The sequence below is a fragment of the Solanum lycopersicum genome, chromosome 9, assembly GCF_036512215.1.
Source record: "Solanum lycopersicum chromosome 9, SLM_r2.1".
NCBI lineage: Eukaryota > Viridiplantae > Streptophyta > Magnoliopsida > Solanales > Solanaceae > Solanum > Solanum lycopersicum.
Window position 1 is genome coordinate 64,116,626 of NC_090808.1, and position 114,726 is coordinate 64,231,351.

General features: G+C 34.5%; 8 protein-coding genes and 2 long non-coding RNA genes across 18 annotated transcripts; 5 read left to right on the plus strand and 5 right to left on the minus strand.

Annotated features, from left to right (window-relative positions):
• The first annotated feature begins 15,292 nt into the window (after window positions 1-15,292).
• On the plus strand, window positions 15,293-25,323 carry ABCC9 (ABC transporter C family member 9). Of its 3 annotated transcripts, none has more exons than XM_026032760.2 (12): window positions 15,293-15,588; window positions 16,738-18,901; window positions 19,562-19,882; window positions 20,423-20,509; window positions 20,623-21,249; window positions 21,409-21,573; window positions 22,057-22,351; window positions 23,088-23,302; window positions 23,397-23,702; window positions 23,906-23,969; window positions 24,088-24,327; window positions 25,036-25,323. In XM_026032760.2, exons 2-12 carry the CDS (start codon window positions 16,781-16,783, stop codon window positions 25,134-25,136), a joined length of 4,542 nt encoding a protein of 1,513 aa, XP_025888545.2. In that variant the 5' UTR covers window positions 15,293-15,588; window positions 16,738-16,780; the 3' UTR covers window positions 25,137-25,323. The 3 variants fall into 3 exon arrangements, with proteins under 3 accessions (XP_025888545.2, XP_004247427.2, XP_069145747.1); XM_004247379.5 differs by having other exon boundaries at window positions 15,295-16,220; XM_069289646.1 differs by having other exon boundaries at window positions 15,547-15,618.
• Window positions 25,324-26,452: 1,129 nt separating this feature from the next.
• On the plus strand, window positions 26,453-28,820 carry LOC101248915 (Nop16 domain-containing protein). Its single transcript, NM_001366429.1, is given in 3 exon segments — window positions 26,453-26,878; window positions 28,071-28,192; window positions 28,283-28,820. Coding segments are annotated over 3 exon segments (591 nt in total). The 5' UTR covers window positions 26,453-26,526; the 3' UTR covers window positions 28,400-28,820.
• Window positions 28,821-29,168: 348 nt separating this feature from the next.
• LOC101248613 (probable E3 ubiquitin-protein ligase BAH1-like 1) lies at window positions 29,169-33,903 on the minus strand. The gene is given in 6 exon segments (NM_001319324.3): window positions 29,169-29,646; window positions 29,733-29,791; window positions 30,302-30,439; window positions 31,968-32,222; window positions 32,302-32,546; window positions 33,472-33,903. Coding segments are annotated over 6 exon segments (1,002 nt in total). The 5' UTR covers window positions 33,671-33,903; the 3' UTR covers window positions 29,169-29,540.
• A 6,042-nt stretch (window positions 33,904-39,945) lies between these two features.
• LOC104649343 (uncharacterized) lies at window positions 39,946-42,391 on the plus strand. The gene is made up of 3 exons (XR_011211710.1): window positions 39,946-40,146; window positions 41,651-42,016; window positions 42,320-42,391. It is a non-coding gene; the product is annotated as an uncharacterized lncRNA (long non-coding RNA).
• A 29,029-nt stretch (window positions 42,392-71,420) lies between these two features.
• LOC109121171 (uncharacterized) lies at window positions 71,421-73,581 on the plus strand. The gene is made up of 2 exons (XR_002028655.3): window positions 71,421-71,559; window positions 73,042-73,581. It is a non-coding gene; the product is annotated as an uncharacterized lncRNA (long non-coding RNA).
• A 6,670-nt stretch (window positions 73,582-80,251) lies between these two features.
• Window positions 80,252-83,691, minus strand: LOC101248330 (beta-glucosidase 11-like). The gene is made up of 13 exons (XM_004247376.5): window positions 83,382-83,691; window positions 83,041-83,104; window positions 82,885-82,940; window positions 82,744-82,819; window positions 82,582-82,653; window positions 82,383-82,470; window positions 82,037-82,295; window positions 81,834-81,949; window positions 81,530-81,750; window positions 81,339-81,367; window positions 81,160-81,247; window positions 80,978-81,068; window positions 80,252-80,804 (listed from the first exon to the last, which is right to left on the minus strand). The coding sequence occupies exons 1-13, from the start codon at window positions 83,604-83,606 to the stop codon at window positions 80,588-80,590; spliced, it is 1,602 nt and encodes a 533-aa protein (XP_004247424.2). The 5' UTR covers window positions 83,607-83,691; the 3' UTR covers window positions 80,252-80,587.
• A 1,969-nt stretch (window positions 83,692-85,660) lies between these two features.
• On the minus strand, window positions 85,661-90,834 carry LOC101248047 (beta-glucosidase 11). Of its 4 annotated transcripts, none has more exons than XM_004247375.5 (13): window positions 90,512-90,834; window positions 88,867-88,930; window positions 88,378-88,433; window positions 88,234-88,309; window positions 88,064-88,135; window positions 87,866-87,953; window positions 87,504-87,762; window positions 87,312-87,427; window positions 86,993-87,213; window positions 86,750-86,778; window positions 86,566-86,659; window positions 86,361-86,451; window positions 85,661-86,015 (listed from the first exon to the last, which is right to left on the minus strand). In XM_004247375.5, exons 1-13 carry the CDS (start codon window positions 90,677-90,679, stop codon window positions 85,784-85,786), a joined length of 1,566 nt encoding a protein of 521 aa, XP_004247423.1. In that variant the 5' UTR covers window positions 90,680-90,834; the 3' UTR covers window positions 85,661-85,783. The 4 variants fall into 4 exon arrangements, with proteins under 4 accessions (XP_004247423.1, XP_025888713.1, XP_019071353.1 ...); XM_026032928.2 differs by having other exon boundaries at window positions 88,234-88,328; window positions 90,512-90,791; XM_019215808.3 differs by lacking the exon at window positions 88,378-88,433 and having other exon boundaries at window positions 90,512-90,791.
• Window positions 90,835-93,075: 2,241 nt separating this feature from the next.
• Window positions 93,076-96,387, minus strand: LOC101247753 (phytochrome A-associated F-box protein). Its single transcript, XM_004247374.4, has 2 exons — window positions 95,026-96,387; window positions 93,076-93,707 (listed from the first exon to the last, which is right to left on the minus strand). Exons 1-2 carry the CDS (start codon window positions 95,580-95,582, stop codon window positions 93,284-93,286), a joined length of 981 nt encoding a protein of 326 aa, XP_004247422.2. The 5' UTR covers window positions 95,583-96,387; the 3' UTR covers window positions 93,076-93,283.
• Window positions 96,388-96,953: 566 nt separating this feature from the next.
• Window positions 96,954-102,984, minus strand: LOC101247256 (serine/arginine-rich-splicing factor SR34). Of its 4 annotated transcripts, none has more exons than XR_011211757.1 (15): window positions 102,869-102,984; window positions 102,336-102,424; window positions 102,002-102,067; window positions 101,825-101,899; window positions 101,615-101,729; window positions 101,483-101,529; window positions 101,310-101,367; window positions 99,775-99,824; window positions 99,591-99,647; window positions 99,380-99,507; window positions 99,199-99,297; window positions 98,080-98,167; window positions 97,592-97,625; window positions 97,303-97,418; window positions 96,954-97,224 (listed from the first exon to the last, which is right to left on the minus strand). XR_011211757.1 is itself a non-coding variant. In XM_004247372.5 (14 exons), exons 2-14 carry the CDS (start codon window positions 102,417-102,419, stop codon window positions 97,221-97,223), a joined length of 933 nt encoding a protein of 310 aa, XP_004247420.2. In that variant the 5' UTR covers window positions 102,420-102,424; window positions 102,869-102,984; the 3' UTR covers window positions 96,954-97,220. The 4 variants fall into 4 exon arrangements, 2 of the variants coding, with proteins under 2 accessions (XP_004247420.2, XP_069145291.1); XR_743292.4 differs by having other exon boundaries at window positions 97,592-97,993; XM_004247372.5 differs by lacking the exon at window positions 98,080-98,167.
• Window positions 102,985-104,497: 1,513 nt separating this feature from the next.
• On the plus strand, window positions 104,498-108,219 carry LOC101246960 (mitochondrial zinc maintenance protein 1, mitochondrial). Its single transcript, XM_004247371.5, has 2 exons — window positions 104,498-105,047; window positions 107,839-108,219. Exons 1-2 carry the CDS (start codon window positions 104,798-104,800, stop codon window positions 107,913-107,915), a joined length of 327 nt encoding a protein of 108 aa, XP_004247419.1. The 5' UTR covers window positions 104,498-104,797; the 3' UTR covers window positions 107,916-108,219.
• Window positions 108,220-114,726: the final 6,507 nt, after the last annotated feature.

Below are 114,726 nucleotides of genomic sequence, written 5' to 3' on the forward strand. Positions count from 1 at the left end.
TAGGGTAATAATAATGTTAGAATAATATTTGAATTTTAAAAGAAATAAATGTGATTTTAGATGATAAACTTTTCAAAATTTAAACCATCATTTAAGAAATTTAAATTGAAAGAGTAGGTTTTTAATCTAACTTTATCATACTAATTTTCACACAGACAGATTCAAAACACTAAATAATTATAATTTGTAACTCCAAATTGAAAAATTATTTCGAACATGAAAAAAAAACACTTTTTTTTTGCAAAAATATTCAGTTAAATAAAATTTGATATCTTCAATTTCATAAAAAAAAATTATAATCAACGTTAACTAAATATAATATATTAGAGAATTAGACTATGTTACGTGTAAAAAACTAACAAATAATTTGTCCAAAATAATGGTCTACATTCAACATAGCGTAGACCACAAAATTGGAACTCGTTTTTAGTCAAAGTTCACTTCACCAAAATTTATTAATTTTTCTTTGTTGAAAAGTCTTAATGCATGCATTTACACATAATTTGAAAGTGAAGATGAAAGAAACTTTGTGGAAATTGCATGCGTCCTATATTACTCGTTTCGTTCCTTTTTATTTATCACCTTTTTTGTTTGTGAAAATTAATTTAACTAATTTTTAAATTTGAGTTAAATTAAAATAATTTAATACTTTACACTTAAATTTAGGTATAATACATAAACATGACCGTTAGCGTAGTTTTATTGGATAACTATGCCCTTCAACTTTTAGTATGCACAAGTAGACACTTAAACTTGTATAAAATCTGGATAGGTAGATATATATGTCTTACATGGCATAGAACGTGTGGGACACAATTTTCCACGTAGATTGTCACGTAGAATGGACGTGTCTATTTGTTTAATTTTATACAAGTTTAAGTATATATTTGTGCACATTCAAAGTTAAAGATCATAATTATTAGTTGATGTCAAGATAAGAGTCATGTTTATATATTCTATCTTAAATTTAAGTATTCAAAAACTATACTAAAAAAATCATAAATTGCAATCCTTTTCATATTAATACATAACTCTCAAAAATTATATGAAAAAAAATTAATATTTTGAAATTTAATCGACAGATTAACATTCGAGAACCGAGTCGTGACTAATCAAAAAATAAGAGGGTGTAATTTATTTCTTTAAAAAGTTTATTTAAAATTGAAAATTTGTGACTTAATTATGACTTGTGAGTAAAAACATGTACTCATCGTTGATATCTTTATTGTTTTTTTTTTATGTCAAATTGAAAAGTATTACATAGTAAAATTGTTTTTGAAATGAAAGAGACTAAAGAGTCCGTTTGGACGGGCTTAAAAAAAGCCAACTTTTAAAATGTACTTTTGAAAGTACTGAAATTTAATTATAAAATAAAAAGTTATATTTGAATAAAATTGTTTCAGTTGAAAAAAAAATTGTTGATATGTTTGACAAATAAGTGCTGCTAATCATATTTTTTAATCAAAATGTCTGAAATACTCTTAAAATTGTTAACACGATAAAAAGTTGATTACTTTAAGGTTTTTATACTTAAAAAAAACAAAACAAAATTGATTTATATTTTACATCCATAAGTAATAATATTTTCTGCCATTCACATATTTGTTTATCATCACAATTTTTTTATAATAATAATAATAATAATAATAATAATAATAATAACAATAATAGTAATAATAATAATAAAAAATAAAAAAATTAAAAATTATAATAATAATAAAAATAACAATAATAAGAATACTACTACTACTAATAATAAAAATAACAATAACAATAAAAATAACAATAATAATAATAGTAATAATAATAATAATAATAAATAATAATAATTATCATAACAATAATAATAAATAATAATTATAATATTAATAATAATAATAATAATTAAAAAAAAGAATTAAGAGCAAAAAGATAATATACTTGGTCAACATAAAATGACTTTTAAGTTGAAAAAGAAAATACCCCTCACCTATCTTTTAGCTTTGAGCTTTAAATAAATCACTTATAACTTAAAATAAATTTAACTTAAAATAAATCACTTTCATAATTATTAAATATTCTAACAAGTCAAAAAACTGACTTTTAATAAATTTAACCTGCTAGACTCTAAACAAGAACAAGAGGAATCCACCAATAATGGAGCGGATAAATAAACTTTATTGACTAGTGACTATCAACCTTGCAATAGCAAACACTTTCTTTGTGAAACACGTTAATATTTTCGTAAATTGAGAACAAATAATATCAACAAACATATTTTTTTTAAAATAAAAAAGAAAATATTATTCTTTCAAACTAATATTAATCCATAATTTATTTTATTCGATGTTTTACTGTCAATTTTTTTTAATCTTTGTCTTGCTTATAAGCGGTTTTAAAAAAAAATGTTTTTTTTTTGTCAACTAAACATAGTTACTAAAAAAGGGTTACGTTTTAAAAGAGTAAACAGAATGAGTATATAGCAAAAGTAACGTAAGCAATGACGATTTAAGTAGTATCATCGATATTAAAGATGGGTTAAATTTAAATATTTTAGATTAATTTTAAAATATTTTTTATATTATGAGTTCAGATTTATTATTTATTGCAATTTTATTAGTTTTTTGTTTAAAAATTTAAATTAATATAAAAAATATTGAATTCAAATAAATTTAAGAAACATGTATCTTACTAACCAAATGTTGCGTACAAGATACATTATTTTGACGGAAGAGGTTCCTCTCCATTTCCCCAAGTAGGGTTGTTCATGGTTATGGTTAACAAGCAAATTAAACCGCAATTCGAATCAAATTGATTAAAAAAAAACGATATCTGGTTTAGTTTGATTAGGTTTGATTTTTAATTTTGAAAATCGATACTATTTATAGATAAATTAGATATATAAATTTTATAATTATTTACATATTATTCATAAATAAATTTTAAAAAAATTCTTAAATTTTAATGAACTTAAGGCTTTAACTTTACGATTTTTTCAAGTCTCACTTTAGCCAAGGTGTAACAATCTCAAATCTAAGTCCATCAAAATCCATTTAGTCTTTTACTTACTGCACTTTACATAAAATAGTTACACTTTATCTTAAATAAATCACTTTGTTCGTGTAATGATAGCTCTAATATTGTTTAATGCTTGACTGAACCGACATTATTTTTTTCTGTAGATTGTTCATGTACTTGGTAATTGTGTCTATCGAGATACGTTCGTCCTCAAAAAATTATTACTTTCAAACCGAATAAATCAGAAAAACTAAACCAAATCGACAATAACCAAACCTGATGATTACCTTTTTCGTTTAGTTTAATTTTAGAAATTTAAAAAACCGACTAAATTGATTTGATTTTAATTTTAATCAATATCTGATCTAAACCGAACCACGAACACTCCTATCCCCAAATTTCCACTTGGATGGAAGTAGTACGTCATAATTAAAAATTAGAAATGGAGATTTATTTGTTATTTCAAATTTCCGCTCTAAATTTTCAAGGTGTTACTTCGAAATAAGCCACTAGCCGAATGTTACGTTCGAAAGACATTGTTTTGACTTGTATCACTTCCACAAAAGCACTATTAGGAATCTAATTATCGTTTCTAAATTTTTAAATGTATACCTAATTTTATTTAATTATTAGATTTCAAAACATATAAAGAATATTCAAAAGGATTGAATATTTTCTGTCAGTTTAAAAAGTTTACTTTTTTTAATTTTAAATTCATATCTCACGTGAAATTTATATTCGTATTGAAATTATGACGAACAAGATTTCTCTCAAACAAAGTTTTAAATTAAGAAGAAAAAATCCTATTTATTCTATAAAACAAAATATTTTAATTTAAACTTCTAGGATATCATTAGTCAAACGAAAATAATAAGTAGATGTTTTTTTTTGGTTAAATACAAATGTGATGTTATTGCTAGTCTATATAAATAGATTTGGATCACAAAAAAGTAAATGATTTATTTATACTAAAAAAATTATTTGAGGCATATATAACAAAATTAATTTTTTTTAAAATTATTTTTGTATTTTACTTCTTTTATTTTAAACCTTCTTAATAAAAGTTTTAATTCTGACACCAAATTAATTAAAACTATTATACCTTGAGGAAGTTGTCATTTTTATTATTATATAGGTGGCAAGCATATATAGTTATATTAGAGAAAAATATATTGTGAACTTTGGCAAAATATTGGGAGAAAATGTGATAAATATAATGATATATTTGTCGATATTTGTCACATCCAATAAAGTGCTCAATTCACAGGTTGTTACAACGTAATTATTTTATCATATCATTGAGAAAAAGGTTAAAGGGTTTGTTTGGACGGGCTTAATAAAAGTAGCTTTAAAAAAGTACTTTTGAAAGTGTTGAAATTTATTTTTAAAAGAAGTAGTTATGCGTTTGGATAAAAGTGCTGAAGTTGTTATACCAAACGTGAAAAGGGAAAAATGGAAGAAAGAGATGTTAGGGTTATATTGGTAATTTGGAGATTGTATAAAAATATTAAGGGCAAAAGATAAAAATGTGGTCAACTTAAAACAGCTTATAATCTAAAAATAAAAAAGCACCCTACCACAGCTTTTAACTTTTGGCTTAAAATAAGTTTTTTTTTAACTTAAAATAAGTTATTTTGAGTTTTGCCAAACAGTTAAATAAGTCAAAAACCAGTTTTTAAGTCAGTTTAACCAGCTTTTAAGCTGAGCCAAACAGGCTCTAAAACTTGTGGTCCAAAATCCAAATAGAGAAAATGATTTGTTTCCTAATTACGTAATGAAAAAAGATTAAAAAAAAAAAGATAGATATATTTATGCAATATTATTTAACCAAATGGAGGAATATATTAGCTAGTATGGATGGAATGATAATAATTAAACATAGTTAGCGTTTGATCATAGATTTCAAATTTTATTAGGGTGAAAATTTGAGTGAAATTTCACTATATATTTGATTGTAATATTTGAGAAATATTTCACTATTTTAATAAATATAATTTATATCCATAAATTTTAAAAACTATGAAAATTAACCATAAATTTTATATTACATAGTAAGATAGAAATGTTGACTTAACAAGATTCATGACTTCTGCAACAAGTCAATTGAATCTTCGTTGCAGCAAATAACAAGTATTGTCTGATGTTGGAGCAATGCGGTAGCTTGGAGTGAGTAGACGAAGAACATGACTTTATCATTCTAAGCCGATTGTTCATTGTTTTGATCAACAACCATGTCATCATTTTTATATTTAGTGAATATTAATTTATTACTTTGGTATTCACATAAGAAATTATGTAATACAACACAAACAAATACTGTAGAAGATAAAAAAAATAATGATATAAAATTTAATTTTTTAAAAACAAGACTTGGCCCAAATACTATTTTTTTTCTAATATTTAGAAATTTAAATTATTTATTAAAAATATATACTAAATAATGACAAATTATATGAATAAACACTAAAGAGCTTTTTTATTGGTTATTGTATCATATTAATTTGTAACCTATACGAAGTAGCTTTGCTCTGTAAGTATTTTCTTTTATATAAATAAAAGTAACTTTAGATCTGATTTTAATAATGTTAAGCCTTTGGAGATATCTAAATCTAGGCATACACCACTCTAAGTTTGTTACTTATTACTCTTTTCGTTCACTATTATTTATCGTAATTTTATTTTTAAAGTTAAATTATAAAGTTTTGATTAAAATTTTATGGTATATTTTTCATCACATTGATACGCAAAAAATTGCAATTTATAGTATTTTTTTTATATTTTTTGAATAACTTATTTTTTATTTAAATTATCGAATTAATGTAATCAAATTTAACTGTAAAAATTAGATATATTAACTTTCGAAAAACACAACATGATAAATAAAAATGGACGGAGAAAGTACAATTCTTGTTACTCACTTTATTATTTTAATTTAATCTCATAACAAATATACATAAAATGTTAATAATCAAATTTAACAAATTAAATTGAAATGTGTGTTTTTATCCTAGTACTGTAAAATATAGCAAGACAAGAAGAAAGAAAAAAAACAAAGAGTCAATGACAATATAGTGTATGATTACTATGTCATGAATTGGCAAAATTAGGTGTCTGGATGTTAATTTTGTGTATGTACCTAAATGAGATTGTCAATGTCTTCACACTTTTTCTTCAAGTGTACCATTGATTTCTGTCCATATAAATATAGTATAAATTATCAAGATATTTGTACTCAAAGTTATCTCGCCGATAAATTAGATAATTATATGTCCTATATTCAGATTAGCAACCTAGAAAAAATAAAAGATGAAAAGAAAAACACAAAGAACTATCAGAGTTCACAGATTTTACTGCGCGTCCTTTAGAAATTTAATCCATTCAAGCACTCAAGGTTGTAGATTAATTTCTCTCAAGATAAAACGGATTAACCATTAAAGAAATAGTGGTACCTCAAACTTCGATAATTCAACAAACTCAAAATGACAACAACGACTCTCACACACAGACACGATCTATCGATTTTGTTTTGTAAGAACGTATACAAGAGAAAGGAAGAATTCGATGCAGAAAAATGAGAGAAAACCTCAGGTAAAGTCGCAACTCTTTAGAAATAAGACAACCTTTCAGAAAGGCCACAACCTTTTGGAAAAGGCAAAATCTTTCAAACAGTCACAATCCTTTAGAAAAGACACAACTTTTCATAAAAGTCACAATCTTTCAACAAAGACGGACCCTTTAGGAGAGTCGGCGCAACCCTTCATTTCCTATTCACACCTTTATAACTCAACAAATTATAAAGAAAATTATATTAAACAATAATAATATATGAATATTCTTTTAATCTAGATATAAATCTTTTCCTAAATAAATATATAAACTACTACATTTGACGTTAATGTCATTGTGATTTGGTATGAGAAGAAAAATCATCAATTCATGGTGGTCCAAATTTTTTCTTATATGAAGACATGTATAATTTTTTTTTTAAGGAAACTTAGAAGCAATTATAGACTTATAGTAATAATTTGTCTTTTCTTTAAAATGAAATAAAATAAAATAATTGAAATATAATTAGAAACTCAAAGGCCAAAAACTCTCAACAACTTTTAGACATATCCCATATTTTCCTTCCTTGGAGAGAAAGCATATTTGCCTTTGTTAAAAAATCTTTGAAATATTTGGTTTTACATGTGAGTTTTTTTTTTTAAATAAAAATAAAAATAAAAATTAACAGGCGTTTAACTATGTAATTTAAAGCTCAAATCTAAAATTTTAATTTATGTGTAGTTAAAATTTTGTAATAACATGTTATTATAAATATTTATCTATAAATTAATTTTTCTACTGTTGATATTGTGAGATTTAATTTATTAATGCCCCCACTTTAGAATTAATTCAATTGCGCAAGGAGTAATGCATGCGATAAATTTAATAAAATCCTTTCATCTTAAATTTAAAAAATTGAACTTGAGTCTTGATTTTGATTTTTTTTAATTAAAAAATAATTTTCTTTTAAATAAATTTAACGCGATATAAATAATCTAAATTAATCGAAGCCGAACGTGGAAGGGGAAAAAATCCAAACATAAGCAGATACTTGTGAAGATTATGTGATCCACATTGTATTTCTTAAGTCAAAGAAATGACAACCAATTCCCTACACAGCTAATATTTTTTTAGAAAAAATTGTGTCCAAATGTGTTTAAAATATTTTGGCTTTCTTGTACCATGATTTCTACAATCGTGGCTACAATATTTACTTAAAACTTGATAATTCAAATTTACAATTGAAAAAAACAAATTAGACATAAAATATTCAGAATAAAGTAATATTTATATATTATTAGTACATATTACAACTCATAACATCATTTGATGTCACGATTATAGAAATCATTCAATCTAGAAGTTTTTTATATATATATATAAATAGTACAACTCATCACAATTTTTTGGTACAAAATATATAAGTGGTGTATTAAATATGTTAGTTCTCTAATTAAAAATATTAATGTCATATCAAATGAGATGAAAGGAAATAGACCTGAATACGTCTTGTCGTGTTTTTTATTAATTATATTTTCGCCCTAACATATTAATTAAAAACAAGATTGATTACTATTCTTTTAAGTCATAACCAAGAGTATATAATCATTTGTGTCTTAGGAATCACAATATTATTTATTTGCTCTTGAATCTTCAACTAGATTTGCTTGGAAGATTTTGGTATATCCCCAAGGTCCCCATTTAACCAAATGATTAAGGTCTCACTTCGAAGTTTAGCTTTAAGCAATTAATTTTGTTGAATCGATTTCTTATTAATGTTAAAAATTTTAAAAAAAAGTTTTTTTTTTTAATTTGGAGAAAATCCCTGGAAATTGCTATTTTTTAACCGTCCAATAATCGTTATCACATTTTTATATATGTTATTGAATTGATATTTCAAAATTAGAGTAAGAATCTGAAGTTACTTAGGACTTATATGTACTATTCATACATGAATAAGTTTTCTAGCCTAATTTAATTTAATTTCTTATTATTTGGGATGGAACAAAGGGAGTAATAAAAATAGGGGAATTTGACACATCGAAAACATTTATTAAAATAAATATTTTATCAACTTATTTCTTATTAAGATGTTAGTACTAGATTATGAAAAATAACTTGAAGGATATGTATTTAATAGGGAAAATACACAAGTACCCCTCAACCTATGTTTGAAATTCTAGAGACACACTTATACTATATTAAGGTCTGATTACCTCACTGAACTTATTTTATAAATAATTTTCTACTCCTTTTCGGTCTACGTGACACTAGCTTGAAAAAATAAATCAATCGGCGTTGGGCCCACGAGATAGTGTCACGTAGGCCGAAAAGGGGTAGAAAATTATCAATAAAATAAGTTCAGGGGGTAATAGGACCTGAGTAAAGTATAATTGTGTCTCTAAGATTTTGGGCATAGGTTGAAAGGGGTACTTGTGCATTATCCCTATTTAATATTGAAAATAAAACATGAAAAAATATAGTTATTTTTTATTGATATGTCAAAAAAAAGTAAATAAAAATAATTTTTTAAAAAATAAATGATAAGTAAAAGTAAACGAATTAATTTGAAAATTTCTTTATTTGGGATCCGTTTGTTCATAAATTTCCCAAATAATATTTGGAGAAAAACTGACAAATAGTTTTTGTCCATACAATTTGTCATTATTTGACAATATCTCAAATTTGCAAATATTAGTTTTTTTCTAGTATTTGGATCAAAATTTACTATTTGGAATCTTTTAAAAATTAAAATTTTACACCAAAACTTTTTTCTTTTACAAGAACACCCTCTATATTAGTTGTTTGTGTTGTATTAAAATTTTTTTTACGTGAACATCAAAGTAGTGATTAAATATTCAATTAATATGAAAAATGATGATATGATTGTTTATGAAAATGATGAACAATCGACTTAGATTAACAAGTCATGTGCTTTGTCTACTTCACAATGTATGGAATGATGTTTGTTGCACTCACTCCGAACTATCACGTCGCTCTAGTGTCATGAATACATTGTTATTTGTCGCAACGAAGATCCAATTGACTTAAAATACAAATTTATGATTAGTTTTGATAATTTTTAAAACTTATGAGTATAAATCATATTTTTCTAAAAAAATAAAATATATATTCCAAATAATATGACCAAACACATGGTTAAATTTCACCCCAATAATATTTGTCTAAGAATACGGAAATTTATAGCCATACACTAGCTTGATTTCCTAAATCCTATTTTGCTGATCACTTTTATTTGTTATGTTGTATTTTTCGAAAATTAACTTGATTATTTTTTAAAATTAAATTAGATTATATTAATTTAATATTTTAAATAAAAAATACAATTACAAAACTGTATGAAAATATTATAAATTATAATTTTTTATATATCAATATGATGAAAAAATATGTTTTTAAAATAATAAGCAAACTTTTTATAATTCAATTATAAAAATAGAAAAAATATGACAATTAAAAATGAACGGTGAGTAAATAACAGACACACGCATGAGGATGGCTGTCAATGTCAAGTATATTAAATTCTAATTAATCTTGTTCATGCTCACCATCATTATTTTTTTTAAGAACTTCAAATACTTTCCTGTCCTATTTTAAATGCAATTTTTTTTATTATTTTATACTTTTATTAAGAAATCATATAATTTACTCTCTTTTTTAATTTTTTTTGAAACTCAAGTTTTTAATAATAAATATGAATTAATTTAACGAATGAATATGAATTATCTACTTGACTTTTTCAAGTTATTCAAATATATATTTTCAAAGTTAATAACTCATGAGGTAAAAATGAATAATATGGTAATTTATGCATTAATTTTATAAAATAACAAGTATTTTGGATCAATTACTTATAGAAAAAAATGATATGTAAAATGAGATGGAGGGAGTATCCAATAAAATACTTAAAGTCAATTACGTTAAACTCTAATCAATTTATGAAATACTATTTCGCTTCATATTAGTTGATCATTTTCGTTCTTTCAATTGAATTAAGCGAGTCAATAATCATCTAAACTTAAACAAACTAAGTGAGTCAATGATCTACTAAACTTAGATAGATTAAGCGAATCATATTTTTATGAGCTAATTCTATTGCTACTAAAATCTCGAGCAAAAGTACGTCAACTACGTGACTCAAGTAGTTATCATACAATTTATTTCTCTGTTCACTTTTACTTATCATATTTTTTTTTAAAAAAATAGTACATGATATAAGTATTTATTAAATTATGCCTTATCAAATAATGTTTTAAAAAATATATGTTTAATATTGATGAGGGTAAAATATATAAAAAATTATTATGTTGTATTTTTTTGATATAACATATAAAAGAAATAAAACAATATTTTAAAAAATAAATAATAAATAAAAGTGAAGGAAGTGACAGAAATAACTTTGAATTAACACGTCCCTCGTCTGTGTACTTCTTTGACAACCAATTTTTTTTGTCAAAGAAATATCACATGGATGGTTGGAAAAGTAAAAGGACGCACACATATATTTATTTATTTATTTATTTATGTAATGAACTAGTTATATAATTTAGTACTATTTTTTTAAAAAAAATAATTGTACTCTAAGAAAAATTATGAATATTTATGAAATTATATCATTCTTATTTTACAATTAACTAAAAAAAGAACAAATCATCACACAAATAAAGCAAGGAAGATATTTCTTCCGTGACATAATTTTTTTTCTAATTTATTTTTAAAAAGAATAATACATTAACGTAATTAGAAATCATTTTACTTAAAAATATCTTTTATATTCTCAATAGAATGAATTATAACAATACAAATATTTAAATATTTTTTTAAATCATAAATTAAAAAACAAATTCATTTATTTATATTGATGGTACGCCAAACTATATAATATTACACATAAATTAAACGAAGAGAGCAGCATGCAATGCATAATTATATTTTTAATGAAAAAAATACATAAAATCTTTCTTATACTTGACAATAAAATTTACTCCGATACTTTTAACTTTACAAGTAACCGTCGAATAATTATTTTACTTAAATTCATTATAATAATAAATAAAATAATTATACGCACACACTTTTTAGATTCACCAACTATTATATCTTCAATCACAAAACACAATGATTATTTTGACTGCCCCATGATATTGTACTTTAGAAGATTAAGCTATAATATTTTGTCATAAAAGGGTAGTGAATGTTATTTCTCTTTTTAAATATATTTAATTTTTAATATATTTTAATTAAATTAAAAAAATCAATCTATTTACTTTATTTGTGTATTTTAATAAACTTTTCCTTTTTTAATTTTTTCCTCTTTCAATAATATGACACTACTAAAAATAGTGCAAAAGTCGATTGAATGAAATCAACGAATTGATTTGGTTAAAAAAAATTGATGGGAAATCAATTCAACTTATTTTATTTAAAATTATTTTAAAATAAATCATCAAATTTAAGAAATATTTCAAAGAAGAAACTAACAGAGGATTTTTTAAAAATATATTATTAATCAAAATTGAGAGACATCATCAGTGTAGCTGAAGTACGAAATTGCAATTGAAGTGTATAAATAAAAATAATGAAAAATATTTTATTAAAAAGTACTTATGATTAACAGTCAAGTGATAAAATTATTCGATATCATTGTAAATATAAATACCTAAGTTATAACTACGCTCTTTATGTTATGTTTCTTACGTACCCTATTATATTTGTCTTGTTAGAATATTACATAAAGCTAAAGATTTTTGAAACTTTATCGTTGATATAAATTGGTAATTCTCATGAAACCAAAACATATAATTCCATGCCAAAGTAAAAAAAAAAATTGATGGAAAAAACATTTTATAATACAACAAAATTGATAAAAAAAAACATCTAACAGTATATTACTAAAAAAAAAAAATCGTACATACAATTCGTTGATTCATTTCCATTTAATTTGTATATTAAAATAAAAATAATTTAAAGTTAAGAAAATACCAATTAATTTTAAGCCGAATTATGAACATGTATTAAATTTTTTAGAAAACATGTGATAATAACTAGTAGATAAATCAACAAAAATTGCGACAGAGTAGTAAATATCTTTTTATTTTTAATGAAAAATTTAAATTTAAATCTCTATTAATATGATATTTTAATATAAAATTTTTGACGTTGAAAGTGAAAAATTCAATTTTATAATAATTAGGGGACAAATTTGTCTCTAACTAGTAGATAAATCAACAAAAATTGCGACAGAGTAGTAAATATCTTTTTATTTTTAAAAAAAATTTAAATTTAAATCTCTATTAATATGATATTTTAATATAAAATTTTTGACGTTGAAAGTGAAAAATTCAATTTTATAATAATTAGGAGACAAATTTGTCTCTTTGCCACAATAATAATATAAATTAATAAATGGACTATAAACATTTTCTGTCCACTAAATAACAAACGTAAAAAACAAAACATTTTAACAGAAATCGAAGCTTCTATCCTTGAGAAAATATGAACGTAAATAATAATTTATTTAATATCTTGAGACTAGTCTTTCTTCATATTTATTATGATCAAATAATAATAAAATAACTAAAAAATAATTTTCTAAAAATAAGAAATTTTTTGATTTTTTTTCTTTGGTGACCATGAGAAAAGTGACATTTTTATTAAGGCTCTCAAAATATGGAAACTAAATAGAAAATTTTTTACACGTAGCAAGTATAAAAATTATATTTATACGTTATAGTTTACATAATGTGCTTCATAGTAAATTTTGTGTTTGATGAAAATAAATATATTTATTTTTGTATATATATTTTTCTCTCGCTCAATATAACACAAAAACATTTTATTCATTTTATACTGAAATATATAAAATAACTAATTATATACCTAAAATAACTGATTATATACCAAATCAAACGATAAAAAGAGAAATTATTTTCTACAAATTACAAATAAAATAAATGTAGGGATATTAATAGATCTCCTGATTATTTATAAATTGAATAAAAAATGATTTTATGGTCGTCACCATGCCTTGCATTGCGAAAGGGACAATTTGGTCAATAAAATAAAAACTGCTAAAAGTTTTTCTTTTTTCATTTTCATTTGTTAATTTTTTTTCAATCAGTATATATTTGAAAATTACACAATTTTTTACTATAAATTGCTAAACTCTATCGGTGTTATACAAAGTGGAAGAGAGAAAGTAACACATTATTTGAGATAGCTAAAAAGTATTATAACTCATAATATTTGATAATTTAAAATATATTTAAAAAAGTCAATTGATTCTCTTAATTCTAATAATATTAAATAAAATAATATTAAAAAAATAATATATCTTATTTGAAAATGACATTAAAAATATAATAATTCACAATTCTCGACATTTAATATATTAAAGCCACAAAAAAGTTAATTCTCTCTCGAGATTCTATCCGTACCCCACTAATTAGGACATAAAAAATAACATATATTATCTAAAAATTATTTTAAATTTTTTTATAAATTACAATAGTTAATAGTTTAAAATATTTACAAATCATAAAATCAATTGACATTCAAAGTTTCATCTTAATCACGTAAATTGAGGCAAAATAATACTTTAACATATATTGATTCAACCTTACACGAATTCGAATATCAAAATTTAGATTTAGAGAAATAACTTTTAAGTCATGTGCTCCCACTATCTTAATTATTTATCCACTTTTAAATAAATATACTTATTAAAAAATAATTATTAACATTATAAATTTATTACATGTAATAAAAGTAATGAAAAAAGGTGAATAAATAATTAGAAACAAAGACAAAGGGGTATGTGATATTTTTGAATTTAAAAATGAATTATATATTTTTCTTATTCAATTTATTACCGAATGAATAACTTCTTCACATTTTGCTAGACGATAAAGTATATTAAACGGCGAAATCTATATGTATTTTTTTAAATATTACTCCCCTCTATTTTTTTTTATTTGTTATAATTTTTTAGTTAAACGATGAGAGTTTTAATTAATATGTTATGATATATTTTTATATAAAAAATTAAAATTTATAGTTTTTTGTATAATTTTTAAATATTTAATTTTTTATTAAAAATATTAAATTATATAATCTAATTTAAAATTTAAAATTAGTTAAATTAATTTAATTTTCATATTTATAATTATGATTCAAATAAACGACAAACAACAAGATGTGTCTGCTTCTTCTGGATGAGATTAAAACATGTCCACCTCTTTTATTCCACTGCCCATGGATTTCTTCCCAATAAATTTCCAGCTTTTTTATACATCAATCAAATCCACATCCACTTTTTTTTTTTTTAAAATTTATCTAAAATATAAAAAAAAATTATAATTACTTTTTTAATCATGTAGTAATTATTATCATTTCAAAGTTTAAAGGTGAAGATGAGTTCAATTTAAAAAAAATAATTCTCTCTTATTGAAATTATGTTACTTATATAATATTTTCTTATACGTAATATTTTTCGTTTCATAAAAAATTATTTAATTTAATTAGATATAAAGTTTTAAAAAATAATTTTTTTTAATTATGTGGTCCTTAATTAATTTATACTTTTAATTTTATATTTTTAAACATGTCACATGGATAGTTATTACAAAAAAAAGGAAATTATTTTTTTAAACAAATTTAAAATAAAAGGGGATAATTATTTTTAAAACGAAAAAAAAAATATATATTGAAATCTCTTTGTTGAGTATATGCGTTTATTTTTTCATATTTGATTATTTTAGTAACTTTTTTCTTATTTCATCACTTAGTGGAGTTCAAATGTATGATATTAATATGAAAAATCTTTCTTTATTACTTAACTCCTTAATTAATCTGCGATGATATTTATTTAATTTATTAATTGAAATATATAATTTACAAAAATTTATTTAATTTATTTAAATTTTTAAATCTCTATCTAGCTCGTCTTTAAATTCGATCGAAGTATTCATAAAATTGCATGTCACACTCGTAAAATCGAGAGCATCTTTGATCCCCCAACATATGGTATATTTAAATCATTTCACATCTTTTCAGGTTAAATTGTGGTTCTCAATAAATGTTAATGATTTTATATGTCAGAAATTTTTTATAATCATGATTATATCATAAAAAAATTAAAAATATAAAAGTTGAATTTCAAAATTATATTATTTTTCCATGATATTTTTGTCAATTTTTTCTATTTGAAGTTTGATTTACTTTTTGATTATGAAAATAACATATAAATGTCCACTTTATAATTTTGATAGCTTCAGCATCAAGAGATTTCAAGTTTGCGTTAAAAAATATTTTATATTTAATTAAATTTTTTGATATAATTTTAAATCTAATGAAACTCTAATAAAAATATTAAATACCAGATAAAACGCAGAAAATTTTGAAAATTCAATAACTTTTGATGAGAAAAAAATTGTATTTGGTATTTAACACTTTGCCGGAAGACCAAATTTGTCTTTGTCGATGAGTTGTTAAAATAAAAACTATATAGTAAAATGATTTCTGACAAAATTAGGAGTGAAAGATTATAAGTCTACAAAGAAATAGACTTGTTCCAATAATGAACATAATACACCAAAGGAGCTAGCTGTTTCTTGTTCTTGAAATACTAATATTTACCTCTTTGGCTTTCTGTGTTGGTGAGTTTCATTCATAAAGATTAAGTTTTAATTTTTTTTTTTGCTTGAAACCCAAAAAGCATCTATCTTTATGCATGACAAATTGTTGAGTTTTTTTTTTTTTTTTTTTGAAGAGATTGGATTATTTGATTTTGCCTTTATGATTTGACTGTATAAAATCCTGGAAAAGTTATGAACTTTATGCCAAAGAGAGCTTTTGGTCATAGCTGTTGTCATGTTGCTGTTAACTTTTGTTAAAGTTGGTTCCTTTTTTGTGTATATATTTTCCATACATGAACCTTTTTATTGTACAATGCTTCAACCAAGCAGCTGACAGTTCTTTTTGGTTAATTACTATGGTCTATGAGTGGTCACTTTCTCCTTCATTTCACATTTTCAGATGTTTTCTTGTGGATTTCTTATCTTTTAGTTCTTTGTCTTTTTTCTTTTCCACCCTTTTTCTCTGTTGTTATGGGGACTATAATATGTTTTCTTGATGAATAAAAAATCAACTTTTTTGGTGTTTTTGTGTGAGCAGGAAGTCAGGGAATGGTGATTCAGTGGTTATAGAAACATAAAGGATGAATCTTGTATGGTTTACCATGGATATTGGAAAAAATATGGCTTTGTTAACATCACTTTCTTGTTCTGCATCCACATTAGAATCTGATTCTGGAGTGGTTGAATGGCTAAGATTCATTTTCCTCTCTCCATGTCCTCAGAGGACTATGTTATCTTCCATTGATCTGTTGCTTTTGCTTATTTTCATGGTGTTTGCAGTACAGAAGTTGTACTCAAAGTGGAGGTCTAATGACCATTCTAATGACTCAGGCATTGACAAACCTCTCATTGCACACAGCAGGGTTTCTGTAAGAATCAATCTTTGGTTTAAGTTGTCTTTGATTTTGTCAGCTATTTTAGCTGTATGTTCTATAGTTTTATGCATTTTGGTTCTTGGGGTAAGTAACCGGTCGCCTTGGAAGGTCATAGATGGAGTATATTGGTTGTGTCAAGCGATTACACATGTTGTGATCACTATACTAATAGCTCATGAGAAAAGATTTCGAGCTGTTTCCCATCCAATGTCCCTGCGTGTGTTCTGGATTGTAAACTTTGTAGTTATGAGTTTGTTCTTTGGTTGTGGGGTCACAAGGTTGGTCTCATTTAAGGAAATTGATCCTAATTTAAGAATGGATGATATAAGTTCATTCTTTGCATTTCCTATTTCTGTTGTTCTTTTCATTGTTGCGATTAAAGGCTCGACCGGAGTTGCGGTAATTAGTGATTCTGAAACTCACATAGAGGATGAAACCAATGGGTATGATGAATCACTTGTGGAGAAATCCAGTGTTACTGGTTTTGCTTCAGCCTCTCTATTATCAAAAACTTTTTGGCTTTGGATGAACCCTTTACTGCAAAAAGGTTACAAGTCACCTCTCAAGATTGATGAAGTTCCTTCGCTTTCGCCACATCATAAAGCAGACAAAATGTCTCAACTTTTCGAAAGGAATTGGCCTAAACCTGAAGAGAACTCGAAGCATCCTGTCCGAACAACATTGCTGCGTTGCTTCTGGAAGGAAGTTGCATTTACTGCCACCCTTGCAGTAATTAGGGTCTGTGTGATGTATGTAGGGCCAACACTCATAAATAGGTTTGTCGATTACACAGCAGGAAAGCGGACGTCTCCTTATGAAGGATACTACCTCATAGGAACTCTCTTAATAGCCAAATTTGTGGAAGTTCTGACCTCCCATCAGTTCAACTTTAACTCCCAGAAGCTTGGAATGCTCATTCGATCCACTCTTGTCACTTCTTTGTATAGGAAGGGCTTAAGATTGTCATGCTCAGCTCGGCAGGCTCACGGCGTTGGACAGATTGTAAATTATATGGCTGTGGATGCTCAGCAGCTGTCTGACATGATGCTACAATTACATTCCATTTGGCTCATGCCACTGCAAGTTTCTGTGGCTTTAGCTATCCTTTATACCAGCCTTGGTGCTTCAACCGTTGTAACACTAGCGGGACTTGCAGCAGTCATGGCATTTGTGGTATTTGGAACTAAAAGAAACAACAGGTTTCAAAGTAACATCATGAAGAATCGTGATTCCAGAATGAAGGCCACAAATGAGATGCTTAATTATATGCGCGTTATAAAGTTCCAGGCATGGGAAGAACATTTTAACAAGAGAATTCAATCCTTCCGTGAATCGGAGTACACATGGTTGTCCAATTTCTTGTACTCAATAGCTGGTAATATTGTCGTCTTGTGGAGCGCGCCTCTTCTAGTGGCTACGCTCACTTTTGGAAGTGCAATTTTGTTGGGAATTCCACTTGATGCAGGGACAGTGTTCACTGCAACTGCTCTCTTCAAGATGTTGCAAGAACCAATCAGGGCCTTCCCTCAATCCATGATCTCACTTTCACAAGCAATGATATCTCTTGAAAGATTGGACAAATATATGATCAGTAAGGAGTTGGTGGATAAATCAGTGGAACGACTGGAAGGTTGTGGGAGTACAGTTGCTATGAAGGTGAAAGATGGAACTTTTGGTTGGGATGATGATAACAGTGAAGAGACTCTGAAAGATATAAATTTTGAGATCAGAAAGGGAGACCTTGCAGCTGTAGTAGGGACAGTTGGGTCGGGAAAGTCCTCCCTTCTCGCATCAGTACTTGGTGAGATGCACAAGTTATCGGGTCAGGTATGGATCTTATCCTCGTAAACAGACTGCCAATTACCTTTTACTTCTTGTTGTTATCTGCATAGTTTCTTCTGTGTTATTAAAAATTAATGTAGACAAATGTATATAGTGGAAGTCTTATATAAAGAACAATTACAATCAAACTAGTACCTATCAAAATATATTTTTTCTTATAGGTTCACTGATGCATTCTCATTGGTGCATCGTTTGATCTCCACTGAATCACCACTATTACTTGCCAAACTGTGTCAGACTAATGTGCTTCACTCCTTTTTTGCACCAAATCTTAATGATCCTTGTTTCTAATGAACTTTAAACATGTAATGTGAACACCTAGTGCAAGATATAAGAACCAAATATTATCATTTATGTTGCATTAGCTGATCAGTTACTTTACACGTCATGTTTAACATTTTTTCTTGGTTGTCTATCTTCTGGATTAACAATCTTGAATGCTAACACAGCCAATGCCAATCAATTAGTTTGTGTTGTCCTCTGTTTGTCCACTCTGGTGCCTCACTGAAACTACGTGGGAGATTCATACTTAATCTACATGAACTAATTCACCTATTTCTTAAATATTGAGTGATATGATAAGAGAATAAATTCCTAAATATCTAACCATCTGTTAACTTGCTTTTGCCTACCCTTGTTCGACAGGTCACAGTTTGTGGTTCAACTGCCTATGTTGCACAAACATCATGGATTCAGAATGGCACAATAGAAGAAAATATCCTGTTTGGTATGCGAATGAACAAAGACAGGTACAAGGAAGTAATCCGGGTTTGTTGCTTGGAGAAGGACTTGGAAATGATGGAGTTTGGAGACCAGACTGAAATAGGAGAGCGTGGCATCAATCTCAGTGGCGGCCAGAAACAGCGAATTCAGCTTGCAAGAGCTGTTTATCAGGACTGTGATATTTATTTACTTGATGATGTCTTCAGTGCAGTTGATGCTCACACTGGCTCTGAGATCTTCAAGGTTAGAACTCTTCAATGTCATACCTCTTGGCAATTTTACTTAAAATGGAAATTACACTGTTCCCTTCTGCTAATTATATGGACTACCAGAGGAAAACAGAACTCTGCTATTTATGGATTTTGGATGAATAGTTTCCTCTGTAAACACACCTCATTCTTCTAGGAGGAAGATGTGAAAGTGGCAAGCAATAAACCCAAAAAAACACACCCAAAATAGATTATTTTCAAGTTTGGCAGGCTTGATCCATGAACTCTTGCTACTTACTGTCCACATTATTTTAGGGACCAAAGAACACTGTCTCCTTCTATGTTACGTTTTAATATGTATCGAAGGAGGCAATATGATGATTCTTGTTATCTCTCCCCCTTTTGAATTCTTATTACTACATTCATTTTCCGTGAAATTGACAATTCATATAATGCTATATGTGAATACTTTGATTCTTTGACTTGGTGTCTATGTATTTCAATCATCACACTTTGAAGCTCCGACTTATTTTCTCTTATAATGTCCATCTGAAAATATCATGCTCTTTTGCAGGAATGTGTGAGGGGAATTCTTAAAGATAAAACCATTTTGCTTGTCACGCACCAAGTGGACTTCTTGCATAATATTGACCTGATCCTCGTAAGTTTTGGAGTGTGGTTCTCATCTTCCTAAAGCTCTTCGGAACCAAGTGTCAAGAGTAGTGTTGTTTGGTTTCTATAGAACCTGAACTATGTGATATTTTTTTCTTGAAGGTCATGCGAGATGGGATGATTGTGCAATCTGGCAAGTATAATGAGTTACTAGAAGCTGGCATGGATTTTAAAGCGCTAGTAGCTGCACATGAAACCTCTTTAGAACTTGTTGATGTGGAAACCAACAATGAAAGCACCGCTTCCCTCGAAGTATCAAAATCTTCTCGCAGATTATCTAGACAGGGGGAAGAAAATGGAGAGGATAACTCTCAACAGTCTACATCTGATAGGGGTAACTCAAAACTTATAAAGGAAGAAGAAAGAGAAACTGGAAAAGTTAGTCTTGTGGTGTACAAGCAATATGTTACTGAAGCTTTTGGATGGTGGGGTGTGGTGTTAGTTTTGTTGTTTTCTTTCTTGTGGCAAGGTTCTCTAATGGCAAGTGATTATTGGCTGGCATATGAAACTTCAGCAGATCGTGCCATGTCCTTCAATCCTTCTTTGTTCATTGAGATATATGGTATTATTGCACTTGTTTCGTCTGTGTTGATAGTGGCCAGGATGTATTTTGTGACACTCATGGGGCTTAAGACTGCCCAAATATTTTTTGGAAAGATTCTTCACAGCATACTGCACGCTCCTATGTCCTTTTTTGACACAACACCTTCTGGAAGAATTCTGAGTCGGGTAACTTTCTGAAAACAATTTTGTGCATTTGCATGTATTTTTTAAGTTTGTTGCTTAGATTATCAATGAAGACTAGTATTCATTGAATGTTTTGCTGATGTCACATTTATATGTAGAAATTTGTTTACTGATGTTGAGATGTTTTGGTTATTTCTGCAGGCATCTAATGATCAGACTAACATTGACGTGTTCCTCCCGTTTTTTATGAATCTCACTTTGGCCATGTTTGTCACCCTGCTTGGCATCATCATCATCACATGCCAATATTCTTGGCCAACCACACTACTTTTGATTCCTCTAGGCTGGCTAAATGTTTGGTACCGGGTACGAGCATTCCTTTTCTCTCTCTCTGTCTCGTATTTTTCTTGTTTGAACTCAAATCCAAATCCATTTCTTAACCTTCTTTTAGAGGCAATTAGTTCTCTGAGCATTTTGCGTGAAAGGTATGTTGATTAAAAGGGAAACTTCTTAATTTGTTTTGTCCAGCTAAAACTTTTTATTTGAAACGTGGTTAGCCATGTATCTTGTAGTAATTTTTGTTATTATTTGCAACTTTGATCAAAAGATGTGAGGCTAGCGTTCTGTTTCTTGATGACTAGATACTAAGCTCACATCTACATTGGTTGCACTAGAATTTTCAACTTTTTTATTCACAAGAAAAAGCTTTTGGCAGATAGAAGACATAATTTGTTAAAGTAATTCAATTGGAGCACTTTATATGGCATATTTGATATCTTTGAAAAGATAAGAACTGCTAATTATGTAGACCATAATCGAAATAACACTAAATTCATTTCTGGTTTACAGGGATATTATCTTGCAACATCTCGTGAATTGACTCGGCTTGACTCAATTACAAAAGCACCCGTTATTCATCATTTCTCTGAAAGCATCTCAGGTGTTATGACTATACGTTGCTTTAGGAAGCAGGAGATGTTTAGTCAAGAAAACGTTAACCGAGTTGATGCCAATCTGCGAATGGATTTCCACAACAATGGATCCAATGAGTGGTTGGGCTTTCGACTGGAACTGCTTGGAAGCTTGCTTCTCTGTGTTTCTGCAATGTTCATGATTATCTTACCTAGCAGCATCATCAAGCCAGGTATGACACCCGTCCAATGGTCTTCATGGATTATCAGGAATGCTAGTTTTGATAATCCTTTTCTATTTAGATCTACCTCCTCTACCGAAAAAGGAAATGAGTATGAGTAAAGAGAATACACGTTCAGCATAGTCTTTCTATGAATAACTTGCTTGCTATCTACATGTTTCAAGTTAAAATCTTACTTGTACCTCCGGGCATTTCAATTTTTTTGTATCCTATCCTAATTGACAATCAGATTTTGTCAGCAAAAGTTACACATACCTGCTTCACCTCACCTATAAATATAGAAAAAGGCCACTGTTACCCAATCTATGGGAATCACTTGTCTTGAACAACTTTATCTAGAGATCTTTTCCTTCTTGTGTGAAGTAATGCATTATCCTTAAGAGAACGTGGAGTTGCTGAAGGATATGTAGTAGGGGAATCCAAGTGATGTACCTTTAAATAATTCTATGATGAGACTGAATTTAATGGTCATAGTATTTTTTTCTATCTTAGCTATCAGAGGATATTCCATACAAATGGACAAACATTTAGTCATGCATTCATCTGTACTACAAAAAGTAAAAAATTGTCAACCAAGAGTACAAGAAACTTCTAATTTGGACAAGGAAGGCCAGTGGACCAACATGATTCTAGCTTCATCTATTCTATCCTTCAGTTTTTGTTGTACTTATCTCTGTGTTTTACCTGGAGCTGAAGTAAACTAATATACTTCTTTTTCTTTTTGCAGAGAATGTTGGCTTATCGTTATCATATGGTTTGTCCCTTAACAGTGTGCTATTCTGGTCCGTCTTTGTGAGTTGCTTCGTGGAAAACAAAATGGTTTCTGTTGAAAGATTAAAACAGTTCTCATGCATACCATCAGAAGCTGAGTGGCGAAAAAGGGATTTTGTCCCACCTTCAGATTGGCCGAACCATGGCAATGTTGAGCTTGAAGACTTACAAGTAATAATTCCAACTGATATTCACTAGCCTACAAATTCTTAACTTTCAAATATGTTACATTGAATCTCTCTATTTTTTTTCTGCTGGTGAACAGGTTAGGTATCGTCCAAATACTCCTCTAGTGCTTAAAGGAATTACTCTCAACATTAGAGGGGGAGAGAAGATCGGTGTTGTTGGTCGTACTGGAGGTGGAAAATCAACACTTATTCAAGTTTTCTTCCGTTTGGTGGAGCCTGCAGCTGGAAGAATAGTCATTGACGGCATTGACATATCCAGGCTCGGGCTTCATGATCTTAGATCTCGCTTTGGGATCATTCCTCAAGAACCAGTTCTTTTTGAAGGAACTGTGAGAAGCAACATTGACCCCATTGGACAATATTCAGATGATGAAATTTGGAAGGTAATTTAACTTGCTGAGCGAAATAGTTTACGAACTACCTCAAATGATAACGTAAAATTAGCCATTAGCCAAAGCATGTCTAGACTGCTGAGACTTTGGATTATATTTCTGTAAGAGCAACATACTAGTTGTTAATGAGAAAAAAGCAAATACTTTGTTATCTTCTAGGAATTCCTCTTAACATGAAATCTTGTTCATTGTAGAGCCTCGATCGCTGCCAACTGAAAGAAGTGGTGTCTTCAAAACCCGAAAAGCTTGACTCACCAGGTAACTTTCCCTCCTCTATGTCTGTCGTTGTGATTCCCTGCCGAATTGCACAACCAACTTTGATGCTCATTGATTATATGTATACTCATAAGTGAATACTGTTATTGGGGAATTATAGTTGTTGATAATGGAGACAACTGGAGTGTTGGGCAGAGGCAGCTTCTTTGCTTAGGAAGAGTGATGCTAAAACGAAGCAGACTTCTATTTATGGACGAGGCAACCGCCTCTGTTGATTCACAGACAGATGCTGTGATTCAGAAAATCATCCGCGAGGACTTCAACGCCTGTACTATAATCAGCATTGCCCACAGAATACCAACAGTCATGGACTGTGATAGAGTTCTTGTTGTAGATGCAGGTTCGGATTTCTCTCCTCTTACTTTGTACCGTATTTTGAATCTGGTAAATGATTATTTTATCTTTATGTGATGAACATTTCAAATATAGCATAGTCAGTAAGTTCTTGGCCTATTTGGTTTGAACTTTCCCTTTGCCTAATTTTGTGAGTTTCATACAACATCAAACTAGAGGCTTATGCTACTGTAACATATTATGCTGATCGTCTCCTTCACGCCCCCTATCCCTGACCTCCCTTCCCCGCACCATCTTCATTCTGCCGTCTTTTGCTTACTTACCAAACACTAAAAGATAAGAAAACCGCTTGTTCTCTAGGAAATATGTTTTCATGGGGAACATTTAACTTCATAGCACACACAACCATAGGGGACCGTTTGGTGGATAGTTCGGAGCGAGTTATGAAGGAATTAAATCCTACATAAGTAATAGCATGTTTAGCGAGTGGTTTGAAAGTAAGTTATTTATGTATAAATCTAACACAGTGTTTGGTTTGCAATATACAAACCAACATAACTAATAATACATGGTTTCCCTCATAAACTACTCCTTGCATTGTTAATACCTGCAGTACTCTTACAAGCTATCAAACGACCCTTTGATGCAGTGATTTAACCTACTATAGCCTGTTATCTGTCTTTTCTTTTTCGGTGTTGTCCGTGTATAGAACTTAAATTCTTTTCTTAACCCCAAACATCTTATTTTCATGCAGGAATAGCAAAAGAGTTTGACAAACCATCTCATTTGCTGGAAAGGCCTTCCCTTTTTGGGGCTTTGGTTCAAGAATATGCCAACAGATCATCTGAGCTCTAACCACACACCATTTTGGCTTTTCTTGGTGTTTTGCTTTGTAATTTGCAAAATACCTATCCAAATATTTACAAATAGTATCATCTCCCACTAGTCTATTTTGTAAATTTTGTTGAGTTGTAGTAACAATATTGCCATTAAAACAATAGTAGTTGCTGTTTCCATTAATAAAAAAAACAAGGTTATTTTATCTAGGCTGATTATTTATCTTCCAATCCCCAAGCGGTTTGAGATTCAGATGGACTTGTGTTTGGTTATACTTTTTGTAAAGAATATTTGAAATAATGTTTATGTTTGAATGTATTAGAGATAACTTTAAAAGTGAAAAGTAAAACGAAAAATAGGTCTCACGCGTTCAAATTTTGGAGAAGTTTTTATGTGTGTTTTCAAAATAAATTAATCTTTCACTCATTTGTCTCAATAAGGTGTAAACCTAAAGTTTAGTTTCAATTAAAGGTTAAAAGTATAACTAAAGTAGGTGGTATAAGGTGTATGGTTGACTTATCAATGTAAATGTGTTGTAAAAACACTTTAGAAGTTTAAATGCTCAATTAAAACAAACTATAATCGAGTAAAAGCTCTTAATACGAATCATCGATCTTTAGATTCTTTTTGTGAGATATCACCTAATGCACTAACTCAACCATCCTTACGAGTGTAAAATAAAAGAGCCAATGATAAAAAAAAAATGTAAAATATTTAGTTTTTTCGAGTTTTTACATAAATATACTATAATAAAAAAATATTTATCATTTATAGCAATAACATTTTTTTTTCACTTGACCACTTTTAATTCATTTATAATACAAGTTTAATACATATTACAAAGAACAATTTATTATTCACATATAATACAAGTTCTAATGATGGATAATACATTTATCACACATTTTAATACGCTTATAATACAATGTGATAATTTTTTACCAAACAAACATAATATATTTAAAAAACAATTATAATTCAAATATATTGCATACATAGTTCACTTTTAATACATATCACAGATTTATCACAATATTGCTATAAATGGTAATAAACAAAAAATATCGCTAAAATCAGTAATTAGTTTTTAAAATGTATTAATTTATGTAATTTTTCCTCTAAAAACAATTAGGTGTGTGAGTTTTCTATCTAAACTATCACCAATCAATTATCAAAAACACACTAAATTATCTGTTATTCTTTTTATCTCCTTGAAGTATCACCTTCGTTCACATAGATTTAAATAATTATTATACATTTGATAGTTAAAAGTATGAGACTCGAAAAGAAAAAAAAATCCTCACTTATATATTTATTTTGAAAATTTATAAATTAGACTTGTCAAAACCATCAATAGGGTTTATCAAAGCACAATCCCCTTAAACCCTAGCCCCTCTTTCACACAGAGATGGGTGGATCACGGCGGAAGTACAAGAGATCAAGAACAAAAGTGAGAGTGGGTCTGCCGAAGAAGAACCCTAATGTGTTCAAACCGGCGTTTTCTCTTCCATCGAAGCTCCGGTCACTGGTCAACTCTCATTGGGATGATAAAGGCAGCGTAATCGATAATTACAAGTCATTCGGCGTCGTTTCGAACCCTAATTTGCTTGGTGTTCGTTGCCGGACCTCTCATATGATTGAAACTGACTCTCTTCAAGTTCCGCCGCCGAAGAAGCTGCCACCTACCTCTGAGGATGATGATGATGATGCCGATGCGTTTGAGGATTTGGATGATTCTGGCAGTGACGTTGAGGAAGACGGTGAGTCTGTTTTGCAGTACTTTTAGTTGCTGTTCACTGTAGGAATTCAATTGTTTTGATTAACTATGCCGACTCAATCTCAGACTTCATATTTATTTTGCTCCATTTTCATTAATATTATTGCTAAAAATTTAGTCTTTTGAGGTAAATTGAGGGTTTACTATACTCTTAACACTGACCTAATGTATGTGTAACTATACAACAACAACATACCCAATGTAGTCCCACTAAGTGAGGTCTTGGGAGGGTAGAGCGTGTGCAGACCTTACCAGCTGTTTCCGAATGATGCAAGTGTAACGATAATAAAGCATGAATCCCTGCTGGTTGGTGTTGCTATTTTGTGCTGAGCTATAAGTTCTATGATGTAGCTTGATTAAGATTAGACTGAGTTATTGTTATAATGCTAATATTGTTTGGTATATTAAGTGCATAAATTTTGACACTGTTTATTGATGTATTAAGAGCTCTGATAAGATATACTATCTGGGTTCTGATATAAATATCTTTGGCTTGGTTGTTGAGTTCGTTGGAGATTTCTGAGTGGTGGGTTACCATAGTGGATGGGTATATTATAATATGAAATGCATATGTTCTGTACCTTTTTGCTTCAAAACTTTATAACTTGTATCACCAGAAAGAACAATACTACTATAATGAAGGGGAGCGCTAGCCTCTGCTAAAGAAAAATACCTTTAGGTCGTTTTTTCCTCCTCTCTTTGAAGATTTTTTTTTTGTAGCCTTCTGCTATGGAACCTTTACATTGTGTCTGGAAAACTTCCATACTTGGCAGTATCCTATTGGAAACTAAAAGCACTATGCACAATTTTTGTGTCATGGTGAAGAAGCTTCCAATTAGGTTAGTAAAGAGTTCATCCATGAGAGCAGAAGAGAGAGAGATATTGCAAGAGGCTGCACATGGAAATGCCAGTTAAATATTCTTTTAGGATGAACAACAAATTACATTTGCAGGATTAAGATAAATGTCTAGATTCTTGTTTTACTCTTCCAGCTGCATACGGGCATGATGAATGATATAATTGGTGAAGCATTACCTGTTTATATTTTTATTATTTAGTTGTGAAGACAATTTAAGTTTAATAAGAGGCTCATCCTTGTGTTTCTGTTTATCATATCATTCGTGCAGTCGTACTCCATAATATTAAAATGCAATATTTTGTTTCTTGAAATATAGATCTTAAGTCAGCACTTGGGAAGAAACGAAGGGATGGAAAAAGTGCCCCGCTGCAACCACTGACTACCATACAACGAGTTTATATTAGCAGGCTTGTGGAGGAGTATGGAGATGATTATCAGGTAATATTGGGAGATTTACAAAATCACTTGGCATGTATTTGCTCTGTTTTTTTTTTCTCACTGGGGACTGTTTTTTCTCCCTCTGTGCAGAGCATGTTCATGGACACAAAACTCAATAAGATGCAGCATTCTGTAGCAACATTAGAGAAACTCTGCAAAAGATATCAGATGTACAAGGATAAAAATCCATTACTTGTTGGCACTTAAAACACAATCCGGGATAATTCACATGACAATATGATTCTAGCTAGACCGAAGACTCGGTAGGGTCACTCATTCATCAGGGCTGATCTGGTAGCACTTTACTTTTTCTTTTCTCTTCGCTTTTTGATTTATAAGTTTTGAATGGAAGACCTGGCGGTTTGTTTGCATTGTTAGCCAATCTTTGCACAACCGACCGAGTTCTTGTGTTAGAGCTGCATTTACAGAAGTGACGGAAATGAAGTGAGCGCCACGGATGCAGTATTTAAGCTTATTTTCCCTTTCTGCGGTTGAATCTTGTGGTTTCATTGTAAAATGAGATAGAAATCGGATGATGGCTGTGTATTATTTATAACATTACTCTCTTTTTCACCGCATTTATTGGGGGAAATTAATAGTTAATTAGTATATCTTAATTTTCTTAAAATGACAATCATTTTTGACCGTTTATTTTTAATATATAAGCACGATGACTAAAATGAACTGGAAAAAGTTGGAGCCTCTACAAGTTCTATCAATAAGAAGCGTTTCATGAGCCCCAATGCGAATCAAGAAAATGATTAAGCAAACAAAAACAAATGGAATCTTAGTTGAAACTAAATGATGAGCTAATAATAAAGACCCAAAGCAGGAGCATAAAAGGTATGGAGATCCAAGCTTTAAAATATCTTAAATATTTGTGTGACTACAATATCATTACTGAATAGAAATATGACTTTCTTTTTGAACGAACAATAAATATTAGATAAAATTGACAAGGAGGGAGTAACTTGAGTTCCACAACAAAAATGTTCTTCTAAAATTAAAGGCTTAAGTCACTTACACCCAACCAGTGCAGCAAGCTGGCGTGCTTCAACTCAAAAAACACAAAATTATGCAATTATTTACAGGTTCTAGCACATGTTCAGAGCATGAACAGTAGAACCATAAAGAAATGTAAAAAAAAAAGATATATGTTCTTCTCGAATTCCTCAAAAAGGGAACCACACTCATTTCGGATACTCCATAAATATTGCTCTAAAAATGCATTGGAGGATTCGAAATGGGTACAACAACATTTTGAAGGATCCTAGCAACATAAAAGAAAATGCAGGAGAAACAAATGCTGCTGTTAATTCTAGAGTCACCATGAGACTACTATTACCGTTCAGACGCCCATAAATGCCCGACACTGAGATTCCCAGTGCTCCTTAGCAAGCCTAAGCCTCTCTACTCTCTCGGTCTGAAGGCGCTCTTTCCAGTACTCGGGGCAACTGTTAAAAAAAATGTGGAAGTGAATTAGAACAACCAGAAGCAACAAGAGCGGAAAACGTATAAACTACTACAGAAGAAAGAACACCTTCTACTCAGTAGAATGTTAAGCTCTTCCAGATGCACAGCACTTTCATACACTCCTTCCTGAATCACACAACAAAAATATATGAGATGAAGGTTACATAATACTAGCACAAGTAAATCACAATTGCAGAAGAATAGTCTTTGCAGAGAAGCTAGAAAACAGAGAGATCAACCATAAACGAACATATACTATTGAATGTTAATTTCTTTCCAACTTATGCCGATTACTAAAATAATGTTCCAAAATTTCTTAAGAACAGTATTCTTTGCAAGCAGGCACATCTTCATATTCCTCATGAGTTAGAAACATGTTTGACTTTTACTTGTTTCAGTGACCGAGGCAGGAAATCTGCTATATATTGTTAAAAGAGGAAACAATTCCAGAGGAATCGTTTGATCTAAGTAACTTGTTCTTGTTTATCCTCTCTGACGTGAAATATCACTCAGTTAAACATTGGTAATTTGGTATTCAGTGGTCAAGAAAACTGGTGCTTCTAACATATTACTCACAAGCATGAAACTATGCTACATGTTCGAGCCACTGATTAAATACCAAAAAGTTTAGCTAACCTCTCGGCAGAGAGGGCATTTTTCCTTGTGATTTGCCGCTTGCAGTCCATCAACTATGGTCACTGATGCAACTTTGCAAGCACAGATATAGCAGAATATATGACCACAAGTGAGAGATACTGGGTCAAATACGGTATCCTGCATAAATAGATGTATTTACAGCACTGTTAGTTTCCACTTTATATATCCAGCATGCTAAATGGATGACAAAAAATAAATCTAAAATGGGAAGTTTCCGCATGGACTGCTAGGATATAAGGCAATAACATGTTTATTTGAAGAGCAAGTGATATGCTGAAACTTACAGAGGTAACAATCTTTCAGCTAAGCTACACTAACAACTGGTGACATGCAACATAATTTTAAGTCAAAACAAGAGATGTATTTACAGCACAAAGTTTAAAGAATGATCATTTGTGATAAAAAAAAAAGTCATACATATTTGTTTGGCTATAAATCATCTCGTTGAAGTAAAATGAATTTTTTTAAGTTCATTTGTGATCTAAAACAAGTCATATCATGCATTACGGGACTGGCTTCAAAGAAGAAAGAGTGACAGAAATCGGGACAGAGGGAGTAATAAGTAAAGTGCTGATATTCTTATTTGGCTAACCAAATACATATGGAAGCTTGTCCGGATTCATTTCAACAACTAAATCAAGGGTTGTACCTATTAAAAACCTAATGTTAATTAAATATGTACTCATTAGATACATGATGCTGACATGGCACTGTGTGTTTCACATCTCATTTGAGACATGATTTTACTTTTAGATTAGAATTTCCTAGATAAAGATTTTATTGCTCGAATGAACATTTTAATTGGATGATTGTGGGGGAATGATAAATTATTTAGGTAATTTGATATGAATACTTCATTAGGATGTTCATTTTTGTAGGAAAAAGACACTCAACTTACAGGCTCACAATCAAAAATCCGAAATAACCAAACTTTCATCATACTTGCTCAAAATTGAGCATGAATTTTGGACTCCAATAGATTGGATTAGTAGGTGGCTATCCTATTATTTATCTAGTGTACTCGACATGAGATAAAAAGACCGTAATCCAGTTCGTAATACTTGGATGATATCCCAATTCTGGGGGATACAATGCCCAAGTACCCAACATGATAACCAAACAACTACTGTGTGATTGGAGGTTGCAACCTATGAAAAGTTTAAGAGCCAAAGAATAATGTATCTCTATCTGAACAAGGAGATCATTTAAATGCATGCAACTTCAAATGATTACTTTGACTGGCTCTTAGATTACAAGTTGTAACCAACTTATCACTTGGTCCAAGTGCGGATAAATTGATTACAGACTAGACAAGAACCATTTGTCACTGTTGCTAAGAACCAGCTAACACAAAATAACAGAGTTTCATACTATATTGACATCATATGCAAAGGTTTCGATTCAATAAATTTGAAGTCTGATGCTTCCGTATGCAAAGGTTTCTAATTGTTCAGCAACAGTAAGATGATTTCTCTTTATTAAAGCAAAAGAGACGTGTCTTAAACGCCTTCTACAGTATTGTGTTCAAGCCAAATTTTGAATGTGATACTCAATTTATAGGGATTTTTTCCCCGGTGCTGGTGATGGGAGTAATACTTGGCTGATAACATTAAAGACGAGATATGGAGAAAGAGAGATCACGTACCAAGCAAATAGAACAGGTCAAATCAATATCAAGCTTGATAGAATCAAAGAGCTCACAAGTGAGGGATGGTTTCCCTTCTTTGAACACCAGGGAGCAACCATCAAAAAGTGCAAGAGCCTTCCCATTTTTGGCCTTATTTTCTCTCAAATTGATGTGAAAAGCCATAAGTTCACACAGCCAGGGGGACTGAAGGATCTCAATGTGCATACTTTGAGCTTGTGACTTGAATGCCTGGCCTTGCTTAGAATAGTGAATCTACAGATAGACAGGAGTAGTTAATAAATGAAGCAAAACTAAGTTAATATGTTGAATTAATAATCCAAAAGGGAAATACCTTGTCATATTTCTTAAGTATTTTACGCACGGCAATTGCGTTGATTATAGCATAGGTGACTAGATCTTTTCCTTCTTGAACTAAAGCAATATGGTTTCCTTGAATTTTTTCTTTGAGCAAGATAAGATATTTGCGGAAACCTGATGAGAGATGCAGTTCAAGCAATTTCTGCGCACGTTTATTGAAGCTGCCAACCACTTCAGACATCTCCTTAAGGAGAGATGGAAAAAAACTTCCATCACAAACTACATAAGGCAGGAAAATTTATTAGAAGCTTTAAGTGATGACTGATATGAAATATATTAACAAATATAAAGACAGTTTCAGATTTTACAAGCTTTAACATTGTTCTGGTGCATAAATTGTAAAAAAACTTCAGAAGCTTGGGAATATCTTTGCTTCTTTTTCACCAAAATCAAGCTACCCTGTATGAAGTTAATCCGAGTATCGTTCTAGTGCAACTATTATAAAAAACACAAAAGGTAGCAAATTCATTTACCCCTTTTTCTGGATTGCCAACTTTAAGCTACCCTATACAAAATCATTTGAATAAGCAACAATAGATAAAACTAAAACAACAAAGGTAGTCATCAGAAATGAATCAATTTTATCTCAACAGATAAACATGTACAAGCAAACAAAAAATTTATGCACTTACCAGTATTAAAGTTGTCTTAGTGCATGAATTGTCAAAAAACTCAAAAAGGGGCAAACTAATTTACTTTTTTCTTTTTACACCAAATTCAAGCTATTCTTTTTTCTTTTTTCCACTAATTCCATAGAATACCTTCCACCTCACCCACTACAAATAGCAATTAACTCTATGTTTTCGTCTATGCTTAAATTTGAACACGATACCTAATAATTCTTAACCAAATTTAACCACTTTGCCAGACTAATTCACACGATAGTTGCCACCTCCCACTAGATATACTAGATAACTCTGTCCATTAAAACTATGGCGAAATCAGCTACTCTACTGTGATTTAGACCTAAAAACTCGTGATTCTTAACAAAATTCAACTACTCTATACAAAATCATCCAAAATCAAGCACAGGTTTACATCAATTTAATCAATCACAGTATAATTCAACATAAATTTAATCAATCACAGTATAATTCAACATAAATTTAATCAATCACAGTATAATTCAACAGATCAAACAAACCAGAGCATTGATGCTGCGAGCAACTGGAGCTATCATGAACAATATTGTTATCTCCAGACAGACCAACAACACTTCGTGATTGATGACATTTTCGACATCTCTTCAAAATTTTCTTCAATTTCTTCAAACCTACCCGCGGCAACTTCTTATTCCGGCATTGCCCTTCCATATACTCCTCATATTTCTTACAAAACTTCATTTCCAAAATTCAAAAAATTGTTCCAAATCTGAGAATTTTCCCAAAAAACAAACAAACAAACTGCGAGTACTTAATAGTGAAAAAAAAAATACTGAAAAATCTCCGTTTGTTTTTCCTCACTGTTTATCTACTTTAATGGCGGAAACACTGACTATATCTGTATCCTTTAATGGCGGAATCACTTACACATGACAATTGTGATGATCACAAATTAATTAATTTGAAAAAAAAAAATCAGAGAAATTCACGGATAAAGAGAAAAAGATTTTCGAAAATGGGAAAATTTTGTTAAATATTATGGTATTTATATATATATGGGTTGGTGGAATTTGTGGGCTTTTTCAAGGTGGAGTTTCTATTTAAATTTTGCATAATATTTTAAAGGGTAACTTTTACGCATAGCAAACAAAAAATTTATATTTGTATGATATAGCAAAATTTGCATAATTGCGCTCCATAGCAAACATAAAACTGTATAATTTGCTGGCCTAAATTGTATAATTCGCTGGCCTATTTCGCTGCAATTGTATAATTTGCTTAGCATACAGTTGAATCGAATTAAAATGTATGTATATTGCATAATTATAAGTGTATAGCAAGAAGATATATGTTTTTCTCGCTTTATACAAAAACAGAAACACAATATATACACTTCTGTTGTATAAAGCTAGAGAAAATTGTATTTCACTGCAATTGTATAATTCATTGGCCTTTTTCTCTACAATATTTGAAGTAAAATGTTTGTAAATTATATAATTAAGTGTATAACACGAAGATATATATTTTTGCATGTGTATATACAATTTTCTCTCGCTTTATACAAAACAGAAATAGAATTATACACTTCTGTGTATAAAGCGAGAGAGGCGAGCGAGAATGAAGAGTGGCGAGCGAGATTTCTGGGAGAGAGACGCTGACAAATTTTAGATAACGTTTGCTATGGAGCACAACTAAATCAAACCCTAGCTATTCCATTTATTTTAGGTTATTAGTTTGCTATTATATACAATTTTCCCTATTTTAAACACAATTTGCCAAAATTAGTATAAGTATTTAACAAAGTCAAATATATGAGTTTATTTGGATTGTATGAATTTAAGTAGTTTTTAAGTATAAGTAATGAAAATTACTTTGGCATAATATTATAAACGCAATTTGCCAAAATTAGTATAAGTATTTAATTATGTACTTAACAAAGTCAAATATATGAGTTTATTTGGATTGTATGAATTTAAGTAGTTTTAAAGTATTAAGTAATGAAAATTACTTTTTTAAGTGTTGGAGTTGATTTTTTTTATAAAAATAGGTATTTGGTTATATTCTATTACGAAACTTCATTGTCAAGTATTATGAGTATGTTGAATTATCTCAATTTAAAGTAGCTTTAAATTATAAGGAATGAAAAAGTATTTTTGAGCTATATTTCAATTTAATTTTTGTATTTGTGAAATATTTTGAGAGTATTTATAATAAAATAAGAAAAATATAAATTGATAGAGTTGAGCGGACAGGCGACGAGAGGATGGGGGGAAGAGTAAAGACAAGACGAAAGCAAGAGTTCCGACATCTTACTTTACTAGTTTCAATTCCGTATGATAGTCACCCATTTCTCACTTAATCACCAAAATTATAATAAACTAAACATTGAATTAAAGAAATCAAAAACAATACGTGTGAGAATGATCAGATATATTCTTGCATGGATAATACTTTTTTCACTTCTATCATAACCAAAAAAGAAGAAGAAGATATATGTAAAATATTTATAATAATAGAGTAATACACAAGTTGTTTTTATAACGAAAAAAATATATAAATAACTTTTATAACAAAAGATGTATAACTCATAATAGCAAAATTGATAATTATATCAAAATTCTCTTTTCAATCAAAAAAGAAAAAAAAAATATGAAAGATAGACATTCTTTTTTAAAATTGATTTAAAAGAAATGAGTATCACCTTAATTTTGAGCTGGGGGATTAGTTTTTAACATTGTGCACCAAAAATCAATAAAAATAGTTTTTAAATAGTAATAATTAAGTTTGGTTTCTACATTAGTACTAATTAAGTTTGTAGTTATCTCAAAAAGTTTAAAGAGTAGGTTATTATCCAAATATTTTCTTTTGGATGGTGATAGTGTCAAAATTATATAAAAGATTATCTTTCTATTTGAAGGCTAATTCAAGATTAGGGATCAATTAGTAGTATTTGATATTAATATATACGATTAAAGAAAAAGAACTTCATAATAGTACAATGAAGAGTCAATTTTCTTTCATAATATGAACTCAAAAACATCAAATTTAGATTCCATTTTTTGTGAGATAAAAAGAATGTCAATTGAGTGAGATATGTGATAATTTTTTTTTTGTATCACTAATTGTTTTTAATATATGTTTGGTCATTTATTTGGAAGTCAAAAGTGTATTTTTCCCCTTAAAAAAGAAAATTGAGCTTTGACAAGAAAATTAGGAAAAAACTAAAATATTTTAAGCTATAAATTGTTTTCAACTCTTTTCATAAGCATTTTTGGAGTATTAATTAAAACTCAAGCATAAACTACTGTTCTAATATTAATAAAAATATTTGTCAAATTAATTAGCAAAACATAAAAATACTACTCTTAATTATTATTAGATGAGAGAGAGTTGCTCGAATAATAAATACCCTTTACTTTCAATATGAAGGTTGTGAGTTTGAGTCACAAAAATAACCAAAGAGAAGGAAAAGAACTCTTAATTACGATTTTTTTGGAAAAATACTTTGCCTAAAACAAAATTTAGAAGTTTGACCAAAGCAAAAAGAATTCATTAAGTTAGTTATAAAGGAACCGTAATATATAACTTATTTAATAGATAAAATAATTATATAAAAATAAAATTTAATTATAATAAAAAAATGAATTGTGCTCAAATTGTTATTTAGGGTATTAAATGTGCGTGCATTTTTATTTTCAAATGTCCTCATTATCACGTTAACATACACAACACCTATCTTATATTTGATATAAAATTAAATATAAATTGTCATATAACTTTTTTTTACGCTAGTTACTTATATAACATTTGGTTTTCATGTTAAATTTGTATAAGTTATAGAAAATTGTATAACGTAATTAAAATATATATCTTATAGTTGATGCTAACTTTAGGTATCAATTTATTACTAATTTCAAATAATGACTACTAAACTTTGTCAATCTAACAGATCTTGCAATAGCCATGTTCTATTGCTTTGATCTTTTCAATTTGAATAATAATAATTAATTATTATATGTTCTAAAATGATAGTGGTAAGGAAAAAAACAATTTTTCTTTTTCTTATGATGCTTATGGTATCAATTAAAAATTAAAATCACGATAAACAAGGGAAACTATTGGCGGCTTACTTTGACCCAAAATATAATAGCTTAACGATAGACATTATAATAAATATTTATAAAATAGAAAAACAAAATGTAAGACCAAAGTTTCATGGGATGAGCTGTATAGTGTCTGTCATTGTGAATTTGCCATCATAAATTGAATATTTCTTACCCAAGAATTGCATTAGAAAAAACTATTTGCATATATTTAAAGTGTTTTTTTTGCATTTTTACGTTTTTTGTCAAAATAGTCAATAAAGTTGTATGTATTATAATATGATTATAAATTTTAAAAAATAAATTTTTTTATATATATTTAATTATTGACGAATAAAATTACTTTTTTATTTATGATTTTTTAAAAAACGTATAAAGTTATAAAAGAAAAAGTATCGAGTTTAAATTGTTTATCGTGCTCCTCTCTACTGGTGGACATGTAAGTTATTACGCTCAGGAAAATTTTAAAAAGGAAAAGAAGACTTTAGACTATATGTTGGACAAAAAAAAATATCTATATCAATTTTTACGTTAAATAATAGTGCTTAGGAGTTAGGAGTATTAGTTTATCATGATTAAGTAAAAACAATTAAATATATTGTATATATATTGGATTGATATGAAACTACGTATGAACAAAAAAATTCATATATTCTAATTTGGCTTTTTCCAAATGACTTAAAGGGCGAGAAGAAGTGTTGGCATTTCTATCCAATTAAAAGAACTATTTATTTATATTATAATAAACACCAATTTGAAGTTTATGTATTTTTTTTTAACTTTTTTTTAAAAAAATAATTTAGTGTTTTATATCGATATAAAAATCAAAGATCAATTATTCCAAATTCGTACAGTATAGGGCCTTATTCAGAAAAAATCTTTTTAATTTTTTTTATATTCAAAGCTTAAATTTTAAAATTCTAATGAAGAGAATTATCATTTCCTCGTAGCATTAAATAAATAAATAAATAAAATGTTTATATAAGTATGCGCAAAGTTGCAAGTTGCAATGGTACATTGCGTGAAAGCATATTGTTGACGACGTCTCAAGTCTCAACTCTCAAGGAAATACAAAAGCAACCTCGCTAGCTTGAGTACATTTAAACATGAATATTATTCAAATTTTAAAATATAAAGTCAAACGTTTATTAAGTTTGAAAATACTACAATTCAAGTAAAAAAATTAAGGGTGAAGGCCCGCCACCAAAAGGTTGTGACGTCAAAGATCTGCGTTAATACATGCATTAATTATTTCTTTCGTTGCTCAAACTCGTGACTTATAAATTATAAAAAAAAATAACTATATTTCTCTAAATTGTACATTTTCCCATTCTATTTCACATTTGTTTTCTCAAAAATTATCATCCGCATAAATAAAATAAAAAATAAATGATAGATTCACAATCTTGACAAAAGTACATGACTATAGCAAAAATAGTTACTACACATTAACAGAAGTGATAAAATCTTTATTGACATTAGTTATTGTCATCAGATCCAATATCGCTATAGGCTTTAAAACCATTAAATATAGATATTTAACAATAATTAAACTATATAATGCTGTGAATTAACTATGGCTAAAAATTATTTTTGGTATAATAATTCATAAAATAATTATTTTTTTCCAAAAGGTTGCACGCAAAATTCCAATCTAAGGATTATTATGCTTTTTGACAAATTGGAAGAGTTGTTAATCACCTTTCCACCTCAGTTAATGGTGGCTATTGATTAATTAGAAGAACAAATCTAGTTTTATCCTTTACTCCATATGTATTTATAATTATATTATCTATTATATTTTGATGAGGCTATGAAATTATGAAAATTTTAAGTCTTTATTTTTATCTTTTATTGATGCATATATTTATATGATTTTCATACGATGATGATATGTTGTATATATACACTGATACACATTAATTTTTAAAATAGATATTTACACTTATATAATATATACTTTTGTTTTTGCTGTTGTTGCAAAATAGTGCCAAATACCCCTTAATAAAGAGTGTCTCCACTGGGAGATTTGATTTTATTGATTTTTATAAAAAAAAAATTTAGTTTTATGTCAATTTACCAAAGATAAGAATTTATTTCCACCATATATATTCATGCATTTTTTTTCCAAAAAAATTATTATATTTTATAGTGATAATATAATACTTGTGAATGTAGAGATTAATGGTTGGTCTCATAATGACTAGATCTTACATTAGATATGGATTGTTGAAAAGCAATATTTTAGTGTTAGAAATTGTTCTTTTCATCATAGGCTAATGGCTCAAACTACACAGAATCCCTTCCTTTAATTAAAAAATAATAATAAAAAAATATTGTATTAATTTAATCTAAATACAAATAGACCAGTCTTGGTGTAAAGTCCATTCAATTTGCAATCAATTAATTAACCACAATCGTGGTATAATGATTATCTTTATCACTACGTGCTTTTGAGTTTGAGTTTTAGATATGACCTTTTTATTTATTAAAAAATCTCTTTTAATAAGTCTTATGCAATATGAATTTAAATTAAATAGAGATTGAAAAACAATTAAATAAACCTGTTTAGAAATATCCACTAGGATTTGTTTTTAAGAATTTTTGGAGTTCAAATGTCACCGGAGAGGCGGGCTAACTAGGAAGCTCTGAGTTCAAATAAATTCTTTAAACTGCTTAAACAATGTATTCGTATTAATAAATTTATTAAATATGTAAAATTCGATTATTTTCACTTAAAATTGTTATAATAATTTTAAAATCCATAAAATTAAAATCATAATAAATAAAAGAAAACTATTGGCGGCTAAAATATAATATGCATAAAGATAATATTATAAAAAACAAAATTGAATATTTGTTAGCCGCCGTTTGACCCATTTTTTTTGATTATTTGGATATATATATAATTATATTTATATTTTCAGCCCAAATGACCGTTACATATACAAACACTCTTCTCTTCTCTTCAAAATTTGTGACCGTTGTTTTCTCCCAAAATCAGGGTTTTCATCAAGCTTCTTTCTCAGATTTTGCTCGTTTGTCGATCTTCATTGCATATAATGGACTGAATTTCACAAATTGTGTGTGTGGTTCGGCAAATTGATCAAATATGTAAGTTTTAAGCATATTAATCTTGAGGTTTTTTCAATACCCAAAACTGATTTTGTTCGATTTTATTTGAATTTTGAAGATTGATTTTTTTGTTTTTGAGTTAGGGCATACGAAGAAGTTGCTATAAAATTTGTATTGTATCCAATTTGGCGTTTTCATCTGTGTTTTGTTTGTTTGACATGAAAATTCATTTGTGTTCGGGGATTTAAGTTGAAGTGATCAAAATTTAAGATTCAGAGGATTGAACCTTATTTATCTTTGAAGTTATAGGTTCGTATCTACTATTTGTTGCAATGTTCATGGAAATTCATATATAAACTTATTCAATGCGTTGAAAGGACCATATGCTATATACATCCGCTTCTGACCATGCGGTAGAATTTCATTAAGTTTTTTTTAGGATTCCCTGGTTTGTTGTCTGAGTTGGGATCATGGCAGACTTCCAAAATTTTCAATTAGATGTCTCTTTCATCTGTTTTTTTTATGTGATCTTGTATCGATCTTACTGATTGAACGAACCTGAGTTCATTTACCCGAAACTTCCCAAGTTTGAGCTTTAAACAATCATGTATTCTGCTTACACTGGTGCTGGAAAACAACTTGCTTTTGGTAGTGTTTAAAGACCAAGTTACATGTTGATCTGTCTTTCTTTGATTCCCTCGTTTAAGCATATAATGGATTGAATTTTTTTTTGTTTATCAATGGAATCTTTGGCTTCAGAATCCTTTACAGATAGATAGAATTATGTTCTTGCTACTAGGATTCTTGCTTCAATCATATTGCTGCTTTGTTGCGTTAAGTGCATAGTAGAGATTCAAGCGCCACAAAAGCTCTCTGTTAGTAACTAAGCTCCACAAAAGCTCTCTATCAGTAACTAATCCTACTCTTTTATTCTCTCCGTTCACTTTAGTTGTCTACTTTGAACTTGATGAAATCGCAACTGCTCCTCCTGCCTAGCTAGGTAATAGAGAAGCTCTAGCATTGATCAATAGGGAGCCTTTGGTTGCAATTTTTTGGGATTTTATTAAATATTGCAGTAAGTAGATATGTTTAAATTTTGTGAACTGAAGGGGTAGAAAGGATATTCATCGAGTCAACTTCGTCTTGTCAAGTGAAAGGGAAGCCGACATACCTGTTATACAGGTGTAAGATGGGCTGCATATGTCCAATCTACAGGGGAAGTAGATGATATACTTCCCCTTTGGGTGCTGCAAATGTTGTCGCTGCTGCTGGTGGACCTGTCTTCTGAAGCAGGTGGATGGTTTGGTGCTGTTATTTTAATTGTCACATAAAAAGAAAAAGTTAAATAAGAAGAATAGATCACTTCCTATTTTTCTTTGCGTAGTTGGACCATATGATTTGGTGGTGCTGTTTACACTCATAAGAGAGCAGTTGTAAGATACTTGGTAGATCAGTACATAATGGATAGTGATAATGTTAGCGGTAGTTGAATTTTGAGAATGACATAATAATTTCCCACTGTATTTGACCTTGTGTTGTGCAGGAGGAGAGGCATGTGATGAACAGCCACTCGGAGAGATAAATACGATCTGGGTGCTGGAGATGTTTAAGTAAAGCTTGGCTTGTTTGATAGGGTATTGTCCTGAAAGTTGTCGTGGTGAAGCAGACCAAGGCCAAGCAGGTCGAGAATAACAGCCATCCACTTGGTAAATGTTGCATCCAACTGCTTGTTCTTTTGACACGTAGTTCACATGATATGCTTCAGTTTTAAAATCATAATTCTAATGTGTTTTTCATTTTTCTTTGTATGTGACACCCGCATCGAGACTTATTCGAGTGAAAGGGAAGCAGAAGTAGATATACAGTGATGGGGCCAAAGCCTAAATTGCAGCAGCAGAGCCCAAAAAATGTGATTTACTTCTTTCCAATTTATTGCTTTAGTTGTAATTATTTGCGTTAATCTAACTTTAGCTTTAGTTTGATTTAATTAGATTCTCCTAAATATACCTAATAATTCTAATCAAATATACCTTATTTTCAAGGGATACATTGCTTTTCTTTACTTGAAATAACATTTTTTATTGATTAATGTTTTCAGTCGATAACCTAATTATATTGATAAAAATTAAAGTTTTAGTCAAGTGTCATATTTTTCAATCAACTTTTTTAAAAAATATTTTTCTCAAATTAATTTATGTTTAAAATGTTTCAGGTGGGCACGTCGCCATGCGGAGGTAAGGCGGAGGTAAGGGGGAAGATGGGGTACGGGTGAGTAGACAAGGGGAAGGGGGGGGGGGTAGGTAGGGCTAGGATGGGGGGTTGGGGGTAGGGTAGGGTAGGGGTTGGGATAGGAGGGGCGCGGAGCCTCGAGGGTCGGGGTGTAGGGGAAGGGGTAGGAAGGGGGAAGGGTAAGAGGGGGGGGGGGGTCCACGGGGCATAGAGCCTCGAGGGCCGGGGTAGAAGAGGGGGGGGGGGGGGGGGCGGTCCTCGGGGTAGGAGGGGGGGCGGTCCTCGGGGCGCGGAGCCTCGAGGGCCGGGGTAGGAGGGGGGGCGGTCCTCGGGGCGCGGAGCCTCGAGGGCCGGGGTAGGAGGGGGGGCGGTCCTCGGGGCGCGGAGCCTCGAGGGCCGGGGTAGGAGGGGGGGCGGTCCTCGGGGCGCGGAGCCTCGAGGGCCGGGGTAGGAGGGGGGGCGGTCCTCGGGGCGCGGAGCCTCGAGGGCCGGGGTAGGAGGGGGGGCGGTCCTCGGGGCGCGGAGCCTCGAGGGCCGGGGTAGGAGGGGGGGGGGCGGGGCGGTCCTCGGGGCGCGGAGCCTCGAGGGCCGGGGTAGGAGGGGGGGGGGGGGGGCGGTCCTCGGGGGGCGGAGAGCCTCGAGGGCCGGGGTAGGAGGGGGGGGGGGGGGCGGTCCTCGGGGGGCGGAGCCTCGAGGGCCGGGGTAGGAAGGGGGGGGGGGGGGGGGCGGTCCTCGGGGCGCGGAGCCTCGAGGGCCGGGGTAGGAGGAGGAGGGGGGGCAGTCCTCGGGGCGCGGAGCCTCGAGGGCCGGGGTAGGAGGAGGGGGGGGGGGGGGGGGGGGTCCTCGGGGCGCGGAGCCTCGAGGGCCGGGGTAGGAGGGGGGGGGGGGTCGGGGCGCGGAGCCTCGAGGGCCGGGGTAGGAGGGGGGGGGGCGGTCCTCGGGGCGCGGAGCCTCGAGGGCCGGGGTAGGAGGGGGGGGGGGGTGGTCCTCGGGGCGCGGAGCCTCGAGAGGGCCGGGGTAGGAGGGGGGGAGGGCGGTCCTCGGGGCGCGGAGCCTCGAGGGCCGGGGTAGGAGGAGGGGGGGCGGTCTTCGGGGCGCGGAGCCTCGAGGGCCGGGGTAGGAGGGGGGGGGGGCGGTCCTCGGGGCGCGGAGCCTCGAGGGCCGGGGTAGGGGGGGGGGGGGGGCGGTCCTCGGGGCGCGGAGCCTCGAGGGCCGGGGTAGGAGGGGGGGGGGGCGGTCCTCGGGGCGCGGAGCCTCGAGGGCCGGGGTAGGAGGGGGGGGGCGGTCCTCGGGGCGCGGAGCCTCGAGGGCCGGGGTAGGAGGGGGGGAGGGCGGTCCTCGGGGCGCGGAGCCTCGAGGGCCGGGGTAGGGGTAGGGGGGTGGGCGGTCCTCGGGGCGCGGAGCCTCGAGGGCCGGGGTAGGGGTAGGGGGGTGGGCGATCCTCGGGGTGCGGAACCTCGAGGGCCGGGTGTAGGGGTAGGAGAGGGTGGGCGGTCCTCGGGGTGCGGAACCTCGAGGACCGAGTGTAGGGGTAGGAGAGGGTGGGCGGTCCTCGGGGTGCGGAACCTCGAGGGCCGGGGTAGGGGTAGGGGGGTGGGCGATCCTCGGGGTGCGGAACCTCGAGGGCCGGGTGTAGGGGTAGGAGAGGGTGGGCGGTCCTCGGGGTGCGGAACCTCGAGGACCGAGTGTAGGGGTAGGAGAGGGTGGGCGGTCCTCGGGGTGCGGAACCTCGAGGGCCGGGGTAGGGGTAGGGGGGTGGGCGGTCCTCGGGGCGCGGAGCCTCGAGGGCCGGGGTAGGGGTAGGGGGGTGGGCGATCCTCGGGGTGCGGAACCTCGAGGGCCGGGTGTAGGGGTAGGAGAGGGTGGGCGGTCCTCGGGGTGCGGAACCTCGAGGGCCGGGTGTAGGGGTAGGAGAGGGTGGGGTGCCTGGAGGGCCGGGGTAGGGTAGGAGAGGGAGGGTCCTCAGGGGGCGGTGCCTGGAGGGCCGGGGTAGGGTAGGAGAGGGAGGGTCCTTAGGGGGCGGTGCCTGGAGGGCCGAGGGTAGGGGGCGGTCCTCAGGGGGCTGTCCTCTGGGTGCGGAAACTCGAGGGCCGGGGTAGGGTAGGAGAGGGGGGTCCTCAGGGCGCGGTGCCTCGAGGGCCGGGGGTAGGGGTAGGAGAAGGGGCGGTCCTCGGGGCGCGGAGCCTCGAGGGCCGAGGGTAGGGGGAGGGCCTTGGGGCGCGGAGCCTTGAGGCAATTCTTTCTTTAAAGTTGCTTAATTTTTGGAGATCTACGTGGTAAACTCAATCCCTTTATTCAATTTGACTTTCATTTTTTCCTTATAATTTTTCCCTATATATGTATGGTCAAAAACCGATAAATGTAAAACTATAAAATCCTATGGAAGTGTGTGTGTGGTATTTTTTGCATGGATATCGAAAAAATAATCAGATTTGATAAAAAAATCGCGTCGATCGGATATTGAAGTGACGATTTATGTCCGTTTGAAGTTCAAAATTTTACAACTACCTCTTTAATGTTACATTTGTTGAAACATCAAATGACAGTAACTTTTTCCTCGAGTATATTTTAGAGGCGATTCTTTCTTTAAAGTTGCCTATTTTTTGGAGATCTACGTGGTAAACTCAATCCCTTTATCCGATTTGATAACGTATCAAGCTTGTGACCCACAAATTCTCCCTCTAACCAAAACTCTCAAAGCCCTTAAGACTACATTGTGAATGCTAATTAAGTTAGAAGGAACATGCCTCTATTTATAGAGTCCTAAACCTTTTCCTACCAGAAAAAGGATTAGTCAATCCAAAACCTTTTCCTAAAAGGAAAACCTATTTATGGTAAGAAATCAGGACACATAAAATACAACAAATCTCCCCCTTGGCCTGAAACAATTTCTCCAACAAAATCTTGCAAAGGAAGAAGTTGTTAAAATTTTGGTTTGATGTTAAAATTTTGAAGTATTGACTAAATTAAATTTGGTTAATTTTGCAAAGGAAGAAGTTGATGTTTTGTGATTTGAGCTTGTCCATTGGTATAACTGTTTCAGCTTATTTGAACAAATTGGCATAAAAAATGTTGTGTTAGAAAAAGAATATTGTTGTGACTATTTATGGAAATAAATTTGGATAATTTCTTAATAAGAGCCTGTAAATGCGGATATATGTGTTAAAAATGGTGTGATTATATTTGATGGTTCCCCGACTTATTACAGAGGTCGTCATAGAGTTCTTTGTGGGAAAAAAATTATGTGCTATGGGGCGCCAAATTGGTATGTTTATTGATGAATTGGGTAATTCCTAAAAAAGGAATGTAAATGTGGAAATAGGTGTTACATTAGCATACACTCGAAAAATTAAAAAATTCAGTAATTCCTAGAAAAAAGGGCCTTTAATGCGGAAATAAATGTTACAAACGGTATGAGTATACAAGGTGGTCTCCAATTCATTACAAAAGTCCTCATAATTTTTTTTGAGAAATTTTTTTTGGGTGCTCCGGGGCTAATACCCGAAAATTGAGGAACGTGTAAATGTGGATATATGCGTGAAAAATGGTGTGAAAAATATGTCGTGGTTCTCTAAATCATTACGGAGATCCTCATAAAATTTCTTGAAAAAAAAATGGGTGCTCCGAGACACTTGATCCATGCACTAATATACACAAAAATATGAAGAATTCGGTGATTCCTAAAAAAAGTCTGTAAATGAGGAAATAGGCGTTATGAAGATGGTGTAAGTATACGTGATGGTTCCTAACTCATTATGAAGACCGCCATAATTTTTTTTGACAAAAACAAATTGTGCTCCGAGGCGCCAGATCCATATGCTAATAGACACGAAAAATCTAGAAATTTAGGTAATTCCTAATTCTTTTTTATAAATACGGAAATAGACGTTAAAATGGTGTGAATACAAGTGGTGTTTCCTTAACTCATTACGAATATCAACATAAAATTTTTTGAAAAAAAAAATTTAAGTGCTTCGGTTTGCATGATCCATAGGCTAATAATACGCACGAAAATCGAGGAATTCGAGTAATTCCTAAAAATGGCCTGTAAATATGGATATAAACGTTAAAATAGTATGAGTATACATGGTAGTTCCCCGACTCTATTGTCCAGACACTATATGAGATTGCTAGAAATTAACATGAGTACTACTTTACACCCTTTTTTCGGGTTGGGCTTCTTATACCTAAGCCCGGCCCAGCTTCGGGAATAGTCCAACGAATGAGCGGTTGTCATGAAGAACTCAAAGGTTGCTCAAGACCCCTTTTAACTTTGACTGCTTGTACTAATTCACTATTCACCCACCTGTCTAACCTGCTTTCTGCTTAAATTTTTTTCTGTGGCAAGCGCCACCCTTCTTGTCTACCTAGCATGAATATAAACCTGAATTTTGTAAAAAAAAAAAATTTAATGAAAATATGGATAATGAAATCACAAATTCCATTGAATTTTTTTTTTTGAATTGATTACTCTGTATATGTAGAGAAGACCAAACTATGTTTTCATTTCAAAATAGATTTAAACCAATTAAAACATACGAAAATATTTTTGATTTTTTATTTAGTGGTAAAATCACCTCTGCTATAATTGCCGACACAAAAAATCAGCACCAAAAAACTGTTGGAGCATAATCATTCTTGTACCCTTCATACTTTAGTGACTTCTTCAGTAGACTCAAACACATATAGTAGAAAACAGATTGTTTTATGATTTTTCACGTTTTAACTATCGGTTGTTTGTGTTTTTCTATTTGAAGTATTATTGTTTATAACACATACTTTCTTCGTCCCAATTTATGTGACACTTTTTAGATTTCGAGATTCAAACAAGTCTATCTTTGACCTAAATTTTTCATACGTCTTTTACATATTTTGAATTATCAATTATACATTTTATAAATACATAAATTTCATTTCAAAAAAGATTTAAGATTTCATGTGTAAATAGCCGTTCAAATTTAATCCGTTTAACTCTTGAAAAACAAAAATATCACATAAATTGAAATAGAGGGATTATTAACTATCAACTATTTTCTTTTTAAATTTGAGTAATGGTGCTATTTCAAATAGAAAAATTGTGTTTTTTTTTTCTTATTTGAACTATTATCATTTATAACATACTTTAACTATCAATTGGTCTCTCTTTAAATTTTTATAACACACTTTAACTATTAAATATTCTCTCTTTAAATTTGAAAGATGGTGATATTTCAAATAGATAAATTGATTTATAACAAATCTTAACTATCAAGTATCCTCTTTTTAAATTTGAATGGTGGTGATATTTCAAATAATGTTTTTTTCAATTTGAACTATAATTTAGGTTTGGTAATGAGAAAAGTTTCATCCACAAATGTCAAATTCAATTATCTTGGGGAATCACCTATATTGGAATAGTGCATGCCCATTGCCCACACTACTTTTTTTTTTTTTTTGATTTAAGTTATCCATAATTTCTTAAAATTATCCACGTAATTTACTTAGACACTTTAATCAGAACTATTATCTATTAGACACTCTAATGTTAACAAATATGTATGGTTGGACATAAATAGAAACTTGCTTTAAAAATGTTATGCCTCAAGTCACACGCATTGTCTCAAAATAATCCCAAATCAAATCACGACACATGGACCTAATCTAGCCATATAATATAAATTCTCAATTTTAAAAAATGAAAAAAATATTCGAAATCGTAATTTGTATAATTCTCTTTTTCTTTTCCAAATTAAGTATTAGTCTATCATAGATGAGAACTTCTTGAAAAAAAAACTTCGACACGTTTCATATTTTAAATATATTGTTGTAATAATAATACCCAAAAAGAATTTTAAGAAATATTCCGAATTAATCACATATAGTTACATGTGACTAAGCAAATAATACATAATTAATGAAAAATTATGAATCTCGTTCCAGTAAATCAGATCTATTTTCTTAAATAAATATAGTAGCAACATATGATAAGTCTACCTTGTTAGTGACGTACTTTCAAAGTTCAACTTCAAAGACAACAATTGATAAATATTTTTCAAATCATGATGTGTAAATATTTATTTCGATTGGTAAATTTACATTGTTATTCACCTTGTTTGTAGGGTCTTTATTCGTTGATTTGTTAGGTAACCACGGAAAAATTCATTTTATGTAACTACTGATTTGGTGTGATCACATGTTACTATAACACTATATTTGGATCATTGTTATCCATTGTTTTGTATTGTATTGTTACTATACCTACAATGTTTGTTTTGTTTGTTATTTAAAATGTATTGTACGTTAAATTTCGTTGTTACATAATAATGAAAACTCCTATTTTATGGAACAACCAATTTGGTGTGTTCCCATTGTTACTTAATTTCTTTTTTCAATTATATCTTTATATAATATTTCAAAATACTGTTTTACCTTTTACCTTAATTATTTAAATCTAGTCAAACTACTACCCTAGGATAATTAAGGATATTCTTGTAAATTTATAAATTATAATACAGTACGATACAATCAAACCAAATAACTAAAAAGTTTTTAAACAACAACAAACAATACAGTCTAGCCAAACATTGTATCTACCACACAATACAGTACAATATAATTCAATACATTATGAAACAATGGATAACAATGATCCAAACAAAGTGTAATATTTTCTTCTTATTTTGTCTATATTTATTATTTAATGATTATATTTCATTGTTTACCCAACCTTTTTTGGGAGTATGTTTTCTAATTTATCAGAAAATCAAGAAAAAGATACAACGAAGAAATATCAATTCCCTGAAATAAATCAATTATCTTTGACCAAGTATAATTCTTTTATTTCAAACGGTTCAAGTGATCACATCTGTTGATCAACAATCAAAAACTCTCAATCAGAACCCTCTATTTTAATCACTATTGGAAATGTTTGTAGTTGCTTCCAATTACCGCGTGTATAGGATAACTATGGCAAAACCCATACATTTTCATGGTAAAACGAGCCTCAGATTAGGTAAATTCATATTCTATCGATTTTTATGTGATATAGACCATCATCTTTTTTGGTGATTCAGAATTACAACGTCATTTTTATCAAAAATTTACATGGACATCTGTTAAGACCTTAGATATGGATCTAATTGGCCACCACAGCTAAAACGACCCATTTTAGAGGTCAAACGAGCCTCAAAGTCGGTAAATCCCCCCCCCCCCCCCCCCCCCATTTTCGCCATTTTTTGTATGCTATAGCCCACCATTTTTTTGGTGATCGGGATTCTGACATTTTTCTGGCAAAAAATTACCGGTATGTTCATTAAGACGTTAGCTATTGAGTCGATTGATCACCATGTCCAAAACGACCCATTTTCAAGGTCAAACGAGCCCTAGATAAGGTAAACCCCCAATTTTGTTAATTTTTCTGTGCTATAGTTCATGGGAATTTTTGTGATCCGAAATTACATCGTGATTTTTGCCTAAAACTTAAATGTCCCTTACGACCTTATATGTGTAGAAAGATTTTTACCACGACAAAAACAACCTATTTTAAAGGCCAAATAAGCCGTAGAGCATGTAAATTCTCCATTTTGCCAATTTTCTTGTGCTATAGTCCACCATCTTTTTTGGTGATCCGGAATTCCGACGTCATTTTTGCCAAAAATTTACATGGACATCCCTTAAGACCTTATCTATGGAGTTTGTTGGTCATTACGATCAAAACAACCCATTTTAGAAGTCAAACGAGTCCAGAGCAGGTAAACCCCCGATTTCGCCAATTTTTGTGTGCTATAGTCAACTATCTTTTTTGGTGATGAAAAATTCCAATGTCTTTTTTGCGCTAAATTTATATGTAAGTCCGTTAAGACCTAAGCTATGAAGAAGGTTGGCACCAAAATCAATACGACCCATTTTCAAGGTCAATAGAGCCCAAATTAGGTAAAACCGTCATTTTGCTAATTTTCGTGTGCTATAGTCCATCATCTTTTTTTGGTGATCCAGAATTCTGACGTAGTTTTTGCAAAAAATTTAGTTGTACGTCTGTTAAGACTTAGCTATGGAGCCGGTTGGTCACCACGACAAAAATAACCCATTTTCAAGTCAAACGAGCTCTAGAGCAGGTAAACCCGCATTTTATCAATTTCTGTGTGCTATAGTCCATGGATTTTTGGTGATTCAGAATTTCAACGTGATTTTTGTCGAAAACTTACATAGACCTCCGTCAAGACCTTATCTATGGAGTAAGTTGATCACCACAACAAAAACAAACCAATTTTCAAGGTCAAACGAGTCATAGAATAGGTAAACCCACAATTTTGCTGATTTTCGTGTGCTATATTATATAGTCCACCATCTTTATTGGTGATCTGCAATTTCGACGTCAGTTTTGCCAAAAATTTACATTGACGTCTATTAAGACCTTAGATATGCAGCCAATTGGTCACCATAGCCAAAATGACTCATTTTATAGGTCAAACGAGCATAGAGCATGTAATCCACGTATTTCGCCAATTTTCGTTTGCTATAGTCCACCATCTTTTTTGGTGATCCAGAATTCTGATGTAATTTTTGCCGAAAATATACTTGTACTTATGTTACGACCTTAGCTATAGAGTCGGTGGTCACCACGGCTAAAAAACATATTTTCAAGGTCAAACAAGCCCTAGAGCAAGTAAATCCCCTATTTTTTGATTTTCATGTATTATAGTAAATGAGATTTTTGGTAATCCGGAATTCCGATGTGAGTTTTGATAAAACTTAAATGGACGTCCGTTATACAATATCTATGGAGTCAGTTTTTCACCATGACAAAAATGACCTATTTTCAAGGTAAAACGAGCCTAGAGCAAGTAAATTCATTTTGTTGTGATAGTTCATAATCTTTTATGGTGATCCATATTCCGACATCATTTTTGCCAAAAATTTTCATGGACATCTTTTAAGACCTTGGCTATGGAGCCATTTGGTTACCACGGTCAAAATGACCCATTTTAGAGGTCAAACGATCCACACTGCGCGTAAACCCCCCATTTGACCAATTTTGTTGTGCTATAGTCAACTATTATTTTTGGTGATGCGGAATGCTGATGTCTTTTTTTATAAAAAATTTACATGTACATCTGTTTAGACCTTATCTGTGGAGCCGGTTGGTCACCACGATCAAAACGGCCAATTTTCAATGTCAAATGAGTCGTAGAGTAGGTAAACCCCAAATTTTGATGATTTTCGTGTGCTATAGTCCATGGGATTTTTTGTGATCTAGAATACCAACGTAATTTTTGCCGAAAATTGATGTGGACGTCTTATAAGACCTTTTCTATGGAGAGAGTTTGTCACCACAGCAAAAAGGACTCATTTTCAAGGTCAAAAGAACCCGAGAGAAGGTTATAACACAATTTAATCAATTTTCATGTGCTATAGCTCACTATCTTTTTTGGTTATCCGAAATTCCGACATCATTAGAAAATATACATGGACATCTGTTAAGACCTTAGATATGGAGCTAGTTGATCACCACGGCCAAAACAACCCATTTTACAGGTCAAACAAGTCTTAGAGCAGGTAAACCCCCACATTTTGCCAATTTTCATGTACTATAGTCGACCATCTTTTTGGGTAATCCGGAATTTCAACGTATATTTTTCAAAAAATTTACCTGTATGCCCTTTAAGACCTTAGATATTGAGTTGGTTGGTTATGCCGGTCAAAACGACTCATTTTCAAGGTTAAACGAGCCCAGTGCAAGTAAAACCTCCTATTTTTTTGATTTTTGTGTGATATTATCCATGAGATTTTTGGTGATCCTGAATTTCGATGTGATTTTTGTCAAAATTTACATGGACGTTTGTTAAGACCTTATTTATGGATCCAATTGGTCACCATGGAAGAAATGAATCATTTTCAATATCAAACGAGTCCTAGAGCAGGTAAACACACAACTTTGCTGATTTTGTGTGCTATAAAGCACCATCTTTTTTGGTGATCTAAAATACCGATGTCATTTTTACAAAAAAATATGTGGATGTCCGTTAAAACCGTATCTATGGAGCTAGTTGGTCACCACGACTAAAATGACCCATTTTTGAGGTCAAACGAGCTGCAGAGTATGTAAACCACCTTATTTCGTCAATTTTTGTGTGTTATATAGTTCACCATCTTTTTGGTGATATGGAAATTTGACATCGTTTTTCCCAAAAAATTTACTTGTATGTCCGTTAAGATCTTATAAATGGATCCAATTGGTCACCACGGCCAAAACGACGCATTTTCAAGTTCAAACGAGCCCTAAAGCATGGTAAACCCCCATTTTATCGATTTTGTGTGCTACAGTCTATGGAATTTTAGGTGATCTATAATCCCAACATGAATTTTACTGAAAATTTACATGGACATTTTTTAAGATCTTATCTATAGCTCCAGTTGGTCACCACGACAAAAACGATTCATTTTCAAGGTAAAACGAGAGTCAGAGTAGGTAAACCTCTATTTTGTCGATTTTAGTATGCTATAGTCCACCATATTTTTTTGGTGATCAAAAATTTCGACGTCATTTTTACGAAAAGTTTACATAGACATCTTGTAAGAACTTAGCTATGGAGTCAGTTGGTCACCATGGCCAAAACAACCCATTTTAGAGGTCAAACAAGTCCAGAGCAGGTAAACCCCCATATTTCGCTAAATTTTCGTGTCTTATAGTCCACTATGTTTCTTTGGAAGAATTCAGACGTCTTTTTTTCCAAAAATTACTTGTATGTCCGTTAAGACCTTATTTATGGAACCGGTTGGTCACCACGGGCAAAACGACCTATTTTTAAAGTCATACGAGTCCTAAGGTAGGTAAATCCCTCATTTTATCGATTTTATGTGATATAGTCTATTTGGTTTTTTGGTGATTCGAAACTCCGACGTGATTTTTATAAAAAATTTACGTGGATTTCTGTTAAGACCTTATATATGGAATTAGGTTGTAACCACCGCAAAAGCGATCCATATCAAGGTCAATCAAGCCCAAAGCAGGTTAACCCCTTATTTCTCGATTTTCATGTGCTATAGTCCACCATTTTTTTGGTGATCCAAAATTTAGACGTCATTTTTGCTGAAAATTTACATAGATGTTCATAAGACCTTAGAAATAGAGCTAGTTGGTCACCACAACCAGAATGACCCATTTTAGAGGTCAAATAAGCCAGGCAGGTAAACCTCCCATTTCGCCAATTTTCATATGCTATAGTCTACAATCTTTTTTGGTGATCTGATATTCCGACGTCTTTTTTTTTGTGTCAAAAGTGTACCTGTAAATCCTTTAAGACCTTAGCTATGGAGATGGTTGGTCACAACAAAAAAAATGACTCATTTTCAATGTCAAATTATCCCAAAGCAGGTAAAACCGCCTATTTTACCAATTTTCGTGTGTTATAGTCCACAAATTTTTTGGTTATCCAGAATTGCAACGTGATTTTAGCTGAAAATTTTCATGGACGTCCATTGAGACCTTATCTATAGAGTCATTTGGTCACCACGACAAAAACCTATTATCAAGGTCAAACGTCCCCAGAGCAGGTAAACCCCCCATTTACCGATTTTCGTATGCTATAATCCACTATTTTTTGGTGATCCGAAATAGGGTCATTTTTGATGAAAAATTATATGGATGTCCATTAAGACCTTAACTATGGAGCCAATTGGTCACTACGGCCAAAACGACTTATATTAGAGGTCAAAAAAGTCCTAGAGCAAGTGAACCCACTATTTTGAAAATTTTCTTATGTTACAGTCCACCATTCGAATGACCGTAGATTTTTCCTCGAACATCTTTTGGAAGTGATTTTTTTTAAACTTGCTTATTTTTTGAGATCTATGTGGTACGTCCAATCTCTTTGGCCGATTTGACTTTCGTTTTTTCCTTATAATTTTACCCTATATATGGTTAAAAACATATAAACGTAAAACTATAAGTCCTACGACAGTGCGTGGTATTTTTTTGCGTACATATCAGAAAAATAACCAGGTTGGAAAAAAATTGGCTCGATCGGACATCAGATGCACGTTTTCTGTCCGTTTGAAGTTCAAATTTTCACAAGTACCCCTTTAAAGTCACTTTTCGTGAAACTTCGAACGGCCGTAGATTTTTCCTCGAGCATCTTTTGGGAGAGATTCTTTTTTTAAAACTGCTTATTTTTTTGAGATCTATGCGGTACATCCAATACCTTTGACCGATTTGACTTTCATTTTTTCTTATAATTTTACCCTATATATAGTTAAAAATGGATAAACGTAAAACTATAAGTCCTACGGCAGTGCGTGGTATTTTTTCGCGTAGATATCAAAAAAGTAAACAGGTTGGAAAAAAAATTGGCTCGATCGGACATCAGATGCACGTTTTATGTCCGTTTGAATTTCAAATTTTCACAAGTACCACTTTAAAGTCACTTTTCATGAAACTTCGAATGGCCATAGATTTTTCCTCAAGCATCTTTTGGGAGCGATTCTTTTTTTAAAATTGCTATTTTTTCAAGATCTATGCGGTACATCCAATCTCTTTGACCGATATGACTTTCATTTTTCCTAATAATTTTACCTTATATATGGTTAAAAACAGATAAACGTAAAACTATAAGTCCTACGGCAGTGCGTGGTATTTTTTTGCGTAGATATCAAAAAAATAATCAGGTTGGAAAAAAATTGGCTCTATCGGACATCGGATGCACGTTTTATGTCCGTTTGAAGTTCAAATTTTCACAAGTGCCCCTTTAAAGTCACTTTTCGTGAAACTTCGATTGGCCGTAGATTTTTCTTCGAGCATCTTTTGGGAGCGATTCTTTTTTTAAACTTGCTTATTTTTTTTAAATCTATGTGCTACATCCAATCTCTTTGACCGATTTGACTTTCGTTTTTTCCTTATAATTTTACCCTATATATGATAAAAAACCGATAAACGTAAAACTATAAATCCTACGGCAGTGCGTGGTATTTTTCGTGTAAATATCAAAAAATAATCAGGTTGGAAAAAATCGGCTCGATCGGACATCAGATGCACGTTTTATGTCCGTTTGAAGTTCAAATTTTCACAAGTACCCCTTTAAAGTCACTTTTCGTGAAACTTCGAATGGCGGTAGATTTTTCTTCGAGTATCTTTTGGGAGCGATTCTTTGTTAAAACATGCTTATTTTGAGATCTATGCGGTACATCCAATATCTTTGACCGATTTGACTTTTGTTTTTTCCTTATAATTTTACTCTATATATGGTTAAAAATCGATAAACGTAAAACTATAAGTCCTATGGCAGTGCTTGATATTTTTTCCCGTAGATATCAAAAAAATAATCAGGTTGGAAAAAAATTGGCTCGATCAGACATCGGATGCACGTTTTATGTCCGTTTGAAGTTCAAATTTTCATAAGTACCCCTTTAAAGTCACTTTTCGTGAAACTTCGAATGGTCGTAGATTTTTCATCGAGCATCTTTTGGGAGCGATTCATTTTCTAAACTTGGTTATTTTTTGAGATCTATGCGGTACATCTAATCTCTTTGACTGATTTGACTTACTTTTTTTCTTATAATTTTATCCTATATTTGATTAAAAATCGATAAAGTAAAACTATAAGTCCTACGGCAGTGCGTGGTATTTTTTACCGTAGATATAAAAAAAACCAAGTTGAAAAAAAAATCGGCTCGATCGGACATCGGATGCACGTTTTATGTCCGTTTGAATTTCAAAAATTCACAAGTACCCCTTTAAAGTCACTTTTCGTGAAACTTCGAATGACCGTAGATTTTTCCTCGAGCATCTTTTGGGAGCGATTCATTTTTTAAACTTGCTTATTTTTTCGAGATCTATGCGGTACATCCAATCTCTTTGACCGATTTGACTTTCATTTTTTTCTTATAATTTTACCCTTTATATGGTTAAAAATCGATAAACGTAAAACTATAAGTCCTATGGAAGTGCTTGATATTTTTTCGCGTAGATATCAATAAAATAATCAGAATGAAAAAAATCGGCTCGATCAGACATCGGATGCACGTTTTATGTCCCTTAGAAGTTCAAAATTTCACAAGTACCCCTTTAAAGTCACTTTTCGTTAAACTTCGAATAACCGTAGATTTTTTCCTCGAACATCTTTTGGGAGAGATTCTTTTTTTAAACTTGCTTATTTTTTCGAGATCTATGCGGTACATCCAATCTCTTTGACCGATTTGACTTTCGTTTTTACTTATAATTTTACCCTATATATGGTTAAAAACCAATAAACGTAAAACTATAAGTCCAATGACAATGCGTGGTATTTTTTTGCATAGATATCAAAAACATAATCAGGTTGAAAAAATCGGCTCGATCGGACATCTGATGCACGTTTTATGTACGTTTGAAGTTCAAATTTTCACAAGTACCCCTTTAAAGTCACGTTTCGTGAAACTTTGAATGGCCGTAGATTTTTCTTCGAACATCTTTTGGGAGCGATTATTTTGTTAAACTTGCTTATTTTTTTTATATCTATGCGCTACATCCAATCTTTTTGACCGATTTGACTTTTTTTCCCTTATAATTTTACCCTATATATGGTTAAAAATTGATAAACGTAAAACTATAAGTCCTACGGAAGTGCGTGGTATTTTTTCATGTAGATATGAAAAAAATAATCAGGTTAGAAAAAAATCGACTCAATCGGACATCGGATGCATGTTTTATGTCCGTTTGAAGTTTAAATTTTCACAAGTACCCCTTTAAAGTCACTTTTCGTTAAACTTCGAATGGCCGTAGATTTTCCCTCGAGCATCTTTTGGGGGCGATTCTTTTTTTAAACTTGTTTATTTTTTCGAGATCTATGCGGTACATCCAATCTCTTTGACCGATTTGACTTTCATTTTTTCCTTATAATTTTACCCTATATATGGTTAAAAACCGATAAACATAAAACTATAAGTCCTACGGCAGTGCGTGGTATTTTTTCGCGTAGATATCAAAAAAATGATCAGGTTGGAAAAAAATTGGCTCGATCGGACATCAGATGCACGTTTTATGTCTTTTTAAAGTTCAAATTTTCACAAGAACCCCTTTAAAGTCACTTTTCGTGAAACTTTAAATGGCCGTAGATTTTTTCCTCGAGCATCTTTTAGGAGCGATTCATTTTTTAAACTTGCTTATTTTTTCGAGATCTATGCAGTACATCCAATCTCTTTGACCGATTTGACTTTCATTTTTTCCTTATAATTTTACCCTATATATGGTTAAAAACTGATAAACGTAAAACTATAAGTCCGACGGTAGTGCGTGATATTTTTTCGTGTAGATATTAAAAAAATAATCAGGTTTGAAAAAATTTTGGCTCGATCGGACATCGGATGCACGTTTCATGTTTGTTTGAAGTTCAAATTTTTACAAATAAAGTCACTTTTCGTGAAACTTCGAATGGGCGTAGATTTTTCCTCGAGCATCTTTTGGGAGCGATTATTTTTTTAAACTTGCTTATTTTTTTGAGATCTATGCGGTACAACCAATCTCTTTGACCGATTTTACTTTCATTTTTCCTTATAATTTTACACTATATATGGTTAAAAACCGATAAATGTAAAACTATAAGTCCTACGGCAGTGCGTAGTATTTTATTGCGTATATATCAAAAAAATAATCAGGTTGGAAAAAAATCGGCTCGATCGGACATCAGATGCACGTTTTATTTCCGTTTGAAGTTCAAATTTTCACAAGTACCCCTTTAAAGTCACTTTTCATGAAACTTCGAATGGCCGTAGATTTTTCCTCGAGCATCTTTTTGGGACAATTGTTTTTTTAAACTTGCTTATTTTTTGAGATCTATGCGGTACATCCAATTCCTTTGACCGATTTGACCTTCATTTTTCCTTAAAATTTTGCCCTATTTGTGATAAAAAACTGATAAACGTAAAAATATATGTTCTATGGCAGGGCGTGATATTTTTTCGCGAAGATATAGAAAAAATAATCAATTTGAAAAAAAATAAGCTCGATCGAACATTGGATGCGCGTTTTATGTCCGTTTGAAGTTCAAATTTTCACAAGTATCCCTTTAAAGTCACTTTTCGTGAAACTTCAAAAGACCGTAGATTTTTCCTCGAGCATCTTTTGGAAGCGATTTTTTTTTTTGAAATTGCTTATTTTTTTTGAGATCTATGCGGTACATCCAATCTCTTTGACCGATTTGACTTTCATTTTTTCCTTATAATTTTGCCCTATATATGGTCAAAAAATGATAAACGTAAAACTATATGTTCTATGGCATTGCTTAGTATTTTTTCGCGTAGATATCGAAAAAATAATCAGGTTGGAAAAAAATGGGCTCGATCGGACATCGGATGCGCGTTTTTTGTCTGTTTGAAGTTCAAATTTTCAAAAGTACCTATTTAAAGTCAATTTTCGTGAAACTTCAAATGACCGTAGATTTTTCCTCGAGCATCTTATTGGAGCGGTTATTTTTTTAAACTTTCTTATTTTTTCGATATCTATGCGGTTTATCCAATATTTTTAACTGATTTGACTTTCAGTTTTTCCTTATAATTTTACCCTATATATGGTTACAAACCGATAAACGTAAAACTATAAGTCCTACGGCAGTGCGTGGTATTTTTTGCGTAGATATCAAAAAAATAATTAGGTTGGAAAAAAATTGGCTCGATCGGACATCGGATGCGCGTTTTATGTCCGTTTAAAATTCAAAGTTTCACAAGTACTCTTTTAAAGTCACATTTCGTAAAAATTTCAAATAACCGTATATTATTCCTCGAGCATCTTTTGGGAGCGATTCTTTTTTTAAACTTGCTTATTTTTTTGAGATCTATGCGATACATTCAATCGCTTTGACCGATTTGACTTTTATTTTTTGCTTATAATTTTACCCTATATATTGTTAAAAATCGATAAACGTAAAACTATAAGTTCTACGACAGTACGTGGTATTTTTCGCGTAGATATCAAAAAAATAATCAAGTTGGAAAACATTGGCTCGATCAGACATCGGATGCACGTTTTATGTCCGTTTTAAGTTCAAATTTTCACAAGTACCCTTTAAAATCACTTTTCGTGAAAGTTCGAATGGCCGTAGATTTTTCCTCGAGCATCTTTTGAGTGAGATTCTTTTTCTAAACTTGCTTATTTTTTTGATGTCTATTCAGTACATCCAATCTCTTTGACCGATTTGACTTTCGTTTTTCCTTATAATTTTACCCTATATATGATTAAAAAGTGATAAACATAAAACTATAAGTTCTACGGCAGTGCGTGATATTTTTTTTCCCGTAGATATCAAAAAAATAATCAGGTTGAAAAAAAATCAGCTGGATCGGACAACAGATGCATTTTTTATGTCCGTTTGAAATTTAAATTTTCACAAGTACCCCTCTAAAGTCACTTTTCGTGAAACTTCGAATAGTCATAGATTTTTCCTCGAGCCTCTTTTGGGAGCGATTCTTTTTTAAATTTGCTTATTTTTCGATATCTATGCGGTACATCCAATCTCTTTGACAGATTTGACTTTTGTTTTTTCCTTATAATTTTACCCTATATATGGTTAAAAACTGATAAACGTAAAACTACAAGTCCTAAGGCTGTGCGTGGTATTTTTTCGCGTAGATATCAAAAAAGTAATCAGGTTAGAAAACAAAATCGGCTCGATCGGACATCGGATGCACGTTTTATGTCTGTCTGAAGTTCAAATTTTCACAAGTACCACTTTAAAGTCACTTTTCATGAAACTACGAATGACCATAAATTTTTCCTCAAGCATCTTTTGGAAGCGATTCTTTTTTTAAACTTGCTTATTTTTTTTGAGATCTATGTGGTACATTAAATTTTTTTGACCGATTTGACTTTCGTTTATGGTTAAAAAATGATAAACGTAAAACTATAAGTCCTACGGCTGTTAGTGGTATTTTTTCACGTAAATATCAAAAAAATAATCAGGTTGGAAAATTTTTTTGGCTCGATCGGACATCGAATGCATGTTTTATGTCCGTTTGAAGTTCAAATTATCAAAAGTACCCCTTTAAAATCACTTTTCGTTAAACTTCGAATGGCCGTAGATTTTTCCTCGAGCATCTTTTAGGAGCGATTCTTTTTTTAAACTTGGTTAGTTTTTCGAGATCTATGCGGTACATTCAATATCTTTGACCGATTTTACTTTGGTTTTTTCCTTATAATTTTACCCTATATATGGTTAAAAACCTATAAACGGAAAACTATAAGTCCTACGGCAGTGCGTGGTATGTTTTCGGGTAAATATAAAAAAATAATCAGGTTGAAAAGAAAATCGGCTCGATCGGACATCGGATGCAAGTTTTATGTCAGTTTGAAGTTCAAATTTTCCCAAGTACCCCTTTAAAGTCACTTTTCGTGAAACTTCAAATGGTCGTAGATTTTTCCTCGAGCATCTTTTGGAAGCGATTTTTTTAAAAAATTGCTTTTTTTTTTGAGATCTATGCGGTACATCCAATCTCTTTGACCGATTTGACTTTCATTTTTTCCTTATAATTTTGCCCTATATATGGTCAAAAAACGATAAACATAAAACTATATATTCTATGGCATTGCTTAGTATTTTTTCGCGTAGATATCAAAAAAATAATCAGGTTGGAAAAAAATGGGCTCGATCGGACATCGGATGCGCGTTTTTTTCTGTTTGAAGTGAAATTTTCAAAAGTACCTATTTAAAGTCAATTTTCGTGAAACTTCAAATGACCGTAGATTTTTCCTCGAGCATCTTATTGGAGCGGTTATTTTTTTAAACTTGCTTATTTTTTCAATATCTATGCGGTATATCAAATATTTTTAACCAATTTGACTTTCAGTTTTTCCTTATAATTTTACCCTATATATGGTTACAAACCGATAAACGTAAAACTATAAGTCCTACGGCAGTGCATGGTATTTTTTTGCGTAGATATCAAAAAAATAATTAGGTTGGAAAAAAAATTGGCTCGATCAGACATCGGATGCGCGTTTTATGTCCGTTTATAGTTCAAATTTTCACAAGTACTCTTTTAAACTTGCTTATTTTTTTGAGATCTATGCGGTACATCCAATCGCTTTGACTGATTTGACTTTCATTTATTGCTTATAATTTTACCCTATATATTGTTAAAAATCGATAAACGTAAAACTATAAGTCCTACGACAGTGCGTGGTATTTTTTCGCGTAGATATAAAAAATAATCAGGTTGGAAAAAAATTGGCTCGATCAGACATCAGATGCACGTTTTATGTCCGTTTTAAGATCAAATTTTCACAAGTACCCTTTAAAATTACTTTTCGTGAAACTTCGAATGGCCGTAGATTTTTCCTCGAGCATTTTTTGAGAGCGATTCTTTTTTAAAACTTGCTTATTTTTTTATATCTATTCAGTACATCCAATCTCTTTGACCGATTTGACTTTCGTTTTTCCTTATAATTTTACCCTATTATGGTTAAAAAGTGATAAACATAAAACTATAAGTCCTACGGCAGTGCGTGGTATGTTTTCGCGTAGTTATCAAAAAAATAATCAGGTTAGAAAAAAATCAGCTCGATCGAAAATCAGATGCACGTTTTATGTCCGTTTGAAGTTAAAATTTTAACAAGTACCCCTTTAAAGTCACTTTTCGTGAAAGTTCGAATGACCGCAGATTTTTCCTCGAGCATCTTTTGGGAGCGATTCTTTTTTTAAACTTGCTTATTTTTTTGATATCTATGCGGTACATCCAAATCTCTTTGATCGATTTTACTTTCATTTTTTCCTTATAATTTACTCTATATATGGTTAAAAACCGATAAATGTAAGACTATAAGTCCTACGGCAGTGCGTGGTATTTTTTTCGCATAGGTAGAAAAGGAATAATTAGGTTGGAAAAACGTAAAACTATAAATCTTATGGCAGTGTGTGGTGTTTTTTTGCGTAGATGTAGAAAAAATAATCAGATTGGATAAAAAAATGACTCAATCGGACATCGGCGTCACGTTTTATGTCAGTTTGAAGTTCAAATTTTCACAGATTCCCCATTACGTAACATTTGTTGACACTTCAAATGACCATAACTTTTTCCTCAAATATCTTTTAGATGGGATTCTTTTTTTAAAGTTGCTTATTTTATTGAAATCTTCGTGGTAAACTCAATCCCTTAATCCGATTTTAATTTCATTTTTTGTTATAATTTTGACCTATATATGGTGAAAAACTGATAAATGTAGAACTGCAAATCCTATGGGAGTTTGAGGTGTTTTCTTGTGAAAAGATATCGAATCAATAATCAGATTGCAAAAAAAAAATTGCCTCGATCAGACATCGGAGGCACGTTTTATGTCCGCTTAATGTTCTAATTTTCACAACTAACCCTTTAATGTTACATTTGTTGAAACTTCATTTTTCTCCTTATAATTTTTCCCTATATATGGTCAAAAATTGATAAACGTAAAATTATAAATTTTATGGAAGTGTGTTGCGTTTTTTTGCATAGATATCAAAAAATAATAAGATTGGAAAAAAATCGTCTCGATCGGACATCGAAGGCACGTTTTATGTCTGTTTGAAGTTCAAATATTCACAACTACCCTTTTAACGTTACATTTATTAAAACTTCAAATAACCGTAACTTTTTCCTCGAGTATATTTTAGAGGCGATCATTTTTTAAAATTTTCTTATTTTTTTGAGACCTACGTGGTAAACTCAATCTCTTTATCCGATTTGACTTTAATTTTTTTCCTTATAAATTTGCCCTACATATGGTCAAAAACCGATAAACGTAAAATTATAAATCCTATGAAATTGTGTGATTTTTTTGCATTGATATCGAAAAATAATCAAATTGAAAAAAAAAAGCCTTGATCGGACATCAGAGACACGTTTTATGTCCGTTTGAAGTTCAAATTTTCTCAACTACCCTTTTAACGTTACATTTGTTGAAACTTCAAATGACCATAACTTTTTCCTCGAGTATATCTTAGAGACGATTCTTTTTTTAAAGTTGCTTATTTTTTTTTTGAGATCTATCTGGTAAACGCAATCTCTATATCCGATTTGACTTTCTTTTTTTCCTTATAATTTTACCCTATATATGGACAAAAATCGATAAATATAAAACTATAAATCCTATGTAAGTGTGTGGTTTTTTGCTTATATATCGAAAAAACTATCAGACTGGAATAAAAAATAACCTCGGTTGAATATTGGAGGCACGCCTAATATCTGTTTGAATTTCAAATTTTTACAACTACCCCTTTAACATTACATTTGATGAAACTTCAAAGGACCGTAACTTTTTTCCTCGAGCATCTTTAAGAGACAACTTTTTTAAAACTTGGTTATTTTTTTTCGATCTACGTGGTAAAATCAAACCGTTTATCCGATTTGACTTTCATTTTTATCTTATAATTTTGCCTATATATGATCAAAAAACCGATTAAACATAAAACTATCAATCCTATGGCAGTGTTTGCGTAGATATAAAAAAAATCAGATTGGAAAAAAAATTTCCTCGATCGGACATCGGGGGCATGTCATATGTTCGTTTGAAGATCAAATTTTCACTACTACCCATTTAACGTTACATTTGTTGAAACTTCAAATGACCGTAACTTTTTCATCGAGTATCTTTTAGAGGTAATTATTTTTTTAAACTTTCTTATTTTTTCGAGATCTACCTGGTAAACTCAAACCCTTTATCTGATTTGACTTTCATTTTTTCCTTTTAATTTTAACCTATATATGATCAAAAATCAATAAATGTAAAACTGTAAATCCTATGGCAGTATGTGGTGTTTTTTTTACGTAGATATCGAAAAAATAATCAAATTGGAAAAGAAAAATTACCTCGATCGGACATCGGAGTCACGTTTTAGCCATGGCAGCCACTAGCAGCGCACATTCAACTAACGTGAACTAGCTTAAGAATTATTCTATTTCTTCACTTCATTTCTAAATAATGCTAATTCAACACAACATTAGAATTTTGGTTTGATGTTAATATTTTGAAGTATTGACTAAATTAAATTTGGTTAATTTTACAAAGGAAGAAGTTGATGTTTTGTGATTTGAGCTTGTCCATCTGGTATAACCGTTTCAGCTTGTTTGAACAAATTGGCATAAAAATGTTGTGTTAGAAAAAGAATATTGTTGTGGTTATTCGTGGAAATAAATTTGGATAATTTCTTAATAAGAGCCTGTAAATATGAATATATGCGTTAAAAATGGTGTGATTATATTAGGTGGTTCCCCGACTTATTATAGAGTTCCTCATAGAGTTCTTTGTGGGAAAAAATTTCGTGCTATGGGGCGCCTGATTTTTGTGTTTATAGATGAATTTGGGTAATTCCTAAAAAAAGGAATGTAAATGTGGAAATAGGTGGTACATAGCATACACTCGAAAAATCAAAAAATTAAGTAATTCCTAAAAAATGGCCTTTAATGCGGAAAGAAAATTTAAAAACGGTATGAGTATAAGGGGTGGTATCCAACTCATTACAAAATTCCTCATAATTTTTTTTAGAATTATTTTTGGGTGCTCCGGGGCTAATACACGAAAAATTGAGGAATTTGAGAAATTCCTAAAAAACGTGTAAATGCGGATATATGCGTGAAAATGGTGTGAAAATATGTTGTGGTTCTCCAAATCATTACGGAGATCCTCATAAAATTTCTTGAAAAAAAAATGGGTGCTCCGGGACACTTGATCCATGCACTAATATACACGAAAATATGAGGAATTCGGTAATTCCTAAAAGAAGTCTGTAAATGAGGAAATAGGCTTTATGAATATGGTGTGAGTATACGTGATGGTTCCTAACTCATTATGAAGACCTCCATAATTTTTTTTCAACAAAAAGAAATTGTGCTCCGAGGCGCCAGATCCATATGCTAATAGACACGAAAAATCTAGAAATTTAGGTAATTCCTAATTTTTTTTTATAAATGCGGAAATAGACGTTAAAATGGTGTGCATACAAGTGGTGTTTCCCTAACTCATTACGAACGTCAACATAAAAGTTTTTGAAAAGAAAAATTTGAGTGCTCCGATTTGCATGATCCATAGGCTAATAATACACACGAAAATTGAGGAATTTGAGTAATTAAATGGCCTATAAATATGGATATAAACATTAAAATAATGTGAGTATACATGGTAGTTCCCCAACTCTATGGTACAGACAATATATGAGATTGCTAGAAATTAACATGAGTACTACTTTACACCCTTTTTTTGGGTCGGGCTTCTTATACCTTAGCCCGGCCTAGCTTCGGGAATAGTCGAACAAATGAGAGGTTGTCATGAAGAACTCAAAGGTTGCTCAAGACCCCTTTTAACCTTGCCTGTTTGTACTATTTCATCTTATCAAAGTACAAGCGCCACCCTTCTTATCTACCTGGCATTACATCTTGCTAACATATATTACATATCAACTTTGCCATTTAGCAATGGTTGATTAATATCCATCATCACCTCATTTTATTACCCCAACTACAGAAAATTAGTATAGTTTGGTGTAAACATCATATAATTCAAAAGGGTAATAATGTACTAATACCAACAATAAGAACATACTTAGTGTAATTCCACGAGTGAGGTTTAGGTAATGAAACACGTCTTGTGCAGGTGAAATATATCATTATAGCAACAATACCAAGATTTGTAGATAGGAATTAGTTTGTCCTCAACTTCAAAAATTGAACTTCTTTTCCCTTTAAGAAAGCTTTGGATACCTTCTTAATTCGTTGTCGTCCAAATTACATAGTAGAATACATAGCTCAGTACATACAAGTAACTCCAAATAATCTAAGAAGGACCACCCGGAATACCCTCTAGTATTCGATCTAATAACAGATAGTATTAAATAAATAGTATTAAATAATATTAGTATTTACTGTGTACTAATCCTAGTCCTATTAGGATTAGTACTCCTTAATCCTAGTCCTATTAGGATTAGTACTCCTTCCTATATCTCCTATATATATCTCCCATGTATTTCCTTATTAGGTTAACACTTCAATACAATCAATATTCCTTCATGGTATCAAGAGCCAGAAAACCTAGATCTTCTTTTCTCTAGGTTTTTTTTTTTCTCTCTTTAGGGCACCGATCGTTCCCTCTCTTCTCTTGGGCGGCGGCAGCCATGACAACCGAGGTGGATCCTCTCGATTCACTTCCTTCTGGCGTTAAACTCCTTCTCAGGCATCTTCATGCCCTGATTCCCGAAAAATTATCAGACATAAATTACCCTACATGGAAAATCACCGTTCTTACAGCCCTTGAGGCCAATTACCTTCTCAAATACATTGATGGAAGCATAGAACCGCCGCCGGCAGTCATCACCACCACGGACAAATCAGAAAAAACCAATCCGGCCCATGTCGCCTGGAAAGCCGTGGATGGCCAGATCCGATCATGTTTGATTGCGGTCATCTCTCCCACGGTTCAAAAACACGTCCGATCCTACACAACTGCTTCAGCCCTGTGGACGGCCCTTGCAACACGCTATGCATCAATTTCCCACTCTCATATTTTTCAACTGCATGACCGTCTCCACACAATTACCAAAAGCACGAAAACTATGGCGGAGTATTTAGACGAGGTCTCCACCATCATCACAACCCTCGACACCGTGAATGAAATCATTCTCGAAAAAGATCTCGTCATGTGCGTCATTCAGGGGCTCCCATCAGCTTACTCCTCCATTAAACAGGCGGTTAGCATCAGTCCAACGCCCGTTGACCTGGCTACTCTCTCCTCGTGGATAAAAAGTGAAGAAATCAACGTGGATCTGGAGAGCAAACTTCTTCTCCGAGAAGCCGCTGTAATGGAGCCAGCCACCGCCCTCACCGCAAGCCAGAACTATCGCGGGGGGTGTGGTGGCGGCCGGCAGGGGAGCCGCGGCGGCTACGGCAGAAACAGCGGAGGCCGCGGGCGCGGCGGTCGGCAGGGCAGTCATCCGCCATACGACGGTCAGCAGCACGGCAGCAACAACAGCCTGCACTCCTTCGTCATCGGAGGGCAGTCATCTTCCAGCGGCGGGCAGGGCACTTACGAGCGGGATCGTCCAACTTGTCAAATCTGTCAGAAAACAGGACACACCGCTGTTCGTTGCTGGTTTCGGTATGAGGAGAGCCGAAATAGTGATAACCGTGCCAATTATGCATCTCAAGCCGGCCCTTCCTCTGAATGGCTGTTGGATACTGGGGCCAACATGCACGTTACTTCTGATCTATCCAAGCTTAACGCTCCAAATCCATATCATGGCTCCAATGGTATTACTGTTGGCAATGGTGAGTCCCTTTATATTTCTCACACTGGCGCGGGTACCATTAAAACCCCCACTGCTATCTTTCACCTAGGTAACCTTACTCCCTTCCCTTCTATTAAAACCAATCTCCTTTCAGTTCACCAATTCACAAAAGACAATAATTGCTCACTCTTGTTCACCTCTAATGATTTTCAGATCCTAGACAATACTACCAAGAGGGTGATTTTTCAGGGCCCTTGTGAGCATGGTCTGTAAGTTCTTCCTGGCACAAGTTCGTCTGCCTACCCAATTTCAAAAAGCGTTCCTGTGGCTCCGGTGGCTCTTTCAGCTGATGGTCACAGTCTGTTGTGGCACAGTCGTCTGGGTCACCCGTCTACTCAAATAATAAATTCTTTAATGGCTCAATTAGGTTTTTCTTTCATTCATGTAAACAATTGTGACTCCTGTTCAATTGCTAAATCTCATAAATTACCTTTTACTTTATTTGAGAAGCGTACAACTGCACCTTTTCAACTTATTCATTTTGACCTATGGGGTCCTACTGTTGTTCCTTCATTTACTGGTTTTCGCTATTATATTTGTTTTGTGGATGATTTTACAAAATACACTTGGTTGTACCCACTAAAACACAAATCACAGGCATACACCACCTTTGTCACTTTTGAAAAAATGGTAAAAACACAATTCAATTCTCATGTTAAACTTTTTCGAAGTGACAATGGAAAGGAATATGTAAATAACATCTTTGGCTAGTTTCTGCAATCCCTGGGAATTATACATCAAACCTCCTGTCCATACACTCCCGAACAGAATGGGGTGGCTGAGCGTAAGCATCGCCATCTCATTGAAACGGTGGTTACTCTTCTACATCAATCTCATCTCCCTATCTCCTTTTGGGTAGAAGCTCTAGCCACCGCAAACTACCTCATTAACAGAATGCCCAGTCATACCCTCTCCAACAAATCACCCTATCAACTCCTTTACCAAGAACTTCCCAATTATACTAACCTCCGCGTCTTTGGATGTCTTGCCTACCCTTGGCTACGCCCTCATATTACTCACAAATTACAACCCCGATCCCGTCCTTGTATTTTTTTGGGCTATCATCCTACCTCCAAGGGTTATCGTTGTCTTGACCCACAAACTCATAAAGTCTACATATCTCGTCATATCAAATTTGTCGAAAATGAGTTTCCCTACGAGTCTATTTCCTCCTCCACAAATACATCATTCATTGGCGTCCTTCCTCTTTTTCCAACATACTCACAGGGTCCCTCACCACCATCCCCCACACCTCCACCCACTACCCAACCACCCTTCATCACCCCTTCGACCGTCACCCACAATACACCCGCAACCACCACCCACACTAACAACCAACCCGAACCACCCCATACCCACAACATCTCCAGCCCGATCCGTTTTGGGTCCTTCCCGGCCACCCGAATAACCACCGCCCGTGCCACCCCCCAATACTCATCCCATGTTAACCCGTGTCAAAGCCGGTATCTTTAAACTCAAAACCTTTCAGGCTACCATACTACCAAATACACCCCTTCCCGATAGTGAACCAACAACCTACTCTGTTGCCTCAAAAAATGCTTATTGGCGTCATGCTATGGATGACGAGTTTAAGGCTTTGACTGATTAGAAAACTTGGGTTCTTGTACCTAAGCCCCATGGGCGGCACCCAGTGGGCTGTAAATGGGTCTACAAAATTAAACACAATGCAGATGGCAGTATTTCCAGGTACAAGGCTCGTTTGGTTGCTAAAGGCTACAATCAGGAGTATGGGCTTGATTACTCTGAGACATTCAGTCCTGTTATTCGGCAGGAAACCATTCGCCTGGTACTGTCACTCGCTGTGCGCAACAATTGGCTCATCAATCAGTTAGATGTTTCCAATGCTTTTCTTCATGGCATGCTTGATGAAACTATCTACATGACGCAACCACCGGGCTATGTTGATCCCCGCTTCCCTCAACATGTTTGTAAACTCCAGAAGTCTCTGTATGGGCTCAAGCAAGCCCCCCCCCCCCCCCCCCCCCCGTGCTTGGTACACACGTCTGAAAACGTTCCTCTAGGGACTCGACTTCACGTGTTGCGTACACGACACGAGTCTGTTTACTCGACATTCAGCACACGGTACAGTCATTCTTCTTGTCTATGTAGATGATATCATTATTACAGGCTCTACTGCAGCTCTCATTCACGATGTCACTCGAACTATGCATACTACCTTCAAAATGAAGGACCTTGGCCCGTTACATTATTTTCTGGGAATGGAGGTTTGTCGGACAGGCAGCGGCTTATTTCTTCATCAGTCAAAATATGCTCGAGATCTGTTGCAGAAAGCTGGACTGGAAAAATGCACCAGTCAACCAACACCGATGTCAGTCTCTTCGTCTACGAATGGAGCCGACACCCCCTTTGCCTATATCACCCACTTTTGCAGCCTCATTGGGGCTCTACAGTATCTGGTCATTACCCGTCCTGACATCCAGTTTGCTGTCAACCGAGTTGCTCAGCGCATGCATCAACCAAGTGAACATGATTACCATTGTCTAAAACGCATTCTCAGGTACATTTTTGGCACTCTTGGTCGTGGTTTACTCATTCGACCCGCGGACTTGGAGCTTCGGGATTTCTCAGATTCAGATTGGGCGAATGATAAAAATGACAGAAAATCTACATCGGGGTTTCTCATTTTTTTGGGGCCGAACCTGATCTCCTGGTGTACAAAAAAACAACCCAAGGTCTCTCGGTCCCCGACTGAAGCTGAATATCGCGCCCTTGCTCTTCTTGCTGCTGAGACCATGTGGGTCACATATATTCTTCGCGAACTCCGCACCACTCACACTGTTCCTGCTCTCTATTGTGACAACAAATCAACCATCTGTGTGGCCAGGAATTCCATCCTACACACCAGAATGAAGCATGTTGATACCGATTGTCTCTTTGTTCGCGATGAAGTTCAGGCCGGCACCATGACTGTGCATAACAACCGGCTGATATTCTCACCAAGCCTCTCCCGAGCCGACAGCACGATTAGCTCAGTTCCAAGCTTCCGTTCGCTTCCGCTCAGCTCAGCTTGAGGGGGGATAATAACATATAGTATTAAATAATATTAGTATTTACTGTGTACTAATTCAAGTCCTATTAGGATTAGTACTCCTTAATCCTAGTCCTATTAGGATTAGTACTCCTTCCTATATCTCCTATATATATCTCCCATGTATTCCCTTATTAGGTTAACACTTCAATACAATTAATATTCCTTCAATAAGTTATCAAAAATTGCATAACATAATTAAAATGTGTATCTTATAGATGCTTAAGTGCTTTAGGTACCAATTTATTATTATTTATTTTATTTTATTTTTTGGTTGAAAATTACCAATTTATTATTAATTTCATAAGCTTACCTTTTTCTTCCACAAAAAATAATGTCTATTTAACTTTCTCAATCTAATAAATCTTGCAATAGCCATGTTCGATTGCTTTAATCTTTTCAATTTGAATATTAATAATTAATTATTATATGCTTCTAAAATGATAGTGGTAAGAAAAAAATACAATTTATTTATTTTTTCTTTTTCTTGTGACGTTTATGATATTACTTAAAAAATTAAAATCATGAAGATAAAAAAGACTATTGGCTGCTAAAATATAATATGGTTAAAGATAATTAATGTAACAAGACATTATAATAAATTACTTTTATAAAATAGAAAATAAAATTTGAATATTTCTTACCCGCCATTTGTTTTTTTAATTATTTGAATATAATAATTATATTTATATTTTCAGCCCCCAAATGTGACCGTTATACATACAAACTCTCTTCTCTTCTTCTTTACCATTCTCACACAAAATTTGTGACCGTTTTCTTCATCATCTAAGACAAAGCAGAGGGGTTCTCTGGTGATTTTTGATAGAGAAAACGTTTTCTTCTTCGGTTGTGGCATCAAGCGACCGTTTCAGTGGTGGAATCTTTGTTGCGGTTCGAAAAAATGTAACCCTTTTCTCCTTTGTTGTGGAATCTCTGTTTCTGATTTTTAAGTTTTCCATGTATTTTGATTTACCGATATTCATTGCATAGCTGATCTGTCTTTCTTTGATTCCCTTGTTTAAGCATATAAATGGAGTCTTTGGCTTCAGAATCCTTTACAGATTAAAGTATGATCTTGGTACTATGGTTTTTGCTTCAAACATCGCTTACATTTCTTTAAGTTTTAGTGTTTCTGGTGGACCTTCTAGTTTAGGATCTGTTCAATCTCCAACTGGAACCTTAGGATATTATGGATTTTGAATATTCAAACCAGTTTTGGGTATTATCCACTATTAGTATAGATTAATTTTGAGTATAGTTTTAGTGTTGCATTCAATGACTTGTTTTCTTTGATTTGATTTTCAGTCTTAGTTCACTGTTTGTCTAAGTATCTCTTGAATCTGTGATGTATTTTGGTTTACTCGTCTGTGGATCTTTATCGCATATGCTTATCAGTCTTACTTGGTTGAAGTGCTTTAATCACTGTTTGAGTCCCTTGTTTAACAATATAATAATGGATTGAGAATCCTTTACAGATAGAATTATGTTCTTTCAGCTAGGATTATTGATTCAAACATATTGCTCTTTTGTTGCCATTTCTTTAAGATTTAGTGTTAGTGTAGATTTATGTTTAAAATTTGTGCTCTTAAGGGATAGAAAGGATATTCATCGAGTCAGCTCATCTTGTTCGAGTGAAAGCGGAGCAAGTATGCAAAGAAAGAGAGTTGATGGGTTGTATATGTCCAATATACAGGGGAAGTAGATTTTATACTTTCCCTTGGGGGTGCTGCAAATGTTGTTGCTTCTAGTGTAGGATCTGGTCTAATATCCAACTGGAACCGTAGGATATGGGATCAAGGTTATCGTTATAGGGGTTATGCTGGTAACGAGGGTGCTTATGGAAATCAATCAGGTTATGGCGTTGTTGGACGTGCCAGTGTTGTTCCTAGTGGTAGCACCTGTTGGAGGTGGTGCCGCTGGAGACATCCAATCAGGTGTTAGGTGTTACATGAACAGTGGCTATGTTGAGCCACTTTTGCGTTTCACCTAATTAAGACTGGTTGGATTGCTTGAATCCCTAGTAGTTTGCAGTATTTATTTCTAGTTTATTAGTATTGTCGCTAGTATTGCGTATTTCATGTTATTGTTGTTAAGTGCAGTCTAATCTCACTTGCTTATGCTTATCTTTGTTAGTTAATGTGGTTCTAGTCCAGATATATTTTGGCTTCTGTTATACTTGCATGAATTTACTTTTTGATTGAGCCATCAGTTGGGAAATTATTATATGAAGTGGATTTTAACCTATCTTCTGAAGCAGGTAGATGGTTTGGTGTTGTTATTTTAATTGTCACATAAAAAGAAAAATTTAAATAAGAAGAATAGATCACTTCCTATTTTGAGAATGACATAATAATTTCCCCTTGTATTTGACCTTGTGTTGTGCAGGAGGAGAGGCCTGAGTACTGGGTGCTGGAGATGTTGCGTAAAGATTGGCTTGTTTGATGGGTTATTGTCATGAAAGTTGTCGAGGTGAAGCAGACCAAGGCCAAGCAGGGGCTGCGGAGTTGTATTTTCTGCAGGGTGAGAATAACAGCCATCCCAAGTGCTTATTTTTTTTGACACGTAGTTTACACAATATGATTCAGTTATAAAATCATAATTCTGATGTGTTTTCATTTGTTTTTGTATGTGACACCGGCATTGAGACTTATTCGAGTGAAAGGAGAAGTAGATGATACACACTAGTATATTATATACAGTGATGGGCAAAGGCTAAATTGCAGCAGCAGAGACCCAAACCCTCAGTATAGCCCAAAAAATTGTGACTTCCTTCCTCCCAATTTTTTAAAGCTTTAATTGTAATTATTTGCATAAATCTAACTTAAGCTTTAGTTTAATTTAATTAGATTCTCCTTAAGATATCTATTGTCTTTTAACATTGATTAACTTCACCTAATTATTGTAATAAAATACTTCACTTTAACTAATGACTATTTTTAATTGATCAATATTTTCGGTTAATAAACTAACCATATTGATAGTTGTATGAAAAGCATTTGATTATAAAAAAAGTTTTATATAAAAATTAATATTCGATTGGCTTTTTAAAAAATATATTTTTTTCTCAAATTAATTTATGTTTAAAATGTTTCAGGTGGGCACGTCGCCAGGCAAAGGGGGCAGGAGAACCTCAAGGCAGGTAGGTAGAGGGCGGAAGGTTAGGGGGCAGAGGGGGTAGGAGTGAGGGGTCGGGGTGGGCTAGGTGGTACGGGGTATGGCAGGGGTAGTTGGTGTAGGTATGGGTGTAAGGGGGGGGAAGGGGGTCCTCGGGGGGGGGGGGGGGGGGGGGGGGGGGGAGGTGGGGGGGGGAGCCTCAAGGGTCGGGGTAGCGGGTAGGAGGAGGTGGGGGGGGGAGCCTCAAGGGTCGGGGTAGCGGGTGGGAGGAGGTGGGGGGGGAGCCTCAAGGGTCGGGGGTAGCGGGTAGGAGGAGGTGGGGGGGGAGCCTCAAGGGTCGGGGTAGCGGGTAGGAGGAGGTGGGGGGGGAGCCTCAAGGGTCGGGGTAGCGGGTAGGAGGAGGTGGGGGGGGGAGCCTCAAGGGTCGGGGTAGCGGGTAGGAGGAGGTGGGGGGGGGAGCCTCAAGGGTCGGGGTAGCGGGTAGGAGGAGGTGGGGGGGGAGCCTCAAGGGTCGGGGTAGCGGGTAGGAGGAGGTGGGGGGGGGAGCCTCAAGGGTCGGGGTAGCGGGTGGGAGGAGGTGGGGGGGGAGCCTCAAGGGTCGGGGTAGCGGGTAGGAGGAGGTGGGGGGGGAGCCTCAAGGGTCGGGGTAGCGGGTAGGAGGAGGTGGGGGGGGGGGGGGGGGGGGGGGGGGGGGGAGCCTCAAGGGTCGGGGTAGCGGGTAGGAGGAGGTGGGGGGGGGGGGGGCCTCAAGGGTCGGGGTAGCGGGTAGGAGGAGGTGGGGGGGGGAGCCTCAAGGGTCGGGGTAGCGGGTAGGAGGAGGTGGGGGGGGGAGCCTCAAGGGTCGGGGTAGCGGGTAGGAGGAGGTGGGGGGGGGGAGCCTCAAGGGTCGGGGTAGCGGGTAGGAGGAGGTGGGGGGGGGAGCCTCAAGGGTCGGGGTAGCGGGTAGGAGGAGGTGGGGGGGGGGAGCCTCAAGGGTCGGGGTAGCGGGTAGGAGGAGGTGGGGGGGGGGAGCCTCAAGGGTCGGGGTAGCGGGTAGGAGGAGGTGGGGGGGGGGAGCCTCAAGGGTCGGGGTAGCGGGTAGGAGGAGGTGGGGGGGGGGGGGGGGGGGGGAGCCTCAAGGGTCGGGGTAGCGGGTAGGAGGAGGTGGGGGGGGGGGGGGGGGGGCCTCAAGGGTCGGGGTAGCGGGTAGGAGGAGGTGGGGGGGGTCCTTGGGGCGCGGAGCCTCAAGGGCTTGGGTAGCGGGTAGGAGGAGGGGGGGGGGGGGGGGGGGGAGGAGGGGGGTCCTTGGGGCGCGGAGCCTCGAGGGCTTGGGTAGCGGGTAGGAGGAGGTGGGGGGGGAGGAGGGGGGTCCTTGGGGCGCGGAGCCTCGAGGGCTTGGGTAGCGGCAAGGAGGGGTAAGGGGGGGGGGGGGGGGGGGAGGAGGGGGGTCCTTAGGGCGCGGAGCCTCGAGGGCCGGGGTAGCGGGTAGGAGGGGCGCAGGGGTCCTCGGGGCGCGAATCTCGAGGGCCAGGGTAGCGGGTAGGAGGGGGGGTCCTCGGGCGCGAAGCCTCGAGGGTCGGGGTAGCGGGTAGGAGGGGGGGGAGGGGGGAGCCTCAAGGGTCGGGGGTAGCGGGTAGGAGGAGGTGGGGGGGGGGGGGGGGGGTCCTTGGGGCGCGGAGCCTGCCTCAAGGGTCGGGGTAGCGGGTAGGAGGAGGTGGGGGGGGGGGGGGCCTCAAGGGTCGGGGTAGCGGGTAGGAGGAGGTGGGGGGGGGAGCCTCAAGGGTCGGGGTAGCGGGTAGGAGGAGGTGGGGGGGGAGCCTCAAGGGTCGGGGTAGCGGGTAGGAGGAGGTGGGGGGGGGAGCCTCAAGGGTCGGGGTAGCGGGTAGGAGGAGGTGGGGGGGGGAGCCTCAAGGGTCGGGGTAGCGGGTAGGAGGAGGTGGGGGGGGGGGAGCCTCAAGGGTCGGGGTAGCGGGTAGGAGGAGGTGGGGGGGGGGAGCCTCAAGGGTCGGGGTAGCGGGTAGGAGGAGGTGGGGGGGGGGAGCCTCAAGGGTCGGGGTAGCGGGTAGGAGGAGGTGGGGGGGGGGGGGGGGGGGGGGGGAGCCTCAAGGGTCGGGGTAGCGGGTAGGAGGAGGTGGGGGGGGGGGGGGGGGGGCCTCAAGGGTCGGGGTAGCGGGTAGGAGGAGGTGGGGGGGGGGGGGGGGGGCCTCAAGGGTCGGGGTAGCGGGTAGGAGGAGGTGGGGGGGGGGGGGGGGGGGCCTCAAGGGTCGGGGTAGCGGGTAGGAGGAGGTGGGGGGGGGTCCTTGGGGCGCGGAGCCTCAAGGGCTTGGGTAGCGGGTAGGAGGAGGGGGGGGGGGGTCCTTGGGGCGCGGAGCCTCAAGGGCTTGGGTAGCGGGTAGGAGGAGGGGGGGGGGGGGGGGGGGGGAGGAGGGGGGTCCTTGGGGCGCGGAGCCTCGAGGGCTTGGGTAGCGGGTAGGAGGAGGTGGGGGGGGAGGAGGGGGGTCCTTGGGGCGCGGAGCCTCGAGGGCTTGGGTAGCGGCAAGGAGGGGTAAGGGGGGGGGGGGGGGGGGAGGAGGGGGGTCCTTAGGGCGCGGAGCCTCGAGGGCCGGGGTAGCGGGTAGGAGGGGCGCAGGGGTCCTCGGGGCGCGAATCTCGAGGGCCAGGGTAGCGGGTAGGAGGGGGGGGTCCTCGGGCGCGAAGCCTCGAGGGTCGGGGTAGCGGGTAGGAGGGGGGGGAGGGGGGAGCCTCAAGGGTCGGGGTAGCGGGTAGGAGGAGGTGGGGGGGGGGGGGGGGGGGTCCTTGGGGCGCGGAGCCTCGAGGGCTTGGGTAGCGGGTAGGAGGAGGTGGGGGGGGGGGGGGGGGGAGGAGGGGGGTCCTTGGGGCGCGGAGCCTCGAGGGCTTGGGTAGCGGGAAGGGGGGGGGGGGGAGGAGGGGGGTCCTTAGGGCGCGGAGCCTCGAGGGCCGGGGTAGCGGGTAGGAGGGGCGCAGGGGTCCTCGGGGCGCGAATCTCGAGGGCCAGGGTAGCGGGTAGGAGGGGGGGTCCTCGGGCGCGAAGCCTCGAGGGTCGGGGTAGCGGGTAGGAGGGGGGGGAGGGGGGAGCCTCAAGGGTCGGGGTAGCGGGTAGGAGGAGGTGGGGGGGGGGGGGGGGGGGGTCCTTGGGGCGCGGAGCCTCGAGGGCTTGGGTAGCGGGTAGGAGGAGGTGGGGGGGGGGGGGGGGGAGGAGGGGGGTCCTTGGGGCGCGGAGCCTCGAGGGCTTGGGTAGCGGGAAGGGGGGGGGGGGAGGAGGGGGGTCCTTAGGGCGCGGAGCCTCGAGGGCCGGGGTAGCGGGTAGGAGAGGGGGGCTCCTCAAGGCGCGGAGCCTCGAGGGCCGGGGTAGCGGGTAGGAGGGGCGCAGGGGTCCTCGGGGCGCAAATCTCGAGGGCCGGGGTAGCGGGTAGGAGGGGGGGTCCTCGGGCGCGGAGCCTCGAGGGTCGGGGTAGCGGGTAGGAGGGGGGTCCTCGGGGCGCGGAGCCTCGAGGGCCGGGGTAGCGGGTAGGAGGGGGTAGGAGGTCCTCGGGGCGCGGAGCCTCGAGGGTCGGGGTAGCGGGTAGGAGGGGGGTAGGAGGTCCTCGGGACGCGGAACCTCGAGGGCCGAGGTAGCAAGTAGGAGGGGGTAGGAGGTCTTCGGGGCGCGGAGCCTCGAGGGCCGAGGTAGCGGGTAAGGGAGGGGGGGGTCCTCGGGGCGCGAAGCCTCGAGGGCCGGGGGTAGCGGGTAAGGAGGGGGGGGGGGGGGTCCTCGGGGCGCGGGGCCTCGAGGGCATGGGTAGCGGGTAAGGGGGGGTCCTCGGGGCGCGGAGCCTCGAGGGTCGGGGTAGCGGGTAGGAGAGGGGGTCCTCCGGGCGCGGAGCCTCAAGGGCTGGGGTAGCGGGTAGGAGGGGGGGTCCTCGGGGCGCGGAGCCTCAAGGGCCGGGGGTAGCGGGTAGGAGAAGGGGTCCTCGAGGCGCGGATCCTCGAGGGCCGGGGTAGAGGGTAGGAGGGGGGTCCTCAGGGCGCGGAGCCTCGAGGGTCGGGGTAGCGGGTAGGAGGGAGGGTCCTCGGGGCGCGGAGCCTCGAGGGTCGGGGTAGCGGGTAGGAGGGAGGGTCCTCGGGGCGCGGAGCCTCGAGGGCCGGGGGTAGCGGGTAGGAGGGGGTCCTCGGGGCGCGGAGCCTCGAGGGCCGAGGGTAGCGGGTAGGAGGGGGTCCTCGGAGTGCGGAGCCTCGAGGGTCAGGGTAACGGGTAGGAGGGGGGGTCCTCGGGGCGCGGAGCCTCGAGGGCCGGGGTAGCGGGTAGGAGGAGGGGGGTCCTCGGGGCGCGGAACTTCGAGGGCCGGGGTAGCGTGTTGGAGGGGGGGTCCTCAAGCCGCGGAGCCTCGAGGGCCGGGGTAGCGGGTAGGAGGGGGGGTCCTCGGGGCGCGGAGCCTTGATGGCCGGTGGTAGCGGGTAGGAGGGGGTCCTCAGGGCGCGGAGCCTCGAGGGCTGGGGTAGCGGGTACGAGGGGGGTCCTCGGGGCGCGGAGCCTCGAGGGCTGGGGGTAGCGGGTACGAGGGGGGTCCTCGGGGCGCGGAGCCTCAAGGGCAAGTGTAGCGGGTAGGAGGGGGGTCCTCAGGGCGCGGAGCCTCGAGGGGGGTAGCGGGTAGGAGGGGGGTCCTCAGGGCGCGGAGCCTCGAGGGGGGTAGCGGGTAGGAGGGGGGGAGGTCCTCGCGGCGCGGAGCCTCAAGGGCCGGGGTAGTGGGTAGGAGGGGGGGAGGTCCTCGGGGCACGGAGCCAGAGAGCCGGGGTAGCGGGTAGGGAGGAGGTCCTCGGGGTGCGTAGCCTCGGAGCCGGGGGTATTGGGGGGGAGGTCCTCGGGGCGCGCAGCCTCGAGGGTCGGGGTAGCGGATGGGGGGGAAGGGTCCTCGGGGCGCGGAGCCTCGAGGGTCGGGGTAGCGGGTAGTGGGAGGGGGGGTCCTCGGGGCGCGGAGCCTCGAGGGCCGGGGGTAGCGGGTAGGAGGAGGGGTCCTCGGGGCACGGAGCCTCGAGGTCCGGGGGTAGCGGGTAGGAGGGGGGTCCTCGGGGCGCGGAGCCTCGAGGTCCGGGGGTAGCGGGTAGGAGGGGGGGTCCTCGGTGCGCGGAGCCTCGAAGGCCGGGGGTATCAGTAATATGATTTATGAAGAGAAAAGAATAAGACTCCTTTTTTTCATAAAATTTATCTTTAAATAATTAATATAAACTTTTCAAAATGACTTAAGATATATGATAAATTTGGGGAATGAATTTTCCAACAAACAAATAGTAGACTAATAAGATCGATAAAATTATACATATAAAAGTTTTAATAAAAATGGAATACTGGGCAAGAGTCTTCTAGAAAAATTCAGAGAATTAGAGGAACTCCTCCGAAATGATCAAGGAATACTCGAAAATACAACTCGAAGAGTTTGGGATTTGAATCCATAAAGAAACGATCCAATTAATCCCGATACAAAATGAGAATCGTATTGATGCGATTTTGCACTTCTCAACAAATATAATCTTGTTTGGTATTCTAAGCGGGTATTCAATTTTGGGTAAGGAAAAACTTGTCATTCTTACTTAACTCTTGGTTTAGGAATTCCTTATATAACTTAAATGACACAGCAAAAGCGATAAAATACAACCTCAAAATCACACATAGACTACTCGTAAATAATAATTTTAAGAAACATAGTAGAACATGAATTGTTGTATATTGCTATTTTCTTCATGTAGGAGGACACAATATTCTAATAAAATAATGAAATCGTAAGAAAGTACATCAACATATTTAAAAAGGAAATATATAATACTTAGGAAGGAAAGAAAGAAGCGGATAAAAAGAAAAAGAAAATTACTGCACATACAAAATGATCAGCAAAGTTCATTCATTTTTGCATGATAATCTCTCATCGAGTCTTGTCATTTCCATGAAGATCATGCTAGGCAATTTATAGAAATAGCAATTTATAGAAATGTTAGGCAATTAATAATGATTTTAGTCCATATCAAATTTGTATAATGGAAAAACTTTTCAAATACTTATACAATAGAGTAATTAATTAATAAAGTAAACTTGATTCATGCACCAATCTAAATGAGTTATTTATTAAATATTTAATTATATTTTATAATATTTGTTTAATTATTTTAATATAAGGGTAAAATGATAATTCAACTTTGAGCCTTGCAGTTTGGATCTTCCACTTACAAAAAATTATTATGTGACATCTTTCTATGAGATAAAGTTAAATTCCAATCCAATCAAACTTTCTCCTACCCCTATATCCTTTTTTCTTCTTTTCCCTTTACTTATTAAGCAATTTCACCAAAGATGACTTAGATTTTCTGTGTAATACTTTATTGAAGTTGAGGGATTCAAATTGGAGCATTCTCAGTGCAACGCTTTATATTTTATCTTTTACCTTTTACCCTATCTTTTCGTAGTATCTTCTAAGTTCTCTTTTAAGTTTATAATTCAAATTATGGAACGTAATGGAGAATGATACAATCTATGCATATATTGTATTCATTATAACAATACAATACGATACAATATATATATAGCACGATACATCGTCGCTGATGGTGTATTGACATCTCGCTAACCATAACGTCCAAGGATGATGCATATATAAGGTTTGCAATGTAGTCAGGGCAAATTCCTGCTTTTGGACATCGGGCTAAAATTCGAAAAATAAAAAATATAGTGTCTATGTATCCTTGTACAAGGATACGTGATTAATCTTATTTGCAAAAGTTTGCAATAGAGAAATTTTTGAAATCCCTAACTGGGATTGTAAACACAAATTTTGAGGAAGAAAAAAGATACTCATTGAGAAGAATGAAGTAGTAACTTATCACTATGTTTGTAGCTTTTTCCCTTCAAGAAATTAGAGTACCAATGTGCAGAAACCTTTGGATATCTTGTTAACTCTTTGTCATTCAAATCCACATAGTATAAGCCAAACGCGGATTCATACGCGTTGAATAACTCAAAACAGTCTAAAAATGACCATGTGAAGTAGCCTTTCACATTTGATCCATTCCTAGAAATAACAAATCAGTAAAATGTGTCACGTCTCTAGAGTGTCGAGAGCTAGGAGATTCAAAATATAAAGAAGTAAACATACAAAGAAGTCAAGGGAGTACTTTTGATGAGCCCCTTCGCGTCTCTCATTAAATAACAAAATTGTGTAAATGAAGATAGAGGGGGTATTACCTCACAGCATCAAGCAAATTTCCAATATAAGCTTGCAGATATTCTATCCGAGTTGTGTCATTTAACGTTGCATTTCGTGGTGTCATTTGACCTGACAAAACAAACAACACCAGGCTTTTTATAAAACAACACGATCGGGCTTGTTTGTGTGTGAATGAGAGGAACGAGAGAGAGGAAGGAACCATTTTCATGAATATACATAGGTGGATTTCCATAAGCTTGTTTGAAATATTCTAGTACTCCTTGCAGACCTGGTTCTGTCGCTGAATACTGATACGGAACAGATTGTCAATCGAAAAATAAATAAACATATAAACAAGGCAAAGTGCACCGTAGAATTGAAAAATGTCGCGAGCCTCACCTGGCCTGGAAGTGTACCGCCATTTTTCACTACATAAATAAAGAGATAGAAGCATTAATTTTTGAGATCAAACCAAAAGAAACTGGCGTTGGTTCACTCTACCAAATTTAAGCTGAAAACTATCTTCTATTGTCAATTAAATGGATCACGTTATGTTTATTTTGATCGATGCATTAGACATGCATTCTTACATATAAATTCAAATGCGGAATCGGCAGTGAAGTCTCTGATATCATTTTCCAGGCTGTTGGAGCTGTCTTTAACGCGTACTGTCAAATAATGATTCAGGGCTATGAAATCTACAGCACCTTTAACTTGCTTAGATTCTTGTTTCGTGAATCTGGGCAATCTAGAACCAGCATTCTTCTTCATTATATCGGGATAGTCTCCAAATATCAATGGATTCACAAACCTTTATTGAGGATAGGGAAGTCATTAGACGTAAATGTTTGAGACAGTCGAGATGTAAATAAGCTAAAAACTTCTTCATCTTACCAGCCGAGGTAAAAATCATTAGCTCGTTGTGCTGCGATTACATCAGCTGTTTTATTTGTATAAGGAAGAGACCAAAACGCAAAGAGATTTAATCCAACAAAACCATGTTGAGTTGACTGCATTGGAGCGCGTACACACTTTTAGCAGACATTTGGGGATTTAGTACACTAGTAAATAGTAATCGCGATGTTTTTAGATAATACCTTGTATTTTCTCCTGTAGAGTCTCACCACAGCTGAATGCGCGAGCAGTAAATTATGACCAGCTATGTAAGGCTCGGTTGATGAGTTACCAATAGGGCAGGGTCTCATTCCGAAGGGCGGGGAACAATGATTTGGAGGGCTCATTCCATTATCATAACCGCCTAGTGTGAATACATTAACCTCATTCAAGGTAGTCCAATGCAAAACTCTATCACCGAATTCCTTGAAGCACACATCCGCATAGGCAGTGAAGTCATCGCTAAAAGGAAAAACATCAACAATCATGTTACATCATTCCGAATGTGTAGCAAAACATGAACTAAACTAAAAGTACTCTGCATCACACATTATCTTTCGACTCATCCATCCTCCGTACTCGTCTTCAAGTACTTGTGGCAGATCACTATGACATAGAGTAACATGTGGTTGAATTCCTACAAATTAAGGAAAAATAAAAAACTCAACAGAATCAATCAGATAAGCCACAGATCATTTCTCAACTCGGAAAAAATTAGGACTGGTGCATATGGAAATGTTATCTTTACCATGACGGACGATCTCATCAATGAGATTGTTGTAATACTGCAATCCCTTGGGATTCACAGGACCTCTTCCATCTACATAGAGAGACAAAATCAGGTATGAAAAAGAACGATAAAGCTTACAACAACGTTATATTTACTAAGTAGTTGAACAAAAGAGCTTACTAGGAATAAGTCTCGACCACGAAATGGAAAATCTATACCCTTCCAAACCTGTATCAGCCATGAGTTTTACATCTTCCTGCGAGGCAATCATATTAATCATGAAAACGCAAAGTTAAATTGATCATGTTTCCTCTTCCGTACCTTGTATTTATGATACGCGTCACAAGATACATCTGCAGTAGCGCCTCCATATCCACCTAATGAACATTTAGGGACGGAACTTGTACCATTTAGTATCAATTGCACCTCTATCATAACGATCTTCGAAAATATCATAAGTGAGTAAAGAGAACAAACCATCATCAGCAAAAGTATCCCAAATGCTTGGAGTTCTTCCATCTTCAGATGCTGCACCTTCAACCTTTCATCAAAACGAAACACGAGTTTGCTACTAAATGTTGTATATTCATATATACACACATATCAGCAGAATCGGACTTAGCTTAGAAGTTATGGATTCACGTGAATAAAATAGCTTTTTTGCACAAACTCTGCATATGTATTATGAAATTCACTAGATATAGATAAATATTTTACCGTGAGCTCAGTTATTACTGTTACATTTTGCAAGTTAACTATTGTTATTGTCGGTCGGTGTATATAAGTTAAATCGTACATTTTAAATAAAAGTTACTGACCTGATAAGCAGAAGAACCGGAACCGAAGACGAAAGTATCCGGGAAGTCTGTTCTCCGGAGGCCGAAAACTAGAACCGGAAAAACAAGGATCACCGCCGTGAATATACGTCGGAGCTGGTGGTTCGCCGGAATTATCATCCTTCTTGTGTGCCGGCAGCCGGCTCTGTTTTTTAATTGGGAATTATTAAGTACTCTTGTAGCTTCCGTAAGTTTGTTATATAACATATCTCAATTTTGTCTTCTACAACCACAATTTATAACTGGATAAAAAATGTTATTATAAAAAAATTTATCAATGCAAAACCTTGCGGAAAATACTTTATTCACGAATATTTGTATGAAATTTATCGAAGTTTGAGGTGTGTCATTTTCATTAAAGATATTTAATAGGTGTATCTCAAAATTCAATAAACTTTTCTAGTAGAAATTAAAAATTCAAATAACAATAAAAAATAATAATTGTATCGAAATAAAAAATAAAATTATAATATATATTTAAATATTTTTCTTTAATATAATTTGAGAATATTCTAATTAAAACTATTGATACTCAAAACACTTTAGACATAATAGACATCGACACATTATGAAAAAATCATATAGTGCATAAGTTCGGAGCCTAGTTGATAGCAATTCAAGAGAGTTATACATTAATATTATAGTCTTGTGTTTCTATGTTACGTTGATTTGATAACCTGGAAAAAATATTATGAAATTAAAATAATGACTTTTTACCTGATCAGATTTAGGCCAAATTTTTATAGGCATTTAACATTATTAATATTTGATATTACTATAATATCTATCATTATTACGCGAAAGTTTTTTGTTATAAACTCATTTTTGTTATTGTTGTGGTAGTGATCATACTAGAAAATATTAATGTTTTGGTGCCACCTGAATGAGTCAATTTAGCAACACTTACTAGTGGAAGCAATCAAATCGCTTGTTTCTAGAGCCGTCAATATGGGCCAGGCCTGTTAGGTTGGCCTGGTCTAATTCGGGAGTTAATAAGGTTGTGCTATAATTTTTGGAGCCCATTTGGGAAAGGGCTTTTTACCCTGGCCTGATTAAGTCTGTTGATTTGTGAGGCTTGAGAAATATCAGTAGGAATAGACCTGCTGATTTATATTTTTACTTGAAAGAAAAATTGAATATTATAAAAATAAATTTAATTGTAAATTTGATTAAAAAGTAGTAACATTAACATCATGTAATATTGTTTTGTCGATGTTTATGATAATATTTTAAAATTATAATTTATAATTTAATTTAATAATTCTAAAAATAATATAATTTTTTAAATAAAAAAAATAGGTTGGCTCGGCAAGCCTGTAGCCCACATACTTGTGGGTTCGGCCGGCCGTTTTCTGACCCACATCAAAAATGAGTTAGCCCGGCCTGACTCGTAAAATATCGAAGCATGTATGGATTAGCCCAAATGGGATGGTATAACTCATATTGACAGCTCTACTTGTCTCGCACTCTCTTGCTCTTAAACGAGAATTTAAACAAGAACAATTATCCAAAACACAAAATGCTCAAAATGGGTTGAATTATTATTTATTGGGTCATCAAACTGCTTAATTACTATTGAAAAAATTATTTTCACCTAGTACTTTTTTTGATAAATAATTCTTATTATTTCATCTATCATCATTTATAATAATATTACGATATATATTTATTATAAGTGTTTTAAAATATATTATACTTATTTGGTAAAAAAACATAAGCATATCAAAATGTGTGATAAGTATATTATTCATCGATAAAATTTGTATTATATGATTTAATAATTTATTTTTTGTAATATATATTAAAACTGCATTATAGGTGGGAAAAAATGATATTACTACTAATGGTAAATATTTTCTTAACGTATAATATTTATGTAAGTTTTTGGTTATTATTTGGATTAAAGTGGATTGAAGTGAAATGAGTTATAAATCGGGTCATAGCTCCCACCCTATTTCTTACTATAGTTTAAATTCAAAGTTTTGTTTTCTTATAATTTGTTTGAGTATCTGGTAGAACTTTTTTCCTTTTGGGTTTTAATTTGATATTGATTATTTAATTTAGTGGGTCGAATCGAATTAATAGGGACATATTTGAATATTTATATAACTATCTTGTTCGATAGTATAACGAAGGACAAACGTAACTAAGATACACCTCTTCTATTTACTCTTTGCAAGAATTAGAATAAACAACAGCTAACATTTAAAATAATCTATGTTGCTTAGACTCTTCAAAAATATTAGCGGGCGCGTGTCGAATTCTCTAAAAGTAGTGCATTTTAGAGAATTCGACATGGATGTAGCATCGAAAGTGAAGAGTCCACCCCAACTTAGGAAATAATACATCATTATTGTGAAGATACAAATGAAACCACAAAATACCTATTGTGAAGAATGAAGTACTTTATCTTCAATCTGATGAATTTCACTATGTTTGGAGTCTTTCCCCTTCAAGAAATTAGTGTACCAATGTGAAGAAAGCTTTGGATATCTTGTTAACTCTTTGTCATCCAAATCCACATAGTATAAGCCAAATCCTGAACCATATGCATCCAGTAACTCAAAACAGTCTAAGAATGACCACACGAAATAGCCTTTCACGTTTGATCCATTCCTAAAAACAGAAACATAACATCATGAATATCGTCTAAACATAATTGCTTCGTGGTTACAGGCATAGGCAGAGCAAGAGGGCACACGGGGTGCCAGAAACATATATTGATGTATAGTAGATGTTGAATCCTCTTAGCTTCTTCATGAGTTTTACTTCTCTGTATTTTGAATCCTTTAGTGAAAATTCTGACTCGGCCAGTATTGGACTTAAAAGTCTAAGATGGTTTGTTGAGCATGTGGAGACTACACAGTTGTGATCGTTTAAGATCACTAGATTGAAACGATGACATGCTTAAATGCTTGATCTACGTGTTTTAAAAAACCGCTCTGTGAAAGAAGAGCTTACCTCATAGCTTCAAGCACATTCCCAATGTAAGCTTGCAGATATTCCACCCTTCTTGTATCATTTAACGTACCATTTCGTCTTGTCATTTGACCTGGAAAATAGATTGGATCGAGCTTTCTCAGACTTTTTTACAAAAAAAGCCTCTAAACCGACTTTCAAAAGGCTCAGAAATCCGGAGCATTAGAGAGAGAGAGAGAAGAGGAACCATTTTCGTGAATATATATTGGAATATCGCCATAAGCTTGCTTGAGATACTCTAATATTCCTCCTAGCCCTGGTTGTGTCACTGGATACTCAAACTGAACAAATTGTCAAATGAAATTTTTTGAAAAAAAAACTTATAAACAAGGCAAAGTCATCATGTATTCATGTATGTTCGCGAGACTCACCTGATCTGGTGGAGAATCTTCTTCGGTGTCTGCACAAGTTCATAATGTTACAAAAAAAACACAGGGAAGACGTTGATGTAGTGAATTTCATCATGTCAGGCTAATATATAAAGGAGAACGAAACTGATTACCTTACATATTACATATTAGTAAACTGATTACCTTGATTACCAAGCTTAAGATGACTATTATCTTTAAATGTAAATCAAACAGATCAAGTTAAGAGTAAGTCGTTATTCTTACATATTAGTTCGAATGCTCCATCAATGGTGTAGTCCCTGATTTTACTCTCAAGGCTGCTGGAGCTATCTTTGACATGTATTGTTTGATAATGATTCAGTGCTAAGAAGTCTATAGCGCCTTTAACTTGCATAGACTCTTCGTGTGTGAATTCGGGCAATCTAGACCCAACATTCCTCTTCATTACATCAGGATAATCGCCAAATATTAAGGGATTGGCAAACCTGCATTGAAAAATATGAATTATGACAACATTCCACAAGATCAGCTTGGTACGATAGATATGTTAATAGACCAAGAAACAAACTTCTGCATTTTTTACCAGCCTACATAGAAATCATAAACTCGTTGTACTGCATTTATATCAGCTGTTACATTTGTACAAGGGAGTGGTCGATATGCAAAGAGATTCAATCCCACAAAACCATGTTGAGTTGACTGCAGCGACACAGGCACACCATCAGCAAAATTTTGGGGCTTTAGTATAATAGTAGTTTAGTTCAAAAGGTGCTACCTTGTATTTTCTCCGGTATAGTCTCACCGCGGCTGAATGAGCAAGTAGTATATTATGAGCTACTATGTATGGCTCGGTTGAAGAGTTACCTACGGAACAGGGTTTAGCTCCGAAAGGTGGGGAACAATGATTTGGGGGTGTGATCCCATTATCATAACCACCTATAGTGAACACATTGACTTCATTTAATGTAGTCCAATATGAAACTCTGTCACCGAATTCCTTGAAGCACACATCCGCATAAGCAGTGAAATCATCACTAAAAGGGAGACACAAACAGTTTTTACGCATTCAGTTAGATGTAAAAGAATACAGTAGCCAAATTATGAAGTAAAATTAGAAGTACTCGATCTTCATCACACATTATCTTTCGACTCATCCATCCACCATATTCATCTTGAAGCGTTTGTGGTATATCACTGTGACATAACGTAATATGTGGTTGAATTCCTACAAAACATAATCAAAACAAGTGATATATCATCTATTACTATCACGCAGAAATTTAAACTTGAAATTGAAAAAGTAAGAACTAGCACATAAGGGGATCTGTTTAAAACCATGACGGAGGAGCTCATTGATGAGATTGTTGTAATACTGTAACCCTTTAGGATTAATCGAACCTCTTCCATCTACATGATTAAACAAAAACAAGGAATGAAACGAAATATAAACCTTATAACAACCTTATAGATACGATTATACGAAGTAGTTGGATAATGTAGCCTACTTGGAATAAGTCTCGACCACGAAATAGAAAATCTGTACCCTTCCAAACCCATATCAGCCATGAGTTTTACATCTTCCTGCAAATAAACAAGCAGTCTAACTGATAATCAATTACATGAACTCAAAGTTGAACTATCTTTCGGACCTTGTATTTATGGTATGCGTCACAAGATACATCCGCGTTGGCTCCTCCATAAATACCTGAAAATTTTAGTGTTGGTACAATCTAGTGTCATTTTCTGCTGCAGTAGGGACGGGGCAAAATCATTTGCCCCATCCCGTACCAAATAATCCTTGGAAATTACTAGTACATGGTTTAGAAAAGTAGAATGTGATTACAAATCTATTAATTTAGCCTGTGAAACAACCATAATATGCAAGGTAAAGAAACCATATCTTCATATTCCACTACGACAAAAACAGTTTTTAGAGGCAACAAATATGCACATTAACAAAGAAAGAGTACTAATGTCACTATAGGCTTTGGGACATTTATGGACATTTACAAAGAATGTTAATTGTCACTAAGAACACGCAATTAAGCTATTATCGTTAATTAATTGCCGCTAAAAATTATTTTTGGTGCAGTGTTCCGAGATTAGTGAAGCAAATCACAAGGATTAAAGAGACAAACCAGCATGAGCAAAGGTGTCCCAAATGCTAGGCATCCTTCCATCTTCAAATGCTGCCCCTTCAACCTTTCGATAAACGTACCACGTAGTCAGAGGTGGAGCCAGGATACCATATGGGGTTAAGATGAATCATCTTTGTTAAGAATTTACACTGAATACATATAAAGTTAAAATTATCGTTTATATATATAAAGTAGATTTTGAATCATCCGCTTTCTTCATGTGCCAAGTACCTCTTTATATTTTTTTACATAAAAATCTTAGCTACACCATTGCACATAGATTAGCATCTATTTTATAGATATTTGCTAATCAGTAATCAACACTATATTCTATACATTGAAACTCATGCACAGATATATTTTCTAGTTATCTCAGTGGCGTATTTATTGTGTATATTATGATGCACGATAACGTATGTCTTGTCCAACCCTTATAAGGAGTCCACTCATCTCATTAACCACCGATGTGGACTTTTGTCATTCTTTAACAGTCTCCCCGCGTAACTAGGGATTTCATGTACTTAATTATTATCTACATTTCATATAATATTATTCTCACCGTTCGGTATTGTTTGTCATGATTTCTATTTTTAAAATTAAATTATAAAAATTTTGACTAACATTTTAAAATGTATTTTTTTCATCATATTAATATGCAAAAAGTTGCAATTTACAGCACTTTTCATTTAGTTTTAGAATATCTAATTTTTTGTATAAAATATCAAATTAATGTGATTTAATTTAATTTTGACAATTAATCTAATTGACTTTCGAAAAGCGCAACATGACAAACAATACCGGACACAGGGAGTATTTGTTACCACTCATACTCCAAAAACCTCTAATTATTACAATAGGTTAAATATTCAATATTAATTTAATTTTTGAGGCATTTTTCATTTTTCAAAATAATTTAATTGTTCAGTTTTCATGACTACTTGAAGAGTGTTCTTTCAATTTTACGCTTCATTAGTTAATGTTGAATTTCAATCATAAATTTGACGATAATTAATAAAGGTAAAAATGAAAAAATAAATTCAATTTATGTCTACTTTTCTTAAAGGCGTGAAACATGTCAAAAATTAAATTAATGTGGAACGAGAGGAAGAGTATTTACCTAGAGGAAAAGGAATCAATTCCCAACTAAAACATATGTTCAAGAAATTCTAGATGAGTCTTTCTTTGATTCAAAACGTAATACTTTCTCTATTTTAATTTCCGTAATTTATTTGACTTGAAATATTTTATTTTTAATAAAATAATTTTTAACTATACAAATATCTATAACTTAATTTAGATTACAAATTTCGAAAATATCTTTTTCTTTCTAAAATTTCATCTCATGTTAGACTAACTTATACTCCCTCTCTCTCATAAATATGAGTTACTTAAACTTCACGGGAAATTTTTTTAAAAAAAAAAGGAAGATTATTAAAATTTCTAATCTAAAATAAATGATAGATATTTTTATCGAAGATATTTATTTTATTCTATTTTAGACTAACTAAAAAGACAGACTAAAAAGGTATAGTTTTTGCATACATATACCAATATTCTGTGAAAAAAATGTTGGATTTAATTGAATGCATACTAAAAATCTAACTTAAAACAATCACATAATAATTGATGGTTAAAAAAAACTAACTTGATAAGCAGAAGAACCGGCACCGAAAACGAAAGTATCAGGAAAATCCGATCTGCGGACATCACCGGCGCCGGAAAGTACCATAACCGGCAAGTTCGCCGCCGCCGCAATAATAAAAACAAGCAGTATCGCCGTGAACAGATCCCGGAGCTGCTTCGCCGGCGGCATTTTTGTAATTTGTGTGCTGGGCTCTGCTACTTTTCGCTATCTCTATATGTTATTAGTATTATTATTATTTTCCCAAATTTTCAAACTGCAATAATAAAAAAATTTACAAGTGGCATTTGTTAATGGAGAAAATGTATTAGTAGCAGCCACCAATAATTCTAAACTTTCCCACAATTAATTACGAATTATTTATCATCTCAAAATATTTTATTACTGGACTAAATTAAATATTTTCAATATTTGTCTCGATATTTTATTAAGAGTTCAACCTTTCTTTAACAGTTTGAGATTAACTTGTTATTTATGTGATAGATAAAAAGTGTATCTAAGTTTAATAATCAATTATATGAGTGTTTTTAAAATTTGTTAATAGTTCAAAAATGAAACTAATAATTCACAAATAATATTAAATTATCCTGACATAAAACATAAAAACAAACATAATATCAGTACTTCCTCTATTTCAGTTAAGCATGTTACTCTTCATTTTGATGTTTAAAAAAGTATTTTTTTTTTCTATAGATAAAATAACATTTTTCAAAATAAAAAGAACTATGCATAATTTAATATAAAATCAGAGTCATTAATCAATATAATATCTCCTTGATTTAAAAATGTCGAGATTCGTTTATTGTACTTTTCTTTGTTATAATAAATTTGTTCGATTTGTCACACTTAGGGACGGAGAATAATTAGATTAGATCGGATTGAATTTAAATGAATTAAATGCTAATTGATCAAAAGTGTTTTGGATTACCATTCATTCAAATAGAACATGAGTAAATATAAATTTGGATAATATGGTTCCGACTCATTTAAAATATTTTGTTTTTAGAAAAAAATAATTACTCATTCCACCAACCTAACCCTAAATCTATTTTTGCAAAAAATAAATAAATAAATAAACTATTCCTTCCCCTACCTTTTACCAACCGATTCCTAAATTTTTTGTTTTTCAAATACAAAAAAAAAATTAAAAAGAAAATTTACCCTCCACCGGCCAACCCCCCTACCGCACCTCCCACCATCCACCAATTGACCCCTAATTTTATTTTGTTTTTCAAAATTAAAAAGAATTGGTTTTTTAAAAAAAAAAAATTATCCCCTCCATCGGCACCCCAACCCCCCCCCCCCCCCCCCCCAAATCCACCAAACTACCCTAAATTTTTTTTATTTTTCCAAAGCAAAAAAAGATAATTTGTTTTTTCAATTAAGTTTGAAAATTAGTATTAAATTTTTTATTTTTTAGCACAATTAAGAATTTTGAATGGAGGTGAAAACTAAGTGATCTATTATGGTCAATATGGAAATCCATGTTTAACCTATTATGACCATATTATAGAGACTCTTAAAATAGTTTGAAACTTATATTTAATCAATTAAAATATGAGTTATCCAAGTCATTTAATATAGACAAAATAGACTCATTTTCATTTATATAGGTTCAAACTGTCACCCCTAATTACACTCATTCTATAGTTTAAGTAGAAGTATATTCTTAATGAGTGCAAATTATGTCGGACAGAAAAAAATACTAAGTGATTATTTCATCTGTTCAAACATTAGTCATGCCTTTATTAAGTAACATGTACTCATTGAAATAGTTGAAATACATACAAATTGGTCTGACCACATCGTTATCAAGAGAGACAAGAACTTAACTAACATCAAGAGTTCTTATAACTATCATCTTCTAAAACTGGTAAAACACAATTATCATTGCATGAAAGAACCTACAATTTGATAAATTTATAAGCAACATCTTTCACAACCCTATATGTGCTTCTGAAAATACCTCAAATGGATCTAACACTTGCTTTGATCGAGTCAAAAAAAAAAAATTAAAAAATTATGATAAAAAAAATTTGCAGCCGCTATACTTAAGGTGTGCACAGGATAAAAACCCCACTCCTATGCAATAGCTCGCAAATCGCATAAGAGAGTTAACCCGAACCAGGCACGAGCTCGACCCAAACTTATGACTTTTGATGAATAAACTATAAGCACATCCAAACAAGCTCCTAACCGTCATTAAGTTTCATAATAGCAGCCTTTTATATAGCGTCAGTATCACACAATAACTCCAAACATGACGGATCAGGTTAAACTGAGCTTGGAGTGGAGATAGGTTTTGGATCGTGAGCTAAGTGTTTCATCGCTATGACTCATTTCAGATCATAAGGTCGAGCTTCAACAGAACAATTTTCTCTCTTCCCCAGATGAAATGACTACTGCTCCCTTCATTCCGAATGATGGAATATATGAAAGCAAAGCAAAGCAAAGAGACGACAATGGAGAAGCTCATTAGGCCCACCATTTTCTCAATCGAAAATGAAAATTAGCTTCCTGAACAACAACCATTCAACCGGATTTCACATTCACTATAAGTAGAAGAATCAACTGAAGAAGAACTCAAATAAATATAAATACTTCATCTGTTACACTCTATAATGCAAATATGGCAGAAACTATTGTGAACAATCACAATATAGATAAATCCCAAAACAGCCTAAAATGGCAAACAATAACCAAATGCTAGTCACAGAAACACCAAAATATCAGTTCAAGTTAACACGATTACCCCATAATTGATATAGAACCTATTCAAGTATACAATGGCCAATCAGTCCATGCTCCAGAAACATGGCCATTCTCACAGACATAAGCTCGAACAACTGGTTCTCCATCATCATGGTACCCGAAATACCTCCTCAAACAGAAGGCTGAATGCAGATCCCACGTCTGTTTCGATGAGCAAAATGCACAATTCAGATCGATCTTCTTCCTATTGCCATCATTAATCGTCCTCCATACCCTTGACTGCTTGAAATTCTTGAAAATCCCACGAAATAGCATGTAATTCCTCTTCTCCTCCATGTGAATACAACCAGGCCAATCACATATGTACAAGCAATCCCCTTTGAATCTACTCGCTAGTAGCTTATTTCCCTGCTCACGGCTCAAATTCCATACACCAGAAGCCAAATGTGAACAAGGCGATCTGTAAATTTTTCGCCTCTTCGAAAGCCTGAATTCAGCCAAAAAAATAAGTACATAAAAATTGCTACCAATTATTTCCAGAGAAATCAATACACAAAAAACAACAACAACAATATCATACCCAACCCAGTGTAATCCAACAAAGCGGAGTCTAGAGAGGTTAGAATGCACGCATACATTACCACTACCTTAAGGTAAAGAGGTTGTGAGAGGTTGTTTCCAATAGATTCTCAGCTCAAAAAGAAATAGTCTAAAGCTATGCTACTCGAACTCTTCAAAAATGTCATCAGGTGTAGGTGTGTGTCAGGTTTGTCTCGCATCTTTCAAAGGTCGTGCCTTATTTTTAAGGATCCAACACAAGTACCGGCAACATTTTTGAAGAGTATGAGCAACTTAGGCCTAAGGAATATAGAGAAAAATATAACTGAAATGAAGAGAGTCATGAGAAATTACTATAAATAACCTAACAAATCATCCAAAACAATAGTCATTACAGATAATACGATATTCAAAGTGCAAAGAAACCATTGATAATAACTGAACACAAAGCAAAAACAACTACAAGAGTAATACTATGACTAATACTACAGCTAACAGTATTAAAGAATACGTAAGACAACACCCAACTATCTAACTAACCTCCTATCCTAATTACTCTCCTCCATAACTTCCTATCTAAAGTCATTTCCTCAGTAAGGTGAAGCTTCATCGTGTTGTGTCCAATCAATTTACTTCAAACTAACCTCCTACCCTTTTCAGTATCCTCGACAGCATCCTATCAAAGGTCATTTCCTCAGTAAGGTGAAGCTCAGTCATGTTGTGTCTAATCAATCTACTACTTCTAACTAACCTCCTACCCTTTTCAGTATCCTCGACAGCATCCTATCAAAGGTCATTTCCTCAGTAAGGTGAAGCTCTATCATGTCATGTCTAATCAATCTACTACTTTTAACTAACCTCCTATCCTTATCAGTATCCTCAGTAGCATCCTATCTAAGGTCTTTTCCACAGTAAGGTGAAGCTTTGTCATGTTCTGTCTAATCAATCTACTTCTAACTAACCTCCAACCCTTACCAGAATCCTCGATAGTGTCCTATCTAAGGTCATTTCCACCAGTAAGGTGAAGCTATGTCATGTTGTGTCCAATCAATATACTTCTAACTAGTCTCCAACCCTTATCAGTATCCTCAATAGTGTCCTATCTAAGGTCATTTCCTCGGTAAGCTGAAGCTTTGTCATGTTCTGTCTAATTAATTTACTTCATTGAGGTAGTGCAATACATACATAATAACATAAAAATTACTTAATGCAAACACATAAAACATAGCAAGTATACATCTTTTTACCTTGTGGGATTCACCACAAAGCTTGTGGGTTCCTCCTCGACGACCTCAATCTGATTTGAACTCGATTCAGAAGCATCATAAACAGTATCAAACATAAGATCATCAAACAAAGACCAACCACAATCAACAACTTCACCAGAATCACACCGATTATTATTATTACTCGATGAAGAAGGAATCAGCTCAGCTTTAGGGAAAACCCGACCCGAATAACTCTCATCCGGACCAATTTCACGTTCAAGCCCAAAATCAGAATTCTCCAGAAGAACACCAGCTTGATGAAGACCCGGACAGCATACAGCTAGCTTGTAAAGTGAAGACCACCCACCTGGAGGACACGAAGACGTCGAACTTACTAGATCGGAAACAACCGAAGGAATAGTTGCAGAGCATTTCGATTTGTAACAAATAGTATGAATCAGAAATGCAAATTTCGTTGAAACACAAGATAAACGAGCCCAGTTCCTTGGATCATCTTCTAGCTTGAAAAATATATTGAGAATCAAATCCTCTGATAGTTTTGAGAAAAATCCATCAACCATACATGAATTCGACATCTAAAAAAAGATGAATAGAATCAAACCCCTTGCTCAATCCAATGGAATTAAACACCAAATTTATCAGCAAAAACACTTGTAAGTTGTAACAAATTCAAGAATGAGAATTTGGTTACTGATTTTTGTGGGCAAAAGAGGTAGAAAAGCCTTTTTGTAGGTTTGTGGAATGTGTGAAGATGATTTTCAGTGCCTGGTTGTTAGTTTGTTTTATCAAAGATCGTTTTATATTTATTTTTTTAGGGCTAAATTAATTTTTTGGTAAGTAAGTTATGTTGAGCATGCGCTGGCGCAAGCACATGATATATATATATATATATAAAAGTTACGTTGAGCATGTGTTGGTACAAGCACATAATATATATATACATATATATTGATCAGTGAGTTACGTTTGAACATGCGCTGATGCGAGCACATAATATCTAGTATATATATATATATATATGTGAGTTATGTGATTGTTTTCTCACCTCAGGATTTCCAGAAGAATTTGTTTTTCAAATGAAATTTAGAAATCATGTTGAAAATGAAATTTTGCTTGTTAGACATACACTTTTTGGAATTTGAAATCGAATTAGATTTAAAGGATTTTTTTTTTTGTTAAAATGAAAAGTGCTTATAAGCATTTTGTTTGAGTCAAAATAGTAAAAATAAATTAAAAATTAGAATTTCTAATTTATAGCTTTGTCAATCCAAACAGCCTCTTAAGGGTGTTTTTGGTGTTTAAAGGAAAATATTTTTAAAATAAATGGTTGTCTCTTCCGTATTTTTTCGATGTTGATAAAATAATTGGAAATATTTTCATAAAAAACAAATTCTATAAGTAACTCTATTTATAAGTTCGTATAGATCAGCACATATTTAGCAAAGAGAATAACATTATTCCATAAAAATAATTTTTAAAAAATAGATAATGTTCAATTAATTTTTTTTAACATTATTCTCACGAGTATTATTGAAAAGAAAAGAATAAAAAACAGGCAAAATATGACCCACTTTCCCCAATAATGAACCTCATCAATATTGGGATGTCTGGTTTTCCATTTGCCTAAAATCTCACTCATTCTCCTCCACATATATATATAAAAATTATTCTCTTTAATGAAAAGGACAAACGTATCTTCACGTCCCAATATTCCATATGAAAGATCACACACTTTAATATTGTCTCACCTTGCAACGTATCGTTTTAATCACATTATTTCATACACATGGAAAATGGATTACTACTAACGTTCACTTTTACTAGTTCACGATCAACTTTGCACACCCAAAAATAACCAAAGTTCATATGGATCATGATACCCATATTACTTTATAAATGAAAAAAAAAAAAAATTAAGCAGTACCGTAAAAACAATACCAGAGCCATCAGTCGACCAACAATAATCTGCAATTCAAGGAAATTAAATTCCGTTTTTCACAATATCATCTACTATATTGCAGTCTTTTACCAAGATTAAGAGCTACAAAAACAAGTATAATAATTATTACAGTCTTGACATGGTTCAATGACACAGAAATATTTTGATGTAAGCAGAGCAACAGACTCTTCCGGGCCCTTAGACTCCCAACTGTGGACCAGGCTGCTCAAACACAGCATGATGGCACCCTCAATCGCTGATGATTCCAGCAATCTTACCTATAAAAAGAGGCGAGGAGAAAAAATTAACGAAACGGTCAACATTGAAAGATATACGACAAGCCACAGAAGTAAGACCTGGACAAACTTTGGCTACGGCTCCTACTCCGGCTTGGGCTTCTGCTTGGAGTGCGTCTTTTGGGGCTACTGCTGGGAGTGCGTCTTTTGGGACTTTCACTTAATTGTTTTGAACGCTGTAATTAACCCAGTCATAATACAAAGCAATAATTATGTAGACAGAGAAAAGAGAGAATGTACTTTGAAAAGGCCAGGTAAGCACAAAAAAAAGACAGACAAGACGGATGATCCCAATATATTTGAATTTTGGGTTATTCCGTTCACTTTAAAACATGTAGATTTGACTTACAGCTGGTGCTGGTGATCTGGACCTTGATGGAGATCTGCAAAATTTCCAGAAAGAACTTAATTTAATATCCCAGTCCCGCCACTTAACAAGTTTCCTCCACAACTGCTTTGATTTCACTTCCACCTCAGCATGACCATAATGAAAGTAGCAATTTGGCAGAATCCAGAGTGGAAAATATGGCAAGTATAAAACAATGCAAGTTACACCATTGAGACTATGTAATATTTTAAATTCGAGCAGTCAAAGAGACCAATTAGCAGGATACCAAAAGAATGAACTAGTCTTTATTTCGCTTTGTTAGAACATGCTTCTACCAAAAAATAGGTGGTGATCCAAATTCAGGTGGCAGTTGGTTCCCCAGTCCAGCTCCACCATAGAATCCGTGATCTTCATGATCCCAATCTAGCACCCATGGAACATTTCACGATGCTCATTAGAAGAGAGACATCACAAAAAGACCCAAAGCTGCCATCTAGAAAACATCGTACCTCCACAACAAAAAGAGTTGCAGGCAAGACCATTATCCACTCAAGATCCTAATATGCAAATCCACAAACCGCCGCACATATCCAAAATCTAGAAAAACAAACAAGGTGACTTTTCATACTTATAAAAGAAACGATAAAAGACGACACCTTGATAAGGCAGTATGTTTCCCCTAGAATACAGTTCCAAAATGACTTAAGTAAATGAACCAAGTCTCCCCTTCAAACACTAAACTTTACTTCTGTATTGCTCAGACCTAAACCTTTCCAATTTCTAATTTTGTTTCAACAGACATGCACCTATCTAATGACCAGTCTTTACTAAATGGTTACACATTGATCAGCAAACATAGTTGGAAAATCCTGAAATAGCAGGAAACAAATGAATATGAAATCTTGTTTCATAGGGGGAAAAAATGGAGAAAAAAAGTGAGAAACCATAGTTTTCAATCATTTGGTTGATTCTAATGGTTTGATAACGTCATTGCAAGTTCTAAACCCCTTAAAATCCGTCCTGAAACAGAAGAAAATAACATAAATGTAACTACACGTTGTCCCACTAGAGTATGCAGAACTACACATTACCAACTAGATTGCCGCCAGAAAATGCAACCTTTGCAAAATTGTATTCTACAACTTACCATAAATCCGTTGTACCCCCACATATGACAAATTACCACAAGATTGTGTTAGAGGGACAAGATAATAAAAAACAAATAAGATTGGATTTGGAGTTTTATGCATGATATATGAGACTAATAGCTTCTCATTGCTATATTGTTTAGAAAGAACCAAGGGGAAAGCATCAAGGACAAGTTAAACAAAGAAGACTAAAGCACCCAGGAGTCTACACCATTTTGATGTGAGCTTTGCAGTGAGCACATCAAACTAACAATAACATAGAAGATAAAAGGCAAAGTAATCAACTGCAAGAGCATTTTAGATTTAAAGATCTTAAATCAACAATACTTTGAGTGTGAAGAACAACTTGAGAAATTGAAGAACTCTAATAAGATAATAAAGAATGAAAGATTTGCAGTTTATGCAAATATTAACCTTGTACTATGTAATGCTTTTATACCCATCCCGAAACAAAAACAGAAAGAGAAAGCAGAATATTACCTTGAGACAGGACGTCCTTTTGACCCAGAACGAGACTGAGAAGACACAGACCTTGAACGAGATCTTGAGCGCTTTGAAGACTTAACTTTAGGAGATTTGCTGCTAAGACAAATATTAATAAGGCCCTATTTGCATTAAAGTAAAACCACTAGTCCAGACATATATGTGTAATGTGTTAGACCTTTTGCTCTTGCTTCGGCTTCTACTTCGGCTACGGCTTCGGCTTCGACTAACACTCTTCCCTCTGGAGTAAGAGCGACTGCGACTGCGACTGCGGCTGCGACTTCGACTGCGGTCATATTCTTTAACCTACAGAAGGTGGAGGTTTTGAGAATAGCAAATGACGGCATCAACACGATAATTGAAGAAATTGAAAATTGTTTGTGTCATACTCGAATTGTCGCACGAGAAAAGGCATTTCGAAACTCAGAGTCATCAAGCTTTTTGATCTATACACATGAAAGGATAATATTAGCTGCACCTCTTAGTTGTATAAAGGAAAAATCAAATATTGTCAACAGCATCAAGGTGAAGGAAACCCAACTAAAGGGAAGGAGAAAAGAGAAGATGGCTTACAGCATATTTCATGTCATCATAGTTTGTATAATCAATTATACCAGTGGTTCCTGAAAGTCCAAGCAAATTTGTTGATATCAGAATAACTTGTGGACCAGAAATGACAGTAATATGAAGATCAAGATGCTTCCCCTACAGGGTAAATATAAGCATTGTGCACTTACAAGTTAAAGCAAAGAGCGATTTTGTGTGCCATTATGGATTCAGAAAACTCTAGGAATAGTTAGATCACAATAGTTTATGGTAAACTTGAATTAGAAAAATTTATGGTGAAGTTTTACAGGAAACTAAAAACAACTGTTGCTTAAAACAAAAGTTGTCTTTTGCAAATCGCACCAAAATGTTTACTGAAACCAAAAAAGAATCAAAAAATATCAATAAAAAGATTCAAAAAACAAGTTTTCTCGGCCCACATCAAAAATATCATTTGCTTCCTCTTAATTTTCATTCCCTTAAAAAACAAAAGTGGACCCTCCAATATGACAAGTTCTGCACGTGATCAGAAAACGTAGAAATGAATCATAGAGGAGAAAATTGCATATGCAGTCATCAACATAGAGCGTGGGAACATTTTGGCACATTGGGTTAGCCTCTAGTTAAAGACTTCAAACAGTTGTACCAAAATAAAATTCAAAAAGAAACGGGGAAAGAAATCCAAAACATCATACAAGTTAATGGGGTCATCAGGTGCATCAGATTAGTCTAAACAAATTTATCCAACCAACCACCAAACATTAGGCAGCACAGTCGATAACCAGCTTAAATTGTCTCAAGGGATGATAGTCCTCAGAAAAAAGTGGGATAAATAACAGGATCATAATCCAAATTAACAAATTGTATTAGAAGAGCAAAAGAGGACAATAGATGGGCAAGGGCGAGACATTCTTAGATGGGAAGACAACAAAAATACACATCTCTCTTCATCTTTTTCACCATTTCTTCCTGAGAGCAGAACTTATCTTGCCCTCACCCAGCCACCAACCAATAATGCCCCAACACCTCTAGGTTTTTGACCTACCCCGACCTCAAGCTTGCAGCAACGTTGGTCTCCCCACCCCACCCTACCCTCGAGGAACCATAACACATCTAACTTGTGCTTCTTTCCTACTCAGTGTTTCTTTTATATTTAGTTTTCCATCTTTCCTCCCAATTTTTTGCTCCACCTGCATATTTTCCACTCCAGTTTGTCAAGACCTTATCCTGTTTTCATCAAGTAATATTGTTATCAATATGTCGATGATTATTTCCACTACATTTTCTGAAGAGATGACAGGTCAACCACGATGAGCAAGAAGAGGAGTAGTGTGTTACAGTAGAATTCTCCATCTTTCGATATACAGTTTGTATACAGGTCTTTCTCCAAATCATCAGTACAATTAGTGAGTACCATTGTAAGCTCACATCAAAGACTCATTGCTTGGTGTATCATTGTAGGTTGCCATTCCACATGGAGGAGTTCCGTGTGCTTGACAGTTAAACCATTATACCAGTTCAAAGAGAAAAAGTAGATCTGCCATTAGCTGTTTAAATCTTACCACTCCCGTCACGGAAAACTTGGGAGAAACAAACATCCCCAGCACGGCGCATGTGATCCTACATAAGAAATAAAAGTTAACAATACTCAGAAATTACAGAATAATTTTGAGGGAAAGGAGGATCACTTTCTTGGTAAGTCCCTATGATTCACAACTCAAAGACACCGACTCACCTTGAGATCCTGCCACGATGCTGAATGGGGTAATCCTGTAACTAACACTGAAATACAACAAAAGATATCAGAACATAAGAAAAGATATAACATGTATTCCAATGTAGAAAGCACATAACCCATAAGACACACCTCGATAATCTGAACGTCTTGACACTCCTCCACCACGCTGACCACGGCCGCCACCGCCACCACCATAACGATCATTTGATGATGAGTTACCACGCCCGCCATGTGCAAGCTCAACCTGCCAGTATGAGCAATTGTAATAGATTCAACATCCAACAAGGCAAAAACTAGTAACCTTGTGTAAACTATACGCTAACTATAAGTTTGACCGACCCGCAGACGGTGCCCATCAAAATCATAGCCATCACGACCACGAATAGCATCTTCAGCATCACGAGCCTCTTCAAACTGTTATAGTTTTTGGCCAATATAAAGGTCAGAATAGCTTTAAAAGGCGCATAGCAGGCTGATCTAATGAAATCCATCAGAACCAAGGCAGCTCAAACTCACCTCAACAAAAGCATAACCAGGGGGTCTTGGTGGAATTTTCAGCTCAATATGTGCAATCGGTCCATACTGCACTCACACATCAAATTGTTTATAAGTTTCTAACAGTTAAAATCTGTTAAATTGTGACAGAACAATTAAACATGTGCACAAGCCTTACAAAAGAAATACTCCTTAAATTTGAGTTTGTCGATAATGAATTCCCTATATCCATACCACTCTATTTGTACCCATTTCACTCAAAAACATAATTTTACTTCTAATCATTTTTCTTTTTGTTTTTAAGCATTATGAAATGATATCAAAGAATGTAGGGAGCCATCTAGAGTATAAGCACCTTGTAAAAGAGATCTTCCACTTCACGCTCACGAACATCACCAGGAAGATTGCCAACATAAAGTGTCCTACTCGACCGACTCATTGTTCCTGAAAGGCAAAACCACATTCACTTGCAGTCAATTGACCACAAAAACAAGAAACAAGCACCTCTTGCAGTTAATTGACCACAAGGACAAGAAAAAAGCACCTCTTGCAGTTAATCAAAAAACAACAACGACTTAAAACAGTTCATACATTCTCTCTAAGGACAAAACGGGAAAAGAAAAAGGATAAAAGCTTCAACTCTAGTAATTATTCAGTTGCAAAACCAATTTCAGTCGCAGAAACGTATCTTGATCATCTAAAGAATAAACAAAGCAACTTTCCACAATTTTACTGACATTAATTTATACAACCCGGACATTTTTGCATTGACAAGCAAGGTAAATGGGAAAGAAGGAAAAAATTGAACTATATTTTGACGATATATTGATGATTATATCAATTAAAGCTAAAAAAAACGATTTACGTAACCTCCATTAGAGAACATACCTGGGAAGATCGAGAGCAGAAAGCGTAGAAGAAGAGGAAATTTTGAAGATTAGGGTTTTAAGGAAATGAAGTCGGGCGGGATATAGTGAAGCAAACAGCATGTTCCTCATTTTGCAAATAACTCCTCCATGTTTATATCTTTTAGCAGTTTGACCCTTGTAGTTTTCCTTTTGAAACTTCAACTAATTCTAACCCCTCCATGTTTATATCTTTTAACAGTTCGACCCTTGTAGTTTTTTTTAAAAACTTCCACCAACTAATTCTGGTTCATGAAAAAATAAAAAGACCATCTAGTGTTTATGGTCTCTGTTGTGATTTATCTACCATTAAACCACAATTTTTGAATGTAATCAAACTCATATTATTAAGGGCAACTTTCATATATAGCAAATAAAAAATTCATATTTGTATGTTATAGCAAAGTTTGCATAATTGCACTCCATAGCAAACATAAAACTGTATAATTCGCTATACATATATAATTGTATAATTCGCTGGCCAAAATTATATAATTCCCTAGCCTAAATTGTATAATTCGCTGGTCTATTTCGCTGCAATTGTATAATTTGCTATCCTATTTCACTGTGATTGTATAACGCACAATTGTATAATTCGCTGCCTATTTCGCTGTGATTGTATAACGCACAATTGTATAATTCGCTGCCTATTTCGCTGCAATTTTTTTATAAAATTTGCTTGGCACATAGTTGAATCGAATTAAAATGTATGTATATTGCATAATTATAAGTGTATAGCAAGAAGATATATGTTTTTCTCTCGCTTTATACAAAAACAGAAACACAATATATACACTGTTGTTGTATAAAGCTAGAGAAAATTGTATTTCACTGCAATTGTATAATTCGCAATTGTATAATTCGTTGACCTTTTTCTCTGCAATATTTGAAGTGAAATGTTTGTAAATTGTATAATTGAGTGTATAACACGAAGATATATATTTTTGCATGTGTATATACAATTTTCTCTCGCTTTATACAAAACAGAAACAGAATTATACACTTCTATGTATAAAGCGAGAGAGGTGAGCGAGAACAGAGAGAGGCGAGCGAGATTTCTGGGAAAGAGACGCTGACAAATATTAGCTAATATTTGCTATGGAGCACAATTAAATCAAACTCTAACTATTCGATTTATTTTAAATAATTAGTTTGCTATTATATACAATTTTTTCTATTATCAATTAGAAGAAAAAAAATTATTAATATCACTTATTTGAAGATATATTATACTTTCTGTTTGTATTTGTGAGTTAAAAGCATTAGGCTTCACTCTGTCTTTTCATGTATCATGAAAATAACAATCACTTGACTCTATTTTTATTTATAATGGTTGATAATTCTTCTTATTAACTTGCTTAGATTTATTTATAATGGTTTATAATTCTTCTTATTAACTTGCTTAGATTTATATAGAATGACAAAAGATCGGCTTGATTCGTATTACTTAAATTGATAATTCGCGAAGACATTAACTCTTTTCATCTCATAATATTTATTCTTCCAAAAAATTATTATTAACTTTTACATATAATATATTTTAGTTTAAAAATCTATAAAGATAAAAAATATATGTTAATTATTAAGAGGAAAATTATCATTAAAGATGGCAAAAATAATATTTCTTTTCATGGTAAAAGTTTAGTTAGGATTGAAAAATTTCACTATCATTTCATGTTCTTACTGAATTTACATGAGTTTCTAATCAAAACTTAAAACAATTTTTTACTTAACATTCTTATTTTTTATGGTTGATTAAAATATAAAATGATTATTATTTCATATATTAATAATTATTGTATCAATTATATGTGATCTACCTCTGAAGTATTTTTTTTAAAAAATAGATGGTATACATAAAAAGATCAAAATAAAATAGTCCAACCCCAAAGACCATTTTGATCAGTAAAAAATGGCGAGTGGAAGAGCAGTAGAAGCCCTTCGAGCTTACAGATCAGTGTTGAAGGCCACTCATAAAGCCTTCGCCGGAGATACTTTCATGCTCCAACAATCCGCCGCCGAGGTCAGAAAGAAATTCGAGGAGAATCGCCACGTCTCATCGGAGGCTGATATTCAGAGGCTATTGGAGGATGCAACTGAGGCCTCTTCGTTCATATCTACTATGATTATCCAAGCCAAAGCTACACCTTCCGGTGCTTTTGGTATAACCCCTCAAATCTCCATATTATTGCGTTTATTTAATGTTATTTGTAATTTTTTTGATATTATGTTTGCGCACACCAGGTGTTTGTTTTATTGCTTCGAAGACATTTCTTTTTCCTTCATGAAAATCAATTCAGATTGATGTGAAACTTTTTGTTGCTGCAAAATGAATGTTTCATGATGACATTTTTAACAAGATAAAAATTACATACTAGAGCTTAGTTCAATAACTTGATGTAATACTGGATGTGGTTATGTTATTTGTTAGAGGTCAGGTCAGTGTGTTCCTAGGTTGGTGCAATAGCTAACGACTTTCCCAAACCTTTGAACTGCAAAATTGTTAAAGAACAAGTTCAAACAAATAGTTATTGCATTCAGCATCTTACTTTGAATGGTGCTATCTTTTTGTTTCATTTTTTTTGTGTGTGGTTTTTTAGCTTAGACCAAATACTAACTATATTGGGGACTTGTGACTTGAATTACCTTGATAACTGCCATAATAACATTTAGTGAAAGAATGTTGCTGTTGAGCTGTTGCTGGACCAGCTTGAGTGAAATCTCCGATCTTTGTAACGGTGTCTAGTCTATAATGCGTAAACATTGAGTTGGGCAGGTACTCTCTCTGTTAGTAGTGCCTACTACCTATGTACTCTCTCCGAAGTTTTAGTGCCTGTGCAGTCTCTGATGCTTTTAAATTTTTAGCAGAGCACCAGTTATTTGGCACCAAGACACTTAACATTTAGAGTATGCTAATTTTACTTAAGATCTTCTCTGCATAGCACCATCAAAAGGTATTTCATTAGATATATCCACTAGTAAATACATGATATTGGAAGTGTGTTGTCTACTTCTCACTGAGACACATCTCTTTGAAATTGCCTGATTGGTGATTGACAATTGGCAGTTACAAACTTCCAAATATTACTTTTGTCAACTTGTGGTTAAGTCAAAATACCATAAATTTGGAGGCTCTTATTCTAAAGAGCCGTGGAAACTATTCAATCTCATAAATTTAAAACTCAATCATTGTTGATTACCCTTGCAACATCTAACATCTTCTTCACTGATCAAAAAACAATAAAACTCATTCATCATGTCTTGTGAGTGTTGTTGCCTAAATCCATTAGGAATCTAGTCACGTCAAGTAACATACTGAAGAGTAGTGATTCATTCACTTTATTTCCGTCTACCATGCAAATTTCCCAAGTTTGCAACAGTTATCAGCTTACAATAATTGAAAGTATGTTCTGTAGAGAGAATGATCAAACCGGTCCTTAATCTATAGGGGTTGGACTGACAGAAATAGTCCTTAGTGTATATTAAAATATGTATAGTTTTGGTCTCATACCCTAAAACTATGGTTCCTCCTCATATTCTGTTTAAACAAATGGATTTCAAAGCACAAGATTCCAAGTTCCAATATCAAAAATTGAAGCTCAGACACTACATTTTTCATGGACAAAGTTCAATTTTCATGGCTGCAAAATCACTGTTTGTATGCATAGAGAGAGGAACAAATGCAGGTCATCCGGGGATTTTCTCAGTGCCCAAGTTTGTTACTTGAAGAAGATTGAAAGAAACTGATCGGAAGGTTATCATATTTCCCAAGGCTGATTCTGGATAACCATCCTCATCCTGTTGTTGTCCTACTTTGGAACTGAAGGTTCCTCATTCCCAATTTTCTGCTCCCATGTTGAGCATTTTTTCTCCTATTTGATGGCTCGAAACTTTCTCTAGCTTTCATCATCATTCCCCCTTCCTGTTGATTCTACGTAGTAGGGTTTAATCAGTTATTCACAATTGTCAAATTGGAAGTGCACAGGAGACAAATTTCACCTACAGATGCATTTTTCTTTTTCATTCTAGTTCTGGATTTTTCCTCACCCAATTATTCTTGTATTCATGCATACAAAAAATTATCTTCCCCATTCGGTTCTTGGTATTTGGATATACTATGTTTGTGAAAATCACTAGGAAGTTACTTTAACGGAGGTTGGTTCTTGTTCAGACATAATTCAACTTTAACAGTTAGCTTTCAATATTTGTACTATTATAATTGTCCTCCTCCTTTTCAGATGACTTATTTGATTGCTGATAAATGCTAAATATACAGCATACAGACATTATTAAGTACTTCACCATGCCTTCGTTGTGTTATTCAAAATTGTGCAATCAAATGGTCTATGTAAAAAATTAAAGTAAAAGAAGCTATATTTTTGCCAAGCTTAGTGAAATGTAGAAGAGCGAGGGGTGCATGGGAGGATGCAGTTCAAAGGTAACGGATTCACCTGAATCTGCTACTTCTCTTAAGGTTAAACCCATAAAGGAAAGATCCTACATCCACCTCTGGAGGGGTGATGCTTTAAACAATGTGTGAGGTGTCTAGAGGAAGAAGAACATAAGGAAATCAGAAAAGTGAAGGAAGCACTGGCATACACAAGTAAAGAAAGAAGAAATAGACTTTGTGGAACTCACGAATCACAATAAAGCTAGAAGTACTACTATCAAATTGAATTACACCATTAATTTTAACAGTATTTTTGTTTTGTACCATTAGTTTTTCGACATGAGATAAAAGATGTCCAGCTTTGACATACATTAAGGACCATTTCCTTTAAGTGGGGTATATATGATTGACCAAAACTGTTAACCCCCTAACATTAAAGGATCATTTTGATAGTTTTCTCCTGTTCTTTATCTGCTAAGTTTCCTGATGCTCTTTCGGTCTTTCCTTGCATTGATTCAATTCTGCTGCCTTTTTGACAAATATTGGAATGTTATTTGCTGCAGTGGTAAAGCCTGAGAAAGAACATGCTGGAGCAACGCTCGAGATTCCTTCTGAAGAGATTCTTAAGAAGTCAGCTTAAGCATATTCAAGGAAGCTCAGAGCATTTAGACTGCTGTGTTAGCACTTTAATCTTTCATAAACTGTGAGTTTTTCTTGTGAGTTTCTCCACTTGGAATTTTCTCAGAGGTTCTGCTTTCTCCAAGGTCATCGCGTTTCAGTCTTTCCTGTTTTTGTTACATTTAGGCCATAATTAGTGGATACTGCATCCATCTATCTACATCTTTCTCCTTTGTGTAGCTACAATCACCTTACAAAGCAAGCAGGTGCAGCTTTGCTTAAACATGGCTATTGTGATAAATGATTAAAAGGTTAGTTGGACCAAATGTGCCACTAAATAGAGTTTAAATTTTATTTATTGACGGTGTAAAATATTTGCACAAGTGTAATTTTCCTTGCTCCAATAGGGCATGATCCCCTTTTGCACCAACTAATGCACAATGTTAACATTATTTACCTATCATTGGCCTTTATGTGACCCATTGTGTTAGTAATTTTTATTTGATCAGTGAATAAAACTCGCGAGAGGAAAATAGTAGCTCAAACTCTAGACTTCTGTTTAAGGAAGGAATGATCCATCCACCCGGGTTCCATAAACCCGAGTGTTGGCAAAGAGAGACCTATTATTTACTCTGATTCTATCAGTGTTTCTTCTAACAATGACAATGATCATTCCCTTGAATTCCAGGCCATCAATAATACAAGAGTTCGGAATCTAAATGACGTAAAAAAGACAAAGTTGACCAGAATAAGGGACAAAATCAAAGTTAACGATATATGGACTATTTCTCCTAATACACTCCACCTGTTTACTTGATTATTTATGATTGGAATGTTTTTCCTATTACCTCTAATTAAAATACTACAAGTCATGAACTACATGATTTTCAACAAATTAAGCATAATATATACTCCATTATGTTTTTAAACTTGAACTACTGCATACTTAAAACCTTTATTTACTTTAAAACTATTGTTTGATCTTGATTCTTGATTTTAGGTTTTCACTTAATGAGTAAATACAAAACTATTCTATAGTTTTTTCCTCTATTCTAATTGTATGAACAAACTCTTGAAAGTAATTTCTCCTTAGTTAGTAAAAGGAACACACACTGAAATCGAAACTTCCAAACCATGTGCAATGTTTTATTCATACTTGAACCTTTAAAAAACTTCAACTAATTCGTATTCACGATACATAAGGACTCATTAAGGCCAAAAAACTCCCCAACGTGATATTTTTTTCTACTCTCAAGGCTTGAATTTCGAGATTTTCTTAGTGAGAGTTAAAAAGATGTTTCTGATGTAGAGGATACTATTCTATCAAGTACGAGAAGCATTGAGAAATTTGAGAGAAAAAAATTAAAAGATAAAACCCAAATTATATCCATATAATTTATTAATATTTTATATTATATGTATTTCTATAGTTAATTTGTGATTGCAGTTTAATATTTCACACTCAGAATTTATAACTAATAATAATTTTTTTAAAAAAAGCTATTCCCTGTCCGCTGAAGTCAAACTAGATCTGTTATGAATATTTTAAGCAAAATGTGTCTGATTAGGTTGAGGAAACTACACCAGTTGATACATAAATTCTTTTTGCTACTAGAAGGTTAATTTCATGGATAATTACTTATCATTTAATTAATCACAAACAGACCAAAAATGTGTAAAAAATTAGAAAGAAAAAAGAGTTAGTGGGGGTAATTAAACTTTAATTTAATTAAAATGGATCTTAAGAATTTCGATTATAATTTAAAAAGTACTTGAATTACCTAGTTTATGTGATACCATTTTCTTGTTAATTTATCCTAAAAACAAATTATTTCATATTTTAAATTATTTGATTTGTAAATTCTATATTTATTATTAAGTTTTCTATAATTACGTAAATATTTTGATATAGTTCACATTGTAAATTTAAAAGATAATTCATTCATAAGAATACAAATGTAGAAATAATATATTATGTAATAATTATTAAGTAGACTTTGAGTAATACTTGAAAAAAAAACTATGTTGGTCGTTTTAATTTATTTGTTTTACCTTTTGGTTAATTTAAAAAAAAATATGTTTTTTCTTTATTACAATTCTTAATTCTAATTTTTGACATTACATATTTAATACAACAAGATTAAAAAATATTTTGATGCATTTTACATATTTTTAGTTTTAAAATCATAAAAAAAGAAAATCTCATACTCCCTCCGTCTAATAATAGTTAATCACTATTAATTTGACACATGAATTAAGAAACATAAATGATAAAGTAATTTTATTAAATTACCCTTATTAGAAGTCATTTAAACATTGAAAATTAAATTTATTTTTAATAAAAAAGTAAAATATATATAAAATAATAAATTATTCATTAATTATTTAAACTAAACAAACCAAGTTAAAGTCGAATAAATAAATAAATTGAAAAGAAAGAAATAATATTTAAAGTGGAAGTGTACAAAATAAATAAACTTTATAGTAAGAACGTTTATTTCACTTTGAACCAAAATTAAAGTATAATTAATATATATATATATATATTATCTTTTTTATTTTTTTAATAGAAAACTCATGTCCAAATGAGTCCAAAAAAGTTAATGTAATTGAAAGCAGTGATAAATATTTGAAGCCCACTCGCATAGGTGGGCGGGTGAAGCGCGTGGAATTACAATTGGGCCGCCTTAAAACGTGGGGTACAGTATACCGCCACGTGGAAGACAAAGACTTAAAATTGAAGGTTCTGTCAATGTTCAGTGGGCCCCAAAAAGCTCATTGGGCCCACATTACTTAGGCCCAACTTAAGATCCATTTGAACAAAACGTGGTCTAAGCCTTCCTAACCGATGGTGACACCTATCCTTTTTTTATTTCGATATCGAGTATCTTTCGAAAGTAATTTTTTAAAAATAATTTTGATAATTTTATGAAGTAGTAATAAAATTACATACACTCTATCATTTTCAAATTTCACTTATAAAATTTCATTCGGTGCGTTGATGTTATTTTTACTAGTATATTGTTTACCAAAGGGGGAACTTAATATATTAGAAAGAATGAAAAAATACTCCCTCCGTTTTGATATTAAAAAAAAGAGGCATATTTATGTGGTTGATTTAAAGAAAAATTGTATAAAATAGCAAATATTTAGACCATGTTAGATGTAACTACTGTTTAGGAAAATTCTAATTTGGAACTATAGTTTCGCTCAATATTGTTATTCGCTTGATTTGTATAATTCGTTCGATATGTATAAATATCGAATTTGTATAGTTTGATTCGTGATTGTACAAATTCTGAATTTTTGTATATGCTTACCCTAATTATTTATATACGATTTAGAAAAAAATTATAATACTGCCATGTTTGTATATTGGCAAGCGAAATATACAAACAAAGTTTTGAAAAAAATTCTAAATATACAAATGCAGAATTTGTATATATTTATCCTATTTGTATATTTCTCTTAGAAATATACAAACAAATAGAAATATACAACCACAACTTTCGTAGCAAACAAAAGTATATCTATGGAGTGTAATTATTGATACTAGCTATAAAATCTACTACTGTCTATTATGTTTGTTGTTATTTTTGAAATTTTTTCATAATTTTTAATTATCTAAGGGAAAAAGAACAAATATACCGAACTATTATAAATTGTATGCAGATACCCTTCGTCATACTTTAAGGACATTGGTGCCCCTGCTTTCCAAAAATTAGAGTATATATACCCTTTATACTAACGGACATACACGTGTCATAATCTTATCCATCGACTCGACATCGGATCGATGGATAAAATTGTGTCACGTGTCCTTGTTTAATCTTCCGTTAGAATGAAGGGCATATACGATTTAATTTTTGAAAGGCATGGGGACCAATGTCCCTAAAGTATAACAAAGAGTATCTGCATACTATTTACAATAGTTTGAAGTATATTTATCCCTTTTCTCATTATCTATAAACGAATAATAGTGTACACAATAATTTTGTTTCAAAAAATCTAGATTAAAAAGTATATGATTAAATACTTTATTATGAATTGAGGTGTTCAAATAGAACAAAATTCAATTTAAATATCTAAATAAATATATTTATCTTAAAAGTCTACTATGTACTAATTATTTTATAAACCCAAGAGTGTGTGATATTTATATTTTAAAAGATGTGGCCATGCATATTGCGAACAAATTTGAAGTGTTAATTTTAGATTTATTTTATAAACCCCAAAAGTGTGTGATATTCATATTTTAAAAGATATGGCCATGCATATTGCAAACAAATTTAAAGTGTTAATTTTAGATCAATATAGGTCAAGTCATTTCGAATTAGAAATTTAGAAACCACAATATTCTCCATTTCGTTCTTATTATATAATTCTTTCGTTTAAAAAATAATGATTCTATTTTTTTTAAAATCTGTTTAAAAAAGAAGACCTCTTTCCTTAAAGGATATTTTGATACATTTGACATAACTTTAATTTAGAATCATAAGATTAAAAAGTCTTCTTTCTTTTCTTAGACTTCGTTCCAAATCAAATTAGATAATCCTTTTTAAAACGGAGAAAATAATATTATTGAGAGGAAATGAGATCTTTCGGACATTTATAAATTGAATAGTTATATTTTGATTGTCAATTTTTTTATACATGAAGATGAAGATTTCTTTATGTAAAAAGGAAGATCTTTCGTAAAAAAAGATATAATACTTTATAAAAAATAATGTAAATGACCTATAAAATTTTGTTTTTTTAATAATGCTCGACAAGAGTCGCTAGCAAAATCAAGTTTGAAATTCCACCAATTATAATGTATTAACATAATGTAATTTTATAACGAATAACACGCAACTAATTATCTTTTTAGCTTACGATTTTGAATTACATCAATTTTGTTAAGTTTGAAAGGGTCTTTAGTCCTGTTACTCACATGCAACTCTAGTCAATGGAAGACCGGGAACACGCACATTTCTCTCCCTTGATGATTCGTACTCATAATCTTAGGTCGATTTTTAATTAATAGCTATGTATATTGGATTAGAATGACAACAAATATACCACGATGAGAATTTGAAATTGAAAAAAGATTAAAAAAAAAATATATTTGTTTTTCTCTTTTCAATTGTTCCTCATTGACCTCAAATGATCTTTGAACCGTTCAAAAAAACATAATCAGCTTCAAGACGAACACAACCAGCATCACCATAAAAGAAATAGCCTACCAATTTTGATCCAAAATTTAAAAATAAAAATTGAAAAATTCCATGTGTTAGGATTTAGGACCACCTAAATATTAGGAAAAAATAAATATAAGCAAAAGAAGCAAAGCAAAGTTTCTTTCCCATGTGAGAGTTTCATAGAACGTGCATAGTTCCCACTCCCCACCAACAAACACGCCATATATAAATTTATTATTTCTTCGGTCTATTTTTAATTATCATAACTTTTTTTTTTAAGTTAAATTATAAGAATTTTGATTAATAATTTATAATTATCATATTAAAATGTAAAATATTGCAATTTATATTACTTTTTATATAATTTTTAATATCTAATTTTTTTATTTTAAATATCAGTAATCTAATTTAATAACAATTAATTTTTTAAAGGAGAAAGGAAAAGGATTCTCTAATGTTATTCTCTTATCCATTTGTGATTATAAAATGTCAAAAATTCATTATTAAAAGCTTGAGTTAAAGAAAATATGATATTTCCTTTCTCTCAATTTATGCGGGAGGTTTCAAATTTTGAGATTTAAATGAATTTATATTTGATCGTAAATTTTTTATATATATTTTAAATTGTCAATTATTGTGATTTATAATACTTTTTTATGTAATTTACAAGTATTGAAATTTCATTTCAAAAAATTTAAAGATTTCATATGTAATTCGATCAAACTTAAACTGCTTGACTCTTAAAGAAAAGTATCACATAAATTAATACGCGGAGAATATGCGATATGTACGTGTATTTAAGGGTGTATTGAACATGAAATCAAGAAGGTTAATGTAATGTTTTTGCACATAAATAGATCAAGCTTTGTCAAGATTTTCCCGAATGTTTTTATAATTAGAAATAGAGAAGGACCACATCTTTACTTATAAAAGTGAAGTAAATACTTATGTGATATATACATATATGTAATGTCACGTAAAGTGAGTGTTGAATCGGGCCGGGAAGAGGAAGTGATCCCCCGACACAGAAAATCAAAATCTTAGAGAGAAGTTGAGAACACAAAAGCTATCTCAGATTTGAAGTTTTGATGATTGAAAAATATTATATGGGAAACAATTTTCTGATAGATTTCAAATGAAGAATTGATAGTGATTGTCCAACGACTATTGTAAAATCAAGCCCTTATTATATCTGACGTAAGAACTGGATTACATACGTATAACTGTACGAAGTAAAGAAACTAGATCCAACGTGGAGAAACTTCGCGTGCATAGAATTCCAAGATGAATTAAATTTACTGATAAATATGCGAATCAAGAAATAAAAATTCAAAATGAAATCTTTAGAAAAAGAAAAGAAAAACTTCACGCGAAAATTAAAATAAATATAAATATTAAATCCAATTGAATCTCACACTTTAATAAGAACCTAACTCTTGGGTGCATTATGTTGACAACACAAAATATTAATAAGAACATTTTCATACAATCAACAATGATAGTTAAAAGATTGCCTCTCCAAATCACCTAAAACAATTATTATAATGAGAGTAAATGATTGTTGAATAAACTATATATTATATGGTTGGTTGGGTGCATAATATGTTTGACTTTTTCAAGAAAAAATCGAACGTTACAATTACTCAATGCATT

What these genes read in the sequence shown, in the direction of transcription:
- ABCC9 (XM_026032760.2), top strand. Translation starts at nt 16,781, where the DNA reads ATGAATCTTGTATGGTTTACCATGGATATTGGAAAAAATATGGCTTTG. An exon ending in TGCACAAGTTATCGGGTCAG is followed by an intron (nt 18,902 to 19,561) that starts GTATGGATCTTA and finishes CTTGTTCGACAG; the next exon opens with GTCACAGTTTGTGGTTCAAC. An exon ending in CGAAAAGCTTGACTCACCAG is followed by an intron (nt 23,970 to 24,087) that starts GTAACTTTCCCT and finishes GGGGAATTATAG; the next exon opens with TTGTTGATAATGGAGACAAC.
- LOC101248330 (XM_004247376.5), bottom strand. Translation starts at nt 83,606, where the DNA reads ATGTTATATAACAAACTTACGGAAGCTACAAGAGTACTTAATAATTCC. An exon ending in GGATACTTTTGCTGATGATG is followed by an intron (nt 82,941 to 83,040) that starts GTTTGTTCTCTT and finishes AATGTTCATTAG; the next exon opens with GTGGATATGGAGGCGCTACT. An exon ending in TGGATGAGTCGAAAGATAAT is followed by an intron (nt 82,296 to 82,382) that starts GTGTGATGCAGA and finishes TTTTCCTTTTAG; the next exon opens with CGATGACTTCACTGCCTATG.
- LOC101248047 (XM_004247375.5), bottom strand. Translation starts at nt 90,679, where the DNA reads ATGCCGCCGGCGAAGCAGCTCCGGGATCTGTTCACGGCGATACTGCTT. An exon ending in CCGGTTCTTCTGCTTATCAA is followed by an intron (nt 88,931 to 90,511) that starts GTTAGTTTTTTT and finishes GTTTATCGAAAG; the next exon opens with GTTGAAGGGGCAGCATTTGA. An exon ending in AAGATTCTCCACCAGATCAG is followed by an intron (nt 86,660 to 86,749) that starts GTGAGTCTCGCG and finishes CAATTTGTTCAG; the next exon opens with TTTGAGTATCCAGTGACACA.
- LOC101247753 (XM_004247374.4), bottom strand. Translation starts at nt 95,582, where the DNA reads ATGTCGAATTCATGTATGGTTGATGGATTTTTCTCAAAACTATCAGAG. An exon ending in TTTGTGGTGAATCCCACAAG is followed by an intron (nt 93,708 to 95,025) that starts GTAAAAAGATGT and finishes GGCTGAATTCAG; the next exon opens with GCTTTCGAAGAGGCGAAAAA.
- LOC101247256 (XM_004247372.5), bottom strand. Translation starts at nt 102,419, where the DNA reads ATGAGTCGGTCGAGTAGGACACTTTATGTTGGCAATCTTCCTGGTGAT. An exon ending in TGGAAGATCTCTTTTACAAG is followed by an intron (nt 102,068 to 102,335) that starts GTGCTTATACTC and finishes GTGTGAGTGCAG; the next exon opens with TATGGACCGATTGCACATAT. An exon ending in ATGATGACATGAAATATGCT is followed by an intron (nt 99,648 to 99,774) that starts GTAAGCCATCTT and finishes TCATGTGTATAG; the next exon opens with ATCAAAAAGCTTGATGACTC.
- LOC101246960 (XM_004247371.5), top strand. Translation starts at nt 104,798, where the DNA reads ATGGCGAGTGGAAGAGCAGTAGAAGCCCTTCGAGCTTACAGATCAGTG. An exon ending in TACACCTTCCGGTGCTTTTG is followed by an intron (nt 105,048 to 107,838) that starts GTATAACCCCTC and finishes TATTTGCTGCAG; the next exon opens with TGGTAAAGCCTGAGAAAGAA.